The following is a 141,419-nucleotide window of genomic DNA, read 5'->3' as shown; positions in this document are numbered from 1 at the left end:
GACTTCCTGCGCAAGAACCTGGAGCGTGGGTTCATTAGGCCTTCTACCTCGCCCACCGCTGCGCCAGTACTCTTCGTTAAGAAGAAATGTGGGGAGCTTCGTCTTTGCCATGATTACCGGGCCCTGAACAAAATTACCATCCCGGACCGGTACCCCTTGCCCCTTATTTCAGAGTTGCTGGAGCGGGTGCAAGGGGCGCAGATGTTCACCAAGCTTGACCTCCGGGGGGCCTACAATTTAATTAGGATCCGAGCCGGGGATGAGTGGAAGACAGCATTCGGGACCCAGTACGGGCAGTTCGAATACCTGGTTATGCCCTTCGGATTGTGCAACGCGCCCGCTGTGTTCCAACGGTACATTAACCACGTGTTCCAGGACTTGCTAGACAAGTACGTGGTGGTGTACTTGGATGACATTTTGATTTTCTCCCGTGACCCGGCTCGCCACGAGGGCCATGTCCGGACCGTGTTGCAGCGCTTGCGGGAGCACCGCCTGTATGCGAAGCTCAGCAAGTGCGAGTTCCATCAGCAGACAGTGGACTTTCTTGGTCACTGACTCTCTCCAGATGGGGTGCAGATGGATCCTGGGAAGGTGGCAGCGGTTCGGGAATGGGCGGCACCTCGGAACCGCAAGGACCTACAGCGTTTCCTGGGGTTCGCCAACTATTACCGGACCTTCATTGCAGGTTATGCTCGTCGCACAACGCCATTGACCCGGCTACTGCGCCCCAAGACACCGTTTTCCTGGGACAGCGAGGCAGAGGAGGCGTTTCAGGGGTTGAAGGCCTGTTTCCAGAGAGCGCCGATCTTACAACATCCTGATCCCTCTCGACCTTTTGTGGTAGAGACCGACGCCTCCAGTACGGCTCTCGGTGCCGTCTTGTCTCAGCAGTACGGACCTGATGTGCCACTCTTACCCTGCGCCTTTTATTCCCGCCAGCTCCTGCCAGCGGAGCGTAACTATACTGTATGGGAGCGGGAACTACTGGCCATCAAGGTGGCTTTTGAGGTCTGGCGCCACCATCTTGAGGGGGCACGATACCCGGTGGAGGTGAGAACTGACCACCGGAACCTGGAGTACCTCCAGACCACCCGCAAGCTGAACCAAAGGCAGATCCGGTGGGCGTTGTTCTTTTCCCGGTTCCAGTTTCGGATCCGCTACATCCCTAGCTCCCAAAACCAGAAGGCGGATGCCCTGTCCCGGAAACCTGAAGACAATGCAGACACGGTACAGCAGGCAGTACCCACCATGATCCTACCACCGGCTGCATTCCTGGCCACCCAGGAGGCTGAGCCACTGCAGGCTTGGGTGCGGGAACAGCAGCAGGTCGACGCTTGGGCCCAGGAACGACTCCGGGAACTGGCCGAAGGATCATGCCCTCAGTATCCGGGGCTGGTCTTGCATCAGGGCCTTCTGCTGCACCACGGTCGCCTGTACATCCCGCCAGGGCCACTGCGGGCTGAGGTTCTCCGGATGACCCATGATGCTCCAGCAGCGGGGCACTTTGGGCGGTATCGGACCACCCATCTGGTAAGCCGTGAGTTTTGGTGGCCCCGTCTGAAGGCTGACGTGGCTCGCTACGTCGCTGGTTGTGATGTCTGCCGGCGGGCCAAGGGCCCTACCGGGCGACCCCCCAGCCTGCTTCAGCCATTGCCAGTTCCACCACGTCCTTGGCACACGGTTTCACTGGACTTTGTAGTGGACTTACCCCCGTCTCGTGGCTGTACCTGCCTTCTAGTTTTCTCCGACCATTTCACTAAGATGGTGCACTGTGCCCCCTGCCCATCTGTACCCACAGCCAAGGACACCGCTCAGCTGTACCTTCAGCATGTCTTCCGCCTGCATGGCCTACCTGAGCGTATGGTGTCCGACCGGGGCGTTCAGTTCACATCCCGGTTCTGGCGAGCTTTGCACCAGACCCTCGGGACAGAGGTCTGTCTCTCGTCAGCCTACCACCCACAGACCGATGGCCAGACGGAACGGGCGAACGCAGTGCTGGAGCAGTACCTCCGGTGTTATTGCAGCTACCAGCAGGATGACTGGGTCGACCACCTAGCATTGGCGGAGTTCGCCTACAACAACGCGGTGAATGCGTCCACCCAGCAGACCCCGTTCCAGGCCAGTTATGGGTATCATCCACGGCTGTTTCCGGATGTGCTGCCAGCATCCGCGGTTCCTGCGGTGACGGAGTGGCTTCAGGAGCTCCAGTCCCAGCAACAGCTCTTGATGGAACAACTGCGTCAGGCCAAGGAGGCGTACAAGGCCCAGGCCGACCGCCACCGCCAGGTGTGGCCGGAACTCCACGTCGGTGACCTGGTATGGCTCTCCACTCGCCACCTCCACCCCTCTCGACCTTTGTGGAAGCTGGACGCCCGTTTCACCGGCCCGTTTCCTATCGTGGACCAGGTCTCGCCTGTAGCATTCCGTCTCCAGTTGCCTGCAACTCTGAAGGTTCACCCGGTCTTCCACAGGTCCCTTCTGAGTCCAGTGGCCCCACCTGACGAGTTCCACCCGAACCGTCCCAGACCGCAGCCAGTTATAGTTCGGGGGGAACCTGAGTATGAGGTTGAACGCATTCTGGACTCTCGATTCCGCAAGGGGAAGCTGCAGTACCTCATAGACTGGAAGGGGTATGGGCCAGAGGACCGTTCCTGGGAACCAGCGGCCAACGTCCACGCGGCTGCCTGCATCCGAGAGTTTCATGCGGCGTACCCCGGCAAGCCGGGTCCGGACCCTCAAGTGAGGGGGGGGCCTGGGAGGGGGGATGGTGTGATGGCCTGGGATTCCGAGTCTGAGAGCGATCCGGAGGAATCCCAGCCGGCACAGGAGTCCCCGCCTCCAGGGCCGGCTGAACTGGGGCAAGGCCTAGATGCTGAGGAAACTCAAGAGCAGGCACCAGGTGAAACCATTCTGGCCCCAGAGGTGCTGGAAGACTCAGTGGCTACAGGTGAGCCTTCCCCGGGGCCCAGTAACCCTTCGGCCTCTCCTGAACTGCAGAGGCTTAGGGCAGAGAGGCGAAGGGAACTGGTGTCTCCCAGGAGGAGTGCTCGCCTTAAGGCCAAGAGAGGCGGGGCTTCTGGGGGCCGGGACCGCCCCCGGCCTTAGAAGAAGATAAAGGTCAGGCAGCCCAGTCCCAGGTTGCGGGAGCAACGTCGTTGTGGAGTACCTGCTTTACCCAGTCCTTGATCTGCACTCCCAGTGTGCCTGTACCTCGCCCGGCTTCCTGTTTCTGACTCTCCGGTGTTCCTGTTCCTCGCCTGGACTCCTGCTTCTGCCCTACCAGTGTTCCTGTTCCTCGCCTGGACTCCTGCTTCTGCCCTACCATCGTTCCTGTTACCCCGCCCGGCTCCCTGTCTCAGACCTCGCGTCTCATCTAGTGATCGTCTACCCTGCTAGAGACTCTGGACTGATCTTGGGCTACGGTAATAGTACCTTATCCCCCCTGGGACCAGCACACCTCCCCATTGTCTTTTCCTTCACAAATCCTGTCTTAAGGGTATGTCTGTGTATGAATAGGGTGAGCCTGTGACCTGGCTCAGGAACTATGCATTTATCATTACAAAAGACTGGCCAGGCTCCCCAGGGTATCCAATCAAGTAAGCATTAACAGGTGATCTGCCAGACAGGAGATAAACAATGCACTCAGATTTCTGCTGTAGACCGCTCTTTCTGTTATGTAGGTATGAACTAAGTACAGTGGTACCTCAGGTTACATACACTTCATGTTACATATGCTTCAGGTTACAGACTCCGCTAACCCAGAAATAGTGCTTCAGGTTAAGAACTTTGCTTCAGGATAAGAACAGAAATCGTGCTCCAGCGGCGCAGCAGCAGCAGGAGACCCCATTAGCTAAAGTGGTGCTTCAGGTTAAGAACAGTTTCAGGTTAAGAACGGGCCTCTGGAACGAATTAAGTACGTAACCAGAGGTATCACTGTATTTATCATTACAAAAGACTGGCTCCCCAGGGTATCCAATCAAGTGAGCATTAACAGGTAACTTGCCAGATAGGAGGTAAACAACGCACTCAGATTTCTGTTGTAGACCGCCCTTTCTGTGATGTAGGTATGATGTGTCTGGGGATGGTCTTGGACTCCAAGGTGGGCAATTTAAAGTGTCTCTATAAGGGCGGGCACACCTGGGTTCTGGGTCATCCTCCTTTCCTGCGTGTGAGGGGAGCACCCTGTTGCAACAGTTCAGTAAAGATCAGGCTTACGAGCTGCTTTGCTTCTCAATATTCTCTGGTTGACCTCTGCTTTTTTCCTCCGACCGATGGAGAACCTACAAAGGACTCTATAAGGGCTCTTGTGTCCCCCATAAGGGAATAAGGGCAGATTTTTGTTTATTATAGCAGCCACCAACCTAGATGCCTTTAAGAGAGGATTAATGGAGAAGAAGCTACTAGCTCTGCTCTGCCAACATGTTCAGAAAAATAATAGGAGGGGGGAGTTCTCCTGTGCTTGTTACAGAAATGACGGGGGGGGGGCATATCTTTAAAGTTGTTACAGTGTTAGAGATATTATACCTAAATGTATCCTTTCGGCTTGACAGTTCAGGGAAGATACAGTTCCTAGCTTTATAAATTTGTAGAAAATCCATACTTCAACCGACTCTCCTCATTCCAACGCTGTTTTAACCCTTAAAGAAAGGTGGATTCCTTCCATGAAGCAAAAAGCAGGAAGTCACGTAGGCATCCCGCCATAATTCCCCAAGCGTGAGAGCACAGATACGCCCCCCCAAGGGAGTGACCAAGGGGGCAACACTGGACATCCACAGAGGCAGTTGAGCAAGGCTGGTGTTCTGAAAGCCCATCTCCAGACCAGTCCTGAGGGCAAGGAGATGTCAAGAGTTTTATTGTTCTTTCAGTGATGGGTACTTAAGAGGCTATGGTTTTCCCAGTAGTGGTGGATAGAAGTGAGAGCTGGACCATAAAGAAGGCTGATTGCAGAAGAACGGATGCTTTTGAATTCTGGTGCTGGAGGAGACTCTGGAGAGTCCCATGGACTGCAAGAAGATCAAAGCTCTCCATTCTGAAGGAAATCAGCCCTGAGTGCTCACTGGAAGGAGAGATCCTGAAGCTGAGGCTCCAAGACTTTGGCCACCTCATGAGAAGAGAAGACTCCCTGGAAAAGACCCTGATGTTGGGAAAGATGGAGGGCCCAAGGAGAAGGGGACGACGGAGGACGAGATGGTGGGACAGTGTTCTCAAAGCTACCAGCCTGAGTTTGACCAAACTGCGGGAGACAGTGGAAGACAGGAGGGCCTGGCGTGCTCTGGCCCAGGGGTCATGAAGAGTCGGACATGACCAAACGACAACACTTAAGAGGTGTTGGGAAAGGTGTCTGATCAAGTGACCTAATGTTGAACTTGTGTAACCCTTGTCTACTGCTCGCCATCTGTGACATGCTGGTGATGTAGTGATGATGTATCATTGATGCTGCTCAAAGTGTATTCTGGGGGAAAGAGGGAAGTTTTGAAAGAGGATGTCACCCAGTGTTCAGAGTTCTTACTCCCGTGGGGACCTGTCACGCAACGATAAAGATCGTGGTCAACTGACTGCTATTTTGCTCCAAATTACTTGGCTGGAACTTCCTTCTTTTACTGACCACGTAAGACCTGCGGGGGACTTGCACCCCGATGAGCTGGGCTGTTGAGTAGGCTCTCACCCCGGAATTTTTCCCATAACATGCTCAAATCCTGCTTGCTTGGGGGATTTCCCGCAGGAATCTGGTTGGCCACTGTGAGAACAGGAGGCGGGACTAGATGGGTCCCTCTCTGGCCTGATGCAGCAGTCAGGCTCTTCTTACGTTCTTGTGGAACCTCCAAATCCAGTGGCAGTCTATCCAGATTCCTAGGTTCTTTGGGGGTATTTGGCCACTGTGAGAACTAGATTGGCCCCCTTTGGCCTGATCCAGCAGACTGTGCTGGGCCCAGGGGTAACCCATGAAACACGGTCCAGGACCGGTCCAGAATCCGAAGGTTCTGCTGGGAGTCAGTCTGAGAGGGCCAAGGCAGGACATGAGGCAGGAAACCAGGAAAGGACAGGTACAGGATCTCAGGCAGGATCTAGCATACAGCAATCTTGCTCCCGCAACCTGGGACAGGGTCCAACAACCTTTTATCTTTGTTGGTCCTGATTCCCTGGCGACTCACCTCCCTGTTTCGCCCGAAGGCGAGCACTCCTCCTGCAAGTACTCAGGTCTCTCCTTCTCTCAGACCTCAGTCTCTGCAGCTCGGGAGACGTCGGTGGGTGACTAGACCCAGGGGCCGCCTCAGCCTCCCCTGACCCAACCAGTAGTGGAGCAGCTATAAGTGATGGCCCAGCTGAAGGCAACGAGGTCATCCCCACATCTGGAGCCAGGGCAGGATCATGCCCCGGACTCGGCCCAGCTGGTGCTTGTTGCAGGGGAACCTGTGCAGACTGGGACTCTGCAGGATCAGGCCCCAGACCTGGTTCAGATGATGCCTGAGGCAAAGGATCCGGTGCGGACTAAGTCTCCTCTGGTTCCGAGTTTGAACCTGAGTCCCAGGCCATCACACCGACTCTCCTCATGTTCTGATGTAGACCATCTTCTGAGGACCACAGACAGATGCGGGTGATGAATGTGATGATTATTTTTTACCTGTGCAATAAACCAGGTTCTTCACACTCACACAACCCCTTCTGCCCTAGATCCACACAAAGGAGCAGCGTGAGGAGAGTTGCAGGATGCTCTGCAGGCAAGCAAAAGCCCTCAGGTAAAGGTAAAGGGACCCCTGACCATTAGGTCCAGTCGTGGCCGACTCTCGGGTTGTGGTGCTCATCTCGCTTTACTGGCCGAGGGAGCCGGGGTACAGCTTCCGGGTCATGTGGCCAGCATGACTAACCCGCTTCTGGCGAACCAGAGCAGTGCACAGAAACGCCATTTACCTTCCCACCAGAGCAGTACCTATTTATGTACTTGCACTTTGACATGCTTTTGAATTCCTAGGTTGGAGGAGCTGGGACCGAGCAACGGGAGCTCACCCCGTCGCGGGGATTCGAACCACCGACCTTCTGATCGGCAAGTCCTAGGCTCTGTGGTTTAACCCACAGCGCCACCCGCGCCCCTAAAAAAAAGCCCTCAAGGGCACTGCAAATCCAGGCTGGCAAGGGAAGGGTGCAGTATGGACTGGAGAGAGTCCCTGGGGCCAGACTGTGGGGTGCAAAGGGCCACATTTGCCCCCCCAGACCTGAACACACACCCCTATCCCTGATGCAGACTCTGCTGCAGGGAAGAGATTACCTGCTGTTGTGCAGGGGGGGCGGGGGGCGGTTTGGCAGCCTTTTTGCCTGGCCTGCAGACATCTCCGCTGAATATTGCATGGAAAGTGCTTCCATCTCTCTGCTCAGCCCATAAAGAGCTGTGCTGGCAGGAGGCCAGACAAGCTCCCAGCCTTGTTCTCCAGTGGAAGGTGGAGTGGCTGGGGAGCGCAGAGGGGAAATAAATATGATGGACGCCCAGTGCGGATGCTGAGCGGGCAGAAGCCGTCTCCGATCGATGAGGGAGGTGGGAGGCGCAGGCAGTAAAAGGCTGGCTGAGTGCATGGAGTGGGGGGAGGCCAAGCCAGGCACCCCCTTGGCAGAAACCAGAGCCTGCGCTGCACTTTCTGCCTTGTTCCCGGCCGACGGGAACCGGAAAGCCGATCTGTTTTATTGGACCAGAACTCTTATGTTCTACAAACGGTGTTGGTGCAATAAGAAAGAATCCTTTCCTGAGTTGCTGCCCCTTGATTCGGCTCCACGTTGGTGCCTCAAGCCGCTCCAAACGGCCTGTCTGTTTTTCCTGAAATATATTTATTGATTTTCATCCCTATGACCCAAATAACAAAACAGAACTTCATGAGACCAACACATAAAAAAGCAAACCGATCCAAACCAAGCCTGGAGTGGGATGCTGGATTTGCTGGAAGAAATGATGAAGCAGGTTATCCGGATATTTGCGATGAGATGACGTGGGTGGCGCTGTGGTCTAAACCACAGAGCCTAGGGCTTGCCGATCAGAAGGTCGGCGGTTTGAATCCCCGCAACGGGGTGAGCTCCTGTTGCTCAGTCCCTGCTCCTGCCAACCTAGCAGTTCGAAAGCACGTCAAAGTGCAAGTAGATAAATAGGTACCGCTCCGGCGGGAAGGTAAATGGCATTTCTGTGCGCTGCTCTGGTTTGCCAGAAGCGGCTTAGTTATGCTGGCCTCATAAAATTTAATTACGGATGATTGGCAGATAAGCTGAAGGAACTCCATAATATGTAATTTGTGATAAACCTTTGATATGGTATTATATGTATATTGTATTGAAAATTAATAAAAACTTTTATATATATATAAAAAAAGTTATGCTGGCCACATGACCCGGAAGCTGTACACTGGCTCCCTCGGCCAGTAAAGCGAGATGAGTGCCGCAACCCCAGAGTCGGTCACGACTGGACCGAATGCTTAGGGGTACCTTTACCTTTAACAGGCAGGTACAAGTGGAGAGAGCTTTCGTAAAAAGCGAGAGAGCAAGAGCACACCTGACTTGCAAGATATTCGTAAGTCTAGGGCTGAACCCCTCAGAGGCACAAGGAGAATGTAGAATAAAAGGCTCCATGTTACATCAGAAAATATTCAGCCAACTAGATGTAACTTATCCCAAATTTCTTGAGAGATTTGTGGAAGAGACAAATATAATCTCTTTATGCATTCAATAACATCCCACCAAACTCAGATGAAAGAGGTTAACTTTGTTTATACAGCAGGAGTAATAAAAAGAAATTGTTATTTAGGGGATTTGAATTTAATTCTAAATCATATATCAGAAACGTGGGAGATTACAAGCGGTCAAAAAAAATGGATGTACCATGCCATATTAGAAGCAAAAGAACTTGTTTTGATGAATTGGAAGAGCCGCAAAAAGAGAAAATTGAGCACATGGATTGACAATATGGACAGACTAGCTACATACGAACAAATTGCACGTCAGCACAAATTAAGAACGGATAAATATGAAGAAATCTGGAAGGAATATTTAAGCAATAAGGCGGACGGTGGTGGGAAGCAGGGGAGGAGAGGTGGGGAAATATTGTTAAAAAGGTGTAGTTACAGGTATATCAGTACTCAAATCTGAATTGTCAAATTGTGTTATTAGTGTTATTGTGGTTTTTGTTGTATGTGTCTTTTGTGGTTGCTGTTTGTATTGAAAAATCATTAAATATATATATTTTTTAAAAAACCACTTTGTTTTTACTTTAAAAAAGAAAAGGTGAAGCAGGTAAGTTTTTCATGGACCGCAGTCAATGAAAGGTTCAGTTAAATATCAATGAGTGACAAAGCAGAGAAAATGTGATGTGTCTTAAGGTGCCCAGGAACCCCTGCTTAATCGATGAGCAGGTGGGTGTTATTCTGCTCTTATCTTTGCCTGGAAAGGCCTCTTCACCCTGCACTTAGGATTCCCTTCTTTTGCAGTCCGAAAGAGAGGCGTTTGCAACCGGCCACGAGAGGACAGCATCTCACCATTTTACTCGCCTGCCAAGACTCCTCCAGCCCGTTCCTCAAAGGCCCTGAGAAACCCCCGGCAGCAATGCCAACTGAATGTTTGCAAGCGGTTGCTGGAGGAACCAGCCTGGGCCCCTTGATCCCATTTGCAAGTCCTTGCAGTTCCCTGACAAAGTTCTGGACCTGTTTCTGCAGGACAGAATTGTCTGCTGTTTCCCCAGTGACTTCATGAACTGCCAGGGCTGGTTTGAAGACAGCTGCCTTCAGCAGAGCAACTCTTCTTGTGCTTCTCCTTCGGCGATCCCTCGTAGCCGAGTAAGATTGTCTTCCATAAACACAGTTTTAACACTGAGTCCGTAAGTGACTGTGGAGGCCAATTCTGGATCCACACGTCCTTCCACAGTGGGGACATTGGTTCCTGGGCGGGAGTTGATCACGGTGTGGATTTGCCAAGTGTGCCTTCCTCTTAGCACCTTTCTCCCTTGCGTCCTGAGTTCGAGTGTCTTCAAAGCCCAGGACACCTTTGGTAAAGGCTGTTCTCCAACTGGAGCGCTCGCAGGCCAGTGTTTCCCTGTTGTCAGTGTTTATACTACATTTTTAAAGATTTGCCTTGAGAGAGTTGACCGCCAACATTTTAAGTTCAGAGTACAGTGCGGGTTACATACGCTTCAGGTTACATAAACTTCAGGTTACAGACTCCGCTAACCCAGAAATAGTACCTCAGGTTAAGAACTTTGCTTCAGGATGAGAACAGAAATCGTGCTCCGGCGGTGTGGCGGTAGCAGGAGGCCCCATTAGCTAAAGTGGTGCTTCAGGTTAAGAACAGTTTCAGGTTAAGAACAGACCTCCGAAACGAATTAAGGACTTAACCCGAGGTACCACTGTAGAGTTGTTGCTTTGGAAGACGATCATCAGGCATCCGCACAACATGACCAGTCCAACGAAGTTGATGTTGAAGAATCATTGCTTCAACACTGGTGTTCTTTGCTTCATCCAGTACACTGATATTAGTTCGCCTGTCTTCCCAAGTGATGTGTAAGCGCAGCCATCCTGGAAAGGGAGGCGTCAAGGATTACACCCAAACTCTTAACGGAAGGCACTGGCAAGAGAAGGGAGTTGGTCCGTCATCCCCATGCCATCCCAACCCAGCCAGAGGACCTCTGTCTTTGAAGGATTTAGTTTCAATCGGGTCCCACGAAACCATCCAGCCACAGCTTCCAAGCATCTGGTCAGTGTGTCCGGGGCCGAGTCGGTGTGGCCATCCATCAGCAGATAGAGCTGGGTGTCATCAGCATACAGTCATACCTCATGTTACGTCCGCTTCATGTTCCGTTCTTTCAAGTTACGTCCCGCGGCGACCCGGAAGTACCGGAAAGGGTTACTTCTGGGCTTTGTCGCTCGCACATGCACAGAATGACATCATGCGCATGTGCAGAAGCGGCAAATCGCAACTCGCGCATGTGCAGATGCGCCGTTGCGGGTTGCACTCATTTCATGTTGCGAACGTGTCTCCGGAATGGATCCCGTTCGCAACCAGAGGTACCACTGTATTGGTGACAACCCAGCCCAAAGCTCCGGACAATCTGGGCAAGGGGTGTGTGCCTCTGTGCATGTGCAGAAAGGAACCAGAGTCAGTCGTCCCCATCCCCCCCCCCGGTTATCAGGGGCTGAGTTTTCTCATTGGAGGGCTCCCGGCAGCCCCCCCCCCCGTGCTTTTCAGAAAACTGCTGCCAGCTGGGTCTCCCGAGCCAGAATGTGGGGCAGGAGTAGTTCTGGCAGACACGTTCCCCCCACAGGGACCAAACTGTGCTTAAGTCACAGAAAGTGTGTTAATCACCGGCTGGCCTCTGGGGGTGGCCTGAGCTAATGAGCTGCGCGTTTTCTCCTCCCCCTCTCCCCCAAAATATGGGTCACATCCAAGCTCCCTTATTCCTGGCACATGGATTGATGAGCAAGATGCAAGTTGCTCGCGCAGAACCCCACTTGGCTGTGAAGCTCACTGGTTGTGACTTTGGGCCTTGTCGCAAGGTCGCAGGTTCGATCCCCCTGTGGGACAGCTGCCTATTCCTGCATTTCTGGGAGTCAGACTAGATTATCCTCAGGGTCCCTTCCAACTCTCTGATTTATCTATTTTTTTGAATTTGCATTTTATTTATTTGTTAACATTCTGATATTACATCGGTAAACGTTGTCATATTACATTACAGGACTTACTATAATATAGTTTCCAACAATTTCAGATGGTGAAATAATTTCAGGTGGTGAAAGCAGTCACGAAATTAAAAGACGACTGCTCCTTGGGAGAAAGGCGATGGCAAACCTAGACAGCATCTTAAAAAGCAGAGACATCACCTTGCCAACAAAGGTCCATATAGTTAAAGCCATGGTTTTCCCAGTAGTGATGTATGGAAGTGAGAGCTGGACCATAAAGAAGGCTGATCGCCGAAGAATTGATGCTTTTGAATTCTGGTGCTGGAGGAGACTCTTGAGTCCCATGGACTGCAAGAAGATCAAACCTCTCCATTCTGAAGGAAATCAACCCTGAGTGCTCACTGGAAGGACAGATCCTGAAGCTGAGGCTCCAAGACTTTGGCCACCTCATGAGAAGAGAAGACTCCCTGGAAAAGACCCTGATGTTGGGAAAGATGGGGGGCACAAGGAGAAGGGGACGACGGAGGACGAGATGGTTGGACAGTGTTCTCGAAGCTACCAGCATGAGTTTGCCCAAACTGCGGGAGGCAGTGGAAGACAGGAGTGCCTGGCGTGCTCTGGTCCAGGGGGTCACGAAGAGGCGGAAACACCACTAAACGACTAAACAACAACAATAGCAGGAACCTCCAGCTCCAGAGACAGTCTATCCAGATTCCCAGGTTCTTAGGGGTATTAGGCTGCTGTGAGAACAGGATTCTGGAGGACTGGGTGGGACCCCTTTGGACTGATCCAGCAGCACTTCTTTGGCGCTTTAATTACATAAGAAGAGCCAGGTCCTGGTCCTGACACATTGTGAAGGAGCACCCTTGGGCCTGATCCTGCGGGCTCTTCTTAAGTTCTTAAGGAGCTGGGCTGGGCTTCTGAGGAATGCTCCAGCAAGATGCCAGCCTCCCTGGGAGGGAATTTTTTCGGGTGTGTGCGTGTGCGAGGAGAGCTAGGGGGCAGGGCATGCCACCCACAACCCCTGCCTGCTTTTTCGTTCGTTGGTATGGCCTCATGCTGCGACCCATTAATGAGCTCTGCATCCCATAATCTCTCCCCACAGGTGCAAGGAAGAGCCCTGCGACAGGTGCGGCAGGCGGCGCGGGGAGCCCCAGCGAACCTGTGAGCCTTGGAATGCTACAGGAGGGAGGCCGTGGGGTGTGTGTGAGTGTGCATGTGTGGGTCAGCTGATAAATGAATGCTGGGCCAGAGACAGCTGCTACTGGCAGGCGATTCTGAAACCTTGCAGGAGCCGGCGCCACCTTCTGCAGCAAGCAGCTTTCCTTCTTTGGTTCCTGAGGTGGAAAACGGCAAGTGGCGCCTCCACACCCCGCCCCTGGTCGGCACATGGCGCGCACTACTCCTCTGGAAGCCTCGGTGCTGAAACGCAACGGAAGCCTCCCGAAAACGGCTGCTGGTGCTGGCTTGTCGCAGATGTGGGTCAAGGCAGGCGGTGGCTCCCTGCAAGAGACCCGGATCGCAGAGTTCAGAATTCGAAGGGACCCCCAAAGGTCATCCAGACCAACCCGCCTGCAGTACAGGAATGCGCTTGCACCCAAGCAGGGAGGTGCTCACAGGCAATGGTCAAATGGTCCAGTGCAAAGGTGTTTCGCCCCATGCCCTAACCCCAGAAAAGCAGGGTGCGTTTCAGACCACAACTCTCCCCTTCTCTGGTTTCCATAGTATTGTAGGGCTGGGAGGGATCCCAAGGGATCCTCTAGTCTCACCCCATGCACTGTGGGAATTGCAATGAAAGGATCCCTGCCAGGGAGCCATCTGACTTCCACTTAAAAACCATAAGACCTTAAAAAACATTTCAAATCTTTAAAATCTCCAGCCCTCCGCTTTCTGTGGGGGGGGGGGGGTCAGGATTTGCACCGCTAGCCTGAGAATGCTGGCTGCTTCTCCGGGGAACCAGGGACAGGGAAAAAGTTTTCTGCACCCTCCTTTCCAAAACCTGCCTCTTTTTGGCGTGAAACTGGAGATGGGACTTGCAGCTGGAGAGGTCTCTAAAAATACGCTGCCCAGCCCAGTTCTGACCGTCCGCCAGGATTGAATTCCCATGAGTGAGCTGATTTATTGGGGTGTGGAGGCAAAGAGCAGCCCCACATGGCACCCAGTCCTTCACTCTCCTTGCAAAATATGTAGAGACAACTCCCCACCCTCTAACACCAGGTATCCTGTGTGCTCCCCCCCTCCCATTAGCGAAAGGGCTAATTGGGGAAATTAACGCTGGCCTGGAATCTGGATTTGGGGTTTTTATTTTTCTGCCAGAGAAACTGTGTAGAGGTTGTTGTTTTTTTGCCCTGACGCTGCAGATATGTGCGTCCAACTCCCCCTCCCCAATTCACCTGGGCCTCAGTTTCCAAAATGTCTGATTTGGCATGCTTATCGCTCGCCCCCTGCCCCGCAAGGAGACTAGGCTCGAGGTCTAGATTTCTGCCGCCTCAGCTATCAAATACAAGGGACCGAAACTGATCCCATGTCCCCGGGACAGTTTGTTCCAACCAAGTCATACGTCAGGCCTGGAGGCGGGGGAAGAGAGAGAAACGCCAAACGTGGATTTTCCCAAAAGAATCAAATCCTGAAAAGTGCAAAGAGGGTATGTTTGGCGGAGGGTGCCTCTGAGCATATGCCGAGCGCCCAAGTCCCTATGGGTTTCTGCATTCCCATGTCTCTTTTTCCTGATGCTGCATTACTTTTTAAAACCCGAATACAGGGGAGAATACAGTGGATCTTGCCAATTTTGCTCTCTCTGTGATGCATGTGAAGTCCAGAAGCGAGGGAGCCCCACTGCAGGCCTGGTGAGCTGCTGCAGCGATGAAGATGCTAATCAGCGGTTTGCGCGTCTTCTTAAAAAGGAGTTGTGAGGTCCCGTTACACGCTTCAGCCAAACGGTTTCACCTTTCTCTTAGTCCCGATCCATATTCCGGCCTGCTCTAAAGCATCCATTTCCCCACCGCACCCGCTCAGCAAAAAGGCTCGAGGCCAGATATGCTCTTTCTGTATTTATAAGATATTTACGGTATTAGCGTTTTACAAAAAACATAGGTTTACAGAATAAAGGAAATTAAAACAAAAATTAACAAACTAAAAAGAAAACATAGAAAAGAGAAGAAAAAAGATAACAAGAAAAATACAGGAATTACCAAAAAAATACATAAAAGAAAAAAAATACAAAATACAAAAAACAAATAGCTAAGAATTTTTTAAAAAATAAATCCATTTTTCAATATCTTTAAGCTCATTTGCTTGTTTCCTTGACCTCCTCACACCTCCCCTTTTTGTATTCCCATTTACATAATCAATTCAGCAAATCCTTACCCTCTTTCATTTATCTTAACTCTATATCTTAACCTATTATAACTATGCATTTTCATCCATTATCCATCCATGTTTGCATATTCTTATTAACCTTGTTACCAATACCACTTATTTTCAATCCAACGTCACTTTAACATTCGTTAATTTTACAGTATTTCTGCAAATAGTTTTTAAATTTCTTCCAGTCTTCTTCCACCGACTCTTCTCCCTGGTCTCGGATTCCAGATATGCTCTTTCTGAAGGGAAAGAATCACTGAACTGGGAAGGGTACCCAAAGGTCATCCAGTCCAACCCCACATCCAGTGCAGAGCTCAGGCCCAAATTCTTCATGTGCAGGGAGGCACTTCCTTCCCCAAAGCTTCAGGGGCCCAGCGGCCTGGAAAGTGCCTCCCCACGTTCCCATGTAGGGCGTTTGTTTCGCTCTGCGTGTGCTCAGGGACTCCGGTCCCAGGGCTGGTGTTCTCTTCCATCTGCTCGGGACGCAAAGGCTGCTGGGAGCTGGCCCCTGGGTCACCAAGGCTGGCCAAGAGGAGAAAGACAAGATGGTCAGCGTCCCTGGACCCCAGGCAGCAGCCAGCAAGACGGCCAAATGCTCCAACATTTCTGCGATGAAAGTACAGTCATACCTCGAGTTGAATGTGCTTCGGGTTGAGCGCGTTCAAGTTGTGCTCCGCGGCAACCCGGAAGTAACGGAGTGCGTTACTTCTGGGTTTCGCCGCTTGCGCATGTGCAGATGGTCAAAACGACATCATGCGCATGCGCGGAAGCGGCGAAACGCGACCCGCGCATGCGCAGATGCGCCATCGTGTCTTGCGTTCCGTTTGGGATGCGAACGGGGCTCCGGAACGGACCCCGCTCGCATCCCGAGGTACCACTGTTATTGTTAGCCCAGAAATGGAAGCAAGAAGAAATCCCGACGAAAGAAGAATGGCAGGCAAAATTAATGGACTATGCAGAATTGGATAAAAGGATACGAAACCTGCGGGACCAGAGATTCACAGAAGATTGGAAGAAATAAACGAGCTACAGTGGTGCCTCGCAAGACGAAATTAATTCGTTCCGCAAGTCTCTTCGTCTTGCGAGTTTTTCGTCTTGCGATGCACGGTTTCCCATAGGAATGCATTGAAAATCAATTAATGCGTTCCTAGGGAAACCGACTTCAGACCAGGTCCGGGGATAGTCTGTCCCCCGACCTCTTCTGAAGGCTGGGGGGGGGGGGCAAGGGCTTTTCTTCCCACCCCCGGCATTTTAAAAAACCCCAGGACAGCGGAGGACTTCTCCGCTGTCCGGGGCGATTTAAAAGCCCCTGGGAAGGCAGGCAGGGGGGACAAAGACTTTTGCCCCCCGCCAGCCTTCAGAAGAGGTCCTGGACCTCTTCTGAAGGCCAGCGGGGGGCAAAAGTCTTTGCTCCCCACGCCTGCCTTCCCGGGAGAGCGGAAAAACGCAGCGCGTTTCTCCGCTCTCCCGGGATGGCTTTTAAAGGCAGGCAGGGGGGACAAAGACTTTCGCTCCCCCCCGCCTGCCTTCAAAAGCTGTCCGGCCAAGGCTTCGCGGACCTCTCCGCAAGCAGCGGCAGCGCTGCCGCTGCTTGCGGAGAGTTGCCGGCATGCCAAAGCCTGCGCGCGCTGAGATCAGCGCGCCCAGGCTTCGCGCCCCGCCGCCCGGCATCGGGGCATCGTCCCGATGCCGGGCGACGGGGTGTGAGGTTCCCGCCCCGCCGCCCGGCATCGGGGCATCGTTCTGAAGCCCGGCGGCGGCGGGAGGAGGTGTCCCCGCCTTGCCGCCAGGCTTCAGAGGAGGTCCGAGGACAGTGGGGAAGACGCGCTGCGCTTCCCCGCTGTCCCGGAGATTTCCCTATGGGCTTTCGTCTTGCGAAGCAAGCCCATAGGGAAATTCGTTTTGCGAAGCGCCTCCAAAACGGAAAACCCTTTCGTCTAGCGGGTTTTCCGTCTTGCGAGGCGTTCGTCTTGCGAGGTACCACTGTATTTGAAGAGCAGCTGTAATCAACAAATTACGTTAGTAGGACTACAAAGAAGTTTTGTGAGGAGGAATATATGGAACATTGCAAAGTAGAAAAAGGATAGAGATATCAGTTATGAGATTTAAATGTAATAGTGAAAGTAAGAAATGTATTAGGGACGCGGGTGGCGCTGTGGGTAAACCTCAGCGCCTAGGACTTGCCGATCGCATGGTCGGTGGTTCGAATCCCTGCGGCGGGGTGCGTTCCCGTCGTTTGGTCCCAGCGTCTGCCAACCAAGCAGTTCGAAAGCACCTCCGGGTGCAAGTAGATAAATAGGGACCGCTTACCAGCGGGAAGGTAAACGGCGTTCCGTGTGCTGCGCTGGCTCGCCAGATGCAGCTTGTCACGCTGGCCACGTGACCCGGAAGTGTCTGCGGACAGCGCTGGCCCCCGGCCTCTTGAGTGAGATGGGCGCACAACCCTAGAGTCTGGCAAGACTGGCCCGTACGGGCAGGGGTACCTTTACCTTTACCTTTAAGAAATGTATAGGTAAAGGTAAAGGGACTCCTGACCGTTAGGTCCAGTTGCGGATGACTCTGACGCCATCACCAATCAACCACACCAGACCCAAACCCAGACCCTCTCCACAGATAAATTACAGACACCATCCAGTAGCCAAACCATGATGGCACCTCCGGATGCTGCACCCCCCTGCAATCCCTACACAGATCTGGCTGGCACAGGCCACAAAACCACAGCTCGCCCCTATACACGAAGCCAAGCCAGAGCACAACTACAGCCATCTTCTCAGAAAAACTCTTCACAAAGTTCAAGAGGTCAAGACACAAAGGCTTTAGCAACTAATCCACACCTAATGACCCACCTAAGTGGTACTCAGGATATCACTCAAGAAATCACTCAAGATATCCCTCAAGCAACTAAGGAACAAAAGAAGAAAAGGCACACTAGCCTGGGAACTTCCTCTCGGCCCAGAACATTGGAGGCTATACACCACACCCCTCAACAGTATTTATAGGAACTCAAACACTGAGATCCTGCTCTGTTCCAGTAACAAGAAGCCGAAAGCACCAGCCTGAAGATGACGAGTGAGACCTCGTCGAAACGTCGCCTAGACACCCCAACTTTTACACGGGAAGACACCCGAGGACACCAAAACCTGCATATATATATATATATATATCACATTTCTCGAATGAAAGCAGGGATGTTGTCCTAAGGAAAAGTGGGGCATTCTGGGACCAAATCCGGGAGTCTGCATGGAAAATAGGGACACTTAGAGGGTCTGGACTCCTGCCTTGGCTGAGGTGTGCTCACCTGAACTCTCGCCAGCAGTGAGAGGGTGAGGCGAGGGCAACAAGGTGCAAACCCAGCATCTAGGGAGCGCCCAGCTGGCTCTGCACCAATCTCACCACCTCTTTGCTTCTCAACCTGCTGGTCAGCGGCCAGCCAGAGGGCAGAGTTGCGTCAACTCAGGAAGGATATTGTACAGTTCAGAGAAGGGCAAACAAGATGGTCGAAGGGATGGAGGCTGCAGCGTTTGGGACTTCCAGTTTAGAGAAAAGCAGAGGGAGAACTGACATGATAGGAATTTATACAATGGCATGGAGCATGTGGCTTGGGAAAAGCAGCTTGCGCCCTCTCTCAAAACACTGGGATTCACTGGAAGATGCAAGACAGGTCAAAGAACATTTGATCTCTTGAACATTTCGGCCTCTGACCATGGAGCACAGCCACCGAGAGCCCTCTCCTCCACGAATTTGTCTTACTCTCTTTTAAAGCCATCTGGATTGGTGGCCGTCACTGCCTCCTGTGGCAGGGAGTTCCATAGTTCAACTCTGAGCCGTATTTTGTGTTTTTCTTCTCCTTGTATTTTTATGTTGCAAACCACCCTGAGATCTTTTTGTTGTTGTTGTTTAGTCGTTTAGTCATGTCCGACTCTTCGTGACCCCCTGGACCAGAGCACGCCAGGCCCTCCTGTCTTCCACTGCCTCCCGCAGTTTGGTCAAATTCATGCTGGTAGCTTCGAGAACACTGTCCCACCATCTCATCCTCTGTCGTCCCCTTCTCCTTGTGCCCTCCATCTTTCCCAACATCAGGGTCTTTACCAGAGAGTCTTCTCTTCTCATGAGGTGGCCAAAGTCTTGGAGCCTCAGCTTCAGGATCTGTCCTTCCAGTGAGCACTCAGGGCTGATTTCCTTAAGAATGGAGAGGTTGGATCTTCTTGCAGTCCATGGGACTCTCAAGAGTCTCCTCCAGCACCAGAATTCAAAAGCATCAATTCTTCGGCGATCAGCCTTCTTTATGGTCCAGCTCTCACTTCCATACATCACTTCTGGGGAAAGCATAACTTGAACTATACGGACCTTTGTTGGCAAGGTGATGTCTTTGCTTTTTAAGATGCTGTCTAGGTTTGTCATCGCTTTTCTCCCAAGAAGCAGGAGTCTTTTAATTTCGTGGCTGCTGTCACCATCTGCAGTGATCATGGAGTCCAAGAAAGTAGAATCTCTCACTGCCTCCATTTCTTCCCCTTCTTTTTGCAAGGAGGTGATGGGCCCAGTGGCCATGATCTTCGTTTTTTTGATGTTGAGCTTCAGATAATTAAAAAAAGGACTTTCTTTTCTCTGTCCTTGATCTTCCAGCAGCGTTCAGGATCAATGGACCTCCACAGGTTCCTAGTGTTACGAAAGGATTGGGGACTGTGCTCTAACTACAGTGGTGCCTCAGGTTACATATGCTTCAGGTTAAAGATGCTTCAGGTTACATACTCTGCTAACCCAGCAATAGTGCTTCAGGTTAAGAACTTTGCTTCAGGATGAGAACAGAAATCGTGTGGCGGCAGCGGGAGGCCCCATTAGCTAAAGTGGTGCTTCAGGTTAAGAACAGTTTCAGGTTAAGTACGGACCTCCGGAACGAATTAAGTACTTAACCCGAGGTACCACTGTAGTAGCAAACAGGTCAGGGACAGGGGAATGCAGGAACCTTGCCTTATCCTGAGCCAAACCTATTGGCCCATCTAGCGCAGTGCTGTCTACACACCATGGATAGGCAAACTAAAGCCCGGGGGCTGGATCCGGCCCAACTGCCTTCTAGATCCGCCTGTGGACGGTCCAGGAACCAGCATGTTTTTACATGAGTAGAATGTGCCTTTTTATTTAAAATGCATCTCTGGGTTATTTGTGGGGCACAGGAATTCATTCGTTATTTTTTTTCCAAAATGTAGTCCGGCCCCCCACAAGGTTTGAGGGACAGTGGACCGGCCCCCTGCTGAAAAAGCTTGCTGACCCCTGGTCTACACTGCTCTCTGGGTTTTCAGGCAGCGGAGGAGAAGATTCCCAGCTTTACCTGGAGAAGCTGTTCAGGGACTGAACCCTGTGACATTCTGCATGAAAAGCAGATGTTCTGTCCTCTGAGCCTCTCCCTAGATGACCCTTGATCTTGCTGCGTTGCAAGGGGTTGGGATGGATGGCCTCTGGGAACCCTTCCGATCACGCTACAGTTCTGTGATTCTATTGTGATAGGAATTTTATGGTCTTAGACATATGTTAAATGTTCATAAGTGTACCAACCAAGCACATACATAGATCAGCACAGGAAGACCGACCTGGAGCCATTTTGATTCCTAAACTGAGCAAATGTTTTCTCTGCATGGTCAAAGTGGAAAAGCCTCCCCATTGTCTTTTCCTTCACAAATCCTGTCTTAAGGGTATGTCTGTGTTTGAATAGGGTGTGAACTGTGACCTGGCTCAGGAACTATTTATCGCTACAAAAGACTGGCCAGGCTCCCCAGGCAATCCAATCAAGTAAGCATTAGTAGGTAACCTGCCAGACAGGTGATAAACAACGACAGGAGAAAAACAATATTCAAATTTCTGTTTTAGACCGCCTTTTTGTGATGTAGGTGTGATGTTTCTGGGGGTGGTCTTAAGTTACACCCCTTCTGTGATGTATGGATGATGTTTCTGGGGGTGGTCTTGATCTACAGGGTGGCAATTTCAAAAGTCTTTATAAGGCCTTGCGTGCCATTTTTCTGGGTCCCTCCTCCTCTCTTGCAGGTGAGGGGAGCACCCTGTTGCAACAGATCAATAAAAATCAGGCTTACTAGCTGCTTTGCTTCTCAATATTCTCTGGTTGGCCTCTGTTATTTTCTCCTACCAATAGGGAACCTATGTAAGGACTCTATATGGGCTCTTGGATACCCCATAAGGGAAAAGGGCAATTTTTATTCACAGCACTATGACCCGCCCCCCCAGCCGGCATATCAGCTCTGCAAAATGCTTTCACCTTCCAAAGCCCACACCTCTAATCTCTCCTTGCCACCCCCCTGAGGCCTCTCCCTTCCTTCGCAGGCCTCAAGGTCAGTTGAGTGGGCAGTCCTTCGCCAGGAGGCATGCCAACCTGGGGGTGGGGGCCGCGCGAGATGATGAGATCAGGTTGCCACAAATCACTGTTGAGAAGCAGCTGCTGTCAGCCCCCCGTCCTCCTTTCACTGCCCCTTTATAAAGGGGGCTGGGAGGGCGAAACCCAATCGCCCGGCTGTTTGGGGGCCCCAGGGTGCAGAGGTTGGGAAGGGAGCCAGCTGAGAAATTGCAGCCTATATAAAGCCCTGAGCTTCGAAATGTGTGCCTGGGGTGGGGGGTGGCGGCAAGGAAGATGACCCCGCGCCCTGGAAGGTTTTGGGCATGTCAAATTACATGCAGGAGGTGTCTTCCCTCTGCCCCCCCCCCCCAATAATCTAAGGAGGCAGCCCAGGAGGTATCCAGTCTTTGGTGGGGGGGCAGATGTCAAATAAGACAGAGGGGCACCTGGAGCACAAGCCCTCAGTGTCCCCCCCCCGTCCCACCCCCCACAATTCCCCAGCTGTGTTCAGATCGAAGGATGATATCTTTCACCTGTTCCTGCCTGCCACCACATCCCACCCTCTGCCATCGTATATTTCAATTAATTGATTGTGATTTTATGTAAACTGTGTTACAGTGGTACCTCAGGTTAAGTACTTAATTCGTTCCGGAGGTCCGTACTTAACCTGAAGCTGTTCTTAACCTGAAGCACCACTTTAGCTAATGGGGCCTCCTCCTGCTGCCGTGCCGCTGGAGCACGATTTCTGTTCTCATCCTGAAGCAAAGTTCTTAACCTGAAGCACTATTTCTGGGTGAGCGGAGTCTGTAACCTGAAGCGTATGTAACCTGAAGCATATGCAACCTGAGGTACCACTGTACTTTTATTGTTGTTAGCCGCTCTGAGCCCAGCTTCGGCTGGGGAGGGTGGGATATAAATACAAAATTATTATTATTATTATTATTATTATTATTATTATTATTATTATTTCCCAAGGCTGGCATCAGCACCAAGCACCTGTGGGCAGCTGATGGTGCTCTGCTGCCCTACACGGACCCGCTTTTCTTCATGCGGCACAGAGTTCAGACTGCGGAACTCCCTGCCACTTTAGGCAGCAATAGCCACCGACTCAGAAGGCTTTAGAAGAGGAGTGGAGAAATTCACAGAGGAGGAGGAGAGGGCTATCAATGGCCGCTACTAGCCGCAATGCTATGCTCTGTCTCCTCAGTCGGAGACAGCAATGTCTGAATACCAGTTTCAGGAAACGGCAGGAGGGGAGGTGGTTATTGTGCTTCAATGCTGCTTGCGGGTTCCCCATGGAGACATCTGGGCAGCCACTTTGAGAACACGATTCTGGACTAGAAAGGCCACCAAGCTCCAGTTAGGTTCTCAATTTTCTGCCATGTTACCTATTTACTTTTTGTGTACTGAACTTAAGGTAAAGGTAAAGGGACCCCTGACCATTAGGTCTGGTCGTGGCCGACTCTGGGGTTGCGGCGCTCATCTCGCTTTCTTTTTGCCAAAGGAGCCGGCATACAGCTTCCGGGTCATGTGGCCAGCATGACTAAGCTGCTTCTGGCGAACCAGAGCAGCACACGGAAATGCCATTTACCTTCCCGCCGGAGCAGTACCTATTTATCTACTTGCACTTTGACGAGCTTTCGAACTGCTAGATTGGCAGGAGCAGGGACCGAGCAATGGGAGCTCACCCCATCGCGGGGATTCGAACCGCCGACCTTCTGATCGGCAAGTCCTAGGTTCTGTGGCTTAACCCACAGCACCACCCGCGTCCCTTTTACTGAATTTATATCCCACCTAATTTCTCCAAGGTGTCCTAGGTGGCTTGCATGATTCTCCCCTTCCTCATTTAATCCCCACAGCGAAACCCTGTGAGATAAGGAGAGAGAGAGAGAGAGAGAGAGAGAGAGAGAGAGAGAGAGAGAGAGACTGGTCCCCAAGGTCACATGTGAATTCCATGTCTGAAGGGGGGATTTGAACCTAGGTCTCGCCCAGGTCCTAGTCCGACACTCTGACCCAGAGGTTCTCAAAGGGTGGGGCAGGAAAGGAGGGTAAAATGTGGCAGGAAGACTCCAGGATGATCCAAGAAACATTTAAACATTTCAGTACAGTATTTTATCAAAATATTTTTTGTTATTTGCAGATACCTTCTCAAATATGAGAGAAAGGGCATAGATACCTTCTCAAAATGAGAGCAAGGGCATTGGTAGAGCAGGATTCGAGCCCCATGTTGGGCAAAGGATACCTGCATTGCTGGGGGGTTGGACTAGATGATTCTCGCGGTCCTTTTTGACTCCACAATTCTACGATTCTAGGGAGGACAATCCCTGTTGCGTTTCCCAACGCATTTCTTATCAGTAAAACAAACTGGTGTGACGGCGACATTTTTTTCTTCTGAAAGTGTGGCCCAGGGACAAAAGTTCGAGAACCGCTGCTCTAACCACTACGCCCCGCTGCCTCCTCTAGCCTGTTGATGCTACGATGAGAGCGGTAATTAAAAATGGCAGGCGTCAAATAGCTTTGCCCTCCATGAATTCGCACGGTCCACTGTTCTAATCCAACAGACGCGCCCTGGGGGGATTCCCTCGTGCCCAAGGAGGGAGGGGCGGCAGGAGATCAACCCCCCCCCCCATTGCATCTGTCAGGGTTCCAGTTACCACCAGTGTCATCTGTGGCTGGGGCCCCACTTTCTCTGCAGCTGTCAGCAGCGCAGAGGGGGTCTCCTCCATTTGGATAAAGCAGAGAAGGTCCGTCTGCAGCGCATACCAGTCCTGGAATGGTGTTTGTGCGTTGAGCATCTTGCAGCCCCCAGCAGGTGCAACATGCCACTTGGGGGCGGGGTGGAGGTTGTCTGGTTGGGGGCTGGGATGTTCGGGGAGGGGGGGGGCCCTTTGGCACGGCCAGAAGGAAAGACCCTGAAGAAGAAACGCCTTGTGGCTCTCCCAGGCCTGCGAATCTGGGAAGGGCAAGAATTTCTACAGCATCCTCCAGCTTCTGCTGCCAAGCGGGGTGGGCATCTTTCAGGGCCAAACCGCCCCCCTCTCTGCCCGCTGGATGAGACCCACTAGATTTAGAGGGGCAGGGAGAGCAATTAGCAGGCTGCCCCCGACACCCAGCGATGGCTCAACCTTATGCAAATGATAAGACGGTTTTGCACCAAAAAAAATATAATCCAGAAACAATGGAAATGTTTAAATGATTATTTATGTAGACAAAGATTAAACGTAAGGTGTTGGTTGTGTTTAGAATAGGTTTATGAAAGATTTAGAAAACTTATCGGTTAGAATATTTGTATGAGATTGTATGGGGAAAAATACAGACTAACAGATACGATTTTGCTGAAAATGTATATAGGAAGTGCAGTGTAAGCGATGGAAGTCAATCAATGAAATTTTATTATTGAGATCTCTGTGGAATAAATTGGGAAGAAATTCTTCCAACTTTTCTTCTTCTTTTTCTCCTTTTTTTTTTCTTTTCTTCCTTTTTTCTTTTTTGTTCTTTTTTATATGTGTGTGCTTATCTGAAATATATATGTATGCATGTCTTTGCAATATTTTGCTTATATTTTGTAATAATTATGTTAAATAAAATTTACAAAAAACAAAACAAATGATAGGCAGTTTTGCAACTGCTTGCCAAAGGACAGCCGAAAACAGAAGGTCCTTCTGCCCATGACAAATGATTGGCACCTGTTGGCGCAGAGGGTGATAATGGTCTCTGACTCAGAGGGTCCTCAGGGAGGCCGAGAGAGATTGGATGGAAGCAGAAGGGGTCTGGTCTGGACCTCTTTGCCAGGGCAGCTCAAAGGGCTGCCCAGTGCAGCAGCTGTGTGAAAAGGCACACATCCTGCCAGGAATCATTAGGGAAGAATCTGAAAACAAAACCGCCAATTAACACAAGGCTGCTCTACAAATAGGGAATCATCGAATCATAGCATTGTACAGCTGGAAGGGAACTAAAGAGTCATCTGGTCAAACCCCTTGCAATACAGTGCGTAGCATTCTGGCTGCCTCACCTCAAAAAGGATGCTGTACAGTTCGCAACGCAGGTGACGCTGTGGTGTAAAACACTGAGCCTCTTGGGCTTGCCGATCAGAAGGTCGGCGGTTCGAATTCCCGCGACGGGGTGAGCTCCCGTTGCTCAGTCCCTGCTCCTGCCCACCTAGCAGTGTGAAAGCACATCAAAGTGCAAGTAAATAAGTACTGCTCTGGTGGGAAGGTAAACGACGTTTCCATGCGCTGCTCTAGTTCGCCAGAAGCGGCTGAGTCCTGCTGGCCACATGACCCGGAAGCTGTACGCCAGCTCCCTCGGCCAATAAAGCAAGATGAGCGCCGCAACCCCAGAGTCGTCCGCGACTGGACCTAATGGTCAGGGGTCCCTTTACCTTTACAGTTAGGAAAGGGTCAGAAAAGGACCACAAAAAGCATCAAAGGGATGGAGCTTGCAGTTTAGAGGAAAGCTGAGGAAGAAGCAGCGTGATAGAAGTTTATAAAATTATGCATGTCATGGAGAAATTGGAGAGAAAAAGTCCTTTCTCTGTCTCGCCTAACACCAGAACCCACGGACACCCAAAGAAGGTGAATGTTGCGGAGGTTCAAGACAAAGACAGTCCTTCTTCATGCAGCAGAGTTTTGTCTTTAAATATACGTATTTCCATTTCATTTTCAATAAGGTACACAGACATGTTTGTAACTTAAAAGAAGGCAGTAAAGAAATTCGCCAGCGCTCATTGGCAGGAGTCAAGCTGGCATCTCTCGCCGGAACACTTTGGATGTTCTCTACGTCGTTTGCGTAAAAAATAAAAGACTGCCAAACTTTTTTTAAAAAACGCTTTACAAAAAAATTATCCTCGACTCAACCTCATTTCAACTTGTTCATAACTGTTGGAAATCGCACAGTGCAGAGTTAAACGGTGGAACTCCCTGCTGCAGGAGCGTGTATGGTTTTAAAAGATGATTGGACCAATTTACGGCGGAGAAAAGGGCTACTAGGCAGGATGGCTGTGTTCAGAGAAGGCACGCCTCTGAATACCCACTGAGGGGTCTCAGAAGTGGGGAGAGGGCTGCAGATCCACTCAGGCCCCGTTGGTGCACTTCCTGTTGGAATATCTGGCCGGCCACTGTGAGAACAGGGTGCAGGATCAGACACAGGCCTCTTTGCATGCTCAGAGGCAGTCTAGCTCTGAATACCAGTTCCTAGGGATGGGTGGTCTCTTGGCACCATTGTGTTCTGAACTTCATAGAAGCATCTGGATAGCAGAAGCAGGATGCCAGGATGAATCCATTTGTCTGATTCAGCAGGGTTTGGCCCAGGGAGAGGGTTCTTGTGCTTGAATCCTGCTCGTGAGGATCCAGGCATCTGGGTGGACCCTGAGAGAACAGGATGCTGGACTAGATGGGCCATTGGCCTGATCCAGCAGCCAGGCTCATCCTATGTTCTTATGGATGGCGGCTAACAGATTGAGGTTGAATCCTGACAAGACAGAAGTACTGTTTTTGGGGGACAGGAGACGGGCGGGTGTGGGGGACTCCTTGGTCCTGAATGGGGCAACTGTGCCCCTGAAGTACCAGGTGCGCAGCCTGGGAGTCATTCTGGACTCACAGCTGTCCATGGAGGCGCAGGTCCATTCTGTGTCCAGGGCTGCTGTCTACCAGCTCCATCTGGTATGCAGGATGAGACCCTCCCTGCCCACAGACTGTCTCGCCAGAGTGGTGCATGCTCTGGTTATCTCCCGCTTGGACTACTGCAATGCGCTCTACGTGGGGCTACCTTTGAAGGTGACCTGGAAACTGCAATTAATCCAGAATGCGGCAGCTAGACTGGTGACTGGGAGCGGCCGCTGAGACCACATAACACTGGTCCTGAGAGATCTGCATTGGTTCCCAGTACATTTCCGAGCACAATTCAAATTGTTGGTGCTGACCTTGAAAGCCCTAAACAGCCTCGGTCCAGTATACCTGAAGGAGCGTCTCCACCTCCATCATTCAGCCCGTACACTGAGGTCCAGCGCTGAGGGCCTTCTGGCGGTTCCCTCATTGCGAGAAGTGAGGTTACAGGGAACCAGGCAGAGGGCCTTCTCGGTGGTGGCGCCCGCCCTGTGGAACACCCTCCCATCAGATGTGAAGGAAAGAAGCAGCTATCTTCTTTTTAAAGACATCTGAAGGCAGCCCTGATCAGGGAAGTTTTTAATATTTAATGCTGTATTGTTTTTAACACTTGATTGGAAGCTGCCCAGAGTGGCTGGGGAAACTCAGCCAGATGGGCGGGGTATAAATAATAAATTATTATTAAATTATTATTATTATAACCTCCAGCTCCAGAAAGTCTATCCAGATTCCCAGGTTCTTAGGGGTATTATGTGAGAACAGGATTCTGGAGGACTAGATGGGCCCGATCCAGCAGTCTCGTCTTTTGCACTTTAATGACATAAGAAGAGCCAGGTCCTGGTCCCGACACATTGTGAAGGAGCACTCTGCACATGCTCCAATCCACTCGCTTCACGTATTTTTGGGGCCCTGCATTGCGGAAGCAGGACCTGGGGCTGAGCTTTGCCTCTGGGGGGGAAAGGAGAGCCCTGCAGGAGACGCTTGTGCTCCATCAGGGGACGGAGGCGAAGAAAGCTCCTGACCCAAATTTCAAGCGGGGACAGGGAAGCAATGCCCAATCAGAGGCTGGCTGCTTGTCAGTGTTGGGCCAATGGCAGCGGGGCACAGGGTATATATGTCTAGGTCCTTGAGCCAGGCTTTCGGGTCACCTGTTGTGCTGGAGTGAGACAAGGCAGCGCCAAGCCCCTGGGGATTTTGCAGGATTTGATTCTCCCTGTCAGGTAACAGCCGTCTCTGGTTCCCAGATTTGGGCGCGTGGGGTGGGAGAAGGGAGGACAGAGAAACGGGCAGCAACAGCTGCAGGTGCATTGCCTACAAAGCAGGCCAGATTTTTCAAAATCTGGAATTTGATCTATCAAGTGGATGGGGAGCGTGGGTGGCAGTCCAGAGAATTTGGGGCACCAGCAGGTGCCCCCTACTCCAGCAATCTGCTTCGGTGCTTTGCCCCCTAGAATGGCCAAGTATAGGGTTGCCAGGCTCCTAGAGCTGCCCTTCTTTTCGGACGGCCCCAAATGGCGCCAGTGACCCCAAGCCTTGCAATGACCTTGCTGAGTGCCCTAGACGGGCGTCCTTGCTGTTTGCGGGCAGGAGAGGAGGTCCAGGAAGACCCTGGCATGCGCCCATTGGCCAGCCCTCCTGCAAGCGCCTGCCAAACTCTCCCCCTCTCTCCTCCCTTGCTGCATGCAGAGTGCTTTCCCCGCTTCCCTCCCCACCCCCCTCACCCTGCCAGGAGATTGGATTCCTCGCTGGGCACTTGGATCCGGGGACCGCTGACACTTTGCAAAAGTAGCCGCAGGAATGCAAGCTGAGCTGGCAGCCAAAATGTTCTTCCACGCCATCGGGGGCCCTTTTGTGGACAAGAAAGTTGGATATAAATAAACCGGTTTCCGAGGGGCCGAGGGCTAAAATTATCCCTGGCTCTCCACCAGCGGCAACTAGATAGGAGTGCTGGAGCCTGCACGCCCCCCTGCCCCACACCTCCCCACCCACTTGGCACCCAGGGGGGCCCTCTTGACCTCTCCATATGGGTTCCATACGGACAGGCCGCAGAGCTGGGAATGGGATTCTGTGCCACCTTGGGAACTCTCCACTCTCCAGCAAAGGCTGGGTGACTTGTGCAAGGAGAATAATAATAATAATAATAATAATAATAATAATAATAATAATGCATATCTAGAATAAGCTCTGACCCATGGAACGGCCCTTGCCACAGGGGCTGCCGATGTGCTTTGCACGCTTCAAGTTCCCAGATCTCAAGAAAAACGGCTGGGCAAATTACGAAGGAGGTGGAGAAAGGGGATAGGCCCCTCATTAAGAACCTCGGAAGAGCCTGGCTGCTGGTTCAGGCCAGCGGCCCAACAAGTCCAGCATCCCAGATGCTTCTTCTGGGGAACCTGCAAACAGGATTCGAACTCAGAGCCCTCTCCTCTCCTCCTGTGGTTTCCAGCAGCTGGGATTCAGGAGCACTGCTGCCTCCAACGGTGGAATAACTGTTATGGCGAATAGATATCAATAGGCATCTCCTCCTCCATGAATTTGCCCCATCCTCTTTTAATGCCATCCAGGTTTGTGGCTGTTGCTGTTTCCTGCAGCAGAGAGTTCCATAGATTAACTATGTGCTGTACGAAGGACGACTTTCTTTCCTCCGTCCCAAATCGTCCAACACTCAGCCTCATTGTGTTATGGAGAGAGGATGCAGATGGCACTGTGGTCCAAAACACAGAGCCTAGGGCTTGCCGATCAGAAGGTTGGGGGTTCGAATCCCCGCGACAGGGTGAGCTCCCGTTGCTCGGTCCCTGCTCCTGCCAACCTAGCAGTTCAAAAGCACATCAACGTGCAAGTAGATCAATAGGTACCGCTCCGGCGGGAAGGTAAACGGCGTTTCCGTACGCTGCTCTGGTTCGCCAGAAGCGGCTTAGTCATGCTGGCCACATGACCCGGAAGCTGTAGGCTGGCTCCCTCGGCCAATAAAGAGAGATGAGCACCGCAACCCCCGACTGGACCTAATGGTCAGGGGTCCCTTTACCTTTACCTTTCGGGGTGGAAAAACTTCTCTCTCTCTCTGCTATCTCCATTCCACACATAGCGTATTTTTCGCTCTATAAGAAGCACCAGACCATAAGATGCACCTAGTTTTTGGAGGAGGAAAACAAGAAAAAAAATATTCTGGATCTCAGAAGCCAGAACAGCAAGAGGGATCGCTGCGCAGTGAAAGCAGCAATCCCTCTTGCTGTTCTGGCTTCTGGGATAGCTGCGCAGCCTGCATTCGCTCCATAAGACGCACACACATTTCCCCTTACTTATTAGGAGGGAAAAAGTGAATCTTATAGAGCAAAAATTACGGTAATTTTTATAAAGCCCTATTGCACCTACCTGCAAACTTAAAAAGCCCTCAAGGCTGTGCTCTCCTTTCTTGCCACAGGACTCGCCCCGCCACCCGCCACCATGCCTTTTGGAAACACCCACAACAAGTACAAGATGAACTACAAGTGTGATGAGGAGTACCCTGACCTCTCCAAACACAACAACCACATGGCGAAGGTCCTCACCAAGGAGCTTTACGAACAGCTGCGTGGCAAGGAGACTCCCAGCGGCTTCACCCTGGACGACTGCATCCAGACCGGTGTGGACAACCCAGGTGGGTGCTCCCTCTTGGACGAACCAAACACTAAAGCAAAGATGTCACCCAGTGTGGTGTAGTGGTTAAGAGCGGTGGACTCGTAATCTGGGGAACCGGGTTTGTGTCTCCGCTCCTCCACCTGCAGCTGCTGGGTGACCTTGTGCCAGTCACACTTCTCTGAAGTCTCTCAGCCCCACTCACTTCACAGAGTGTTTGTTGTGGGGGAGGAAGGGAAAGGAGATTGTGAGCCGCTTTGAGACTCCTTCGGGTAGTGATAAAGCGGGATATCAAATCCAAACTCCTCTTCTTCTTCTTCCAAAGACAGACATGCAATTTCTCCCCAATCCGGCTTGCCATCTCCCTCTGCTGGCCAGTTTGCATAATTTTACATGCATTTGCCACACAGTGGGGTGTGGAGTCCGCGGGGGGGGGGGGGGGGCAGGGAAGGGGGAGGAAACAAAAGAGTCCAGAGTCCAGCCTGCTTTGAGCCCCAGCAGCTAGAAAGAGTAGCAAGGCATGAGAACTGCAGGAGGGCAGGGCTGGATCGCAAGGTCATCTGGTCCAACCCGTTGCAATGGAGGAATAGCACCTATAATTCAGAACAACCCCTTTTCCCGTGGAGATTTAATTGGAAGGTCCCTGTGGCAGAACATCTGCCTGGGAGCCCTGGCCATAGCTGTCAACTTACAGATTTGAAAATAAGGGACCAGCAGCCTCAAAAATAAGGGATCAGCAGCCAAAATAAGGGATTTTCCAAGGGGCACAGGTGTGTTCGACTTCTGAGCCCCTCCGAGCCTAAGGCAGAAAGCCCAGCCAGCAGCCCAACGAAGCCTCAAGCGGTGGTTCCCACAGCGCAGCAATCCGGCAAAGGGGATGCAGCAAGGAAAACCACCGTCACCTCTCCGCTGGGAAGCGCTGAGCAAAGGCAAGTCCCCAGGCAACGCGGCCGATTTGATCGGCACAAGGCATGCAAGCTCCACCCCCCAGTCGTTCTTAGACTCCTTATTGGGTGAGCAACGCAGCCAAGCAACACAGTTGGAGCCTCCCTCCTCCCTGGCCGGCAGGGAGGGAGGGAGAGGAGCTGCTTCCTTTGAAACCCGGGAAATTTAAGGGACATCATCAATAAGGAATAGCAGCGAGACATGGCTCTGGGATAAGGGACTGTCCCACCAAATAAGGGACGATTGACAGCTATGGCCCTGGCAATGTCACCCTTTTGAAACCCTGGAGAGCTGAGCTGCCAGTCAGTGTTGGTAGCACTTGGCTCAATGGGCCAGTGGGTCTGACTTGACATAAGACAGCTTCCTAGGTTCCTAACTGAGAAAAGATTAAAGGTAAAGGGACCCCTGGCCATTAGGTCCAGTCGTGGCTGACTCTGGGGTTGCGGCACTCATCTCGCCTTACTGGCCAAGGGAGCCGGCGTACAGCTTCCGGGTCATGTGGCCAGCAGGACTAAGCCACTTCTGGTGAACCAGAGCAGCGCACGGAAACGCCATTTACCTTCCCACCGGAGCGGTGCCTATTTATCTACTTGCAGTTTGACGTGCTTTCGAACTGCTAGGTTGGCAGGAGCAGGGACTGAGCAACGGGAGCTCATCCCATTGCGGGGATTCGAACCGCCGACCTTCTGATCGGCAAGCCCTAGGCTCAGTGGTTTAACCCACAGCGCCACCCACATCCCTTGAGAAAAGATTAGACCATAACAATTTATCAAATTAGGTCCCCAGCTGTAGTATGAATACAAGGACCCACATATTACATACAAAAGCCCAAACAAACCTCTTGCAAGTTGCAAATATTACTGGGAGTGTTGACTTCCAGCCAACCACAGGAAGTGGTTTCCAGCTGACCACTCCTGGATTAAATAGCCAAGTCCCCTTGCTGGGTTCAGTTTGTGGGGGGTGCACATAAACCCCTGCGTATAGTTCTGCATGTCTCCAGCAGAGACGCAGGCTTCATTCATTCATTTGTATGCAATTTTTCCACAAACACACACACACAGCAAAAATCATGCTCAAAGCGGCTTACAACAAAGAAGACAACGTTATGAAAACAATTGCATCATAGCATGGAAAAGACACTGGAGGGAAATACTTGCGGTTTTGGTTGTCTCTATACTAATGCACAGAGCATAGGAAATAAGCAAAATGAGCTGGAGCTCTTAACACAGGAGCCTACAATTCTACGATTTCCTGACCCTGCAGAGTGAGATCTCACGTGCAGCGCCTGTTCCTTTTCAACAAGGCTTGCCAAAGAGAGCACCCCACTGGTCATACCCGCCAATCTCCCACTTTGAGCACTCTAATCCCATTCCCACAGGCCTCTGGGAGTCATCAGTTTTTTAAGGGGCAGGGCAATATGTCCCTGATCATATTATTTATGAATTATAGAATTGTAAAGTTTGAAGGGACTCGCTCCCCCCACAAGGGTCATGTACTCCAGCCTCCTGCAACGAGAGAATCACAGCTAAAATAATCGCTGGCAGATGGCCATCAATGAAGAACGGTGCTTCAGGCGCCCTTCTCCTAATCTAACGTCTCCCCCCTCGTTCACACACAGGCCACCCCTACATCATGACCGTGGGCTGTGTGGCTGGTGATGAAGAGAGCTATACCGTATTCGGCGGACTCTTTGATCCTGTCATCCGGGACCGTCATGGCGGCTACAAGCCAACTGACAAGCATAAGACCGACCTGAACCACGAGAACCTGAAGGTAGGAACCAGGACTGGCCAGGGCTGAGGGGCTGGAGGGCTGGGCCGTAGTTCTATAGGGGCGCCCATGCTTTGGACACGCAAATTTTAACCCCCCCCCCAGTGCCTGGTTCCCTGAACAAGGGAACTCACCTGCACAGGAGGCAGCGACAACGATCAACCTGGATTCAGGACAGATAAAAAGAAGTACAGAGGCCGAGTTAGCCTGTGGAACTCCCTCCCACAAGAGGCAGGGATGGCCACCAAAACTTGATGGGCCCCGTTTGCCCTGATCCAGCAGCCAGGCTCTTCTTGCCAGTCAGAGTAGACCCGCCTTTGCCAACCTGCTGCCCCAAACATCTGGAGGGCGCCAGGTTGGCAAAGGCTGGAAGTGACGGCACTGTGCCTGACAGATTCGTGGTTTGACTTGGGAGGGGGGCAGGTTCAGACGCTCGCACGGAACGGGGAAGGACCGCCGTGCTCGTGAGAAAGGCAAGTGTGTCGGGGGCTTGCCTGGCCAACTCACGGCAGGCCTCTGCCTCTCTGTTCCCCACAGGGTGGAGATGACCTGGACCCCAACTATGTTCTCAGCAGCCGCGTGAGGACTGGGCGCAGCATCAAGGGGTACACCCTGCCCCCCCACTGCAGCCGTGGAGAGCGCCGGGCTGTTGAGAATCTCTCCATCACTGGTAAGACGGGAAGAATCGCGCCGAGCAAAACAGATTCCTTCTTTGGGTAGCGCAAGAGTTGAACTGCGGAACTCCCTGCCACAGGATGGCTTCGAAATACAATTAGGCAAATTCAGGGAGAAGGAGAGGGCTGTCAGCCACAATGGCTGGGCTCTGGCCCCCACAGCTGGAGGCAGCAGTGCTCCTGAATACCAGGGGCTGGAAACCGCAGGAGGGAAGCGTGCTCTTGTGTTCGAATCCTGCTGGTAGGTTTCCTGTGGGGGGAAACAGGATGCTGGAGTATTTGAACTCCCTTCGCCTGATGCAGCCAGCTTTCCTTATGTTCTTAAGGTGACAAGAGGAACCAGGAATGTCTTAAGGGCTCTCTCTTTGAAAGATCAGTGCATTCCCCTTAATTTTGGGCCATTTCTGCACTATTTACACTAATTTAAGTCATTCCTTCTTCCTAAGGAGGCCTGGGAACTGTAGGTTTAGGGTACCTTTTTTGAAAAGCCTTTGCAGGGCCACACTAGATTACAAGAAGAAGAAATTCTAAGTTTGAAGTGCAGTTAAAGAGGGCTTTTTGCAACCTCCAGAATCAAGAGGGAACAGTCTGCTCAGGTTCTCTTTTGGGATGAATATCCATCAGACGTTCGCCAAATATCTGCTGACTCTGGGCAGCATTTGATTTCAGTCTCAATTGTTTGAGAGCTGACATGCAATGGCATGAGGTATTTGGCAAAGGTCTGATGATGTTTACTTCTGTGTTTAGTAAATAGCAGGCAATGGCATCCAGTCTTTAACAGATGTCAGTTCATGAAGCTTCAAATTTGACATATGACCCAAATCAAAAGAATGAGGGAGAATGCCCTCAGCTACAAAGCACACCCAAAATTCAAAGTTGGGAGAGACGCCCCCCCATTCAGAATGTGCTGTGAATGTACACAGATAGACGAAAAATGCTTTAATTTGGCAATAAGGGGGGCATATTAAGACCTTGGTGGGTTTTTTTGTTTTTTTACTAACAAAAAGTTTTATTTATAAAGAACTACAATTCAGCACCAATGTAGAAAAGTTATTGAAAATTATGCAAGCACAAATTAAGTAACTGGCTTCATTCTTCAGACACCAATGGTAGAATTGGGAGTGATACCATTAAACCACTGCATATTTTCTTCTATAGGTTTAAAGATTAAAATAATAAGCAAAACAGACTCAATAGCTATTTCTATTTAGAAACAATCTGTAGAAGAGTAATATTGTCTCCTTTTAACATGGTTCGGCCCAGCTGTTTCCTTGATTTTGTCTAGGAGTGAATCTCCTCAGCATCATCCAGAACCAAGTTCACATATTCATCAAATCCAATAATACAGCCTTCTAGCCTCATGTCCACCTGTTCATACAGCCACACCTGAATTCTGGACCTATTCTGTAGGTATCTGAAGTTGAGGTTGATGGGCTGCACCATCACTTTCTGCATCTTCTGGCCTTGGCCGGCAGCTGGGCTGGGAACGACCCCTGACAGGACGAGCCGACTTAGGTGGGATGGGGCAGCCAATGGTCAACTCCTCTCACTCCTCGCTTTCATTGTCGTTGTTTAGTCGTTTAGTCATGTCCACCTCTTTGTGACCCCCTGGACCAGAGCACGCCAGGCACTCCTGTCTTCCACTGCCTCCCGCAGTTTGATCAAACCCATGCTGGTAGCTTTGAGAACACTGTCCCACCATCTCGTCCTCTGTCGTCCCCTTCTCCTTGCGCCCTCCATCTTTCCCAGCATCAGGGTCTTTTCCAGGGAGTCTTCTCTTCTCATGTGGTGGCCAAAGTCTTGGAGCCTCAGCTTCAGGATCTGTCCTTCCAGTGAGCACTCAGGGCTGATTTCCTTCAGAATGGAAAGGTTTGATCTTCTTGCAGTCCATGGGACTCTCAAGAGTCTCCTCCAGCACCAGAATTCAAAAGCATTATGATGGGAGCTGTAGTCAAAAGCAGTGTTGCACAGGCGATGAGCAGGTAGATGCTGGTTCAAATCTCCCCCCGGTTAAAAGCTTATATTGGGGTGACCATGAGCCAGTCACCCTCTTAAAACTGATCATTTAACTGATCTACATCAGGGATGTGGATCAGGTGGCCTGCAAAGCCTCCCCTAAGTGAATGAGTCTACTTCACAGGGTTGTTTTGAGGATAAAAAGCAGAATTGTAAAGTTAGATGGGACACCCAAGGCTCATCTAGTACAAAAATCTCCAACTGCTCTAAACAGGCTTGGTTTCCAGACCCTTGACCATCTCTGTCACCTTCTTCTGCCCACGTTCCAGCTTGTCAACATCCTTGTTAAATTGTGGTACCCAGAACTGGACACAGGACTCCAGTCTGACCAAGGAGAATAGAGCGGGACAATGACTTCCTTTGATCTGGACACTAGATTTCTGTTGATGCAGCAGAGAATTGTTGTTGTTTAGTCGTTTAGTCGTGTCCGCCTCTTCGTGACCCCTGGACCAGAGCACGCCAGGCACTCCTGTCTTCCACTGCCTCCCGCAGTTTGGTCAAACTCATGCTGGTAGCTTCGAGAACACTGTCCCACCATCTCGTCCTCTGTCGTCCCCTTCTCCTTGTGCCCTCCATCTTTCCCAACATCAGGGTCTTTTCCAGGGAGTCTTCTCTTCTCATGAGGCGGCCAAAGTCTTGGAGCCTCAGCTTCAGGATCTGTCCTTCCAGTGAGCACTCAGGGCTGATTTCCTTCAGAATGGAGAGGTCGGATCTTCTTGCAGTCCATGGGACTCTCAAGAGTCTCCTCCAGCACCAGAATTCAAAAGCAACAATTCTTCAGCGATCAGCCTTCTTGATGGTCCAGCTCTCACTTCCATACATCACTACTGGGAAAACCAGAGCTTGAACTATACAGACCTTTGTAGGCTAGGTGATGTCTAGCATTAGCCTTTTTTGCTGCTGCATCACACAGTCAACTCATGTTTGGCTTGTGGTCCACAAAGCCCCATAGATGCTTCCCACATGTATTGCTGGCAAGCCAGACGCCCCCCATCTTTTATTCCTGCCTAAGTGTAGAACCTTGGGGGGAGAAAAGCAAAATGGGAAATAAACGACAGTGCCAAAATGTGTGGGTGTCACAGGATGAAATAGCGAGACAGCGACTGCTAGAGCTAGGCGGTTGTGGCTGCAAGGCCTCTCTGCTCCACACTCCCATGCTCCAAAGCGGGCCATGCAGGCTGTGTCCAAATGGTCCTCCATCGCAGCGGGTTGAGCTGGATGACCTTTGGAGGTCCCTCCCAATTATGCAACTCTATGGTTCTACGAAATGGTCAGTGCCTAGGCATGGCCTCCTCCACTTGGTGTCTCCCCCCACCTCACCTCCCTGCCTTTCCCCCTGTTCCACAGCCTTGAACAGCTTGACCGGAGAGTTCAAGGGCAAGTACTACCCTCTGAAGAACATGACTGATGCAGAACAGCAGCAGCTCATTGACGACCACTTCCTCTTCGACAAGCCCGTCTCTCCTCTCCTGCTCGCCTCAGGCATGGCCCGGGACTGGCCCGACGCCAGAGGAATCTGGTAAGCAGCAACACATTGATGCCCCGCAACGTTTTCCTGATGAAAATAGGGACATCCTGTTCAGTGACAGAGGGACGCGGGTGGCGCTGTGGTCTAAACCACAGAGCCTAGGACTTGCCAATCAGAAGGTCAACGGTTCGAATCCCCGTGACGGGGTGAGCTCCCGTTGCTCGGTCCCTGCTCCTGCCAACCTAGCAGTTTGAAAGCACACCAGTGCAAGTAGATAAATAGGTACCACTCCGGTGGGAAGGTAAACGGCGTTTCCGTGCGCTGGTCTGGTTCTCCAGAAGCGGCTTAGTCATGCTGGCCACATGACCCGGAAGCTGTACGCCGGCTCCCTCAGCCAATAAAGCGAGATGAGCGCCGCAACCCCAGAGTCGGCCACGACTGGACCTAATGGTCAGGGGTCCCTTTACCTTTTTTATTCCGTGACAACAACAAGAACAATTTTATTGTTTATACCCTGTCCATCTGACTGGGTTGCCCCAGCCACTCTGGGCATGTCCATCTCCACCCAACCTCTCACGCCCTTCCTTCGCAGCTTGCAAAATGTTTAATGGAGCAGAGGCCACCCAAACTGCATTGTGGGGCTTGCAAAAATATAGCATAGATACGTTTTTTCTGCAAACGATACAAACGTTTTCTCCCTGTTCTACGTGTCCTCACCTTTTTTTGAAAGCGTTGCACTGCGTATCTGCATTATAGCGCCCGATCGCGTCATGTGTGCAGTTATCTCATGCAGTTTCAACCTTACACTGGTTGAAATCTTGCAGATTAATTGCATGCAAGGCGGAGAGCTTAAAAGCCCCTTTTGCACCCGGTTTGCCTGGCATGGGAAGAGTTTCTAAGCCTTGCTCTGGTGGGAATTTGGAGGGCCCACGAGATCTCGCGAGAGCATCCCAGATTCGCCTTGCTTGCGAAGCAAGGATGGTCTTGCAGGGGGTGGTTCGGCTATGTGCGCTTTTGCATTTATACACCACCCTACAACATACCCCCTGTGCAAAATGCATTCGTACTGTATGGTTTCTAGCTTCTGTTGAAAGTTGCCTCGAATACCCTGGTAGAAATGTTGGATAGAAAGGATCATGATGAAGATGATGATGATGATTAATAATAATAATAATAGCAGTGCCCTGCAAGACGAATGCCTCGCAAGACGGAAAACCCGCTAGACGAAAGGGTTTTCTGTTTTTGAGTTGCTTCGCAAGACGATTTTCCCTATGGGCTTGCTTCGTAAGACGAAACATCTTGCTAGTCTTGCGAGTTTTTCCCCGCTCCCCCCCCCTTTTTCTAAGCCACTAATAGCCTTTTAGCAGCTAAGCCGCTAAGCCTTTAATAGCCGCTAAACCACTAATAGCGCTAATCCGCTAATAGGGTTGCTTCGCAAGACGAAAAAACCGCTAGACGAAAAGAATCGCGGAACGGATTCTTTTCGTCTTGTGAGGCACCATCTGGTTGAGTTTCCCCAGCCACTCCGGGCGGCTCCCAATCAAGTATTAAAAACAATACAGTGTTAAATATTAAAAACTTCCCTGAACAGGGCTGCCTTCAGATGTCTTTTAAAGAGAAGATAGCTGCTTATTTCCTTGACATATGACGGGAGGGCGTTCCATGGGACGGGCGCCACCACTGAGAAGGCCCTCTGCCTGCTTCCCTGTAACCTCACTTCTCGCAGTGCAGGAACCGCCAGAAGGCCCTTGGAGCTGGACCTCAGTGTCCGGGCAGAACGATGGGGGTGGAGACGCTCCTTCAGGTATACTGGGCCGAGGCCGTTTAGGGCTTTCAAGGTCAGCACCAACACTTTGAATTGTGCTCGGAAACGTACTGGGAGCCAATGCAGATCTCTCAGGACCGGTGTTATGTGTAAATGATAATAATGACATTCCTGGTGCACTTCAATGCCCTTTTGTGCTGTCACAGTACCTCCAATGCACTCGAGAGGTTTGAGGCACTCAGGCCTGCGGCGTTCACACTCTCCCCTCTGCCCACCCCCAGGCACAATGACAACAAAACCTTCCTGGTCTGGGTGAACGAGGAGGACCATCTCCGTGTCATCTCCATGCAGAAGGGCGGCAACATGAAGGAGGTCTTCCGGCGCTTCTGCGTCGGGCTGCAGAAGGTGAGCTTTGTAGAGGGGCTGCTTTGAAGCGGGGGGGGGGGGGGAGAGGGCTCCTGGCTGTCTCAGGAGGCCACGTGGGGAGAAATGTGGGGTTTTGGGCTGGCAGAGAACAGTAGCCCAGAGCGACAGTCCCTGGCAGGCAGGGGAGCATCATGTGATTCCCGCATCGCAGGGGTTAGACTAGAGGACCTCTGGGGGTCCCTTCCAACTCTATGATTCTCATTGCCAACAACTATTTATTCCAATTCTACGATTCGTTGGCAGGCACCTGACAGGCTCACAGGTGACTCAGGCAGGCTGCGGTCAGTTGACAGTGTCCGAGCTGGTACCGCCTGCAGTTCTGCCTCTTCACTGGCTGAGCTGGGTTTGAGGTCCGGGATGCTTGCCACAATTGCTAGCAGGAGTGAGGCCCTGGCAGCCCAAAGCACCTGTGCTCAAAGATATGCACCGGCCCCCGAGGTGCCTCCTTGCCGAGTTAACGTTCTTGTAGTTCATAATAACTTGAAGTCCATTTACTTCACTCCAAATGTGCCACACCCCATATGTGCATATCTGTCAACTGTCCCTTATTTGGCGGGAGCAACGGGAGCTCACCCCGTCGCGGGGATTCGAACCGCCGACCTTCTGATTGGCAAGTCCTAGGCTCTGTGGTTTAACCCGCAGCGCCACCCGTGTTGTTGTTGTTATTAAATTATTATTGAATTATTATTATTGTTGTTGTTATTGTTATTCTCTCTTCCCCCATACAACACCCCGCTCATCTTTTCCTTTTTCCCGGGGAAGATTGAGGAGATCTTCAAGAAAGCTGGCCACCCCTTCAGCTGGAACGAGCACTTGGGCTACATCCTGACCTGCCCCTCTAACCTGGGCACTGGCCTGCGTGGGGGTGTCCACGTCAAACTGCCCCATCTCAGCAAGCATGCCAAGTTCGAGGAAATCCTCACGCGTCTCCGTCTGCAGAAACGTGGCACAGGTGAGAGGGCGGGAGGGCATTTCCATCCTTATTTCCAGGATGGAAATAAGACAAGCTGGAGCCGCCTCAAAGGGACTAGGGACTTGAATTTCTTTTTAATCGCTCCCTTGGCCCCACTTACCTGGGAGCGAGCCCCGATGGGGGGGGGGGATTCAGTCCATGCACTTCTGAGTAGACAGGGTTAGGCTCGTGCTGTTACTTGTGGGGCCCCCTCGTCAGTCTCGTGCTATGCAATTGACTGGTGGTTACTGAATTGCAGGGGTTGGAGTAGATGACCCCTGGGTGTCCCCCTCTAGTTTTACAGTTCAATGACTGCATGTTGAATAAGGCAGAGGGGTGAGGGGAAGGGGTTGGGGAATGCGCTTCTTTGCAGAGATAAATCTTTGGTCTGGAATCCAATCCTTATGAGGGATGCCTGAGGGAGCTGGGTATTTTTAGCCTGGAGAAGAGATGGCCGAGAGCTGATACAATGACCCTCTTCAAATATCTGAAGGGCTGTTGCATTCTGTGTCCAGGGCGGCGGTCTACCAGCTCCATCTGGTACGCAGGCTGAGACCCTCCCTGCCCGCAGACTGTCTTGCCAGAGTGGTGCATGCTCTGGTTATCTCCCACTTGGACTACTGCAATGCGCTCTACGTGGGGCTACCTTTGAAGGTGACCCGGAAACTACAACTAATCCAGGATGCGGCAGCTAGACTGGTGACTGGGAGCGGTCGTGGAGACCACATAACACTGGTCTTGAAAGACCTACATTGGCTCCCAGTACATTTCCGAGCACAATTCAAAGTGTTGGTGCTGGTCTTTAAAGCCCTAAACGGCCTCAAAGGCCCAGTAGACCTGAAGGAGCGTCTCCTCCCCCATCGTTCTGCCCGGACACTGAGGTCCAGCGCCGAGGGCCTTCTGGCAGTTCCCTCTTTGCGAGAAGCAAAGTTACAGGGAAACAGGCAGAGGGCCTTCTCGGTGGTGGCACCCGCCCTGTGGAACGCCCTCCCACCAGATGTCAAAGCGATAAACAACTATCTTGACATTTAGAAGACATCTTAAGGCAGCCCTGTTCAGGGAAGTTTTTAATGTATGATATTTTAGTGTTTTTTGGTTTCTATGGAAGCCGCCCAGAGTGGCTGGGGAAACCCAGCCAGATGGGCGGGGTACAAATAATAAATTATTATTATTATTATTATTATTGCATCAAGGAGGGAGCCAGCAGGGCCCGAAGCGATAGATTCCGGACGACCAGGAAGGAGATTCCTTCAAATATTCTCCCTCCTTCCTTGAAAGTTTATGAGCGGAGTTTAGATGGCTAACACTCAGGGATGCTTTGCTAAAACTGAATGGCAAGGGTTTTGAGCTCGACGAGCCTTGGGGGTCCCTACGATTTTATGAAATCCACACTACAAGGAAAAAATAACCCGGGCAGATGCTTATTTTTAAATATCTTCCACCACCTGCCTCCCAAAACTGTGGGTATAATTTTTATTTATTTTTATTTATACCCCGCTTTCCCCAGCCAAGACTGGGCTCAGGGTGGCTAACACCAGGTATAAAAACAACTGATTAAAATACAACGTTAAAATACAGCCTCGTTTCAATGGAAACTCAAATCTAAAACTTTTTTGGGGATGAAAACGTCAAATCTTCACCAAGGCCAGCTATCCAGGCTGGTTCTACGTGGGCCAGAAAAAAGCCAGGGAAGTCCCCAAATAGGAGTTCCATCACAGAAGGAAAAAGGAAAGAGGGGGAGGGGATCCAGTTGAATCCAGGCCAAAGGCCAGGCGGAACAACTCTGTCTTACAGGCCCTGTGGAAAGAAATCAGATCCTGCAGGGCCCTGGTCTCATGAGGCAGAGCGTTCCACCAGGCCGGAGCCATCACTGAAAAGGCCCTGGCTCTGGTTGAGACTAATCTGACTTCCTTAGGGCCTGGGACCTCTAGGGTGTTGCCATTTATGAACCTTAAGGTCCTCCGTGGGGCAGACCGGAAGAGGCGGTCCTGTAGGTACGAGGGTCCTAGGCCCATTTGTGTGCATTGCGCCATTGGGGAAACTTAACAACATGATACAAAAGGTGTCCGTGGGCAAATGGAACGGACTTCCTCTGAAGGTGATGGACTCTCCTTCACTGGGTGGCTATATCTCAGGGATTCTTTAGCTGTGATGCCTGCATTGCAAGGGGTTGGACTAGATGACCCTTAGGGGCCCCTCTCAAGCCTACGATTCTACGAAACTGATTCCTGGCTCAGTAGGGAGTGCAATTTTCGGGTGTGAACCTGAATTATCCAGCGAGCAGTCTTAAAAAACACATTTTGGGGCGTGAGGCATTCCGACCAGCTATTATTTCTGTGGCAGCGCAGGAACCATTTAGCCTAGTAAGTCTATGGTTTAATGACAAAAGCACATAAACCAGAAAGCCGAATTCTTTTAGCTTTACCTTCCAAAAATGTCGCGTAATGCTAAATACTAATAAAATGTTAATATATAGCGTAACGGCAATCAACGACCGCTGCGTCATTGCACACACGCATTCTGCTTATCAACCAAAAACGAAATCCTATTCATTTAAGCAAAATATACCGTATTTTTCACTCTATAAGACGCACCAGACCACAAGATGCACCTAGTTTTTGGAGGAGGAAAACAAGAAAAAAAATATTCTGAATCCCAGAAGCCAGAACAGCAAGAGGGATCGCTGCGCAGTGAAAGCAGTGATCCCTCTTGCTGTTCTGGCTTCTGGGATAGCTGTGCAGCCTGCATTCGCTCCATAAGATGCACACACATTTCCCCTTACTTTTTAGGAGGGAAAAAGTGAGTCTTATAGAGCAAAAAATACAGTATTTTGAACGGCCGAGTCGCTTGTTGCGACTTACAAGAACTTCCCCGTTTCTTGGAAACTGAAAGTTGCAAAACGAAACACACCCTATGGGCTCAAAAACCCACTTCCAGTTTGTGGAGGGTCTGGAGGGGGCGATCCAAGTAACGGCGACTCTCTCCTCCACCCCCAAAAAACCCCCACAGGTGGTGTGGACACAGAGGCCGTGGGCGCCGTTTTCGACATCTCCAACGCTGACCGCCTGGGCTCCTCCGAGGTGGAACAGGTGCAGTTGGTGGTGGACGGCGTGAAGCTGATGGTGGAGATGGAGAAGAAACTGGAGAAGGGCCAGGCCATCGACGACATGGTCCCTGCGCAGAAGTGAGAGGTTTCCCGCGGCCGCCGTCCTGCAGACCCCGCGTGGACTGGGGCTTGGACTCCGGGGGGGTGACCCCAACCCTGCCACTCCCGGCCACCCACCGCCCCGTCCCTGGGCGCCCTCCCTTCTCTTGCGAAGGAGGGCGGAGGGCCGCCTGGGGTGGGGCGGGGCAGCTGGGACGCTCGTGACACCTGAGTCCTAGTGGAAGGAGTTAATAAAGCGAATTACGGCCCCCAGAGCCTTGCCTCCTCCCAAAAGGAGTCTCTCGTGCTGTTTTTCTTTTTTAAAAAGGTATTTTTTAATAAGCATTGCAGGGGTTGGGTTAGATGACCCCTGGGACCCAACTCTACGATTCTGTGATGAGCACCGCAACCCCAAAGTCATCTGTGACTGGACCTAATGGTCAGGGGTCTCTTTACCTTTACCTTTTTAAAGAAAGGGTACAGGGAAGGCAAATGGGATGCGGGTGGCGCTTTGGGTTAAACCACAGAGCCTAGGACTTGCCGATCAGAAGGTCGGCGGTTCGAATCCCCGCAACGGGGTGAGCTCCTGTTGTGCGGTTCCTGCTACTGCCAACCTAGCAGTTCGAAAGCACGTCAAAAGTGCAAGTAGATAAATAGGTACCGCTCTGGTGGGAAGGTAAATGGCGTTTCCGTGCGCTGCTCTGGTTCGCCAGAAGCGGCTTAGTCATGCTGGCCACATGACCCGGAAGCTGTATGCCGACTCCCTCGGCCAGTAAAGCGAGATGAGTGCCACACCCCCAGAGTCGGCCACGACTGGACCTGATGGTCAGGGGTCCCTTTACCTTTTGACAAGGGCTATGAATTGCCTGCAGCCACCAAACAAGGAAGCAGTGCTTCTGGAAACGAGTTGCAAACCTGTTTGCAGGTTTTGGCTGGCCACTGTGAGAAGTGAATGCTGGCCTTGCATGGGCCATTTTTTTGGTAGAGCAGGGCAAACCTTATGTACCTAGCGAACCTCCAGGTCCAGAGGCAGTCTATCTCGGTTCCTAGGTCCTTAGGGACATTTGGCTGCGGTGAGGATTCTGGAGCAGATGGGCACTGGGTAGCCCAGCTTGGAGAGAAGAGATTATGAAGGTGTGAGTGTCAGGATCCTACAGACGTTCCCTGCCATCACCAGCGTCAAGAGTTTCACAGGGCTGGGCTTTTTACGTCTTGACGTTTAGGAAGGGTTACTAGGCTATGAGCCGGAGAGCTTGCAGCGTGCGTCCCTTGTCTCAGTTCAGCTCTTCCCCGTCACACACCAGCTGTCCCCAAAGTGTCAAAGGAACCCCAGTGCCAACCCCGCACTCAACCCAGTACCCACAAACGTACTGGAGGAGCTCTCCGCAAGTCTTGTAACCCTGCCGGAGGCCAGGTCGGCAAACCCCAAAAGCGAGAGATTCAAAAACGGGCCCTTCTCCACGCAACACAGCACCTATTTGTGGAGTTTGCTGCCATGGCAGGCGATTTTGGGCACCGGCTGAGACATCTCTAGAAGTGGTTTAAACACACATCTGCCTCTTGGGGGTTATTGTAGCTGCAATGGTTCAGTGGAGCCTCCATTGAGAGGAGCAGTGTACCCCGACATAGAAGGGCAAAAAGAGAAGCCTATCTAGGTCCTTCTCAGGCACTCCTTGGAATCAGAGTCCTGTTTCAACCACCCCACGCCAAATACGAGAAGGAAGCAGAGCACCTCTGAACATGGGCAGAGGGCTGCTCTCAAAACTGAGTGATCCCAACACACACAGAGACACACCTCCTCAGGCACACAAAAGGTACGAGTTCCACGGACTCTACTTGTCTGTTGAGAAGTGGGGTTGGGCTGGATGACCTTTGGGGTTCCCTTCAGTTTCCACAAAGGGCCGCTTTGAGCCCCATTCCACCCCCGCGGACGAGAGAAGCGGCTCAGGAGCGGACGAGGCAGAGAAGACGACGGGCGGAGGCTTTCTACGTTTATTAAGGGTTTGGTACAGAACTGTCGCTCTGGGGCCGGAATAACTTACAATCGTCCCAAGGCTAAAGGGTGGGCTCATTTAATAATATCGCTAACCCAATGATAACGGGGGCTAACCGGACAATTATTTACAGGGGAGTCTGTACAGATGGGGAGGGGTGTGCGCCCAAAGAGGCAGGGTCCGGGAGGAAGGGGGGGAGGTCACAGCAGGGGGACCCAGTGTACAGAAGTGGGGTGAGGCGAAAGGAGCAAGGGGGAAAAGGGGGCAGGGGGAAGGAAACCCACTCAAAATTTCTCCCCGCCAGAGCTGCCAAATTTCGTGTCGCCACTGTCGCCCGTGAGCTCCGCCGGGACCCCCCCCCCCAAAGTCGCCCCACCACCACAGACCAGGCTGCCCCTCTCCTCCGCCCCGGGATGTGGGGGGTGCTGGCCGCAAGGCCCCCTCCGCACCGCTGAGCCCATTTCCCAGGCGAGCAAGAGAAGGCAAGGGAGCATGGCGGCTGTGCCCGAACCAGTGTGCAATGCCCGTTTGTCCGGTGTGCGAGAAGCAGCCTTTTCTTTTTGGGGAGGGGAGTGGACGCTGCCCCCTCCCCTCCTGAGGGGAGCTGCAACCCCCCCAACATTGCACCAGCTCTGGCGGGGGCCCCAGCTGTCAGGACGATGGATCTGAGCCCTTGAAGCGACCGCCGGGAGGGCCAGCCTCCTCTCGAGAAGGCCGTCTCAGCACCGGGGTTCTGGTTTGCGAGTGTGTGTTGTTGTCGTTGTTAGTCTAGCGATGTGGGGCTGGTGGGGAATGGCGGTGAGGGGGCCGGCCCGCCACTCAAGGCCTTGGTGCGCTGCGGGGGAAGTTCAACAGGAGAAGCCAAAACCCAACCCCCCCAACCCCCCCTCCCCGAGAGGAGCAGAAGCTCAGCGGCCTTCTACCACCATGGCTGCTGCACCGGTTGAATGGCCGCTGCCATATCCTGCAGCCAGGGGGCTGAGCACCGACCGGGACCCAAAACTGCCCTCGTGGGCCAAGCCAGCCCCTCGGCAAGACGGGGTCACGCCATCCCCAGAACCCCCCAACTCTCCCCCTGCTTCTCACCACCACTGCCTGGGCAAGAGGGTATCCTCTTTTGGCAACATTGCCCCCCAAGTTTGGCTAAAGGCCGGGGTCCCCACTCCCCGCTCCAGAGACACTTTGGCAGATTTTGCTTTGTGGCCGTTGGCTGCCGGGCTTCGGGTGGGAGCTGCACCCCCAGCTCTCTTGCAATCGAACAGCCCCTGCCCAAAGAACTGGGATTCGCATCAGCCAGAGACATAATTGTGTCCCAAATACTAAAATGGAGCTGGAATTTGGACACCCACCCGAAATAGTGGTTTGCAAGAGGGAAAGTTTGCAATTTCTGGGTGTAGCATTTGCCAATGGATGGAAGCAGGGGGCCGGTGGGGGGGGGGCTAAATTTTTATTATTATTTTATTTATTGAATTTATATACTGACCTATACCTGGGGGGTCTCAAGGGTCTCTGAGAGACACCTGCTTTGCAGGGATCCCAGTTCCTACACTCTCTCCTACAATGGCAAAGTGGGTGGGAGAGGGGTCTGCAACACCACAATTTGCCAAAGACCCCCTCTTTTGCTTTCGAGGCTCCCCGTGCCATGCGTCTGCTAGTTAACTGAGTAAAGCCCCCCCAAAAGAAAAACCTCAAGAAGGGAGGCAGGCCGAGAGAGAGAGCTCCCCCCTTTAAGATTCCCGTAGCAGCTGTGGACCCCCCTAACGCGATCCGGGGACACCCCTAGAGGCGATCCTTGTGCCAGGTATGGTGGCGAGGGCGAAGCCGGCCCTGGTGGTGGCGGTGACGCTGGCATGACCCCCTTTCCTCAACGCCCCCCTCTCTTTCCCCTCCCCCAACCCCACAGCCCCTAGCGCAGCGGGCAGGCCGGTGGGAGCCCCCCAAGAGCAGCTCCTCGTCCTATCAGGCAGCAGGATCAGGCCCCAGATAAAAGCCCCCGGGGGGACGCAACAGAGAGGGCGGCCGAGGGTCACGCCCCCTCTCTGGCCCCCCAACAGCCCGTGGGGTTGGCGCGGAAGGAAGAAGCCCCGCCAGCCAGCACTGCTCCCCTGCCGCTGGCCTAGAGCTGCAGCTGGTCCGAGATTTTTGCCACCAGGGTGCGGAAGGCCAGGGAGGTGCCCGCCTGGCGCCGGAAGAGGACACCGTGGAGGCCGCCCAGGCGCTGCAGGCGACACACCTCCACCTCGAAGGAGCAGAAGTGCTCGCTGGGGCTTTTCTCGTGGGTGCAGGACAGGACGAAGGGCTCCGTCTGGCGGCAACAGCAGCTGGCGGAGTCCGTGGCCTGGCGGAGGGCAGCCAGAATGGCCTCGGCCGAGCGGGTGCTGGTCAGCTTCACATTCCAGGTAAATCGGAGCAGCCGGGGTTCTGCTTCCTTTTGATGCCAAGGTAGATTGCAACTGCGCAGGGGAGAGGAGGGCAGAGAGAGAGAGAGAGAAGTTTAGGGCACACACACCACATGTGCCCGCTTGGCCCCTGTGATCCCTAACACATGTTCTGCGCTTGTAGTGTCTGTGTGAGTGTCTCGCCAGAGTGGTGCATGCTCTGCTTATCTCCCCTTGGACTACTGCAATACGCTCTACCTGGGGCTATCTTTGAAGGTGAACTACAACTAATCCAGAATGTGGCAGCTAGACTGGTGACTGGGAGCGGCCACCGAGACCACATAACACCCGTCTTGAAAGACCTACATTGCTTCCCAGTACGTTTCTGGGCACAATTCAAAGTGTTGGTGCTGACCTTTAAAGCCCTAAACGGCCTCGGTCCAGTATAGCTGAAGGAGCGTCTCCACCTCCATCATTCTGCCCGGACACTGAGGTCCAGCGCCGAGGGCCTTCTGGTGGTTCCCTCACTGTGAGAAGCCAAGCTACAGGGAACCAGGCAGAGGGCCTTCTCGGTGGTGGCACCCGCCCTGTGGACCGCCCTCCCACCAGATGTCAAAGAGAACAACAACTACCAGACTTTTAGAAGACATCTGAAGAGAGCATTGTTTAGGGAAGCTTTTAACGTTTAATAGGTTATTTTAATATTCTGTTGGAAGCCACCCAGAGTGGCTGGGGAAACCCAGCCAGATGGGCGGGGTATAAATAATAAATTATTATTATTGTTGTTGTAGGAAGTTGACTCTTTTTTTAGTGGGCTGGCAGCTGCGCTTTGGAGCTGGCCCGGGTTCCGTGGAACTCTCTGCCACTAGAGATTCGGAAGTCGCCTTGCGGGCCAACTTTCTTTTAAAATCAATTCTATTGAGAGTCTTTAAGATAAGATACAATGAAAACCAAACTAAAGAAGATAAACAGAAGAGAAGCAAGCAGAAGGAAGAGAAGAAAACAAACAAACAGAAAAGGAAGAGAAGGAAAAGGAGAAGAGAAGAAGAAAATAGTTCCTCTGTGCCAACTTTCTAATGCCTGCTGAAATTTTTCTCTATTCCACGTTTTTCCCCTATTTTCCCTAACATAATGTCACAATGTATGGTTGCATAAGTTTTGCTTAAACTAAAGCAAAAGCTCTGGAGAACTGTGATTTAAACAACTTGATACATTCCCAGTTCATCTTGCTTTCTTCTTACTCTTTCAAAAAAAGAGAGAGAAAAACCACAACCCTCCCCTGCAATCTTTCTCTTTAACTGACTAAACTTTATTAGATCGTCTGTTGCTGTACACCTGTATTGAAGCTACTGCATGGAACTGTACTAAAAGCTGGTAAAGGTAAAGGTAAAGGGACCCCTGACCGTTAGGTCCAGTCGTGGCCGACTCTGGGGTTGCGGCGCTCATCTCACTTTACAGGCCGAGGGAGCCGGCGTACAGCTTCCGGGTCATGTGGTCAGCAGGATTAAGCCACTTCTGGCGAACCAGAGCAGTGCACAGAAACGCCGTTTACCTTCCCGCCGGAGCGGTACCTATTTATCTACTTGCACTGGTGTGCTTTCGAACTGCTAGGTTGGCAGGAGCAGGGAGCGAAAGATGGGAGCTCACCCCGCTGCGGGGATTCGAAACGCCGACCATGCGATTGGCAAGCCCTAGGCACTGAGGTTTTACCCACAGCGCCACCCGCGGTAGTCTTTTTAAATTAATAGAAATTGTGCTCTAAAAAATAATAAATTAAAAATGAATGAATGGCCCTGACGGCGAGGGTGCCGGGTACCCACCTTGTGAGCGCAGGTCCCCTGATTCTCTCAGGTTCGTCTGCGACCCTGGAAAGAGGAAGAAGAGGAGAGCGATGAAGAAGGCACGGCCGAGGTTGGGGAGGTGGGCCAAAGGGTGGGCAGGCTCTTTCCCCCTTCCCAGCCGCCGGAGGAGCCTTGAACCCGGGCCAGGAGAGAGGTGGAGGGACCGAGAGCCCCGCCCTCAAACCTTCCCTGTGAGGAGAGAGAGCCCAACCTTCCCTGGCTGAGCCACAGAACCGTGGAGTTGGGACCCCCAAAGGTCATCCAGCCCAACCCCTTTGCAAGGCTGGGAATTGCAGCTAAGTGAGGCTGCATCAGAGACCTTCCCCGGGGAGGGGGGCTCTTCTGCCTGCATGAGGGCTGTACCACTTCCAACTGCATTTGTGGGGGGGGCGGGATCACGTGGCTGATTGGGGCTTGGGGAGGGGAACGCACCGCAAGGAGAAAGCCAGTGCATCAGGGAGAAGGGCCTTCTCCCCAGTCTGGAACTTGTGTCAACAATGTAAAGGGGCATTCGGTCAGTCTCACAAGCCCCTCTGCGCTGCTCAGATATGGTGTGGTGCAAACTATTCTTCGTTTATTATTTTATTTCTTGCGTATTTATTTCTCAAGGCGGCAACCCCCTGCCTCCTCATTTAACCCCCCCCCACTACAACAACCCTGGGAGGCAGGCTAGCAGCGACTGGGCCCGGGGGTCACGGCCTGAGCTTCACGGCCAAGCGGGGCCGGGCCGGGGATTCGAACCCTGGTCTCTCTCTCTCTCCCACCGCCACTCTAACCACTACGCCACGCTATCTCTCGGCTAGCCCAGCTATCCTCCTGGCCTGGCTCTTACCCAGCCTTGCTTAAGAGCTCCCGGGGAGGGGGTGGAGCCATAGAGCTTAGCTCAGACCTGGAATGTAAGGAAGAGAGTGCTTTTGAGAACGTGCAGAGCGCCTTTCTGCAGCCATCCGAGGGGGCCGAGGGGCTTCCGGGTTTGGAAGCGGGGGGTGGGGGGTGGAGTGGGGGAGCCCCTTCTACCCCGCCAAGCACTCGTGTTAGAAGCTAAGCCCCGAACAACACACTTTTTTGGGGGGGGGAACCTCTGGATTTCTAGTCAAGCGAGAAGGAAGCAAAAGCTTTTATGGGATTTTTTTCTGGGGGGGGGAGCAAGTGGGGAGGAGGCAGGAGGGGAAGGGGCTGGGGGCTAGAGGCAGGCAGGCAAGGCGTCCCCCCAGCACCCCCAGGGAAGAAGAAAAGGCAGCCGGACTTACTGATTTTAGATCCTTGAGGCATTGAAGCACCCGAGACACACCTGTTAGAATTCTGGCGCTTAGAGGGGTCAAGAGTGACCCTGAAAACAGAGAAAAGCAGAATGAAACCAGCACAGAGGGGAAAGCGATAGCAGCAGCAGGAGGAGGAGGAGAAGGGAGCAAGAGAGGTTAGTGTCAACTTCCCCCTTTTCTTGCGAGGAATCCTATTCGGAATAAGGGAATTTCCCTTAAAAAGGGAAACGTTGACAGCTGTGGTTAGTGGGGAGAGCAATCTCTTCCTTCCAGCAGAAACGCCTCCAAATGGGGGGAGGGGGAGGGGACAGGATCGTACAGCTGGGAGCCTCCAAAGGTCATCTAGCCCAACCCCGATGCAGTGCAAGAATCGGAACCGGCACCTCGTGGGCCGAGAGAGCCAAGTCCCGGAGTTTCAATTCCCAGGGTTCCTCGTCAGATCTGATTATCAAACCACGCTGGTAGCTCTGGGAAGGGAATTTGGACACCCCCCCTAACAAAATCTCGTCACACTTAACAAACTACTGAAGGAATGGGTGCAGTCAGTCTGAAACGGGACCCAAAATCCTCATTTTTCCTCCTCCAAGGGAGCATAAATGCATTAACTTGAGCTCTTGAGCCAATGTGTAAACAGATAGCCAGCTGTATAAACAAGTGCTCAAAGCCCTCTCCTTTATCAGTCTGTGAAGGCAATGGATGGCCTTGCCAGTTCCGAGTGGAGCAGTGATGGCACATCTGGGTCTTATCTTACATCCTGAACACAAAGACGCACAGACCTTGTCAGGTCTGACAAGAGACCTGGGAACGGCGCCAGGAGTGCTCTTAGAGTTGGTGACCTCCTGCCCCAAGATAAGAGTATAGGAACAGGAACAACCTTTTATGGTCAAGAGTACAGGAACAGGAACATCTGTTTATGGTCATGGATGTCAACTTACGTGTATAAGCTGACGTGTTTGGATTCCTGGGGAAGGGGGGAGAGGGTGCCTGGAGGATATATATATACTGCATGAAATTTCTCATTTCTTTGGACTTGCTGTGGACTGACCACGCATGTGCCTTCTGCTATCCGGAGAAGAGAATAAACTCTTTCTCTGAACCAAACCTCGGTGTCATTTGACTTCCTTTCTCTCTCCCGGGAGCAACGCAGACCCCACCAGTCGGTAAAGTCTAAGAAGGCTACACTACATCTCCCATAACTCTTTGGGGGAAGCGGCGGCGGTTTAAAGAGGCTTTAAAACGCCCGCCATGAACGTGGCCGCAGCAATTTTTTTGTCTGTGGCAGATTCAGCCTGTTTTGCTAGCCGTTCTGCGACTCGACCGACACGACGGCTGCATGGAGGGCTTGCAGCGCAGCCAAAAGAGGAATCATAATATCAAAGGTTTGTAGAGTTGGAAGGGACCCCAAGAGTCATCTAGTCCAGCCCCCTGAAATGCAGGAATCTCAGCTAACGATAAATAAGTTGGAGTTCTCGTTATTAAATATACCAAGAAAAAAGCACACCAAGAACTCTGGCCAATGTAAGTTTCAATAGTGGGAGTGTTCCCTCCTCGCAAATCAATAATCAATAGTAACAAAAACTAATCCATTCAAAAGTATGTATTCTGACAAGGATTACGAACTCAAATAGAGAATCTATTAATTAGAAACTTTTAAATTCTAAATGATCATAAATTATAAAACAGTAGAAAATAACAGGATATATTTATCTGAAAGTCTTCAAACTTGCACGACCCTTTAAAAATTAGGTAAGGAATATTGTTTTATAATTTATGACTCTTTTATAATTTATGATCATTTAGAATTTAAATGTATTTTCATGTAATATTTGATACTTCCAGCTGATAAAGGTGAATACATCAAAACAGGGCCCTGCCCTGGTTTCTAATCTATAATTGACTTCTGACTCCTGCTCTATGAAGATCTTCACGTCAAATCTGACTACGGACTAACATAAACTTATTTCTACTCATAAACTCTTATTTCTAATTCTGTAACAAACTATTGTGTTATACATATCTTTATGAGCTTGAGCTTGTAATCTCTGTTAGAGTTTGTCATCTCTATTTGAGTTTGTAATCCTTGTCAGAATACATACTTTTGAATGGATTAGTTTTTTGTTACTATTGATTATTGATTTGCGAGGAGGGACCCCTCCCAGTATTGAAACTTACATTGGCCAGAGTTCTTGGTGTGCTTTTTTCTTGGAATCTCAGCTAGAGCATCCCTGACAGATGGCCTTCCAACCTCTGCTCAAAAACCTTCAAGGAAGCAAACACACACACCAGAACATCTGTGCTAAGAGACGTTGCGGGATTTCAGGTTTTGCAGGGTCAGCACTGATTGGAAACGACCCCTTCTCCCAAAACCTTTGCAGGGCCTTCTCGGTGGTGGCTGCTCCCAGGCAACTTTGGAACTCCCTGCCGAGAGAAGCCAGGCTGGTCGCCTCCTTGCTGTCCTTCAGGTGAAGCCTTTTTTTTCCCAACTGGCTTTTGGGGAACTGACTGCTTTTAATGAAAGGGCTGGCGCCATGCCATTTTTACTGCTTTGATCATTGTAATTACCTGTTTGCTTTTAGATATATGCATGTATGCCGTTTTAAGTCTTACTGACTAGTGATTTAAGCCAAGTCTTACTGACTTGTGATTTAAGCCAAGTCTTACTGACTAGTGAATTAAACCAAGTCTTACTGACTAGTGAATTAAACCAAGTCTTACTGACTAGTGAATTAAACCAAGTCTTACAGACTAGTGAATTAAACCAAGTCTTACTGACTAGTGATTTAAGCCAAGTCTTACTGACTAGTATATTAAACCAAGTCTTACTGACTAGTGATTTAAACCATGTCTTACTGACTAGTGAATTAAACCATGACTTACTGACTAGTGAATTAAACCAAGTCTTTCTGACTAGTGATTTAAATCAATTTGATTTAAATCAAATCCACCCTGCATTGCTGTAAATCAAACTGGGGGGTGGGTGGAAGAGGAGTCGGGGAACGGCAACCACCCAACCAGCGTTCTCGATTTCTTCACCCTCTTTGCTCTCCCGCCCGCCTGCCCCCCTTGTCACAGCCGCCCGCTCACCTCCGCGTGAGTTTCGACGTGAGCTTGCTGAAGAGGTTGGATGTGGCGCGGCTGCGGCTCTGAGGCAGAGGGGTGGCTTCGTGGGAGAGCGTGGGCGAGGTGGGGGGCCCGTTCTGAACGCCGGTCCCACGCCGGTCCCGCACCTGGCCCCCGTGGAAGGTGCTGCGGATGTTGGTGCCGCGAGACAGCCGGGTGCGGTCCGAGGAGGTGGACGAGGTGGCGATGCTGTGGCTGGAGGGGGAGGCAGGGGGCACACGACTGGTGGCAGAGCTGTAAGGGGCGGGGGGGGGGAGAGAAAGAGAAAGAGAGAGAGAGAGAGAGAGAGAGAGAGAGAGAGAGAGAGAGAGAGATATGAGGCACAAATCAGCCTCACCCATCATTTTGGACAGAAATGATAGAATATTTCTAAAGAAACGATTGCCTGCTGTCCGTAATTAACAGCACCGAATATTACAAACCATCACAATCCTTCAGTCCCATCCTAACTACAAACAAACAAATTAGAGAGTCACAAAAACCTAGACAGCATCTTAAAAAGCAGAGACATCACCCTGCCAACAAAGGTCCGTATAGTAAAAGCTATGGTTTTCCCAGTAGTGATGTATGGAAGTGAGAGCTGGACCATAAAGAAGGCTGATCGCCGAAGAATGGATGCTTTTGAATTCTGGTGCTGGAGGAGACCCTTGAGAGTCCCATGGACTGCAAGAAGATCAAACCTATCCATTCTGAAGGAAATCAGCCCTGAGTGCTCACTGGAAGGACAGATCCTGAAGCTGAGGCTCCAAGACTTTGGCCACCTCATGAGAAGAGAAGACTCCCTGGAAAAGACCCTGATGTTGGGAAAGATGGAGGGCACAAGGAGAAGGGGACGCCAGAGGACGAGATGGTGGGACAGTGTTCTCAAAGCTACCAGCATGAGTTTGACCAAACTGCGGGAGGCAGTGGAAGACAGGAGTGCCTGGCGTGCTCTGGTCCAGGGGGTCACGAAGAGTCGGACATGACTAAACGACTAAACAACAACAGGAATAGAAAGCGATAAAATGACCCCCTCCAGCCTGCCCTCCCCAAAGAGACATAGAAATGTCCTTCTGCTCTTCCACAAGGTCTGTTTTCAGAGTTCCTCTGGTCCATACTCTGAGCTGAGGAGGAGGCCCAAAGGGACCCTCCTAGGAGCTGAAAGAGACAGGTCTTCCCCGCCCCCCCCCCGCCCTGGTCTCTGGAGACTGTTTTGGATTCTCCCACAGCCAGTCACACGGGTGACCGACCAGGGCCTGGAGACTCCCTGGGGCCAGGGCAGCATTGAGCCAGAACGAGACCAGTGGAAACTGGGCAGGCGTCCAGCGGCAAGCTGAAGTCTGTGGGAAGGGACAGGGATGGAGAGGTGAGCAGGGGGAGGCCAGAGCCCAGCTCCCAGGCCAGAAGAACTCGGGAAGAGCAGGGGAACCAAGAGAGGCTAATCTTCCTATAAATAATAATAATGATGATAATAATAATAATATTAATTTATACCCCGCCCTCCCCAGCCGGCGGCGGGTTTAGGGCTGCTAACACCAATAAAATTTCAGTAAAAACGTAATAAGAAAAAAGAACAAAAAGAAAAACTATTTAAAATACAGGTTAAAATGCAATTTAAAATGCAGCCTTATTTTAAAAGTCAAAACCGTAAGGGGAGGGAAACGTAAGGGTCAGACTGAGTCCAAACCAAAGGCCAGGCGGAACAGCTCTGTCTTGCAGGCCCTGCGGAAAGATGTCAAGATTTTTGCATAGCAATGGAATTACAGAATTGGAAGGCATCTAGTCCAACCCTCTGCAATGCAGAAATCACAGCTAAGCAGTGTTAGACATTCAGATATAGAAGCCAGGTGGTTTCCGAAAACCAGGGTTACAGCCGCCAAAACAAAATGCCTAGTTGCCATTTTTGAGCCAGAGGACTGGAAAGTCGCATTTTTCATTACAGCCATTTCGGTTTCTGAAATCCCTTCCGATTGTGTCGATAAAATTCTACAGGATGTGTGGCTAGTATGTGAAGAAGAAGAAGAAGAAGAAGAGTTTGGATTTGATATCCCGCCTTTCACTCCCCTTCAGGAGTCTCAAAGCGGCTAACATTTTCCTTTCCCTTCCTCCCCCACAACAAACACTCTGTGGGGTGAATGGGGCTGAGAGACTTCAGAGAAGTGTGACTAGCCCACGGTCACCCAGCAGCTACAGGTGGAGGAGCGGGGAATCGAAACCGGTTCACCAGATTACGAGACTACCGCTCTTAACCACTACACCACACTGGCTCTCAATAGTCAAGGGCTCCCAGCTTGCACCTAAAGAGGGTGGAGATGTTAGCGGTCATCCCGGCACCTGGGCATCTTCAGCCGGTTGCAAATGGCCGACAGCCTGGTGCAAAATGTGCCTGGCAAATTTCGAACAGAGTAGCTAAGGCGTACATCTGTAGGAGTATATTTGCCTTTCCAAGTTGTTTTGAAACTTTCCCCCAGTGTCGTGTTCTGATTGCTGCAGCCTGTCCTAGGACCTTAGGGGAATAACAGCGGCAATACCTGTTCTCCTTCCCGTTCTGGAGCAGGGAGTGTCGTTCTCCGCCGGGCCGATCCGTACAGACGTAGGTATTCCTCCGGGTCATCATACTCGAGGGAATGTTATTCTGCAACGAGAGAGGAAGAGCCCAGGCTGAAGAGGCGGAGGCGGGAGAGAAACGGCGGCAAAAAACCCCCCCAAGACAGAGCTTTTGAGAAGCCGGACTTGTTTCGGCAAACCGGCTTTTCGCCGGCTCAGCTCAGAGCTCTCCAAACCGGGACGCAGGCAGCAGAATGCCCAGGCGTCTCAGAATGGGGATTTGGGGTGCAAGTCAAGGCTGTGTGTCCAAGAGGGATTTTGCTGTTGCTGAGACAGATTCCAGCTTCGGACATGCCTGAATGTGCATGTGCAGCTATGCACATGCGTGCTTGCTGCCCGTGTGGGGTTGCTGCACATTACAAGACACAGATATTTCTTCCTAGAAAAGACCTGCCGGACTTGGCTACTGCAGGGTGCTGTAAATCTGGTCCCAGGGTAAAGGTAAAGGGACCCCTGACCATTAGAAGTCCAATCGTGGCCGGCTCTGGGGTTGTGGCGCTCATCTCGCTTTATTGGCCGAGGGAGCCGGCATACAGCTTCCGGGTCATGTGGCCAGCAGGACTAAGCCGCTTCCAGCGAACCAGAGCAGCGCACGGAAACGCCGTTTACCTTCCCGCCAGAGCGGTACCTATTTATCTACTTGCACTTTGACATGCTTTCAAACTGCTAGGTTGGCAGGAGCAGGGACCGAGCAACGGGAGCTCATCCCGTCGCGGGGATTCGAACCGCTGACCTTCTGATCAGCAAGTCCTAGGCTCTGTGGTTTAACCCACAGTGCCACCCACGTCCCAGGGTAGTTTGAGGCTTTTGCCTCTCCCCCGAACACAGCTATGCCTCCCCCCACCTTGAGCCTCTGCCTGGGAATAACTCACAGCGGGGCACCCAGGCCAGACCAGCGCCCAGAAGGACCCACAGCTTCCGCAAGGGTTTCTGGGGCACAAAAAGGAATGTTTGGATTTGAAGAGTTTGGATTTGATATCCCGCTTTATCACTACCCGAAGGAGTCTCAAAGCGGCTAACATTTTCCTTTCCCTTTCTCCCCCACAACAAACACTCTGTGAGGTGAGTGGGGCTGAGAGACTTCAGAGAAGTGTGACTGGCCCAAGGTCACCCAGCAGCTGCATGTGGAGGAGCGGGGAATCGAACCCGGTTCACCAGATTACGAGTCCACCACTCTTAACCACTACACCACACTGGCTCTCAATGTTCCTTTAGGGGAGGAAAGTTTCGTTCTCTCTGCCACGCAGCTCGGAAGAGGATGGGGCTCCAGCCACGCCAGAGCTGCAGGCCCCTACCCCTGCCTTCCCACGGGTGAGGGTCACTGGGATGGGGCGCCCGGGGGACCCCGGAGCCCGCTCCTGCTCACCGTGTTCACGGCACTGTCCTTGCGGCGATCGGGGATCTCAGATTTGTTGGGGTTATTGGCACTGCTCACCATGGGGCTGGAGGGCGGGATGCCTCTGCCGCTACTGCTGACGACGCTGCAGCTGGCCTTGCGCGAAGGCATGCGCTCCTCTTTCAGCTCCCCGTCCCCCGTGCTGGTGGGGCTGCGCTTGGGGTGCATGGGCACTGGGGATGGGCCGCCTGGAGAGGGCAGGAGGAGAGAGAGGCCGTCAGAGACACAGAGGAGAGAATCCGCGGCTGGTCCAAAGGAGCGCTCCTTAGCAGAGCAGGGATTCGAACGCAGGTCTCTGGGAAACCGAAGAATGGATGCTTTTGAATTCTGGTGCTGGAGGAGACTCTTGAGAGTCCCATGGACTGCAAGAAGATCAAACCTCTCCATTCTGAAGGAAATCAGCCCTGAGTGCTCACTGGAAGGACAGATCCTAAAGCTGAGGCTCCAAGACTTTGGCCACCTCAGGAGAAGAGAAGACTCCCTGGAAAAGACCCTGATGTTGGGAAAGATGGAGGGCGCAAGGAGAAGGGGACGACTGAGGACGAGATGGTGGGACAGTGTTCTCGAAGCTACCAGCATGAGTTTGACCAAACTGCGGGAGGCAGTGGAAGACAGGAGGGCCTGGCCTGCTCTGGTCCAGGGGGTCACGAAGAGTCGGACACGACTAAACGACTAAACAACAACAACAACAACTCTGTGAAACTTTTAGTTCACGGAAAACGAAAGCAAGACGAGAGCCACTGTGGTTGGACTAGGTCCACAGGGGTCAGCAAACTTTTTCAGCAGGGGCCGGTCCACTGTCCCTCAGACCTCGTGGGGGGCCGGACTATATTTTTTTTGGGGGGGGGAAATGAACGAATAGGGGCAGTCTATCTGGAATTCTAGGTTCTTAGGGGCATTTGGCCACTGTGAGAAGAAGATGCTGGATTAGGGGGCCCCTTGGCCTGATCCACCAGCCTCGCCTTTCTTATTCTGACTTGCTAGATCATTGCCTTGTCAGCATTTTCCAATGTCTCTGAAAAATTTTACACATCACTTGGGAAGACAGGCGAACTAATGCCAGTGTACTGGAAGAAGCAAAGATCACCAGTGTCAAAGCAATGATTCTTCAACATCAACTTCGTTGGACTGGTCATGTTGTGTGGATGCCTGATGATCGTCTTCCAAAGCAACTACTCTATTCCCAACTTAAAAAGGGGAAGCGTAATGCTGGTGGTCAACAAAAGAGGTTTAAAGACCGTCTCAAGGCAAATCTGAAAAAATGTAGTATAAACACTGACAACTGTGAAACACTGGCCTGCGAGCGCTCCAGTTGGAGAACAGCCTCTACCAAAGCTGTCCTGGGCTTTGAAGACACTCGAACTCAGGACACAAGGGAGAAACGTGCTAAGAGGAAGACACGCTTGGCAAATCCACACCAGGGTCAACTCCCGCCCGGGAACCAATGTCCCCACTGTGGAAGGCCGTGTGGGTCCAGAATTGGCCTCCATAGTCACTTACGGTCTCATTGTTAAAACCAGGGATCGCCAAAGAAGAAGAAGAAGAGGAAGAAGAGGAAGAAGAGGAGGAGGAGGAAGAGGAAGAAGTAGAAGAAGAAGAAGAAGAAGAGGAGGAGGAGGAGGAGGAAGAAGAAGTAGAAGAGGAAGACGAAGAAGAAGAGGAAGAGGAAGAGGAAGAAGAAGAGGAAGAAGGTTCCCTTTTCCTTTCAGGCAACCAAGGTGTCACGAAACACCCATGGACTGGAACAATCTCCTTAGGGACTCACACGGGAAATGGAGCAAGGAGCCGTTTCAGCCCTGCACTGATCACTTTGGGTGGTGGTACGAGACTGGGACGGCGCGGTTGGGGGGGGCGCAGGGAGGGAAGGGAGCCCACGTCACTCACAGAAATCGCTGTGCCGCCGCTGCCGGTGGTAAGTGGAGGAGCTCCGCTGGCTCTTGGAGTGAGACGAAGAGGACTTGCTGGTGCCGTTGGAAACCTCGCTGGGCGCCCGCACCCGGGCCAGCGAGAGGCTGCTGCCCGTGCGAGACTCACCCCCTTCCACCTGCTGGGAGACAGGGAGGCGACACGGCGGACACTTATAAGATTACGCACAGCACAACGAGACAACGACCTGTCCCAAAAATGGAAAGGGGAAGAAGTTGCAGCAAAAACCATTAACGGAGAAATCTGAGGGCTCCCTTGGACAAAAAACAAGGACACCAGCCAGGAATACCAGAGCAAAACAGCAGCCAGTAGGCTTGGTCTTTATTGAAGACTGTCGCGACAGGACTCCCACCTGCCACAAGGTGGAACGAGATGGAAGCCCGAACAAAAGAGCCCCCAAACTTTTATTAGCTGCTAATCCCCATGTTACACCCCCCAAACTACATCATGGTTACATCATGAAAGGGGAGGTCTGGTGGCCGTAATCTGAGCATCCTGGACCCTGCCCCATGGTTCCCCTTGCCCTCCACCAAACACCCATCAAGTGTAACAAAAAAGATATTTACATTTCCCTGTTTCCCAGCCAAGTGAATTGCACCCTTTTGTCTTCATCTGGGTTTGTTATTTCTGGAATGGCTACCTGTCTGGCACTCAGGTATCAGGATGCCAGGGATTATCACTCAGGCAGAGGGGCTGCTGAGGAGCTGAGCTCACATGTCTATATGAATTTCTGAAGTTTTGCCAGTGAGCCAGTACTTAGATACATTTATCAGTGAATTCTTACATTTGGTATTGTGCAGCAAAGGCCCTTGGAATAGATAGGAAGAAACTCTGATGAAGTGTTTTGTGGGGGCAAATTACAGAAGTCACAAAAGCGATGGTGGTGGTTTTGGTAGCGGGCTGCATGCGCATGATATCTGCTGGAGGGGCAACCCCCCCAACCTAGACATAAATTCCCGCAACACCCCCCCACCCCGCCCGTAACCCAGGGCCTCACCTCATTCTTCCTGCCCAGCAGGAGGTAGGTGGCCGTGACCTCGTTGTACTTCTGGCTGGTCAGGGCTTCCTTGATCTCTTCGCGGGTGTAGCCCATGCCCACCATCACTTCTGGGCAGGGAGAGGAAAGAGACGGCGAAGAAAGTTAGGCTCTAAGTCACTTACGTGACACAAGGGAAGGTGGCTCAGATGGATGAAGTTAGAAGGTGTTTTCTGCTGCTCCAGAGGGCAGGATCCGAACCAACGGATTCAAATAGCAAGAGAGGAGCGTCTGGTTAAACGTTAGGATGGATTTTTCTTAGGGTTAAAGGTAAAGGGACCCCTGACCGTTAGGTCCAGCCATGACCGACTCTGGGGTTGCGGTGCTCATCTCGCTTTACTGGCCGAGGGAGCCGGCGTACAGCTTCCGGGTCATGCGGCCAGCATGACTAAGCCGCTTCTGGCAAACCAGAGCAGTGCACGGAAACGCCGTTTACCTTCCCGCCGGAGTGGTACCTATTTATCTACTTGCACTTTAAAATGCTTTCAAACTGCTAGGTTGGCAGGAGCAGGGACTGAGCAACAGAAGCTCACCCCGTCGCGGGGATTCGAACCGCCGACCTTCTGATCGGAAAGTCCTAGGCTCTGTGGTTTAACCCACAGCGCCACCCGTGTCCCGACTTTCTTAGGGTTAGTTAGAGCCATTTGGCTGTGGAATGGGCTCTCTCAGAAGCTGGCACATCCTCCTTCCTTGAAGGCCTTTAAGCAGAGTTTGGATGGCCCTCTGTCATGGATGCTTTAGTTAGGATTTCTCCATCGTGGGGGTTGGGCTGGATGACCTTTGGGTACACCCTTCCAACTCTACAATCCTATGTTTTGATGACCCTCTGAGTTCTGGAAGGAAGTGTTTGTCCAAATAAAAAGCAATTCCTGGACAAAATGTCACCCAATGCCCGGAGCCAGCTCTCCTCAATTTTTTTCACGGGAGATAATATTAAATTTGCAGCTTTGAGTCCCTAGTACGGTAAGTTCTCTTCACCTAGCGGCCAGGCTGAGGATAACCAGATCCTGGAAACTTAAAGGGTGGTTGGCACAAGGCTTGAAGCACAAGAACTCCTCAGGGATTGAAAGGCACAACTGAAGGGCTCCCCTCACATTGCAAAATTGTTTGGTTACCCTGGACTATTTATTACCTTCTATACAAAGATTAACCTGGGATAGGAACTGGTGTATAAAGCCCATAACAATTTGGGAACAGTTTACCTGCAAGATCACCTCACCCAATATCACCATCATCATCATCATCATCATCATCATCAATTACTTATACCCCGCCCACCTGGCTGGGTTTCCCCAGCCACTCTGGGCGGCTTCCAACAATTTAATCTTTGTTGTGCTTCCAACAATTTAACACATTAAATTAAATCCAACAATGTCACACATTAAAAACTTCCCTGAACAGGGCTGCCTTCAGATGTCTTCTAAACGTCAGGTAGTTGTTTATCTCTTTGACATCTGAAGGGAGGGTTTTCCACAGGGTGGGCACCAAGAAGGCCCTCTGTCTGGTTCCCTGTAGCTTTGCTACTCGCAGTGAGGGAACCGCCAGAAGGCCCTCGGAGCCGGATCTCAGTGTCCGGGCAGAATGATGGAGGTGGAGACGCTCCTTCAGGTATACTGGGCCGAGGCCGTTTAGGGCTTTCAAGGTCAGCACCAACACTTTGAATTGTGCTCGGAAATGTCCTGGGAGCCAATGTAGGTCTTTCAAGACCAGTGTTATATGGTCTCGGCAGCCACTCCCAGTCACCAGTCTAGCTGCCGCATTCTGGATTAGTTGTGGTTTCTGGGTCACCTTCAAAGGTATCCCCACGTAGAGCGCATTGCAGTAGTCCAAGCGTGAGAAAACCACAGCATGCACCACTCTGGTGAGACAGTCTGCGGGCAGGGAGGGTCTCATCCTGCGTACCAGATGGAGCTGCCCTGGACACAGAATGGACCTGCGCCTCCATGGACAGCTGTGAGTCCAAAATGACTCCCAGGCTGCGTACCTGGTCCTTCAGGGGCACAGTTGCCCCATTCTGGACCAGGGAGTCCTCCAAACCCACCCGCCCCCTGTCCCCCAAGAACAGTACTTCTGTCTTGTCAGGATTCAACCTCAATCTTCAGTGCAGGAATCTCTCCCTGTCTCTCTTCCACACAGTAAAGCCCTGGTCCCTGCGACGTGGCTCAGCCGCCGCCCCCCGGCCATCTTCATGATGCCCACTCACCAAGAGTTGCCCCATTCAGGACCAGGGAGTCCTCCACACCCGCCCGCCCCCTGTCCCCCAACTGCTTCAAAGTGTAGAACCAACCCTGTGGCAGGGTCCACATTTGCAAGAACTCCGTCTTTGAGTGTGGCAGCACCTGCTGTTTCATACCCAGCGAAAACACACCACACGCCCTTACCGATGCGCTTGGCATCTGCGAAATCCTCTTCCGGCTCTTTATAGGGTTTTAGTTCGTCCCCCTCGTAGCCAATATTGATCCACTTGTCCTTCATGATTTGCTGCGGAGAAGAAGAGCGTTCGTGAAAGGGAGGGGCGAGAAGGGGAGGCCTAGACACACGCACACACCCCGTCCATGCCTGGAAACTCCTTCCTCTCTCTCACCCCAGTGGCTCCCTAAGTTTTTGGGGGGTTCCACGTACTCACTCCCAGTGGGCTCTACCCTAACCTATATATAAAAAAAGAATTTTTTCGGAATAGCCCTTTGAATGGCACACCAAGGAAGGCAACAGCCCCATAAAATCCAGAACAGCCACAATTACTTGCACACTTATTCAAAGCCCAATTAAAACTATATTCAGTTGAAGTAGTTCATTCAGTTGGACTTGATCCAGTGCTAGCAGGTTTACGAAATCGTTTGCACCTCAAAATTGTTTGCACCCAACACGCATCTTAACATTCTGCTAGGTCACCCCATGTATCCCTTGCGCTTTGGGAACCACGGTTCAAATTCCTGCAAGCTCAGCCGTGAGGGAGAGGCACTCTGCACCTGCTCAAGGGCACCCTTGGCCGTCACAAAAGAGCTCCAGGCACAAACTCACTTTACATAAAATAAAACGAACAACAAGAGGGCCGCAGCTCAGAGTCGGAGCATCTGGTTTTCAAGCAGAAGGGTCTTGGGTTCAAATCCAGGAAAGGCTGGGAGAGGCTCTCTGCTTAAAACCGAGAGCAGCTGCCGGCCAGTGAAGACCGTATTGCACTAGATGGATCAACGCCTTGACGCTGAGTAAGGCAGCTTCCTTTTAAAAACAACAACACCTGGATTCAGGAGAGCAGAGGCTCTGAGATCATCTTTAGCCAGAAGGGACCCCCTCAGCGAAGAAGACCCCCCACACACACTCAGGGCACCCCCCCCATCTCACAGCATCTCCCCCCCCCCAGAAGCCTGTGAACTACGCTGGGGGAAAAGGCAGGCAGGCAGGCAGGGAGCTGAGGCTGCTCTCTGCCTCCCTGACACACGGTATAATTATCCCTGAGTCGATTAGGCTAATTACAGCCATCCGTGGGGGGAGGGGGGGAGGGAGAGGCGGGTGGGCAGGGCCAGATCCCACGGAGACATTAGCTAATTAAAGGCCTTCTCCCGCAGCAGCAGCAGCAACAGCTTCCTGTAAGGAGAAACGGGTTGGAGGGCAGAAGATGGCTGGAGAATAGGTCTCTGGAATCGTGGCTCGGCGGGGGCACCAGCTGCGCTCCCTCGTTCTCCCCCAGGGAACAAGCAACGTCTCAAGCAATGGCTTAGAGAACGGGGAAGAAAAAGCAAGCAGCGGTTGCAGGGTCAATGCTTCCGAATGCCAGCTGCGGGGAAAATGGCAGGAGGCGAGAGTGGCTCTTGCACCCGGATCCTGACTGCGGGTTTCTCGTAATGGGCATCCGGTTGGCCAATGCGGGAATAGGACGCTGGACTAAGAGAAGGCCCCCTTTGGGCTGTCTTTTCTTATGTTTTTATGGCCCAGAGGCAATCTATCTATTTTTTATTTTATATAATTTTTATCCAGTTTTCTGTTTTGCCATTTAAAACACTCATTTTCACCTCCTTAATGACTTCCTTCCTTTCCATCGTTCATTTTACACATCCTGAATCCCTGCGTGTTTTGCAGAAACTATCCCATTCGGTATTCCATTATTACGTCCATCACAACTGTTGAATCTATCTCAATGCTGACAGTGTTTTCAGCTGTACGCGGTTATTCCCCATGTATTCAATAAACATTTTCCAATCTTCTCTAGATCCCTAGGTTCTTCGGGGGCACTTGGCCACTGTGAGAACAGGATGCTGCCGGACTAGACGGGCCCCATTGGGCCTGATCCAGCAGGCTCTTATGGAATCAAAGAATCGTAGGATTGGAAGGGACCCCCAGTGGCCATCTAGTCCAACCCCCTAATAAATAATAATAATAATAATAATAATAATAATAATAATCATTTATTTATACCCTGCCCATCTGGCTGAGTTTCCCCAGCCACTCTGGGCGGCTCCCAATCAAATGTTAAAAACAGTACAGCATTAAATATTAAAAACTTCCCTAAACAGGGCTGCCTTCAGATGTCTTTTAAAGATAGGATAGCTGCTTATTTCCTTCACATCTGAAGGGAGGGTGTTCCACAGGGCGGGCGCCACCACCGAGAAGGCCTTACAGAAGGTTCCCTGTAACCTCACTTCTTGCAATGAGGGAACTGCCAGAAGGCCCTCAGCGCTGGACCTCAGTGTCCGGGCAGAACGATGGGGGTGGAGACGCTCCTACTGGACCGAGGCTGTTTAGGGCTTGAAAGGTCAGCACCAACACTTTGAATTGTGCTCGGAAACGTACTGGGAGCCAATGCAGATCTCTCAAGACCAGTGTTATGTGGTCCCGGCAGCCACTCCCAGTCACCAGTCTAGCTGCTGCATTCTGGATTAATTGCAGTTTCTGGGTCACCTTCAAAGGTAGCCCCACGTAGAGCGCATTGCAGTAGTCCAAGCGGGAGATAACCAGAGCATGCACCACTCTGGTGAGACAGTCTGCGGGCAGGGAGGGTCTCATCCTGCATACCAGATGGAACTGGCAGACAGCTGCCCTGAACACAGATTTTTTTCCCCCCATAGATATTTATTGAGATTTTCAAAATATTACAAAATATAAAAAGGAAAAAGAAAAAAAAGAAAATTCTGTGTTCAGCTGCCCTGAACACAGAATTGACCTGTGCCTCCATGGACAGCTGTGAGTCCAAAATGACTCCCAGGCTGCGCACCTGGTCCTTCAGGGGCACAGGTACCCCATTCTGGACCAGGGAGTCCTCCAAACCCACCTGTCCCCCAAGAACAGTACTTCTGTCTTGTCAGGATTCAACCTCAATCTTCAGTGCAGGAATCTCTCCCTCTCTCTCTTCCACACAGTAAAGCCCTGGTCCCTGCGACGTGGCTCAGCTGCCCCCCCCCCCCAGCCATCTTCACGATGCCCACTCACCAAGCCCCTCCCCCCCGCCCAGCCATCTTAGGTGCCCCTACCTCCAGGGTGCAGCGCTTGGAGGGGTTCAGAACCAAGAAGCGCCGCAGGATGTTCTCGCAGTCCGTCGACATGTAGAAGGGCACGCGGTATTTGCCACGAAGGACTCGTTCCCGCAGCTCCTGGATTGAGCAGGTGGAAGCGTCAGTCATATCCAAACCGGGTTCCCCCGTCCTGCCTCAAATTCACCCTCCTTTCCCCCCGTTTTTGGGTCAGCCTGGCCCTATACCGGCAGAAAAACGGGAGGTTTGGGGTGCGGAAGGGCACCCACGAGGAGTTAATGGTGCTTCCAGTCTCTGTGGGCGCCACCGCCACTGGTTTCCGCCCCATAAGCCACAGCCTGGGGTCGTCGGTGGTTAAGGAATGCTGCAGCACAATTGCTGACAGGAGCGAGGCCTGTAACACCTTGGCGCTCTGGGATTTGCCCTGTGGAACTCCCTGCCTATTGACATCAGGCAAGTGCCTTCACTATCCTCGATTCCTGGTTTGGGAAAAAGGTGGGATTTGAATAAATATAGTAACTATGATATAATTCGGTGCCTGCTAAAAAAACCATTTTTGTTTAGACAATTCCGCTCGATTGTTTAGAAAGCTGATGTGAGTTTTTGAAAGTTTTAAATTACTGTTACTCTTCCTTGGCAATAGCTTTATTTCCAAAATTTCTTTTGCAAGCTGATCTGAGGGTTGTTATAATCAAGCAGTGTGCAAATTTTATGAAATAAAAATAAAATAAAGAGTTGCTGGGCAGAGGAATTGGCATTATCTGGGCAGGACGTGCACAATATCTGTGGCTTTCATGTTTTGTCACAGAGTCATTCCTTTCTCTGGTTCCTCATCTTTTTGTTTCGGGTCTTTTTTTACCAGTTTATTTCATAAAAGTTACGTACTGCGTGATCGTTAAAAAAGAAATGAACTTCGAAGGGGTTCACACAATGGATAAAACAATGAAATGACCAGTGACGATGTGATAATAAATGTATTCCTATTTATAATAGGGACGCAGGTGGCACTGTGGGTAAAAGCCTCAGCGGCTAGGGCTTGCCGATCGAAAGGTTGGTGGTCTGAATCCCCGCGGCGGGGTGCGCTCCCGTTGCTCGGTCCCAGCGCCTGCCAACCTAGCAGTTCGAAAGCACCCTCGGGTGCAAGTAGATAAATAGGGACCGCTTACTGGCGGGAAGGTAAACGGCGTTTCCGTGTGCTGCGCTGGCTCACCAGATGCAGCTTGTCACACTGGCCACGTGACCCGGAAGTGTCTCCGGACAGCGCTGGCCCCTGGCCTCTTGAGTGAGATGGGCGCACAACCCTAGAGTCTGTCAAGACTGGCCCGTATGGGCAGGGGTACCTTTACCTTTTATTTATAATAATCTATTATAGGAAAATGTTGTTGTTGTTGTTACTATTATTATTATGTCTGGGTAGACATAAATAAATAAATAAATAAATAAATAAATAAATAAGCAAGCTTTTAGCAGGAAGGAGGACAGTGAAGGCAACCTGCCTGATGTCAACAGTCTCCTCCTCTAAAAAATTCATTAGGGAAGCATTTCCATAACATAAAACACAAAAGGCAAGGATGTATAATTCAGAGGAGAAGTGTAGTTTAGGGAGGCGGGCTAAGCTTTTGGGGAGAGGAACCCCTTACGCTATTCCAACAAAGCTGCCTGCAAGTAGAGGCATGGAATAGCTATTTGTTTCAACTTATTCAGTCGGACTTTGTCGCAGTCACGTCACAGGAAACAATGCAGAAGGCCAAGTCCACCATGATAAGGAACAGATGGAACCCCTATCTTCAGTGGATAAAAACTACTGGAACAAAAGACATTCGGTGGAAACTAAAGACGCTATGCGTGGGTGGCGCTGTGGGTTAAAGCACAGAGCCTAGAGCTTGCCGATCAGAAGGTCGGCGGTTTGAATCCCCGCGACGGGGAGAGCTCCCGTTGCTCAGTCCCTGCTCCTGCCAACCTAGCAGTTTGAAAGCACCTCAAAGTGCAAGTAGATAAATAGGTACCGCTCCGGCGGGAAGGTAAACGGCGTTTCCGTGCACTGCTCTGGTTCACCAGAAGCGGCTTAGTCCTGCTGGCCACGTGACCCGGAAGCTGTACGCCGGCTCCCTCGGCCAATAAAGCGAGATGAGCGCTGCAACCCCAGAGTCGGCCACGACTGGACCTAATGGTCAGGGGTCCCTTTACCTTTACCTTTAAAGATGCTATGCCCGTGGCTGAGGATAATTGTTTGAACCCTTCCAATGGAGGGGAAGGAAAAAATTGTACTGGAAATTTAAAAATTGGAAGGAGATAATATAATGTATGTAAAAATCCGAACTTGAATAAAATGGTTCTTAACCTGAAAAAAACACACCTGTCTGCAAAAAGAGAAAAGTTCAAGGGGCCCAAACAGACCCCCTCCTTGCCCCCACCCTATCTCTGCTTCTGGCTTGGGAGACCCCGCAGTCCGCCGGGCCTGGCTCCAGCCCCATAACCCCCCACCTCCCCCTTCAAGGCTTCCTGGCGACCCCCACTCTGCCCCACCTTGAGGTTCTGCCCGTCAAAAGGCAGGGAGCCGCTGACCAGCGTATAGAGGATGACCCCCAGGCTCCAGATGTCCACCTCGGGGCCGTCGTACTTCTTGCCCTGGAAGAGTTCTGGGGCGGCGTAGGGGGGGCTCCCGCAAAAGGTGTCCAGCTTGGAACCCAGCGTGAACTCGTTGCTGAAGCCAAAGTCGGCGATCTTTATGTTGGCGTCGGCGTCCAGCAAAAGGTTCTCGGCCTGTTTTTGGTGGCAAAGGGGAGAGTCACAGAACGACAGAGCTGGAAAGTTGGAAGGGACCCCCAAAGGTCAACTAGCCCAACCCCCGGTGAGGCGAGGGGCACAGAAAAATTCTAGGAATCTGAATCAGCTTTGGGGCACCTGGATTTGGGTTCTTAGGAGCTGGCACGAAGCAGAGAAAATGCTAAAGGCGACCCCCAGCCCTGCTCCTCCGACAGGGTAATAATTATGCCCATTTTACAGATGGAGGAATGGAGGCATAGAGTGATTTGCCCCAGACCATGCTGTGAAGTCCAGGGCAGAGGCTTGCAGCCCAGCTGTTCTACTGAGTGACATCGTAGTTACTGGGAGGGGGTGAAGGGGAGGGAGAGGAAATGGAGGGGAGCAGCCCAGAGTCCCCTCACCTTCAGGTCCCTGTGGACAATGTTCTTCTGGTGACAGTAGTGCACGGCCGAGACAATCTAGGAGCAATAATAATAATAATAATAATAATAATAATAATAATAATAATAATTTATTTGTGCCCCGCCCATCTGGCTGGGTTTCCCCAGCCACTCTGGGCGGCTTCCAACAAGGATTAAAAATACATCAAAATGTCACACATTAAAAACTTCCCTAAACAGGGCTGCCTTCAGATGCCTTCTAAATGTCAGGTAGTTGTTTATCTCTTTGACATCTGGTGGGAGGGCGTTCCACAGGGCGGGAGCCACCACTGAGAAGGCCCTCTGCCTGGTTCCCTGTAATTTTGCTTCTTGCAGTGAGGGAACCTCCAGAAGGGCCTCGGAGCTGGACCTCAGTGTCCGGGTAGAATGACAGGGGTGGAGACGCTCCTTCAAGTATACTGGACCGAGGCCGTTTAGGGCTTTCAAGGTCAGCACCAACACGTTGAATTGTGCTCGGAAATGTACTGGGAGCCAGTATAGGTCTTTCAAGACCAGTATTATTTGGTCTCGGCGGCCACTCCCAGTCACCAGTCTAGCTGCCACATTCTGGATTAGTTGTAGTTTCCGGGTCACCTTCAAAGGCAGCCCCACGTAGAGCGCATTGCAGTAGTCCAAGTGAGAGATAATGTGGTGGGTGAGAATGTCCTGGGGTGTGGGAAAGATCCCTGCAAGGCTCTCCCACTTCCTGCGGAGATGACACTCCGTCTCCCCCCCCCCCCCCGTCTAGAGTCGTGAGTGCCCCCCCCTTTAAAGCAAAACAAGCCAGGCTGCCAGGATCAATCCTTACCCCGCCCCCTCGCCTGGACAGTGAAAGGAAATCAATCCTTGGCCACGTGAGAAAGCCATGGGGGATGGATCTGGACCAGGGAGTATCTAATATCCTCTCTGCCCCAGAACATCAGCCAAAAATAAATGGTTATTTAGGGGAAGTGAATTGAATTCTAAATTATATTCCAGAATATGTGGTAGATTACAAGGGGTCAAAAAATGGCTTTACCGTGCTATATTAGAAGCAAAAAAACTTGTTTTGATGAATTGGAAGAGCCGCAAAAAGATTCCATTGAGCACATGGATTGATAATATGGACAGATTAGCTGCATATGAAAGAATTGCAAGTCGACGCAAATTAAGAACGGATAAATATGAAGAAATCTGGAAGGAATATTTAAGCGATAAGGCGGATAGTGGTGGGAAAATATTGTTAAAAAGGTGTAGTCACAAATACCCTGAAAGGCAATTCAAAACAAAAATTTATGGAAAAGTGGGATAGATATAAAACATACAGTATGTTCAAAAATACAGTAAAGGTTCGCTATCTATGCTAGCATTTGATTGGCGTGGGAGTGAGACTGAGTTGAGAAATAAGACTAAGAGCACATATTGATATGGGAATGTATTAGATAATATGTAAAGAAATATACAATAATAAGAGTACATTCATTTGTAAAAAAGGAATATACAACGGGAAAGACAGTAAGTCTAGTGTGTTGGTATGTATATGATTTTTGGAAAAAAAGTTTTGTTTTTCTTTTCTTTGTTCTTTCCTTCTTTTGTTGTTGGTTCATTTTCTTTTTGGTATATAAAATTTGTACATAATTTTTGTATACATGTTGGAAATTATATTCTAGTAAGTCTTGTAATGTAATATGACAATGTTTACCGATGTAATATAAGAATGTTAATGAATAAATAAAATGAAAAAAAGGTGTAGTCATAGGGATATCTGTGTATTCAAATCTGAATTGTCAAATTATTAGTGTTATTATGTTTTCTGTTGTTTGTGGCGGTTGTTTGTATTCAAAAAATGATTAAATATTTTTTTGGAAAAACCCAAAACATCAGCCAAGCCATGTTCCTGCCAATCACCCCTCGCCCCTTTCCTGGTACCCAAAGAGCAACCGGCCCCCCGGCTGGGGTCTCCTCACCTGTCTGAACTTGGCCCGAGCTTCCTTCTCCTTCATGCGCCCGTGGGAAACCAGGTAGTCAAAGACTTCTCCTACAGGCGGAGAGAAAAGGACGTTAGGCTGACATCAGAAGAGTCTGCAGGATCTAGTCGCCATGAGAAGCCCTCTCCTCCTCCATGAATTTGTCTATTCCTCTTTTAAAGCCACACAAGTAGGTGCCCATCATTGCCTCCTGTGGCAGGGAGTTCCAAAGGTTAACTATGTGCTGCATGAAAAAAAAATCATTTTATCTGTCCTGCATCTTCCAACATTCAGCTTAATTACCGTATTTTTCGCCCTATAGGACACACTTTTTCCCCTCCAAAAATGAAGGGGAAATGTGTGTGCATCCTATGGGGCGAATGCAGGCTTTCGCTGAAGCCTGGAGAGCGAGAGGGGTCGGTGTGCACTGACCCCTCTCCCTCTCCAGGCTTCAGGAAGCTATCCGCAAGCCTTGGGAGCCCGCGGGAGTTCCCCCCGGGCTCCCCCGGCTTGCGCAGAGCTGCCTCTTATCCCGAAGCCCCGGCACGCTGAGCAGTCGCGCTGGGGCTTCGGGTAGCTCTCTGCAAGGCGCGGGAGCCCGGCGCCGGGCTCCCGCGGCTTGCGGAGAGTTGCATGCACGCTGAAGCCTGTGCGCGCTGAGCTCAGCGCGCCCAGGCTTGGTGCAGCTGTCCACAAGGCGCGGGAGCCCGACGCTGGGCTCCCGCGGCTTGGGGAGAGTTACCTGTTCTGGGGGCTGGGGTCGGGGGAAGCTCGGGCTTCCCCCGCCCCAGCCCCGCGCCTGGGGGGAAAATAATTTTTCCCCCTTTATTTCCCCCCCCCCAAAAAAAACTAGGTGCGCCTTATGGGACGGTGCGTCCTATAGGGCGAAAAATACGGTAAATGTGGGCAGAGATGGCGAAAATGGCTGCAGCAATCAGGGGCTGCTCCAATCCAAAATTCAATACAGAATGGGAATGCATAGGGGAATACGTGAAGAAATATGGGGTTAAAGCAGAACTCTTAATAGGCAACTGTTAAGCGTGAAAGGACAAAATAAGTAATTATAATTTAACAGTTTTCAAGTTACTCAATTTTACCAAAGCAACTAGAAAAAAAAATATTATGATGGGAAGAGCAGTGGGGAGGAGAGGAGGGTTAGGTTGAATTTGGGAAATAAAATAATATATGGGACAGCAAAGGAAAGAATAGATTCTTATAGAATAGTAATATATTGTAACCAGAATAGAAGTTTAAAAGCGGAAGTAAATGTACTTTTAGCATTTTCATTATTGTAATATTATTATTTCTTATTGGTAGAAGGCAATGTTAATTTAGACTTCTTTGTTTTGCTGTCTGTATATATTTTTTTTTGAGTCAATAAAAAAATAGGAAAAAGTAAATAAATTAATGTGGGTATAATGAGAAAAGGAGAAAACCTTTCCCCTCCTCACTTTTCCCCAGGCAATGCTTATTTTCATAAACTTCAATCATTTTGCCTCTTTGTTGTTGTTTAGTCGTTTAGTCGTGTCCGCCTCTTCGTGACCCCCTGGGCCAGACTCCTGTCTTCCACTGCCTCCCGCAGTTTGGTCAAACTCATGCTGGTAGCTTCGAGAACACTGTCCCACCATCTCGTCCTCTGTCGTCCCCTTCTCCTTGTGCCCTCCATCTTTCCCAACATCAGGGTCTTTTCCAGAGAGTCTTCTCTTCTCACGAGGTGGCCAAAGTCTTGGAGCCTCAGCTTCAGGATCTGTCCTTCCAGTGAGCACTCAGGGCTGATTTCCTTCAGAATGGAGAGGTCTGATCTTCTTGCAGTCCATGGGGTGGTGCAAGAGTCTCCTCCAGCACCAGAATTCAAAAGCATCCATTCTTCGGCGATCAGCCTTCTTGATGGTCCAGCTCTCACTTCCATACATCACTGCTGGGAAAACCATAGCTTGAACTATACGGACCTTTGTTGGCAAGGAGATGTCTCTGCTTTTTAAGATGGAGGTGCCAATAATAATTCCTGTCCACCCCTCGGCCCAGGTCGTTTTATTCACAAAAGAACCTGGTGCCTGGCGTGCTCTGGTCCATGGGGTCACAAAGAGGCGGACACAACTAAACGACTAAACAACAACAACCCAGAGTCTTGTGTGTATTCTATTAATCAGAGTCCAATCCTTTCTTGTTTAGGGAACGCTACATGCCCCAGACTCACCTGCGCTGGCATATTCCATCACTAGGTAGAGTGTCTTCTCCGTCTCTATCACCTCAAAGAGTTTCACTGCAACAGCGAGAGAGAGAGAGATTTCAGCCCCCGGATTCCACGGAGCAAGATCTGCCTGGATTTCTTGAACACGACCCTCTCCCTCCCTCCCGGTCCTGCCCTCGCGCTCCTTAAGAGAAAGGCAGCTGTCAATGTGAATGGAGGCAGACCTCTTTCCGGGCTCCGGGCTCTCTTACCAATGTTGGGGTGATTCAGACCCTTCATGATCCTCACTTCTCGGAAGAGCTGCAAAAAAACAGGCGGAGGAAGGTGGGTTAAGCCAAGTCATCCTCCCCTAGGGCCGGTCGCAGCATGTTTTCACACACAAACACACATTTTGGACGTGCTCCCATTGCAGGAACGTATTTGGGGAAACGATTTTTTTGGAATGGAAGTGGGGTTCCTCCCCAAGTAAACTCTGTTCCCAAAATCGCTTTGGAGGCAGTTATTTCCTCCCCACGGATACTTTGCTCTTAGGTATTCCAAAGGCGTGGATGCATAGCTGTCAACCTTCCCTTTTTTTGCAGGAAATCCCCTTATTCCAGCACCATTTCCCGCTGCTTCCTGCTGCTATCCTGGATTGTTAGATATCCCGTAGACTGTCCCCGGGACAGGTGAGGCTGCTGATCCCTTATTTTCAAATCTGAAAGTTGACAGCTATGCGCAGGTGGCACTGTGGGTTAAACCACAGAGCCTAGGACTTGCCAACCAGAAGGTTGGCGGTTCGAATCCCCCCCGTTGCTCGGTCCCTGCTCCTGCCAACCTAGCAGTTCAAAAGCACCTCAAAGTGCAAGTAGATAAATAGGTACCGCTCTGGCAGGAAGGTAAACGGCGTTTCCGTGCGCTGCTCTGGTTCGCCAGAAGCGGCTTAGTCATGCTGGCCACAGGACCCGGAAGCTGTACGCCGGCTCCCTTGACCAGTAAAGCGAGATGAGTGCCACAATCCCAGAGTTGGCCACAAATGGACCTAACGGTCAGGGGTCCCTTTATCTTTACCTTTATTCCGAAGGCGGCTGGCAGGAGAGGTTAATTTCTAAAAAGGAGAGGTGCCAAGGCGAGAGGCCTTTAACATGGAAGCCTCTCCCCACAATCCTGGCAAACCCCTGACAATTTGGCAGTGGCAACAGCAGCCAAAAACATTCTGCGCATGCTCAGAGGCCCTCTTGCCTTTGGTATCGTATTAAGTGTTTGAGCCACTCTAGAGCAGCAGAAAACAAGCTTTCGCTCAGTGAGCTTCAAGGTGGCCGAGTTGGGGGAATCTGAACCCTGATCTCTCCCAGGTTGTGCGCTATAACCACTGCCCCACACTGCCTCTTCAGCACAGCTCAGTCCTGTGATTCTATTAATTAAATGTCAGGATTAGGAATCTGTTTATGAAACCCATCAATGGGGGCAGTCAGTGGGAGGCACTCATTTCATGGGGGGTTTTCCCCTTAAAAGGAGCTGTGAGATGGATGGCAGATGAATTTCGGGGGGTGGGGGGGGAGAAGGAAAGAGGCTTTCAAGGGAGTACAGGGCCTCCCCCCCCCCCCCGGCCAAAAGGATGCTGGGAGCGCCAGTCTGGCTGCAACTGGGAAGACTCCCATTGAACAGGGAGCTTCCCCCAGCCCCTTGCCAGGGGAAATGACTAATTTGAAAGGGGGGGCGCGAGGAAAAGCCTTCAATATCCATCTCTCCCCCCCCATCTTCCCCAAGCTCATTTGGCCTGGAAAATCCAGCCGCTAATTAGCAGCTCCACCCCCCACAACCTCCCCCACAGCGAGATGCTGGCAGGAGGTGGCGTTACCACAGCGACCAACTTGGACTCCAGGCGCTAATTAGGGAAGGGGGGGGCAGAAAGCGGGGGGGGGGGGGGGAGAGATGAAGAGCGATGGGTGTCTTTGGCAATGAGCACACCAGTGGAGGGAATGGTGGGTTGGGGTCAGTGGCGCGAGGGGGACAGAGACCCCAGAGAGAGAGAGAGAGAGAGAGAGAGAGAGAGAGAGAGAGAACAGGGTCCCCGTGAACCCAGTGCTTTTTTTCCTGGGGGGAGGGTACGCATACCCCTAAACATTTTGTGAATCTTCATACTTTTGACCATTTACTGTATTTATTTTTCACAATTTGAACTATAGAATGGTGATTGTCTTGAGTCAAAATGAGAGTACCCCTAAATTTATTTATTTATTTATTTATTTATTTATTTATTTATTTGGGGGGGGGGAGAGCACTTGTGTGAACCAGATTATTATTATTATTATTAATACCCCGCCCATCTGGCTGGGCTTCCCCAGCCACTCTGGGCGGCTTCCAAGAATATATCAAAATACCGTAATACATCAAACATTAAAAGCTTCCCTGAACAGGGCTGCCTTCAGATGTCTTCTAAATGTCTGGTAGTTGTTGTTCTCTTTGACATCTGGTGGGAGGGGGCAGGACTTGATGTCCCTTGGAGGTCCCTCTCAATTCTGCATTTCCACAATTCTATGCCACCATGAGGTGGAAAGGAATGGATGTGGGCCCCTCTTCTGCCATTTTCTGGGCCCCTCTTCTACCATGTGGCAGCTAGACTGGTGACTGGGGGCGGCCGCCGAGACCACAAAGCACCGGTCTTGAAAGACCTACATTGGCTCCCAGCACGTTTCCAAGCACAATTCAAAGTGTTGGTGCTGACCTTGAAAGCCCTAAATGGCCTCAAAGGCCCAGTATACCTGAAGGAGCGTCTCCACCCCCATCGTTCTGCCCGGACACTGAGGTCCAGCTCCGAGGGCCTTCTGGCGGTTCCCTCCCTGCGAGAAGCCAAGTTACAGGGAACCAGGCAGAGGGCCTTCTCGGTGGTGGCACCTGCCCTGTGGAACAGCCTCCCACCAGATGTCAAAGAGATAAACAACTACCTGACTTTTAGAAGACATCTGAAGGCAGCCCTGTTTAGGGAAGCTTTTAATGTTTAATATACTATTGTATTTTAATATTCTGTTGGAAGCCGCCCAGAGTGGCTGGGGAAACCCAGCCAGATAAGCGGGGTAAAAATAATAAATTATTATTATTATTATTATTATTATTATTATTATTATTATTATTATTATTATTATTATTGGATCCTGCTTGGGAACACAATGCTGGACTAGATGGCCCTCTGGCCTGATCCAGCAGCCTCTGGGGAGACCCAGCCAGATGGGCGGGGTAAAAATAATAAATTATTATTATTATTATTATTATTATTATTATTATTATTAACACCTCTAGAGTCCGCCCCCCAGCTGCCTTCTGCCTCTTAGTGCCCTCCTAGGGAATCCCCTCTGGGTAATGGTGTTCCCCAGCAGGCGATCCCTGCAGCCCCTGATACACCCCCTCCAGGGCCGAAACACCCTTTGGGGCATTCATGCACTGCAAAGGGGTTGGACTAGATGACTCTAGGGGTCCCTTCCAAATCTAGAGTTCTTACTATTCTGATCAAAGAGGTGGTGGGTTCGAAACAGCAACAAACATACACACCTTCTGGAGGCTCGTTGGATTCAGCTGCGTCTTGTCGATTATTTTTATAGCCACCTGGAAGAAATGAAATGCCAGAAAATCAGACTGGTGAAAAGAGAGAGAAAGGCCATGCAATTTTGGGAATTATAGGGACAGAACGACCTGAATTGTATATAGAAATTGACTTATGAATGCTACTTGCCCAAAAGTGAAAAGAAGCCGAAGTCCCAGCAAAGGAAGAACGGATTAAAAAACAACAACTTATGGAATATGCAGAAATGGCGAAACTTACCTGGAAAAATCAGAAATCAAAATAGCAAACTTTTTTTATATAAAAGAATGAAAAGGGTTTTATTGGATATTTACAGATAAATTGCAAACAGATAAAAAACCCTGGCATGATTATTGTAATAACCTGCAGTTTCATAAGAGTGTATATTTAAAGCAGATAATTAAATGAGCAAATCAAATCGATTTGGATACGCAGAAGGTATTAAAAAAATACATTTAACGAACCGCAGAAAGAGGGGGAAGGAAGTCAAACTCTGAAATGTTCAGTTGATGGCAAAACTAATGATATGTATAAACTTGAAACGTATAAATAAAAACTTTTAAAAAGGCCATGCAATAGCTGGTTCCTGCCAGCAACAATTCACTAAATCCTCCTTTCCAAATCCAGCCCCCCCCCCCCCGGTGATTTCCACCTGCTCCTTCCTTTCTGCCTTTCCTTATTCTCCCTCCCCACCCCCATCTAGACTGCCCCCTCGCCACCTATAAGTCGCACCTGCATCCCACCTGCTCAAGGCAAACAGGGACACACCTGAGGCTGGCTCCACCCCTTCCCCATGGCTGCAAAAATGTCGTCGAGGAGGGTGCCAGGACAGTTTCCGATTGGTCCTGGGGCACAACCCCTCAGATCACCTCTCTGGGGTGCCTCGATTGAAGAGGATCCAGAATGCCATTCGCACATGCACTAAAAATGTTAACTGCTCTAACTCTCCCTGGCAGAAGGGTAAGCTGGGCAGGTGCTTGAATCTGTGCCTTGCAGACTTCGCTTTCAGGCTGTGGGAACAGGACTGGCTCTTCTGATGCTGTAATGGAGCCTCCAGATTCAGGCGCAGTCTACCTAGATTCCCAGGTCCTTTGGGTCATTTGGCCACTGCGAGATGCTTTGGCCTGGTCCACTAAGCTCTTCTTATGCGGGACAATAAACTGAAGCTGATTTCTGGCCTTAAGTGAAATCTGAGGCTCTCCTCAGGATTGGCACCCCAGTTGTGGAACACACACACACACACACACACACACACACACACACACAAAGGTCAGGCTGGGACCCAGGGACCAGGTGAAGACTGACTCTCAGAAAGGCTGGGACCATATTGATCTGTGTGAGAAACTGACAGACCCTGAAAGTACAGTCATACCTCATGTTACGTCTGCTTCATGTTACGTTCTTTCAGGTTACGTCCCGCAGCGACCCAGAAGTACTGGAAAGGGTTACTTCCGGGATTCGCCGCTCGCACATGCGCAGAAGTGCAAAATGATGTCACGTGCATGCGCAGAAGCGGCAAAGCGCAACCGCGCATGCGCAGACGCGCAGCTGCAGGTTGCGTTCTTTTCATGTTGCGAACGGGCCTCCGGAACGGATCCCTTTCGCAACCAGAAGTATTTAGTATTTCCGATAACTTGTTCTATGCATTGATTTGTGATAATCGGGGCCCTTGCGACAGAAGGGAGGGTGTGAGTTCTGGACAAACAAAGAAGCAACCCAACTTCCCAGAGGCCCGCCTAGCCTGGTATCCTGTTCTCGCAGATAGACTGCCCGTGAAGCTGGAGGTTCCATGAGAAGATACAAAGAGCCGCCACCTCCAAAATTTGGCGGCGTGAGAACTGCGGCAACGGGTGGACTTTCAGCCTCAGTCCGGGAACCGAAACTCAACAAGCGCCTTGCTATCTTAGGTGTCTGCTCAAGACATTTTGTACAAGAAGGCTTCCCTTGGAGTGTGACCGGAGTCATTTTATGGAATATTAACTGCCACAATTGCAGAAAGGGTTTTATTGCTCTTAGTTCACCGAGTCAGTAACCTTCCGCAGTTTATCTTGGCTTGTTCCGCACTGCTTCAGTAGGCTATGAGCTGCTTTATAAATCGGCAACCAGAGTCCTGTGCTTTGGGGTCCCCTGAGAGGGGGACACAGTGACCCAGCCTTGCGGCAGCCCACCAGACAAAATTTCCTGCTGCAATGAGTGTTTTTAGGCTCCTGCCAAAGGCAATCCTCCCCCTTCTTTTTTCCTCCAGAGACCCCCTTCTGCCTCACTCATATAACAACAGCATCAAAAGTGCCCCACAGCTGAATCAGACCCAAATTGGGTCTTTCTCGTCTAGCTGCCAACCAGATGCCCCAATTGTTGTTGTTTAGTCGTGTCCGACTCTTCGTGACCCGCTGAACCAGAGCACGCCAGGCACTCCTGTCTTCCACTGCCTCCCGCAGTTTGGTCAAACTCATGCTGGTAGCTTCGAGAACACTGTCCCACCATCTCGTCCTCTGTCATCCCCTTCTCCTTGTGCCCTCCATCTTTCCCAACATCAGGGTCTTCTCCAGGGAGTCTTCTCTTCTCCTGAGGTGGCCAAAGTCTTGGAGCCTCAGCTTCAGGATCTGTCCTTCCAGGGAGCATTCAGGGCTGATTTCCTTCAGAATGGAGAGGTTTGATCTTCTTGCAGTCCATGGGACTCTCCAAAGTCTCCTCCAGCACCAGAATTCAAAAGCATCCATTCTTCGGCGATCAGCCTTCTTCACGGTCCAGCTCTCACTTCCATACATCACTATTGGGAAAACCATAGCTTGAACAATACGGACCTTTGTCGGCAAGGTGATGTCTCTGCTTTTTAATTGGATGTCCCAATTGGAAGCCCCAAAACAGAGCAGGCACCAAGAGAGCAGTCCCCCCCCCCTCCAGCAGCTGATACACTGCCTTTGGCCATGGAGGTTCCACAGAGTCACCAAGTAATTTAACTAACCTCCTTTGAGGAGAGTCCATTCTGCATCGTACAAAGGAGAGCTTCCCGCTCCCTGCATCTGTTTTGAATCTATTGTTCGCGAACTTTATTAAAATTGAGGGATCAGCCGGTCTTCTGGAAGAGGGAGGAAAAGTTCATCGACAACTCAAATTACCAGGCGGCTTTAGGAAGCCAAAACGGACGTGGGTGGCACTATGCTCTAAACCACTGAGCCTAAGGCTTGCTGATCAGAAGGTTGGCAGTTCGAATCCCCACGACGGGGTGAGTTCCCGTTGCTCGGTCCCTGCTCCTGCCAACCTAGCAGTTCGAAAGCAAAGTGCAAGTAGATAAATAGGTACCGCTCCGGCGGGAAGGTAAACGGTGTTTCCGTGCGCTGCTCTGGTTCGCCAGAAGCGGCTTAGTCATGCTGGCCACATGACCCGGAAGCTGTACGCCGGCTCCCTCGGCCAATAAAGCGAGATGAGCGCCGCAACCCCAGAGTCGGCCACGACTGGACCTAATGGTCAGGGGTCACTTTACCTTTAGGAAGCCAAATGCTCTAGTCTCTCTTGGTGGGGAGGGAGATGCTTTCAGGGCAGCTGGAACAGGATGTGTCGCCCCACAAGTGCCCCAGATACCAACCCAATATGGGAGACAGAAGTATGCCCTCTACCCTGATGAGATGACCCTCCCCTCTGAACCGCATCTGAGCCCAACTTCTTGGAGTGCAGGAAGACCAGTGCCAGAAAAATGTATTGACAGGTAACTCTTGTTTTGCTTTGTAATTACAGTGGTACTTCAACCAGAGCCAGGGCCTTTTCAGTGATGGCTCCAGCCTGGTGGAACGCTCTGTCTCATGAGACCATGGCCCTGCAGAATCTGACTTCTTTCTACAGGGCCTGGAAGACAGAGTTGTTCCGCCTGGCCTTTGGCTTGGAATCAACTTGATTCCCTCCATCTCTTTTCTTTTTTCCTTTCTTTTTCTGTGATGGAACTCCTATTTGGGGACTTCCCTGGCTTTTTTCTGGCCCACCTAGGACCAGTCTGGATAGTTAGTCTTGGTGAAGAGTTGATGTTTTCATCCCCCCAAAAGTTTTTGATTTCAGTTTCCGCTGAAATGAGGCTGCATTTTAATGTTTTTATGTTGTATTTTAATCTTTTTTTAAAAGCTGTATTTCAATCAATTGTTTTGGTGTTAGCCATCCTGAGCCCGGTCTTGGCTGGGGAGGGTGGGGTATAAATAGAAATTATTATTATTATTATTATTATTATTATTATTACTACTACTACTTACAGTCACCTTCGGTTACATATCCTTTGGAATACGTCCGCGGCAAACCAAGAAGTGTTTTTCCAGGTTTCGCCGCATGCACAGAAGCGCTAAATTGCGCTGTGCGCATGCGCAGAACAAGGGCCTCCAGTTGCAGGTTCCTCAGGATCTGTCCAGAGCTCTGGAACGGATCCCGTCCGCAATTGGAGGTAAAACGGTATGCTGCACTTAAACCTAGAAAATATATGTGTATATGTGTGTGTGTATGTGAAATTCAATTTATTCTGTGCCGGTTAAGTAGTTGACTTTTGAATTTGCTGGTGTGCTCTATGTTCACCTGCTTGGATTTCGATGTTTCGAATGCTTGCTGTAAGCTGGTGGGAAGAGGCCTGTGAGTGAGCGTAACTCACCCACCCACCCATCCACCCATCCATCCATCCATCCATCAATCAATCAACCAATCCTTCTCGCCCATCCTTGGGCCTCGCCCCTTCCAGCCACTGCTTACCTCCCTTCCTGTCAGAATGTGCCTGGCCAGCTTGACCTTGGCGAAGTTTCCCTTCCCGATGGTCTTGAGGAGCCGGTAGTTGCCAATGTGAGGCTGCTCGTCGGCGCAGGAGGCGATGGAGTTGCGGCAGCGAGCGCCCAGAGAGCGGCTGGACCATGACGAGCCCTTTTCCGAGCGGCTGCTGGCCAGGGTGGAGGGCTGCGGGGACAGCGGAGGCGTGGCCGGGGCGGGGGGCGGGTCGAGGGTGACCACCGGGCAGCGCTGGTGCTGGGGAGAAATGGAAGACGGAGACGTTACATACTAAGGAGCAAAGGATATATCATTTCCCAGAATGCTTTTGTCATCTTGCACATCCATCACCACATGGGATACAATATACAGTGGACGCTCGGGTCGCAAACGTGATCCGTACAGGATGCACGTTCGCAACCCGCAGCTGCGCACACGCGGCTTGCTATTCAGTGCTTCTGCGCATTCGCAAAGCGTGATTTAGTGCTTCTGCGCATGCGCGACCGCCGAAACCTGAAAGTAACCCTTTCCGGTACTTCTGGGTTTCAGCAGTCCGTAACCTGAAAAAATGCAAACTAAAGTGTCTGTAACTCCAGGTATGACTGTATAAGGTAAAGGTAAAGGACCCCTGACAGTTAAGTCCAGTCGCAGACAACTCTGGGTTGCGCGCTCATCTCGCTCTATAGGCCGAGGGAGCCAACATTTGTCCGCAGACAGTTTTTCCTGGTCATGTGGCCAGCATGACCAAGCTGCTTCTGGCGAAACCAGAGCAGCGCACGGAAACGCCGTTTACCTTCCCGCCGGAGCGGTACCTATTTATCTACTTGCACTTTGACATCCTTTTGAACTGCTAGGTTGGCGGGAGCTGGGATCGAGCAACGGGAGCTCAGCCCGTCGAGGGAACTTGAACTGCCGACATTCTAATTGGCAAGTCCTAGGCTCTGTGGTTTAGACCACAGGGCCACCCGCGTACCTATTAATGAGTGATATATAATGAGTTGAAAAAAAATATGTTTAAAATAACATTTGTGGGGAAAAACCAGAAGTCTTTTTTTACTAGGAATTCTAGATGCAGAGATACCAAAGGAGCAGAAATGATTATTCATCTATGCGACGACACTACTGGCCCAGAGATGGAAAAAAGATAAAGTCCTGACCGGAGATGAATGGTTGATGCAGATGATGGACTATGCCGAACTGGTGAAATGGACCGGGAAAATCGGAAACCAGGAAGATAGAAACTTTAAGAAGGAATGCGGGGGAAATTACAATTTACCGTAAAATTACCCCGGTCCTCAGGTCTCATCACCTTTGAACCACTGGCTTACAGGTCCATGGGGCCAGCTGTTCACTGAAAGAAGCAGATACGGGTCCTGCCAACCTACTAGCAGGTAACGCCCTCGAAACTACCTGACGAAGGCCTTGGGTCCCATGATGAGAGAAAGATGAAAACAAAAAAAAATTCCTTCCAGTAGCACCTTAAAGACCAACTAAGTTAGTTCTTGGTATGAGCTTTCGTGTGCATGCACACTTCTTCAGATACACGCTGAAGAAGTGTGCATGCACACGAAAGCTCATACCAAGAACTAACTTAGTTGGTCTTTAAGGTGCTACTGGAAGGAATTTTTTTTGTTTTGACTATGGCAGACCAACACGGCTACCTATCTGTGAGAGAAAGATGGATATCCATTGAAGGCCCCCCCCCCCAACTCCGATTGACAATAAACTGCAAGGCAAGGTTAAAAGGTGTTCTTTGTGCCCCCCACTTGCGATCTGAGCACCGTTGGCGGGGCTGCGATTGCACCCGGCCCGGGTTCACGGAGGCATCCCGGCCTGGCAAGCCCACGTCCCAGAAAACTCCCCTGGGAGGCCGTTCGCCTTAACAAGCTTAGACAGCAAAAGATCTTTAAGTCCGAGGAGATTATGGAGATCAAGAGCCACCGCGATGCGTCCAAGGCCCAATCTTAACCGCCTGGCACAGGCCGGGAGAGGAGGCTGCCTGGTGCCCCATCCCAGCTCCTGCCAAGGGGTGCCCCATCTCAGAGACCTTCTCCTTGGCAAGCCAGAGGAATCCCAGCAAAAATGTCGTTTTAGGAATCAAGAAAACCTGGATTTGAATCTGCAAATCACACACACACTAAAGACAGGACCTCCAGTTTGAAACTAGCTTCAAACAGACAATGTATTTTCAAAAATCAAATTCCAATGGGCACCCACAACCAGGAGGTCGTTTTAACTGTGGTTCTGGAATCCTACACAAATTTAACAAACCTTTCCCCGTGGGTAAAGGTACCCCTGACCGTTAGGTCCAGTCGCGGACAACTCTGGGTTGCGATTCAGTGCTTCTGTGCATGTGCAAAGCACGCCATAGCGCTTCTGCGCATGCGCGGCCACCAAAACCCGGAAGTAACTTGTTCTGGTACTTCCGGGTTTCGGCAGGTCCGTAACCTGAAAAAATGCAACCTGAAGCATCTATTACTCAAGGTATAGCTAAAGGACCCCTGACAGTTAAGTCCAGTCACGGACGACTCTGGGGTTGCGCACTCATCTCACTCTATAAGCTGAGGGAGCCGGTGTTTGTCCACAGACAGCTTCTGGGTCATGTGGCCAGCATGACTAAGCCGCTTCTAGTGAACCAGAGCAGCGCACAGAAACGCCGTTTACCTTCCCGCCAGAGTGGTACCTATTTATCCACTAGCACTTTGAAGTGCTTTCAAACTGCTAGGTTGGCGGGAGCAGGGACAGAGCAACGGGAGCTCACCCCGTCGTGGGGGTTTGAACCACCGACCTTCTGATCGGCAAGCCCTAGTCTCTGTGGTTTAGACCACAGCGCCCCCTGAGCTCCCTTTCTCCCACAGAGAAAGGTAAAGGGACCCCTGACCATTAGGTCCAGTCATGGCCGACTCTGGGGTTGCGGCGCTCATCTCGCTTTATTGGCTGAGGGAGCCAGCGTACAGTTTCCGGGTCATGTGGCCAGCGTGACTAAGCCGCTTCTGGCGAAACCAGAGCAGCGCACGGAAACGCTGTTTACCTTCCCGCTGGAGTGGTACCTATTTATCTACTAGCACTTTGAAGTGCTTTCAAACTGCTAGGTTGGCGGGAGCAGGGACCGAGCAACGGGAGCTCACCCCGTCGCAGGGATTCGAACCGCCAACCTTCTGATCGGCAAGTCCTAGTCTCTGTGGTTTAACCCACAGCGCCGCCCGCGTCCCCTTTCTCCCACGGGTACTTTGGGTTAAACCTCAGATAGGAAAAATAAGCTTAGGAGCATCAAAAGAGGCTGCTGGATCCAGCCAATGGCCCATCTAGTCCAGCATCCTGTTCTCACAGTGGCCGATTAGATGCCTCAAAGGGAACCCCACCAGCAGGATCTGAACACAAGACCAACACTCCCCTCCTTTGGTTTCCAACAACAGATAATAATAATAATAATAATAATAATAATAATAATAATAATAAATTTTATTTATTCCCCACCCTCCCTGGCCAGAGCCGGGCTCAGGGCGGCTAACACCAATAAAATCACAGCAAAAAAATAAGCGGGGGGGGGGGGGGGACCAATTTAAAATACAGGTTAAAATGCCATTTAAAATGCAGCCTCATTTTAAAAGTAGCCAATATATCAAAACCGTAAGGGGAGGGAAACATAAGGGTCTGACTGAGTCCAAACCAAAGGCCAGGCGAACAGCTCTGTCTTGCAGGCCCTGCGGAAAGATGTCAAGTCCTGCAGGGCCCTGGTCTCTTGTGACAGAGCATTCCACCAAGTTGGGGCCAGTACTGAAAAAGCCCTGGCCCTAGTTGAGGCCAGCCTAACCACCTTGCGACTTGGGACCTCCAAAATGTTGTCATTTGTGGACCTTAAGGTCCTCCGCGGGGCAGACCAGGAGAGGCAGTCCCGTAGGTATTGAGAAGCATTGCTGCCTCTGACCACAGCATAGCCATTGTGGCTAGTAGCCATTGACAGCTTTTTCCTCCATGAGTTTGTCTTGTCCTCTTTTAAAGCCATCCAGCTGGTGACCATCACTGCCTACAGTGGCAGGGAGTTCCGCAGTTTAACTACACATTGTGTGAATAAGGGTTTTCTTTTATCTGTTCTGAATCTCCCAGCATGCAGCTCCATTCATTCATGGGCAGCTAGAATCATAGAGCTACAAAACTGTAGTTGGAAGGGACACCCAAAGGTCATCCAGTCCGACCCCCGGCAATGAAGGAATCTCAGCTAAAGTATTGATGGCAGATGGCCATCCAACCTCTGCTTAAAAATCTCCAGGGAAGGAGTGTCCACCACCTTCCATCGAATGGTCAAACAGCTCCTACTGTCAGAAAGCTCTTCCTGATGTTTCGTTGGAATCTCCCTTTTTGTTACTTGAAGCCACGGGTTCAAGTCTTACCCTCCAGAGCAGCAGAAAACAAGCTTCTTCCCTCTTCCATGTGACTCCAACTCCCATAAGCCCCAGGCAGCACATGCTCAATGGTCAGGGATGAAGAGAGATGCTGTTTAGCAACAATTGGTGCGCACTGCCTTGGCCACACTAGCCGCAGCACATGGCGACTGGGCTTGCTTTTTAAGCCACGACAAAAGCCATCTATCACAGAGACCAGGGGTCAGCAAACTTTTTCATCAGGGGGCCGGTCCACTCAGACCTTGTGAGGGACCAGACTATATTTTGAATGGGGGAAAAGAACCAATTCCTATGCTCCACAAATAACCCAGAGATGCATTTTAAATAAAAGGACACATTCTACTCATGTAAGAACATGGAAGTGAGTGATGTATGGAATTGAGAGCTGGACCATAAAGAAGGCTGATCGCCGAAGAATGGATGCTTTTGAATTCTGGTGCTGGAGGAGACTCTTGAGAGTCCCATGGACTGCAAGAAGATCAGACCTCTCCATTCTGAAGGAAATCAGCCCTGAGTGCACACTGGAAGGACAGATCCTGAAGCTGAGGCTCCGAGACTTTGGCCACCTCATGAGAAGAGAAGACTCCCTGGAGAAGACCCTGATGTTGGGAAAGATGGAGGGCACAAGGAGAAGGGGATGACGGAGGACGAGATGGTGGGACAGTGTTCTCGAAGCTACCAGCATGAGTTTGACCAAACTGCGGGAGACAGTGGAAGACAGGAGTGCCTGGCGTGCTCTGGTCCAGGGGGTCACGAAGAGGCGGACACGACTAAACCACTAAACAACAACAACATGCTGATTCCCGGGCCATCTGCGGGCCAGATTTAGAAGGCGATTGGGCCGGATCCGGCCCCCGGGCCTTAGTTTGACTCCCCATAATAGAGACCATGGCAACCTCAGAGTGCCAGACTGCTGAGTTGCTTGAATGAGGTTTTGGGGCTGGGTCGGGTGTGTGTGTGTGCATTTGCTCTTTCTGGAGTGGCAGCTGAGAAAGGGACACACACACACACACACACACACACCCTGATCCCCAGTGGGTTTGCCAACCGACCGCTTTGCTCCTTTTGACTCAGCCTTGTCTGCGGAAAGGGGGAAGAAAAATCTCCACCAACCAGTTATGAATCCAGGCCTGCGGAAGGCAAGCCCGGCTCTTCCTAAAATTGGCGAGCAAAGAGAGTGGGTTGGTATGAAAACCAACCTGAAAGGCAGGGCGCAGCCACAAAGCTCACAGGAAAGAGAAAAGGCGGGTCCCCTTTTGTCCCATCCGAGGGAAGCTTGTCGAGAGGTGGAAAGGTGCTTATTAGGAGCTGGATCTTGGCCAGGTTCAGCGATGCACCACTTGCCACCCTGATGGAGCTAGGAGAAGGCCAGCACTTGGGGTTTTCCCCAGGAGATGCAAGTGAAGAGCTTGCAGGATCAGGCCAATGGCCCAGCTGGTCTAGCCTCCTGATCTCACAGTGGCCAGCCAGAGGCCTGGGAGAAACCAGGAAAGCAGGACTCGAACACAGGACCACTCTGCTCCCTCTTGTGGATTCCAGAAACTGGGATTCAGAAGAACGGCTGCCTCCAACTGCAGATTGGCATCATGGCAGGATGCCATCGGTAGCACTCCCCACTAATCCTCTTTTAAAGCCATCTAGGTTGGCGGTTCAACTCTGCACTGCTATTTTTCTTTTTCTGCCCAAGAAAGCTGCCATCGATCACGTTCCTCTGCTATTATTTGTTTATTAATTGTATTTATACAATTGTCCATGGAGTTTCCTTGGCAGGGATAGTGGAGTGGCTTGCCGGTTCCTGCTCCAGGTGGATCACATTTGGTCAAAACTCTCCACTATGACCTGTCCGTCTTGGGTGGCCCTGCACGGCATACTTCATAGCTCCTCTGAGTTATTCAAGCCCCTTCACCGCGGCAAGGCAGGGATCCGTGAAGGATCGCCAAAGAATGGATGCTTTTGAATTCTGATGCTGGAGGAGACTCTTGAGAGTCCCATGGACTGCAAGAAGATCAAACCTCTCCATTCTGAAGGAAGTCAGCCCTGAGTGCTCACTGGAAGGACAGATCCTGAAGCTGAGGCTCCAAGACTTTGGCCACCTCAGGAGAAGAGAAGACTCCCTGGAAAAGACCCTGATGTTGGGAAAGATGGAGGGCACAAGGAGAAGGGGACGACAGAGGACGAGATGGTGGGACAGTGTTCTCGAAGCTACCAGCATGAGTTTGACCAAACTGCGGGAGGCAGTGGGAGACAGGAGGGCCTGGCGTGCTCTGGTCCAGGGGGTCACGAAGAGGTGGACACGACTAAACAACAATTGTATTTATATCCCATTCTCTTCTCCCAAGGAGATCAGGGTGGTGTACGTCACTCTCCCCCTCTCTTCAATGAATCCCCCACAACAACCCTCTGAGGTAGGTTGGGCTGAGAGGCACGGAGTGGCCCCCAAGGTCACTTCTGGGCCAAGCAGAGATTTGAACCCTGCTGTCTCCCGGGTCCTACTCCGACACTCTCACCACTGCACCACACTGCCTTTCGAACCCAGTGGTGCTTACCCAGACTGGCAGCTGCTCCCCAGGGTTTCAGGCAGAAGAGGACTTTTTTTTTGAAGCCCCACCCGGAGGTTGAACCCGCAACCTTCAGAATACAAAGCCACAAGTCACACAAACATCCCCAAAGGCCTTGAAGCCTCCACCTCACAGCTGCCTCTTGATTATAAACTCCGTTGGCAGAGCATGGAGTTCTTAATCTCTGGGTTGTGGGTTCGAGCCCCATGTTGGGCCAAAAAAAAAATCCTGCCTTGTAGTGGGTTGGACTAGATGACCCTCCTTGGCCCTTTCCGACCCTACAATTCTATGATTCTATTATGGCCGTTGGCAGCAGGGGAGTCTTTCCCATCCTGGTTCCCTTCAGCTGATGTTGGACTACGATTCCCATCATGCCTATGGGCATGCTGATTAGGGCTGATGGGAGTTGTAGTTCCAAACATCTGGTGAGGGTGAGGGTTAGGGTTAGGCTAGAACATGGATAGGCAAACTAAGGCCCGGGGGCCGGATCCAGCCCAATCGCCTTCTCAATCCGGCCCGCGGACGTTCTGGGAATCAGCATGTTTTTACATGAGTAGAATGTGTCCTTTTATTTAAAATGCATCTCTGGGTTATTTGTGGGGCATAGGCATTTGTTCATTTTTATTTTTATTTTTCAAAATATAGTCCGGCCCCCCACAAGGTCTGAGGGACAGTGGACCGGCCCCCGGCTGAAAAGGTTTGCTGACCCCTGGGCTAGAACCAGGGCATAGATTCACATCTACGTTCCATCCCACTTTCGAATGTGTTTGAACAAGCAAAAGGACGCTTCCGTAGAAGCCTGGCAGATAAACCGAGGGCTCGTCTTTGCCCTTATAAAAACCCAGGACAGTCACAGAATCACAGAGGCACCCCAAGAGCCATCTAAACCCCCCCCCCCCGCAACGCAGTCCTCTCCTGCTTGGTTTGCCGCAGGACCACGTAGTTGCGAAGTTGATTTTATTTTATTTTATTTTATTTTATTTAGTGGGTCCTGCTCAGCTGGCTTTAAAAGCAGCCTTAGATGTTGACATTTCAGCAGGTGAAATTTTTCCAGGCACAGAGAAAAAGGGGCAGGAAAACTTCGCTTGCTAAGCTATCTGCATCTCAGGCAGCTGGTAACAGCACAGGAGCAAAGCGAGCAAAAATGTTGGCAACCCTACATGTATTTTTTTTGGGGGGGGCACAGGAAAGAGAAATCCTGGTAGAGCCTGTCTCCTCCTTATAGCTGCCTGCCAACACTTGTGAGAAGGAGGGAGACCAGAATAGATGAGGCCTAAAGTCCTCGGAGGAATAGTTGAAAAGGTTGGGCTATGTTTGGGCTAGGAAACAGACCATTAAGACTGGGGGGGAAATATTTAACACATTTATCCCCTGCCTTCCCTCCAAGAGCTCAAAGGGGCGGACGAAGACGAAACTATCAATTAACAGTTAAAAACATCCCTTGGAATTTAACGCTGAAACAAGAGGAGGAAGTAAAGGCAGCCAAACGCAAGCCCACTTGATGTGGGAGGTATACTGGTTCTGGATACAGAGGTTCTATTCTTAGCCATCATGACTAATAGGCATCGACAGACATTGTCCTTTATGACTTTGTCTACATTTTTTCTAGAGAGAGAGCCACCAAAGGAAGCAGCCGCCACGACGTCCGGTGGGAGATGACTTGGTTTCGTGGCATCCGAATTTCCTTTCGCTGGTCTCGAATCTGCTGCCACGACACAAGGAGACCCTCCCCGTTCGCCCCAGCACAGGGCAAGAGCAGGCTTGCCCCTCTGGGTTGCCCTCCGGGGGCAGAAGGAGAACCAAGAGAGAGTGGCAGGGAACCAGATTTCAGCTCAACGTTAGTATTTTGGCTAAATGTTAAACAGTGGAACTCCCTGCCACAGGATTCAGTGATGGCCACCAACCTAGACAGCTTTAAAAGAGGAAAGGGCAAATTCATGGAGAAGGAGAGGGCAGAAATGCTTCTGAATCCCAGTTGCTGGAAATCACAGAAAATGAGAGAGCTCTTGGGGGACAGGAGGTGGGCTGGTGTGGAGGACGCCCTGGTCCAGAATGGCTGCCTTCAGATGTCTTCTAAACGTCAGGTAGTTATCTCTTTGACATCTGATGGGAGGGCGTTCCACAGGGCGGGTGCCACTACCGAGAAGGCCCTCTGCCTGGTCCCCTGTAACTTGGCTTCTTGCAATGAGGGAACCGCCAGAAGGCCCTCAGATGGGGACCTCAGTGTCTGGGATGGACAATGGGGGTGGAGACGCTCCTTCAGGTATACTGGGCCTTTGAGGCCATTTAGGGCTTTAAAGACCAGCACCAACACTTTGAATTGTGCTCAGAAACATACTGAGAGCCAATGTAAGTCTTTCAGGACCGGTGTTATGTGGTCTCGGCGGCCGCTCCCAGTCACCAGTTTAGCTGCCGCATTCTGGATTAGTTGTAGTTTCCGGGTCACCTTCAAAGGGAGCCCCACGGAGAGTGCATTGCAGTAGTCCAAGCTGAACTATGGAAAATGTGGAGCAAGAAGTGTCAGCCCAGGGTGTTTTGCTCCCTGAGAAGGGCAAGATGGTGCCCACCCGTTCCCAATTCCACATGCGGAAGCTGACTGGACCAGCAGTTGCATCTTCTTTCAGCCCTGGTGGTGAGGTAGCCTTACTCTGACCCCTAAACATGCACAATTGACAGGGAAGTTTAGGAGGAACGGCTGGGAAGGGGGGTTGTCAACAGGTCCACCCCCCCCAGCAGTTGCTGTCTGAGGGGGTCGGTCCTATGAGTCTGACCAAATGAACCCACCGGTACTTGCCAGCGGTCGCTCTTCATTCTGTGGCTCCGGGAAGATAAATGACCCCCCAAATGCCATCTACCCCACTGATGAATTGCTGTGGAGTATTCCCACTCAAAGGGACGCGGGTGGTGCTGTGGGTTAAACCACAGAGCCTAGGACTTGCCAGTCAGAAGGTCGGTGGTTCAAATCCCCGCGACGGGGTGAGCTCCCGTTGCTCGGTCCCTGCTCCTGCCAACCTAGCAGTTCGAAAGCACATCAAAGTGCAAGTAGATAAATAGGTACCACTCCGGCAGGAAGGTAAACAGCATTTCCGTGCGCTGCTCTGGTTCGCCAGAAGCGGCATAGACATGCTGGCCACATGACCCGGAAGCTGTACGCCGGCTCCCTCGGCCAGTAAAGCGAGATGAGCGCCGCAACCCCAGAGTCGGCCACGACTGGACCTAATGGTCAGGGGTCCCTTTGCCTTTATTCCCACCCAAAACTGCATTATGGCCGCTAGATATCTCCAAATGCGCTCTCTGTCCCTGCCACCTAATCGAATTAAATGACAGCCATCACTCTTTGCTGATGTTGATGCTCATGTTGATGCTTCCAAAGGCCTAAACGAGGCACCCCCAAACTCGGCCCTCCAGCTGTTTTGGGACTACAACTCCCATCATCCCTAGCTAACAGGACCAGTGGTCAGGGATGATGGGAACTGTAGTCCCAAATCAGCTGGAGGGCAGAGTTTGGGGGTGCCTGGCCTAGACAACCCCCCCCCAAAACACCCCATGGCACTAAGGGGGCAAAGTACTGGGGTGGGGTGGGGAGCTGGATATCAGAAATCCAACTTGGGGATGTAAGAATTTGTTAGCAGGTGTGTGGCCGTATAATAAAATGTTTGATTGATTGATTGACATGAGAAGCTGAGAGGAGCCTGTTGGATGTATCAAGCCAATGGCCCAACCATCTAATCCAGAATTCTGTTCTCACCTGTGGCTACCAGGTGCCTCCAAAAAGCCTCAATGACTCCTCCCCTCCTCTTACCGGCCAGGTAGACAGAACATAGTCATTGTGGTGAGCAGCCATTGATAGCCTTATCCCGAATTAATCAGCCTAATCCTATTTTAAAACCACTTACGTATTTATACCTGGTTTTCTAAAACAGGGTTTCCAAGCGGCTAACAAGGCCCTTGTGCGACAATTGGAAAGCAAAAGGAACGTCAGCGGTCGACGCAGCAGTAAAAATCATATTCACAGGATCGTGGAAGGGAACCCAAGAGCCATCTAGTCCAACCCCTGGAATTCAAGAATCACAAATAATCCCTGACAGGTGGCCATCCAACCTCTGTTTACAAATCTCCAGTGATGGAGAGCCCTCTATTAAAAGCTGTAAACACAGGAGGCAGATAAAGCCACATCACTGTTGGGCAAATTGGCTGGGGGAAATGAAATATTTTTTTTCCAGGTTGGCCCCAAAATCTCACAAAATCTTGCTGGAACCCCTCAGCGGGTGGGGAGCCCCCCCCCCCGAAGGAACGACCTCAAAGGCTGAGTGGGAGAAGGCGCCCTTTCGATACTCCTTAGGGAATGAGAGGATGGCAACATTTCCTGCATTGCAAAGGGGTTGGACTAGATGTCCTTTGGGTTGCTGGCAAAGCTACGACTCTATGATACTTGCTGCCTAGTTTCAAAACAGACAAGCGTGAATCGGACAAGCCCCTTCCAAAACTGCTATTATTCTAGAAAAGTGGAAATCTGCCCAAAAACCTGCTCCGACCATAACGCTTTGAAAGTGGAATTGAGACTTACTCCAACAGGTTCCTTCAGATGGAAAATGAATGACACCTTACTAAGAGATCAGGAGATTGTGAAGAAGGCCCAAAAAACTTTAAGAGACTATTTTGAAATAAATTTGAATACTACGGTAGAAAAGAGAACGATCTGGGACGCAAGTAAAGCAGTTATGAGAGGGTTTCTGATACAACAAAATACGATCAAGAAAAGACTCTGGAATGGAAAAAAGGAGAAGATCTTGGAGAAAATAAGAGAAGGAGAGAAAAAACTGAGAACTAAACCAAAGTCGAAGGAGGTGCTGAGAGAAATCAAATTCCATCAAGCACAATATTCGAAACTGATAAATCAAGAGGTTGAATGGAAAATTAAACAAATGAAGCAAAGATAGTTTGAATCAGCAAATAAATGTGGAAAACTGCTAGCATGGCAGTTGAAAAAGAGACAAAAATTGAATACAGTTACAAATCTAGAGATTGAAGGGAGAATTGTCCAGAAACCAGAAGAAATTAGAAAGTGTTTCCAGAGATACTTCAAAGAACTCTATGCACAGGGGCCACAGAAAGAGTTTGAGATAGATCAATTTTTAAAAGCCAATGGATTACCGAAAGTAACTCAGGAAAAGAGAACAATCCTGAATTGTAAAATAACACAACAGGAAATTGTGGCCATTCAGAGTATGCAACTAGGCAAATCTCCAGGCCCTGATGGACTTACCTCCAAATATTATAAGACTTTGAAAGACTATTTGATACAACCTTTGATGGAGGTATGCAACCAGATTATGGAGGGGAAGAAGGCACCGGAGTCGTGGAAAGAAGCTTTCATCACATTGATTCCTAAAGTGGAAACTGAAAAGACTCAACTTAAGAACTACCGTCCCATCTCACTCCTAAATGTGGATTACAAAATTTTTGCAGACATTCTGGCAAGTAGACTTAAAAAAGTTTTGAATGAAGTAATTCACAAGGACCAGGCCGGCTTTCTCCCTGGTAGACATTTGTTTGATAACACTAGGAACATTATTGATATTTTGGAACTTTTACAAACAAATATCAATACGAGAGCAGTGCTAATTTTTATTGACGCGGAGAAGGCCTTTGACAACATTTCTTGGATGTTTATGAAGAAAAACTTGGAAGGGATGGGAGTGGGACGGGGGTTTGAAAATGGTATAGAAGCAATTTATTCTGAGCAAAAAGCTAAATTGATAGTGAACAATGTGGTGACAGAGGAGTTTAAAATTGAAAAAGGGACACGACAGGGGTGCCCCCTATCCCCTCTTTTATTTATTTCAGTCCTGGAGGTGCTTCTGAACATGATTAGGGAGGACCGGTTGGTACAAGGAATACCGGTCGGAGTGAAACAATATAAATTGAAAGCATTTGCAGATGACTTGGTTTTAACATTACAGGAGCCAGAACCCAGTACAAAAAGAGTTTTAGAACTGATTCGTGAATTTGGTCGGGTGGCGGGATTTAAGTTGAACAAGCAAAAAACTAAGGTTCTGGCAAAAAAATTGACACCTACAGAAACAGACGGGTTTCAGAAAGAGACAGAATTAAGTGTTGTTAAAAAAGTGAAATACCTAGGGGTTCATTTGTCCGCCAAAAACTTGAATTTATTTAAAGATAACTATGAAAAATGTTGGGTAGAAATCAAAAAAGATTTGGAAATTTGGTCAAGATTGAAACTTTCCTTGTTGGGTCGAATTGCAGCTATAAAGATGAATGTACTGCCGAAAATGTTATTTTTGTTTCAAGCCCTACAGATTGTGGACAGAGTGGAATGTTTTGGAAAGTGGCAGAAGGACATCTCCAAGTTTGTCTGGCAGGGCAAAAAGCCCCGAATAAAGTTTAAAATACTAACTGACTCGAAAGAAAGAGGGGGGTTTGCCCTGCCAGACTTGAGGTTGTATTATGAATCTGCAGCCTTCTGTTGGTTGAAGGATTGGTTTTTGTTGGAGAACACTGATGTCCTAGATCTGGAAGGGTTTGACAATGCTTTTGGTTGGCATGCATATTTGTGGTACGACAAGGTTAAAGTCCATAAACTGTTTAAAAACCATATTGTCAGAAGAGCAATATTTATGGTCTGGATGAAATACAAAGACTTACTTGAGGGTAAGACCCCGAGGTGGCTTTCAGCGGTGGAGGCCAAGGCTCGAAGAAGACCCAACATGGAGGCCTACTGGCCGAAATATTGGGAAATAATTGAAAAAACTGGAGACAATTGGAGGTTGCAGAGCCAGGAGAAATTAAAAAACAAGGTGCGAGACTGGCTACATTATGCTCAAATTCAAGAGGTTTTTAAAATAGATAAAAAAAGTTGGTTTCCAGGTGGAAAAATCGAAACTAGAGACGGAACTGTTAGAACCAAAAACTAAGATACTCTCGAGAATGTACAACTTGCTGCTTAAATGGAACACACAGGATGAGACAGTAAAATCCGCCATGATAAAGTGGGCACAGGACATTGGGCACAACATTATGTTTGAGGACTGGGAAAGGTTATGGAACACCGGAATGAAGTTCACGGCATGTAATGCCTTGAAGGAAAACATTATGAAAATGATATACCAGTGGTACATGACTCCAGTTAAGCTGGCTAAGATATATCACCTGTCTGATAACAAATGTTGGAAATGTAAGGAGGCGGAAGGGACATTCTTTCACCTCTGGTGGACCTGCCCAAAAGTGAAGGCCTTCTGGGAAGTGATTTACAATGAGTTAAAAAAGGTATTTAGATATACCTTTCCCAAGAAACCAGAGGCCTTCCTCCTGGGCATGGTGGACCAGAAAGTGTTAAAGAAGGATAGAACTTTGTTTATGTATGCAACCACAGCAGCAAGAATTCTCATCGCAAAGTATTGGAAGACACAAGATTTACCCACGCTGGAGGAATGGCAGACGCAGTTGATGGACTACATGGAATTGGCTGAAATGACTGGCAGAATCCGAGATTTGGGAGAGGAAACAATGGAGGAGGATTGGAAAAAATTTAAGGACTATTTGCAAAAACATTACAAGCTGTATGAATGTTAAGAATGTGTTCGATTAGGAAACTTTTGCTTCAGCAACTCGATTAGGTGAATTGGAAACTAAGTTATAAGAAAGATGAGGTGGATAACATGAAATAACTATATTATGTTTATCTTAAGGTACAAACAACTGAGACACAGTATTTGAATTTAGAAACATAATATTTGAAAGATACAGTAAGACATGAAATAAGGTAACAAATTGCTGATGTTTTTATTGCAAAGAACGCAGGGTTCGGAAGATGTGGGGAAGTCCAGTTGGAATGGTAAAAATATTCTGGAAAGTTGGTTTTTATGTATTTCTTTTTCTTTTTGTTCTTTTCTTTATTCTTTATTCTGTAAATTTCTGACTGTTTGAAAGAAAATTGAATAAAATATTTAAAAAAAAAAACAAAACTGCTATTATTCCAGCAAGAACCGTAAATGGTTGTCAACGTCCCTGTGAAGACCAGAGGAATCTGTGCGAGCAAATTTTGTCTCCAAAGGACACATTGCATCACACTCACACACACACACACACACACACACACACACACCGGCCTTCCCTTCTCCGCACACACAAAGGAACCCTTTTCTGCCCCATTTCTTCCTTGAGTGGACCGAACGAGAGAGCCGGGAGGCGCATTTTTCTGCCTCAGAAGACGCTTTCTCTGAGCGTGGCGGAGAAGGCAGACCCAGCGCAGGGAGACAAGCTGTGCTGCAGCCACCAGTCGCTCCGCTCATTGCACAGCGGAGGACGGTAAATGCCACAAGAGGGTTTGTGTGAAGGATCAGGGCCTGGGCTTGGAGCCCCAAGCCCGTTGCTGCTCTCCACCCAGCCTGCAAGACGCCGCTAGCAGCAAGAAGTTATGGACTGGGCAGACAAAGGGAGGGTTAGCCATCCTTGCAATGGTTATTTTCAAAGCGAGCCGTCTCGATGGCGGTGATGCTCAGAGGCTCGTGGTCTGTGGCCGATGAGCCCGGTCCCAAGGCCACGCGCTCCCATCCCATACATTTGCGTGCACAAATCAAAGTGTTGGTGCTGACCTTGAAAGCCCTAAACGGCCTCAAAGGCCCAGTATACCTGAAGGAGCGTCTCCACCCCCATCGTTCTGCCCGGACGCTGAGGTCCAGCTCCGAGGGCCTTATGGCGGTTCCCTCCCTGCGAGAAGCCAAGTTACAGGGAACCAGGCGGAGGGCCTTCTCGGTGGTGGCACCCGCCCTTGGAACTCCCTCCCACCAGATGTCAAAGAGAAGAACAACTACCAGACTTTTAGAAGACACCTGAAGGCAGCCCTGTTGAGGGAAGCTTTTAATGTTTGGTGCATTAGTGTATTTTAATATTGTGTTGGAAGCTACCCAAATAATATTATTATTATTATTATTATTATTATTATTATTATTATTATTATTATCTTGTTCCTAAATGTGTTTGGAAAAGGAGGCAAAGGAGAACATAAAAACAGAGTTGGCCCATCGATTCCAGAAGCCTGTTCTCACAGTGGCCAACCAGATGCCCCGATGGGAACCTGGCCAGCAGGATTTGAACACTGGGCTTTCTAGCAACTAGTATTATGATGCGTTGCTGCCTCTGACTGTGGAAGCTAGAGCACAGCGATCCTGGCTGGTAGCCATCGATAGCCCTCTCTTCCTCCATGAATTTGTCTCATCCTCTTTTAAAGCCACCTAGGCTGGTGGCAATCACTGTGGCAGGGAGTTCCGCAGTTTAACTACGTGCTCTATTTTATCTGTCTGGAATCTTCCACATGCAGCTTCTGGTAAAGGTAAAGGGACCCCTGACCATCAGGTCCAGTCGTGGCCGACTCTGGAGTTGCGGCACTCATCTCGTTTTATTGGCCAAGGGAGCCGGCGTACAACTTCCGGGTCATGTGGCCAGCATGACTAAGCCGCTTCTGGCAAACCAGAGCAGCGCACAGAAACGCTGTTTACCTTCCTGCCAAAGAGGTACCTACTCATCTACTTGCACTTTGACGTGCTTTCGAACTGCTAGGTTGGCAGGAGCAGGGACCGAGCAATGGGAGCTCACCCCGTCGCGGGGATTCGAACCGCCGACCTTCTGATCGGCAAGTCCTAGGCTCTGTGGTTTAACCCACAGCGCCACCCGTGTCCCACAGCTTCTGTTACATCATCATTAAAAATGCTAGGGTGGGAAATACACATAATCATGTAAAGCAACATTTAAAACCAGAGATTCCGAAATCCCACTTTCTTAAAAAGGCAATTGTTGTGTATTAAGTCACAGTGACATACAGTGGTACCCCGCAAGACGAACGCCTCGCGAGACGAAAAACTCGCAAAACGAAAGGTTTTTTCGTTTTCGAGTTGCCTCGCAAGACGAATTTCCCTATGGGCTTGCTTCGCAAAACGAAGCTTGCCCCGGGGACAGCGGGTCTTCTCTTTTGAAGCAAGGGGCGGCGGGGAGATCGCTTCTCCCCACCGCCCCTTGCTTCAAAAGAGGTCTGCCCCCGGACCTCTTTTGAAGCAAGGGGCTGCGGGGAGATCGCTTCTCCCGGTGCTCCGAAGCGGGGTGGGGGGGCGGGAACACCTGCCCCAGCCGCCGGGCTTCGTAGCGCTGCTCCGAAGCGGGGTGGGGGGGCGGGAACACCTGCCCCAGCCGCCGGGCTTCGTAGCGCTGCTGCGAAGCCGGGTGGGGGGCGGGAACACCTGCCCCAGCCACCCCGCTTCGGAACGCTGCTCCGAAGCGGGGTGGGGGGGCGGGAACACCTGCCCCAGCCGCCGGGCTTCGTAGCGCTGCTGCGAAGCCGGGCGGGGGGCAGGAACACCTGCCCCAGCCACCCCGCTTCGGAACGCTGATCCGAAGCGGGGTGGGGAGGCGGGAACACCTGCCCCAGCCACCCCGCTTCGGAACGCTGCTCCGAAGCGGGGTGGGGGGGCGGGAACACCTGCCCCAGCCGCCGGGCTTCGTAGCGCTGCTGCGAAGCCGGGTGGGGGGCGGGAACACCTGCCCCAGCCACCCCGCTTCGGAACGCTGCTCCGAAGCGGGGTGGGGGGGCGGGAACACCTGCCCCAGCCGCCGGGCTTCGTAGCGCTGCTGCGAAGCCGGGCGGGGGGCAGGAACACCTGCCCCAGCCACCCCGCTTCGGAACGCTGCTCCGAAGCGGGGTGGGGAGGCGGGAACACCTGCCCCAGCCGCCGGGCTTTGTAGCGCTGCTGCGAAGCCGGGCGGGGGGCGGGAACACCTGCCCCAGCCACCCCGCTTCGGAACGCTGCTCCGAACCGGGAGGGGGGGGGGCGGGAACACCTGCCCCAGCCGCCGGGCTTCGTAGCGCTGCTGCGAAGCCGGGCGGGGGGCGGGAACACCTGCCCCAGCCACCCCGCTTCGGAACGCTGCTCTGAACCGGGAGGGGGGGCGGGAACACCTGCCCCAGCCGCCGGGCTTCGTAGCGCTGCTGCGAAGCCGGGCGGGGGGCGGGAACACCTGCCCCAGCCACCCCGCTTCGGAACGCTGCTCCGAACCGGGAGGGGGGGCGGGAACACCTGCCCCAGCCGCCGGGCTTCGTAGCGCTGCTGCGAAGCCGGGCGGGGGGCGGGAACACCTGCCCCAGCCACCCCGCTTCGGAACGCTGCTCCGAAGCGGGGTGGGGGGGGCGGGAACACCTTCTGAAGGCGGGCGGGGGGCGTAAGTCTTTGTCCCCCCTGCCTGCCTTCCCAGGGGCTTTTAAATCGCCCCGGACAGCGGAGAAGTCCTCCGCTGTCCCGGGGCGATTTTAAAATGCCGCCCGCCAGCATTTTAAGATCGCCCGGACAGCGGAGAAGTCCTCCGCTGTCCCAGGGTTTTTTAAAATGCTGGGGGTGGGAAGAAAAGCCCTTGTCCCCCCCCCCCAGCCTTCAGACGAGGTCCGGGGACAGTCTGTCCCCGGACCTGGTCTGAAGGCGGTTTCCCTAGGAACGCATTAATTGATTTTCAATGCATTCCTATGGGAAACCGTGCATCGCAAGACGAAAAAACCGCAAGACGAAGAGACTTGCGGAACGAATTAATTTCGTCTTGCGAGGCACCACTGTATTTGTGGATAGACCTAGAAGTAAACTGAGCTGGATAAATCGCTGACTGGCAGATGCACTGGAGAGTGACTTTTTCTTTCCTTGTGTTTTAAGTCCACCTCTCTCTCTCTCTCTCTCTCTCTCTCTCTCTCTCTCTCTGCATATACCTAACAGCCAGTACAATGCTCGCTTGTGAAGCAACTTTGCTAATCCTGAGCAGCCACGCACCTCAGCTCTTGCAAGGGCAGCTTAAGGCAGGGCTTGCCAGAATCAAGCCGCCGTGACAGCCGCAGCTGGCTGGTGTTGCCGCTTTTGCAGGTGGCAGAGAAACAGGGTGGGGACTGGGGAGCATTCAGAGGTCAGTAATGTCACACAAAGGAACAAGGAAGGAAGCCTCTGCGTCACACAGGTCACCTAGCCGTGCACCCAGCCGGCAGCCTCTTAATTCCACAAGGTGGTTCTTATGACCACTGCAAGGTCGGCTCCACTGGTTGTGGCAGCTGTGGCCACGACCTCTCTGAGCTCCCCGAAAACTTGCTGCAATCTCCTGGGGAACCCCCCACCGTAAAACTCTGCAGCTAGCAGCTCCTTCCTGGGGAAAGAACAGCAGCAGCTTCTTCCGCTGATGGTTCATAGGGCCGATCCTGAACTCAGGGCTTGCGCCCCTCTTGCCATGGGCCTCTCAGGAAGAGGGAGGGCAGGCGCTGATGTGCCCAAGAGAGAACAGCCGCTTCAAACCTCCTTGGCCTAAGAACCCACAAAGAGCCTGGCTGCTAGTCCAGCATCCCTTTCCCACAGTGCCGAAATAGCCCTAAGACCCTAGAACTATATTATAATGGAACCTCCAGGTCCAGTAGAAGTCTACCTAGACTTCCTTTGGACCTGGAGGTTCAATAATAATAATAATAATAATAATAATAATAATAATAATAATAATTTATTTATACCCCGCCCATCTGGCTGGGTTTCCCCAGCCACTCTGGGTAGCTTGCAACAGAACACTAAAATACAATAACCTATTAGACTGAGGGCACTATGGTTGGATAGTGTTCTCAAAGCTACCAGCATGAGTCTGACCAAACTGCGGGAGGCAGTGGAAGACAGAAGTGCCTGGCGTGCTCTGGTCCAGGGGGTCACGAAGAGACAACTAAACGACTAAAAAACATTATAAGCCTCCCTAAACAGGGCTGCCTTCAGATGTCTTCTAAAAGTCTGGTAGTTGTTGTTCTCTTTGACATCTGGTGGGAGGGTGTTCCACAGGGCAGGTGCCACCACCAAGAAGGCCCTCTGCCTGGTTCCCTGTAACTTGGCTTCTCACAGGGAGGGAACCGTCAGAAGACCCTCGGAGCTGGACCTCAGTGTCCGGGCAGAACAATAGGGGTGGAGACGCTCCTTCAGGTATACTGGGCCGAGGCCGTTTAGGGCTTTCAAGGTCAGCACCAACACTTTGAATTGTGCTCGGAAACGTACTGGGAGCCAATATAGGTCTCTCAGGACCGGTGTTATGTGGTCCCAGTCACCAGTCTAGCCGTCGTATTCTGGATTAGTTGTAGTTTCTGAGTCACCTTCAAAGGTAGCCCCACATAATAATAATAATAATAATAATAATAATAATAATAATAATAATAATAATTTATACCCCGCCCATCTGGCTGGGCCTCCCCAGCCACTCTGGGCGGCTTCCATAAAAACCACAAATACACTAAAATATCACACGTTAAAAACTTCCCTGAACAGGGCTGCCTTAAGATGTCTTCTGAATGTCAGGTAGTTGTTTATCGCTTTGACATCTGGTGGGAGGACGTTCCACAGGGCGGGTGCCACTACCGAGAAGGCCCTCTGCCTGGTTCCCTGTAGCTTTGCTTCTCGCAATGAGGGAACCGCCAGAAGGCCCTCGGCGCTGGACCTCAGCGTCCGGGCAGACATAGAGCGCATTGTAGTAGTCCAAGCGAGAGATAACTCGCATTAGAGTGTCCTGTTCGAAGAAGAAGAAGAGGAGGAAGAAGAAGAAGAAGAAGAAGAAGAAGAAGAAGAAGAAGAAGAAGAAGAAGAAGAAGAAGAGGAAGAAGAAGAAGAAGAAGAAGAAGAAGCCGGCGACGACTAAGATCCTACCGGCTAAACAGAGCAGGGATAGCTGTGTTGCTGTTGTCATACTGACTCGGACCACTGGTCATCAAGTCCAGAACTTCTTGCTCCCCACAGGCTCCCTTGGGTCTCTTGCAGATGGGGGGACAGGTCTTTGCCAGACTTGCAAAGTGAGATTGCATCACTACAATTCGAGTTTGTGGCTTTCTGCATGCCAAGCAGCTGTTCAGCCACTGAGTCCCCAGAGGGAGGTACGGGGGCCTACACCTGTTCCGAAATCTCAGCTACATCTAATTTGTCTGGTGGTACGGAGAGGCTGTCCTTGGTGGCTGTCATGGGAGGGAGATGACCACCTTCTGGGGAAGTCTGTTGGACAGAGAAATGGATTTTCTGGGAATGTTTTTAAGCAGAGGGAGGATGGCCATCTCTCTGAGATTCCTGCATTGCAGCGGGCTGGACTAGATGCCCCTTGGGGACCCTTCCAAATGTACAATTTGATGATTCCATTACCTCTGTGCATGGCCTGAGACACCTGCCCCTTTTCCGATACGGTGGACGCTCGGGTTGCGAACACGATCCGTGCGGGATGGACATTTGCAACCCACAGCGTTCGCAACCTGTGTCTGTACATGCGCAGGTTGAGATTCGGCACCTCTGCACATGCGCAAAGCGCGATTTAGCACTTCTGCGCAACCGCCGAAACCCGGAAGTAACCCATTCTGGTACTTCCAGGTTTTGGCAGTCTGCAACCCGAAAAGACGCAACCTGAAGCGGCTGTAACCTGAGGTATGACTGTACCCAGTATACCTGAAGGAGCGTCTTCACTCCCATCGTTCAGCCCGGACACTGAGGTCCAGCGCCGAGGGCCTTCTGGCGGTTCCCTCATTGCGAGAAGTGAGGCTACAGGGAACCAGGCAGAGGGCCTTCTCGGTAGTGGCGCCTGCCCTGTGGAACGCCCTCCCACCAGATGTCAAACAATAAACAACTATTTTACTTTTAAAAGTCATCTGAAGGCAGCCCTCTTTAGGGAAGTTTTTAATGTTTGATGCTGTACTGTTTTTAATATTCAGTTGGAAGCCACCCAGAGTGGCTGGGGAAACCCAGCCAGATGGGCGGGGTATAAATAAATTATTATTATTATTATTATTATTATTATTATTATTATTATTATTATTATTATTATTATCACCCAGGCTTGCCCAAAGTGGTGCCCACCTAGCTGGGCACAGCCTACCAGCCACTGACAGCCAGTGTGGGGCAGTGGTTAGAGTCGGACTAGGACTTGGGAGAGAGCAGAGTTCAAATCCTCCCCCATGCACAATTTAGGCCATGAAACTGACTGGGTGGCCTAGGTGATGCCCGTCACTGCATCTCTCAGCCTAACCTACCTCACAGGGTTGTTGTGAGGATGACATGGGGAGGAGGGGAGCGATGTGCGCTCACCTTGAGCTCTTGGGGGGGGGAATGGGCTATAAGTGCAATACAGAAATAAATAAATAACCTCGTATTTTTTCCTGCCTGCCTGGGATTTATTTTTAGGGGGGAGCATAAGAGCATAGAGACATCACCTTGCCGACAAAGGTCCGTATAGTTAAAGCTCTGGTTTTCCCAGTAGTGATGTATGGAAGTGAGAGCTGGACCATCAAGAAGGCTGATCGCCGAAGAATGGATGCTTTTGAATTCTGGTGCTGGAGGAGACTCTGGAGAGTCCCATGGACTGCAAGGAGATCAAACCTCTCCATTCTGAAGGAAATCAGCCCTGAGTGCTCACTGGAAGGACAGATCCTGAAGCTGAGGCTCCAAGACTTTGGCCACCTCATGAGAAGAGAAGACTCCCTGGAAAAGACCCTGATGTTGGGAAAGATGGAGGGCGCAAGGAGAAGGGGACGGCAGAGGGCGAGATGGTGGGACAGTGTTCTTGAAGCTGCTAACATGAGTTTTGACCAAACTGCGGGAGGCAGTGGAAGACAGGAGTGCCTGGTGTGCTCTGGTCCAGGTGTCACGAAGAGTCGGACTCGACTAAACAACAACAAAGCATATTTAACTTAATAGTCTTTAAATTTCATCCATTCCTTCTGGTACTCCTCCTTCGGGTCATGCACTCTCCAGTCAGGTCGGCTAGGACAGATCCTGAAGCTGAGACTCCAATACTTTGGCCACCACAGTGGACCCTCGGGTTGTGAACGTGATCTGTGCGGGATGCACATTTGCAACCTGCGGCGTTCGCAACCTGTGTCTGCACATGCGCGGGTTGAGATTCAGCACCTCTGTGCATGCGCAAAGCACGATTTAGCTCTTCTGCGCAACCACCGAAACCCAGAAGTAACCCATTCTGGTAATTTGAGGTTTCGGCAGTCCGCAACCCGAAAAAACGCAACCTGAAGCGGCTGTAACCTGAGGTATGACTGTACCCAGGCCTGCCCAAGGTGGTGCCCACCAAGCCGGGCACAGCCTACCAGCCATTGAGAGCCAGTGTGGGGCAGTGGTTAGAGTCAGACTAGGACTTGGGAGAGAGCGGAGTTCAAATCCTGCCCCATGCACAATTTAGGCCACGAAACTAAAAAAAGTAGACTATAAATGCAATACAGAAATAAATAAATAACCTCGTCTTTTTTTCTGCCTGCCTGGGATTTTTTTGGGGGGCGGGAGCGTAAGAGGTTCTCTCTGCGATGCAGAAGGCCACACTATGCTTTGCATTTTGCTCGGCCGACAGGCCCTGGGGGGCTTTCAAGAGGCTATTTTCCCACCAGTGGTGAAGGTTTTTCTGGGAAGCAGAAGCCCCGACGATGCGCAACTCTTCGGTTTACTTGTTTCCAATGAGAACAAAGCGCCTTTCTGTGACCCATTACGCACCGTGCTCTGGGGGAGCGGAGATTGCTTTGGGAGGAAGCGGCTGATAAGATGGCAACTTGTCTGGGGGCCAGGGGGTGCCGCCTTCAGTGCCCACGGCAATACTCCCCAAAGACATAAATTAAGTGGGGCAACTTGGAACCACCAAGGAGAGGCAGGACTGGGATGTGGAGTTATGCTTCAGAGGTCCAGACTATGGGGAGCTCAAAAAAAACCAATAATTACGGTATAATTTGGTCTTTTTTATTTTAGTTTTTTATTTCAATTGGATTATGATTGGATATATTAATTGGATGTTTTTTATTGGAAAATTAATAAAAATGATTAAGAAAAAACTTGGAACCACCAAAAGCCTGCTCCAGTCTGCAAAGTGAACTTCTTAGCTTCCAGAGACGTGCACCCAGGGCTCCCACAACACCCCACGTTACTTTCTCACTGCAAGTGGCACCTGCCAATTACTTTTCAGTTCTTTCGAGTAAAAAAAAAACTACATTGGGAGAAGGAAACCGAGGGCTGCAGGTGCATACGATGCTCTCCAGACCCCATCAGGACTTCAAGAAGAGTCCAGAAGGTGGATCAGACCAAAGGCCTAGCTCAGGGGTCAGCAACCTTTTCCAGCCATGGGCCAGTCCACCATCCCTCAGAACATGTGGTGGGCTGGACTATATTTTTTGGGGGGGAATTAACAAATTCCTATGCCCCACAAATAACCCAGAGGTGCATTTTAAATAAAAGGACACATTCTACTCATGTAAAAATACGCTGATTCCCGGATCGTCCTCAGGCTGGATTGAGAAGGCGATTCGGCCGCATCCAGCCCCCGGGACTTAGGTTGCCTGCCCCTGGCCTAGTTAGTCAGTTTGGTGCAGTGGTTAGCGTGCTGGAAGGGACCCCAAGAGTCATCGAGTCCAGCCCCCTGGCGAACAGATATTCTGTTGTGTTGACCATAAAGGTAAAGGTAAAGGGACCCCTGACCATTAGGTCCAGTCGTGGCCGACTCTGGGGTTGTGGCGCTCATCTCGCTTTACTGGCCGAGGGAGCCAGCGTACAGCTCCTGGGTCATGTGGCCAGCAGGACTAAGCCGCTTCTGGCGAACCAGAGCAGCGCACAGAAACACCGTTTGCCTTCCCACCGGAGTGGTACCTACTTATCTACTTGCACTTTGACGTGCTTTCAAACTGCTAGGTTGGCAGGAGCAGGGACCGAGCAACGTCGCAGGGATTCAAACCGCCGACCTTCTGATCAGCAAGTCCTAGGCTCTGTGGTTTAACCCACAGCGCCACCCACGTCCTGCGTTGACCATACCCTAGCTTTAATATTGGGGTTTCTCTGATCCTGGCGGCCATCGTGACCAGGAGCTATTTATAACCCTGCCCTCCGCGCCTCCATCTCCTCTCCCGTTGGATCAGTCCAAAGGGGGCCCATTTAGTTCTCACAGTGGCCAACCAGATGCTCGTCATGGGGAACCCTCAAGCAGGGTTCGAACACAAGTCTCCCCTCCTCCTGTGGTTTCCAGCAACTGCTGCCTCTGACCGCAGAGTTGGAGCAGAGCTATCCTGGCTGGCAGACACTGGATAGCTCTCTCCTCCGCTGTGAATTTGCCCGGTCCTCTTTTAAAGCCATCCATGTGGGTAGCCGTCGCTGCCTCCAGTGGGAGGGAGTTCCACTGGTTAACTACGCGCTGATCATTTCGGCACTGAAATAGGCTGTGAACTAGCATTACAGAAGTTCAGGCTGGTGGGAGGCAGACAGGAAATGTGGGGTGTGTGGCTAAAGAGAGTAGGAAGTGCATAAAAGTTTGTGGGGCATGTGTAAAAAAAACAGAGTTAGCAGTCCTCCTCCTCCTTCACTTTAATCTCTGCTCAGGCCCTGAAGTTTGTAAATGTTTTTGTACCCCTGCTGACGCTCTTAACAACTAAGCCCTTTGGTATCTCTGCATACTCCATTTGGCAACAAGGAATTGTTCCCTGGATCACAGAGCTCTGGCTTCACAAGCTGATAGGAGGACTTAGCCAAGAAAGCCGTAGCAGTGGTTAGAGCGCTGGTCTAGGGCTGGAGAGGCCTGAGTTCGAATCCCTGCTTCAGTCTCTCTCTCTCTCAAGATAAACTTCCTCAAATTGTTGCTGCAAGAATAAAACCGGGGGGGGGGGGGGAGATAAGGACCACGTGTGCCACACTGATTATAATGGTACCTCGGGTTAAGAACTTAATTCATTCCGGAGGTCCGTTCTTAACCTGAAACTGTTCTTAACCCGAGGTAACACTTTAGCTAATGGGGCCTCCCACTGCCGCCGCTGCACGATTTCTGTTCTCATCCTGAAGCAAAGTTCTTAACCTGAGGTACTATTTCTGGGTTAGTGGAGTCTGTAACCTGAAGCGTCTGTAACCCGAGGTACCACTGTGTGTGTGTGTGTGTGTGTGTGTGTGTGTGTGTGTGTGTGTAGGTGTCCATTTACAGTGGTACCTCGGGTTACAGACGCTTCAGGTTACATAAGCTTCAGGTTACAGACTCTGCTAACCCAGAAATAGTACCTCGGGTTAAGAACTTTGCTTCAGGATGAGAACAGAAATTGTGCTCCGGTGGCACGGCAGCAGCGGGAGGCCCCATTAGCTAAAGTGGTGTTTCAGGTTAAGAACAGTTTCAGGTTAAGAACAGACCTCCGGAACGAATTAAGTACTTAACCCGAGGTACCACTGTATATATATATATTTATACATACAAACACTATATATACAAACACTCTCTCAACATAAACTTCCTCAAATTGTTGCTGCGAGAATAAAACAGGGAGGGCAAATAAGGAACACACTATCTATCTATCTATCTATCTATCTATCTATCTATCTATCTATCTAGTATATATATAGTATTTGGGCTATGCCAACATTTACAGGCTATCTGTCCAGCGACAACAAGCAGGACACATACCTAAATCTCAGCAGAAACCGTAGGCAGTGCGGATGGCATGGTGGATTTTAAGTCCACCTGGTTTTCAAGGTGAAGGTGCGTGGCCGAGTGACGTAGAATCTCCCTTGCAAGCAGAAGGTCCGGGTTCAACCCCGTTGGCATCTCCAAGCAGGGCTGGCAGAGACTACCTCCCTCAAATCCAGGAGCGCCTCTGCTGCCCGTCAGTGTACACATCAATGTGAACCAATGGTGTACTCAGTATAAGGGCAGATTCCTATGTTCCTAGATTCATCTGCTTTCGACGGAGCTGGCTATGTGTTTTCCTGTACATCCTCTTCTTCCAAAGGGTGGTGTAGCGGTTAATAGTGCCAAACTCATATATATCACCTTTCTTTTGCCCATTTCCTATTTTACTTTATTTAATCTCTTTAATTAATACTTTAATGGGACGCGGGTGGCGCTGTGGGTTAGACCACAGAGCCTAGGGCTTGCAGATCAGAAGGTCGGCAGTTCGAATCCCTTTGATGGGGTGAGCTCCCATTGCTCGGTCCCTGCGCCTGCCAACATAGCAGTTCAAAAGCACATCAAAGTGCAAGTGGATAAATAGGTACCGCTCCGGCGGGAAGGTAATCGGCAGTTCTGTGCACTGCTCTGGTTGGCCAGAAGCGGCTTAGTCCTGCTGGCCACATGACCCGCAAGCTGTACGCCGGCTCCCTTGGCCAGTAAAGCGAGATGAGTGCCGCAACCCCAGAGTCGGCCACGACTGGACCTAATGCTCAGGGGTCCCTTTACCTTTAATCTCAAATACTGTGTGTGTGTGTGTGTGTGTGTGTGTGTGTGTGTGTGTGTGTGTTGGACATGGGCCTGGGAGGAACCAGGGTTCAAATCTTGCCTGGCCATGAAGCTTGCTAGGTGGTGATCTTGGGCCAATCACTGCCTCTCTCAGGCCAGCCTACCTCCCAGGGTTGTTTTGGGGATTACAGTGGTACCTCAGCTTACATACGCTTCAGGTTACATACTCCGCTAACCCAGAAATATTACCTCGGGTTAAGAACTTTGCTTCAGGATAGGAACAGAAATCGTGCTCTTGTGACGCGGCGGTAGCAGGAGGTCCCATTAGCTAAAGTGGTGCTTCAGGTTAAGAACAGTTTCAGGTTAAGAACGGACCTCCGGAACGAATTAAGTACTTAACCCGAGGTACCACTATATATGAGGAGGGGGGAGAAGAACCACGTACACCAATCTTGAGCTCTTTGAAGAAGAAAGTGGGAAACAAGAGCAAAAAAAACCCAAACCGACACCATCCATGTCTCTTGCCATCTCGAACCAGAATCCCTCCCCAGCAAAACCGGTGCGATTGCCAAAAAGGGGACTCTGCTAACATTCAGCCAAAAGCCCAATTTCCCACCCAGGCCGGTGTTCTTTCTTTCTGGGAGTGCCCCACTGCCTTGGCTTACTCAAAAGAGGCTAAACTCAGCCCAAATCAAAGCTCCAGACTCCCAATTACTTATTTTGGTGGTTCGGGTTGTTTTTTTTTTGTTTTTTTTTTTTTTTACATTTGCAAAATAAAGGGGAGAGAGAGACTCACTGGGAAGGAGGATTAGAGATCTCCCCAAATTAAGCGCCCTCGTCAACAGGTGCCAACGCGAACCAGAGGAGACGGCGCTGGCCGGCAGCAATGCATTCTGGGACGCAACTAGCTTGGTCTCCAGGGGGTGCGCAGACCAGGAATCTGGCTCGCTCCCCAGCAAGGAAAGGGCAAATTTGGTTCCGGAGACGGAGGCAGGTGACAGGGGAAGGGGTGGGAGAACTGCTTGCAAGCTTATCTTGCGCACAAGCCCGGGGGGGGGGGGGGGGAACACATTCTGGCGTTTGGGGGGTTTTGTGCCGTCTGGGAAAGATTTGGGGGGGGGGGAGTTGGTGTTGGTAACATGCTCGCTGTCACAGCCTGGCCTTTCTGAAAAGCTGGCTCTGCATTCCCACGGGAGGCTATTCAGGAATGCCTCGCTGCATTGTGGGACGCCGAGGAAGGACGCCTGTCAGGCTAGCAAAGGGGGGGGAGGGCCTAGCACCACACACAGCCCCCCCCACTCTCCTCTGCAACCTCCACCTCAAAGCCCATCAATAATGCACTGGAACACAACACGCCGTGCGCCACAAGGAACGGAGGGCAGGGCGAGGGGATGTGCTGGGTGCCAGCAGGGGATGGATAAACACACACACACACACAGGTGTGCAAAGAGGAGGCTGCTTTTGTGTTGCATGCGAGAGAGAGGGGGGGGATTTATTCATTTAGAATCTGCTCAAGGCGAGGGAGAGAAGGACTGAAGGCGCTGCATTGTGTGAAATTCAAAAAACAACACAGCCAAATGCATATTAGACGTTGCACAAAAAATTGGAAAAGGCCACGGAAGCGACCCAAACAGCTTCCACTAACATAGAATCGTGGAGCGGCAAAATGGGGTCACTGAGGCTCATCGAGTCCAAGCCGAATCACAGGTGACTTGACTGAAAGATATACAGGTTGGGCAATTCAGGCAGGGAGAAAGCAAGCGGGGATTGCAGGATTCAGGCGGATCTGGTGGATCTTCCCCTGGCAGCCAAGGGGCTGGGCAAGGACCCCAGAGAAGGAGACGGCTGGCTCAGGAAGCTTTTTGGTCCTCACACAACGCAGAAGGGGATCTCTCCTTCTCCACGGTCCTGGCATCTTCCAGGCAAGGGGAACTTGAACTGAGCATTAGGAACGTAAGAAGATCCTGAACATGGCCCATGGAGCCTAGGATTCAGATCTCACAGTGGCCAAGCGGATGCCTGTGGGAAACCAGCATGCAGCGTTCGTGTGCAACAGGAATGCTCCCCTTCTGTGCTTTCCAGCAACAGGGATTCAGAAACATCGCTGCCTCTGACAGAGCCGAGCCATAATGGCTGGTTGCCACCAATTCCACTCTCCTCCATGTCCTATCCTCTTTTAAAGCCATCCACATTAGGGGCCATCCCCACCTCCAGTGGGATGGAGTTCCACAGATTACCTATGTGTTGGCAACACACACAGTCTGCGCGTCATCTACCCTTCTTCAGTTTCAGACTGGTGCTTCTTAGCCTAATCTCAGTGACATTTTACCTAGAACACAGCTCTGGACAGTGCCGGACTTTGGGCTTTCAAATTTCAGCAACGCCAAAATTCGGCACCTCCCTGCCTCTCGACTTCCATTCCACATCATTGTCTCAGCGCCCTTTCGACTCAGCACCCGGTGTAGGCGAATAGGTCAAGCGCCGCAAAAATCTGTCTCTGCTCTAGATGCAAGCGGAGATGCTCAGAAATTGACAGGCCACACCTGCCCTTCACCAAGCCAAGCCACCACAGTTTCCTGATTATTCCCTTGTAGTAAACCTTGCCCTCAAAGCCCCCTCCCCAAACAGCCATGCCCAGTGATGTACTGAGTCCTCCATTCTTACTTCACTGCAGTGTTCAAAATTAGCCAGGCACCAGACACATTTTCACCTCGCTTTCGGGTGGCGCTGTGGGTTACACCACAGAGCCTAGGACTTGCCGATCAGAAGGTTGGCGGTTCGCATCCCCGCGACGGGGTGAGCTCCCGTTGCTCGGTCCCTGCTCCTGCCAACCTAGCAGTTCAAAAGCACACCAGTGCAAGTAGATAAATAGGTACTGCTCCGACGGGAAGGTAAATGGCGTTTCCGTGCACTGCTCTGGTTCGCCAGAAGCGGCTTAGTCATGCTGGCCACATGACCCGGAAGCTGTACGCCGGCTCCCTCGGCCAGTAAAGCGAGATGAGCGCCGCAACCCCAGAGTCGGCCATGACTGGACCTAATGGTCAGGGGTCCCTTTACCTTTACCTTCGATCACTTGGGACCAAGTGAAGATGCCTGGGAGCCAGGAAAGTGCCTAACATCTCCACCATCTGGGGATCATTGGATCTGGACTGTTTTCACACACTAATACCCCATCCTGTAGAATTGTATCGGTTACATACTATCTGCACAAGCAGAATGAATTCTGGAACCAAACTGCTTTTTCTGTGCAGCCTGAGCAGGAACAGTCGCCATTAAGAAAGAGAGGTTGGAATAGGCCAATATCTATGTGGACTGTCCCTGGACGAAGTGATTTTCTTCTTTAAGTTCTCAAAGTTTGTGCCCTAGCTCAAGGTTGTCATCTGAGCTAGCCAGATGTTTAACTGAGAACCAATCACAGTCGGTCCATCATTCGAAAAATAAGAATTGAGAGCCATCTTGCCCTTAAATGGCAACTAGACATTCCGGTTTTGGCAACTGCAACCTTGGTTTAAGGAGCCAGATGGCTCCTAGCTTATATATTTAAGTTTCTAACACAAGTTCTTATTGTGCTGTGGACTCCATGATCACTGCAGATGGTAACAGCAGTCATGAAATTAAAAGATGCCTGCTTCTTGGGAGAAAGGCAATGGCAAACCTAGACAGCATCTTAAAAAGCAGAGACATCACCTTGCCAACAAAGGTCCGTATTGTTAAAGCTATGGTTTTCCCAGTAGTGATGTATGGAAGTGAGAGCTGGACCATAAAGAAAGCTCATCGCCGAAGAATGGATGCTTTTGAATTCTGGTGCTGGAGGAGACTCTTGGGAGTCCCATGGACTGCAAGAATATCAAACCTATCCACTCTTAAGGAAATCAGCCCTGAGGGCTCCCTGGAAAGACAGATCCTGAAGCTGAGGCTCCAATACTTTGGCCACCTCAGGAGAAGAGAAGACTCCCTGGAAAAGACCCTGATGTTGGGAAAGATGGAGGGCACAAGGAGAAGGGGACGACAGAGGACGAGATGGTGGGACAGTGTTCTCGAAGGTACTAACATGAGTCTGACCAAACTGCGGGAGGCAGTGGAAGACAGGAGTGCCTGGTGTGCTCTGGTCCAGGGGGTCACGAAGAGGCGGACACGACTAAACAACTAAAAAACAACAACAACAACACCGCTCCACTGCCATGGTTGCTTGCTGAGTTTTTAAACCCACCCCAAACTCAATAACCAGGTTGGGACTGGAGAACGAAGCAGAGATTAGGCCAAGCACATTCAGCGTTTATCGAGCACTCCACAGCATTCAACATACTTCACAAACAACACCACGGTCTCCGTAGAGCCCTGCAGGGTAGTCCAGGAGCCTTGCCAACATTGCAGATCGAGGTTCAAGAGGCAGCGTGATACTCAAAGATCACCTAGCAAATCCCAAGACTTGGATGAGACATTCCGGCTGAGACTCAAAGTTTGAAAAGCTCCTGGCTTTTTCGGAGACGCAAAGACAAGACTGAAATATATCTATTTGTATAGCTTTGGAGATATAAACATTGGCATCCTTCCCAACGAAAACTTCCACACAACTCAAGGGCTGAGATGTTCTCACGCCAATCTAAGCTGTCCCAGTAAAAAGGTATGCTTCTACCCTGGGCTTTCCTTGGGGAGCAAAACGGCCCCCACTTTTGAGACACTTTTAAAAAACTAAAAGTACAGGTTTGCTTTCCTTACGAAGCCGTCGCAGTTATTAAAAGGGGAAACCCTGGAGCAAACAAACAGGCCCCATTAAGTTCCCTTGACTCACGCGATTTCTGCTGAGCGCAGGATTCCAATTTCCTTGGGGCAGGATCCGGCTTTCTCCCGCCCAGACAGCCGCGGATGTTTCCGTGCAGAGGGAGCCCTCAAGCTGCAACAGGAGCCCGGCGGATTTGGGGGGTAGTCGGCCAAAGCGTCTGGCCGAGGATGCGGGAGGAGAGCTGTGCTTTCTGCCAAACTGATGAAATGCTATCGGCTTCTTCATTCAGGAAGATCAACAAAGCAGGGAGGCCGGCCAGGAAGCAGGGCCCTGCCCTGACACCTCACCCCGAAAGACAACTGCACGCAGAGGCCGCAAAACCAGCTGCAATTTCAAGAGAAACCGGTATGGCACTCGGGTCACCTCACGCTGCGGGGAGGTTGCTGACACTCAGCGCAACACAGCGACCGCCTCGTTGGAGAAGGGAGGCACGGAGATTTCGGCACAAAGCGGTATATAAATGCACCACCAAGGGAACAAGGCTAAGGACCCAGCGCACAGGCAGGCAGCAGTTGTGGGTTGCTCTCAGTCTACGGCCACATTCACACCATGCCTTTAAAGCACAACACCACCACTTCAAAACAGCCACGGCTCGCTTTCCCCCTAAGGATCGTGGGAAGTGCAGTTTTGTTGAGGGTGCTGAGAGACATTAAAGGTAAAGGACCCCTGACAGTTAAGTCCAGTCGCAAATGACTCTGGGGTTGCGGCACTCATCTCGCTTTATTGGCCAAGGCAGCCAGTGTACAGTTTCCGGGTCATGCGGCCAGCATGACTAAGCCGCTTCTGGCGAACCAGAGCAGCGCATGGAAACGTCGTTTACTTTCCTGCCAGAGCGGTACCTATTTATCTACTTGCACTTTGATGTGCTTTCAAACTGCTAGGTGGGCAGGAGCAGGGACCGAGCAACGGGAGCTCACCCCGTTGCGAGGATTCGAACCGCCAACCTTCCGATCGGCAAGCCCTAGGCTCAGTGGTTGACATCAGAAATCTGACATCAGATTTCCCCAACCCTGCACTCTCTAGATGTGCTACAACTCCCTGTTGGCTGGGAGGTCAAATAAATTCTGGGGAGGCCCTTGCACATGCCCCCTACGCTGATCCATCGTCATAATCTTCTTCATGCTTAGTTTCTGCGTGTGTTAAAGAGTTCACATAACCACCTCCGGAATGCTTACAACAACCATGCGAAGTAGGCCAGGAGGATATACCAAATGCGTCAGGAGCAGGTCAGCACTAGCAGTGCTGTGGTCTAGGGGTCAGCGGGGAGAGAAATATTATCCAGCTGAGGGTCCAGCTGAGGTCAATGGCTGCATCTCAGAGTTTGAGCCTCAGAGCTGTTGAAAGAGAGGAGGAAGTTCCCACTCCCTTGATTCTGGCAGAAGAGAAGGCCCCATCCTGGCTTCGCAACGCCTGCCAACCGCAAGGACCAGGACTGCATCTTCTCTACCCCAAAACCTGAGAAAACCATAGCCCTGTCCTCCGTTAACTTGCCCAATTCGCTTTCACAGCCATCCGCGCCGGAGGCCATAGCTGTCCTTTGGGGGCGTCCCTTGACCCGCAGGGATTGTTTCTGCAGAGCCCCCGAGCCCCCAACTCAGGCGGGCAGAGACGAGCTCGGCACTGAGGGCTTGGCGCATGCTCAGAGGCACCCTTCTCCTCGCCACCGCCCTGCGAGTTTGAGCGTGGCTGCCACCGAGGACAGGCTGTGGGGCGAGGCCCACGTGGCTGCCGTGGCAAGGATTTCGCTTCCATGGAAACACAGCAGTGGTGGTGGTTGCAACAGAGAAGAGCTCTTGTTGTTGGCGAGAACGGCTAACAGCAGCAGCCGCAGCAGCAGCACAGGGTGGGGCCCTGAGATCCTGAAATGCCTCCAGTGACAACAGCAAAGGTGTGAACTAGCGTTGTTTGGGTTGGGAGCCGGTCTCACCTGTGCGTTCAAAGCCACGTGGGCCATGACGGCTGAAGACCTGGATTTCACAATGAACCGTCTGGGGGAGAAGGAAGACAGGCCTTCCTCTCTCTTTCTCTCTCTCTCATGTATGCCAGATGCAACTGGAACCACACGCCTATCAGACTGGATAACAGATTTCTTCTATTACTGCTATCTTCATTATCATCACCGTGTACATTTGCGGCTTGCCTGGCCAATGACGCTTGCTTCTTGAGGAACGGAGGAAGCCGCCTCACACTGAATCGGACCACTGGCTCATCTCTGTCCCTCTCGATTGATTAGATGGGCTCTCCAGGGTTTCAGACAAGGGCTCTCTCTCCCAGCCCTACCCAGAGATGCTGCCAGGGACCCTCTGAATGCCAAGCACTGAGCGGCAGCCCTTCCAGTCCCTTCCTGCCACAAGCCTGCGAGGTAGGCCGCTCTCGTTACGATTTTCGCACGCTGGGGAACCGAGGCTGAGAGAGACATGCCCAGGAAGCCCGTGGCTCACCTGAGATTTTTAAAGTCGAAAACCAGAACCTATTGTATACTTGTTTGGTCATTAGACCCAGTGGACTTACTTCTGGGCAAGAACAAAAGCGCATGTTTTAAGACTGGGGTTGTTGTATTAAAAGAGCAGAAATTGTCGGGGGTTCCTTCTCTCATTCCTCTATCCATGAGAACTGTAGTTAGCTCTGTGCCCCCCTCCCAGCCCCTAACCCCAAAGCAATTTATTCCAAGATCAGTGAAAGTTATGCCATGGAATCACAGAACTGTGGCATTGGAAGGGACGCCAGAGGCCATCTAGTCCAACCCTCTGATCATACACGACAGGTGGCCATCTAACCTCTGCTTTAAAACACCTCCAAAGTTGTAGTTGTGCTCAAGAGTTTTCCAGGAGAGACACCTGGCTGGCCACAGTCAGAAAAGGAAGCTGGACGGGGGTGAGTCACTGGCCTAATCCAGCACCTGGGTCTTCTTATGTTCTTATAACCTGGGGCGGCCCTCTCTCACCCCCTGCGCTAAAGGAAGATGCCTCTAGACCAGCACTTCTCAACCCGTGGGTCCCCAGATGTTGTTGGACTACAACTCCCATCATCCCTGAGCTCTGGCCTTGCAAGCTAGGGGTGATGGGAGTTGTAGTTCAACAACATCTGGGGACCCACAGGTTGAGAAAGGCCGCTCTGGACACCTGTCCCAGGACTCGCTTCTCCACACGAGTGGAGGGGAAGGAGAAACTCACACCCCCTGAACTGCCACCACCACCCTGAGCTCCATCTCACCCAAACACACTGCAGCGCCCGAGATCTCAAGCTATGTATTCCGTTTCCTGGCTTATCTAAGCCATCATAAGGGCTAGGTACTTGTGTGTGCATGCGTGTGTTAAATTTCCGGAAGGCCAAATGCCTAAGATTCAGAGTAAGATGTAGAGCTGGCCATGAAGGATTCTGGTAGTGCCACTGGGCATATTTTGGCAGAGGGAGAGGCTACCGCCAGCTGCGTGCAGGAGGCGTGGGCCTTGTGGGTCAGTATGTGGCCATTCAGAGCTCCGCACAATATCCGCCAAGTAACCATCCATCTTGCAGCCTTGAGGAACAATATTTTGGAACAGAGCGTTTCCCCCAGAGCAGAGAGACCAAGCACTCTGAACAAATTGGCTTGGAAAACGTTCATCTTGTAATCTCTGGGGTGCCTTTGGTGTGCTGTTTCTGGGGGTTCACAACACGGAGATGAATGAAGGCTGAGAACCCCTCGACTTCACAGCTTGCTCCCTCTCTGTGTAGGCCTGCCACTGTGTAAGGGCCTTCTGGCATGACAGGGGGGAAAGACCTGGATCCTGAACACAGGCCCCAGCCTGAGTGTTTGCACGGCGCCTCCACAGCGCCCACTTAAACCCTCCATGGCTGACAAAGGATTGCCCTCCAGGTCCCCACGGACAGCAGCCAAAGGCCCTTTTGAATCACATCAAAATGAGCCGCCGCCGCCGCATGGAGCTCTGCGGAGATTGGCAGCACCCCCCTGCCATCTCAGAGAGGACCCCCCTCCCTCCACACACAGGTGCATCTGTCTGGGGTTCTGCCAACCAGCAGCGTGAATATCCTCTACTGACTGCCCACCTGGGGGGTGTGCTCATGGGAGAGAGCCCACCCTGCCGACTGACCGGCAGGCACCACCACAGCCGCCAAACCTCCTGGCTCCCAGACCCAAATGTTACCTAACAACAGCAGGCCAGAGGAAGCAAAACGGGCATTCAGGGCTGGGCACGATGCCCATCCCAATGGCATCAGGCCTTCCTCGCGGGCGGATCCTTTGCCAAATCAAGGGAGAATGTTAGGCGGGTGGGGTGTCCCCCCCCTCCCTCCCTCCCCCTGCGGCTTATCCACCCGTGTTTTCAGGCCGCATCAGAAGAGGGTGAAGGAGGTCTCGGGGTCGCGCGCTCCATCCCCCGGAGAGAGAGCCAAGAAGCCGGGCCCGGTGGGTCACCTCGAGAGCCGCCTCCGGAAAACAACGCCGGGCTTGGCTAAGCCGTCCCGGAACGGATCGATGGGAGAAAAAAGCCTGTGATGGTTTTTGCTGCCCGCCCTAGTGATTGGGGGATGGGGCAGTGGGGTGGGGGGAGGATCCTGCCTTTGCCAGTCATTCCGCAGTGCCCAGCTCCGTGGCTGGGGGCGCAAAAGCGAGCCCCCCATCTGGCTAGCCGGCGGGCGCGCGCGCGCACGGGCCAAACAAGGGGCCACCGGCGCACCCCGACCCCACCCCGTCCACCCACCCATACACACACACCCCACCGGCTCTTGCACACGCGCGCGCGCGCTCACACACACACACACTCACAGCGCCCGGTAAACAAACGGGACTCACCGTCTCGGCATTGCGCTCATTGCCCGTCGCCAGCGCGGTGCGCAAAGACATCGTCCTCCTCCTCTTCCTCCTCCCGGAGCCGGGCCGCCGCGGGGGCGAGGGGGGCTACCTTCCTGCTGGCCTCCCCCCAAGCGGACACTCATAGAAGCCTCCAAGCACCGGGCCGGCGGAGGGAGGGACGGACGGACGGGCGCTGGAAAGGGAGATGCGATGGGTGGGGGAAGAGGGCGAAAGGCGCTCCGTGCGCCCCCGAGGAAAGGGGGCTTATTTCCCCAAGGGGGGGCTCATGTTTGGAGTGGGGTGGAGGGCAGGCTGCTGCCGCCGCCGCCGCTGCTGCTGCAAAGGCCACTGGTCAGTTGCTGGTGCCGGGGCTGCCTCTCAGAGCCTGCGCGCCCAGCCCGGCCGCCGCGTTCTCCCCGCAGGCAGGAAAGGGCAGAGGCGCTTCCTGCCACCCCCCATAAGGCTCCCGAGCGGGGAGGAGGGCTGCGGAGGGAGAGAGGTCCGCCCGGGATGCGGGCGTCCAAGGCGGGCGGGCGCAATCCGAGCCACCGGCAGGCCCCCTCCCGTCGTTGCCGCCGCCGCCAGCACAAAGCTCGGTGGCTCTGCTGCTGCTGCCGCCGTCGCCGCCGCTGCTCCTGCTCCTGCGCCGGCCGAGGCGGGGTTCACCTAAGGCTGCCGGGGCTCCGGGCGGGCGGAGAGGGAGCCATCGGGGCTCCCCGCCATCGGCAGGCGGGCTGGAGGCGGTCGGGGCGGGGAGGGGGGCTTGGGGAGGAAGCCGAAAGAGAGCGCCCCCCGCAGGAGCCTGCCAACGCCGACCGGAGACCGCGAGGAGGGAGGAAGAGGAGGAGGAGGAGGAGGAGGAGCAGAGGGGGGAAAGGGGAAGGAAAAAGGACGCCGAGGAGGAGGAGGAGGAGGCTGGGCTGGGCCGGACGACTCACACACGCCAGGCGGAGGAAGCGGGCGCCGCTTAAAGGCGCCGTCGCCACCGCCGCCGCCTGCGTAAAAACGCGCAGCGGGGCGAGGGCGCACGGAAAATTATGGGGATTGTTGGAAAGGGACGCCGCCCTGGAGCGCTAGCGGAAGAAGGAGCTTTCTCTCCTCTCCCCCCCACACCACCCAGGCAATGGGGAGGGCGGGTGTTGGTAAGGAGGGGTGCCTCTGAGCATGGGCAGAGCGCCCCGCTTCATCCAAGACCGGGCTAAGATGAAAACGGGAAGCAAACGCGGCAAACAAAGGAGAGCGCAGGGAGATCGGGGCCAATTTTCTTGGGGCCTGCCATTTTCAAAGCCAGGATGTCGTCCGGCTGAAAGGCGTAGTGAAGAGCGTGCTCCTGAGCATGTGTAGAGTGCTTTTCTTTGAGAAACCGCACGTAGCTTTCACTCAACTATACTGGAATGAGGAAGGGAAGGAAGCTTCCCCGGGCCTTTTTTTTTTTTAAAAAAAAACGTTATTAAAAGTGTGCGAGGCTCTGCTCGTCACCTGAGCTGCTCAGCGGCAGGTAATCAGTTTCTTTGGCCTGCTTTGTTCAGCCTCTCAAAGGCAAAAACGCTCATTTAGCATTTTCTTAAAGTGATCCTCTTAAAGTGGAGGAAGTGAGAGATTTTACTTTCTTGGGCTCCATGATCACTGCAGATGGTGGCAGCAGTCACGAAATTAAAACACGCCTGCTTCTTGGGAGAAAAGCAATGACAAACCTAGACAACATCTTAAAAAGCAGAGACATCACCCTGCCAACAAAGGTCCGTATAGTAAAAGCTATGCTCTTCCCAGTAGTGATGTATGGAAGTGAGAGCTGGACCATAAAGAAGGCTGATACCCGAAGAACTGATGCTTTTGAATTCTGGTGCTGGAGGAGACTCTTGAGAGTCCCATGGACTGCAAGAAGATCAAACCTCTCCATTCTGAAGGAAATCAGCCCTGAGTGCTCACTGGAAGGACAGATCCTGAAGCTGAGGCTCCAAGACTTTGGCCACCTCATGAGAAGAGAAGACTCCCTGGAAAAGACCCTGATGTTGGGAAAGATGGAGGGCACAAGGAGAAGGGGACGACAGAGGACGAGATGGTGGGACAGTGTTCTCGAAGCTACCAGCCTGAGTTTGACCCAACTGCGGGAGGCAGTGGAAGACAGGAGGGCCTGGTGTGCTCTGGTCCAGGGCGTCACGAAGAGGCGGGCACCACTAAACAACTAAACAACAACAACAAAGTGACGTGGCTGCAAACGGGACGCCTGTATCAGAACAGACCGAAAAAGCAATGTGGGTTGGGATGTTTTTAATTATTTTTTTCCTTGCCTTGGGAAAAACCTGCGGAACTCCCTGCCGGTGCGCCGCTGGACCGCCAGGAAGGCGTGACATTCGAGTCGCGGAAGAGCTCACCAGCAGTTGGTCCCTGGGATCCAGGCACCCGCTGATCATGTGGCCAGGGGGGGGCGTTGCCTCTTTTTTAACCCTCCAACGGCTGGAGGAGCGGGTGCTAATTGATCGTTAAGATGTGGGATATTTTAAACACGACAAAAAAAATTTTTAGGAGCGTTTCCTCTGGGTTATTTGGTGTCTGGGGGAGACGCGCTGTGGCAAGACTCTGTCCTGGAGCTCTGGCCACCTCTGGCTGCCTCTGAGCATCTGCAGAGTGCCTTGCCTTTGCACACTTCAGCAAGAAGCCCACCTTCCACCACATATCTGGCATCTGAGGGGAAGTCTCCTAATCCGGCCTCTCCTTTTGGAAATCGAAGCACTTTGTAATTAGAACTGGGAAAGCCGCTAGTCCTCAAGGTTTTCTGGTTTGCTTAAAGCAGGCTTCCTCAGTCTGGGGGCGCCAGACATTTGGGACTACAACTCCCATCAGCCCCACTGTCTGGGCGGGGGGCTGATGGGAGTTGTAGTTCAAAAGTCTGGCATTAGCCACGGTGGAGAAGGCTGCTCTGCTCTCCACCCCTTAAAAAAACACTCCAGGAACAGCTTACCACAGCTTTGGCAAAAAAAGATGAAACACAAGTTTAATACCAACTGTACTAAGTCAGGGGAGGCGATATTATTCATATTACATCATTACTTCTATTGCTATTTAGACTATTGCCCACCCTTCGCCATGGGGTTGCAGGACAGAACACAACATTTTAAATATACAGCAGGCATAGGCAAACTTCGGCCCTCCAGATGTTTGGGACTACAATTCCCATCATCTGGACCACTGGTCCTGGTATCTAGGGATTATGGGAATTGTAGTCCCAAACATCTGGAGGGCTGGAGTTTGCCTATGCCTGATATACAGTATAGTAGGCATGTCCAACCGGTCCATTGTGATCTACCGGTCGATTGCGGGGTGTCCCTGTCCGATCGCGCGATCACTGCCGGTTTTCTTTTTTAGTGAGAGTAGATCACAGTCTATTGTGAGTTGGACATGCCTGAATATAGCATTAAAATCCATTAAAACAAATTACAGTCCAGAAAATAGGGTGTTCCCTAATATATATAGAGAGAGTTTAATTGTCGAAAGCTACCCAGAGTGGAAGGGACGTGGGTGGCGCTGTGGGTAAAACCTCAGCGCCTAGGACTTGCCGATCGCATGGTCGGCGGTTCGAATCCCCGCGGCGGGGTGCGCTCCTGTTGCTCGGTCCCAGCGCCTGCCAACCTAGCAGTTCGAAAGCACCCCCGGGTGCAAGTAGATAAATAGGGACCGCTTACCAGCGGGAAGGTAAACGGCGTTTCCGTGTGTGGCTCTGGCTCGCCAGATGCAGCTTGTCACGCTGGCCCTGTGACCCGGAAGTGTCTCCGGACAGCGCTGGCTCCCGGCCTCTAGAGTGAGATGAGCGCACAACCCTAGAGTCTGTCAGGACTGGCCCGTAGGGGCAGGGGTACCTTTACCTTTTTACCCAGAGTGGACGGGGCAACCCAGTTAGATGGGGGGCATATAAATAAAAAATAATAATTTTTATTATTATCTGTATTTGGGGGGGTCAAAGCTTTAATCCTCCAGGGCAGAAATTCCTGGCTAGGGTGACTCTTCTCACTGCCTCTCTGGCAGCAATGAACAGGAAGACACACATCTGGTTCCTGCGCAGGTTCCTGGCGGAACAGGCCGCTCAGATCAGTGGCGCTTGCGCCCAGGGAAGCATGCAGAACTCTGCAGCCTAGCTGCCTCGTTTCTGAAAGGGGTGGCGTAGCAGGCAAACAGCCCAGGAAGGAACTTGTTAGTGCAGGAATATTTGGTTCAGCACTTGAAGCAGTGTGTACAAAGGTGGTTCTCTGGAGTCGTGTGCCGGCTTGCTCGCATCAATTCCTGCAGAAGCCCCACTGAAATTAAACCTGCCTTGCAACACATGAGCTGAAAATCTCACCCCTTGAACCCCGGATTCCTGAGGTAGCGGGCTGGGGTTGCTCAGTCAGTAGCACTCTGCACATGCTCAGGAGCCGTGCCTTTTGTTCTGCAACATGCCACAGCCGAATCCTAAAACCGAACACGCCTCTGAAAGCTGGGAATCGCAAGTTCTTATTGTGCTGTGGACTCCATGATCACTGCAGATGGTGACAGCAGCCACGAAATTACCGGTAAAAGATGCCTGCTTCTTGGGAGAAAAGCAATGACAAACCTAGACAGCATCTTAAAAAGTAGAGACATCACCTTGTCACAAAAGGTCCAGACAGTTCAAGCTATGGTTTTCCCAGTAGTGATGTAGAGGAGTGAGAGCTGGACCATAAGGAAGGCTGATAGCCGAAGAATGGATGCTTTTGAATTATGGTGTTGGAGGAGACTCTTGAGAGTCCCATGGACTGCAAGAAGATCAAACCTCTCCATTCTGAAGGAAATCAGCCCTGAGTGCCCACTGGAAGGACAGATCCTGAAGCTGAGGCTCCAATACTTTGGCCACCTCATGAGAAAAGAAGACTCCCTGGAAAAGACCCTGATGTTGGGAAAGATGGAGGGCACAAGGAGAAGGAGACGACAGAGGATGAGATGGTGGGACAGTGTTCTCGAAGCTGCCAGCATGAGTTTGACCTAACTGCAGGAGGCAGTGGAAGACAGGAGTGCCTGGCGTGCTCTGGTCCAGGGGGTCACGAAGAGTCGGACACGACTAAACAACAACAACAACATTGTGCTGTTGCGCCCAATTCTTTTTGCAGTCTTCCCAGAGACATCTGGTTGTTCCATTGAGAGAAGAGTATTATGGGCTAGATGAGCCTTTTGGCCTGATCCAGCCTCAGGCTATTCTTAACGCTCTTAAAATAGATTCCCATAATAAGACGGGCTTTCCCCCATTGTCCCTGCATGTGGGAAGCCGCCCAGAGACTGGTGAGACCTAACTTGTTCTACTTTTTTTATATTGTTGTAAACCGCTGTGATGTGTTTCCATGACACAGCAGTATATAAATATTTTTATCCCCCCCAAAAAAGCAACCTCGCCCAACTGTCCCAAAAGTGATCCTGCCAGCTGGCTGAGACCTCAGAAGATCAAGAGATCCTTTCTGCTTGCGGCAAAGCTTATGAAAAGCAGGTTGAACGATCAAACAGGACTGGACTGGCAAATAGAACTGCGGTGAAATTGCACAGACATTTAAATTTGATTGTGTTTGAATCCAGAGTTTCCAGAATTTTAATTCTGAGAAACTCTTTGGGTACTGGGAGGCTGAATTTGTTGGTTAGCGTTCGGCTGGTAACAATTGAAACAAGTTAATCCTTGTTTCAAATTTCCACTTTGCCATGTGAGAGGCAGTGTGGTGTAGTGGTTAGAGTGTCAGACAAGGACCCAGGAGACCAGGGTTCAAATCACCACTTGGCTGTGAAGCTCACTGGGTGTGTACCTGGGGGCTAGCTGTTGCCTAACCTACCTCACAGGGATGTCGTGAGGATTGGTAAAGGTAAAGGGACCCCTGACCATTAGGTCCAGTCGTGACCGACTCTGGGGTTGCGGCGCTCATCTCGCTTTACTGGCCAAGGGAGCCGGCGTACAGCTTCCGGGTCTTGTGGCTGGCATGACTAAGCCGCTTCTGGCGAACCAGAGCAGCGCACGGAAACGCCATTTACCTTCCCGCAAGAGTGGTACCTATTTATCTACTTGCACTTTGACGTGCTTTCGAACTGCTAGGTTGGCAGGATAAATGAGGATGGGGAGATATAAATAAATGAATGAATAATGATAGTAGTAGTAGTAGTAGTAGTAATAGTAGTGAGGTTTACTGCCTTCAGCTGTGGAATAAAAGATGAATTAAACAGTCTTTGCCAACCTGGTGCCCTAAAGTTGTTTTGCACTACAAATCCCATCAGCCCCCCTGGGCAGTGCAGCCAATGGTCACAGATAGTGGGAGTTGTAAGGTAAAGGTAAAGGGACCCCTGACCATTAGGTCCAGTTGTGACCGACTCTGGGGTTGCGGCGCTCATCTCGCTTTATTGGCCGAGGGAGCCGGCGTACGGCTTCCGGGTCATGTGGCCAGCATGACTAAGCCCCTTCTGGCGAACCAGAGCAGCGCATGGAAACGCCGTTTACCTTTCCGCCGGATTGGTACCTATTTATCTACTTGCACTTTGACGTGCTTGCAAACTGTTAGGTTGGCAGGAGCAGGGACCGAGCAATGGGAGCTCTCCCCGTCGCGGGGATTCGAACTGCTAACCTTCTGATTGGCAAGCCCTAGGCTCTGTGGTTTAACCCACAGCGCCACCCGCGTCCCTTAGTGGGAGTTGTAGTAAAAGAATGAAACACCCATAGCTGGAAATGTTTACAAAGCCACCTTAGGGAAAGCAGAACTCTTTGCAAAATCAGACTGGGAGAAGTTGCACAAGAACTTCCCCTTAAATCTGGCTTTATCTCGGCCCTCGACCTGCTGCACTCCAGTTTGCGTCAATGCGCCGGCTTGGGTGAAGTGGGCCCTTATCGCTGAGCCTCTGCTGACATTTAGAGGACGCAGATGGGCAATCCATTTTCCTGGGCAGGCTCATTTCCCCCATTTCCCTAATAATTAGAGGCGTAAAGCTGTGCTGGCCTGGCAAAAGCTGTTGCCAGCTGGGCTCTCGTTCCTCTTTGAAAGGGGCATGGCAGAAATGGCCCAGTTAAAGGCATTTCTGCTGACGCAGCGTCTGTCTGTGTGCAGTGGCAAACCCTGGACTGGTTTCAAAACAGAAAATTCCCAAAGGAGAGTTTGGGTGCCTGTTTTCTTTTCTTTTTTAACACTCTCCTAATTTAGGGGTTGGGACTTCCTTTGAAATCCAAGGCTGCTGTCAAAGGGTCACAGGGAATGGGGTCTGAGGGCCTTGCCGAAGTTAAGCAGGATGTGGGGGCTAAAGGTAAAGGTAAAGGGACCCCTGACCATTAGGTCCAGTCGTGACCGACTCTGGGGTTGAGGCGCTCATCTCACTTTATTGGCCAAGGGAGCTGGCGTTCAGCTTCCAGGTCATGTGGCCAGCATGACTAAGCCGCTTCTGGCGAACCAGAGCAGCGCACGGAAACGCCATTTACCTTCCCGCCAGAGTGGTACCTATTTATCTACTTGTACTTTGGCGTGCTTTCGAACTGCTAGGTTGGCAGGAGCAGGGACTGAGCAACGGGAGCTCACCCCATCGCGGGGATTCGAACTGCCGACCTTATGATCGGCAAGCCCTAGGCTCTGTGGTGTAACCCACAGCGCCACCCGCGTCCCTAAGGTTGGGGGGCTAGTTGGAGGGAAATTCTTGGGAACCCCCCTAGAGGCTACCCCTGGTTCCATGATGGCAAAGAAACGGGGTTTGAGCGACGCCCCCAGAAGGAAGGCAACATCTGGGCTTTCTGCATTGAAGGGGTTGGGCTGGATGACCTTTGAGGTTCCCTTCCAGCTCTGCAGTTCTAGGATTAGCTTAGAAAGAAAGGTAGTAAAGGGATAGGGAAGCATATACAGTTATGTACAGTGTGGTGAAAGTGGGTAGAAGTTCCCCTCCCTTTCTTCTCATAACCAGAAGCTGAGATTCTTCAATGAAACTAACTGCTGGGAGATTCACCTCGCGCTGCGTGAATTAAAACCTTCTGCCCGGGACCTTCCAACATTCTGCTTCATCATTGCATGCCCATGAGATCTAGTCTAATATTAACACATATTAATGTCATTAATAAGTTTCTGCTTTCTTCTGAAAGCATCCAGAACCGCTACAGCCAGGCATAATTTATCAGGTGCCTCAGGAAAGCATCAAAGGAAACTGTTCTGGTGAATTTTCCCTCTCCTAGAAAACCTAGGCGAATCCTCGCTTCTGGTGATGCTAATATAATGGTAAAGGGACGCCTGGCCGTTAGGTCCAGTCGTGACCGACTCTGGGGTTGCAGCACTCATCTCGCTTTACTGGCCGAGAAAGCTGGCGTACAGCTTCCAGGTCATGTGGCCAGCATGACGAAGCCACTTCTGGAGAACCAGAGCAGCGCATGGAAACGCCGTTTATCTTCCCGCCAGAGTGGTACCTATTTATCTACTTGCACTTTGACATGCTTTCGAACTGCTAGGTTGGCAGGAGCAGGGACCAAGCAACGGGAACTCACCCTGTCACAGGGATTTGAACCTCCGACCTTCCGATCAGCAAGCCCTAGGCTCTGCGGTTTAACCCACAGCGCCTCCCGCATCCCTAATATAGCACATTTCAAATGCTCAGCATCCCGCTGCATCCTCTCAGTCACCTTTAACAACAACCCTGCAAAGTAGATTGCTGCTGTCTTATTGCATGCAGGGGTGAGTGTGCCGAGGCTGAGGTTCTTCTCTAAATCTGAGCCCGGGAGAGATTGGTGGTGGCATCTCTCAGCCCAGAATGGCCCACGGTGGCAAGGCAGCCTTGCGACCCACCGCTCAGGCCCAGGAGGCCTGACATTTGCCAGGTGCCTTCCTGCCTGCCATGCGTTCATCTTTGGAACAGGGCTCCCTGCTTGCCTTTCCCTCCCAGCCTGAAAGGTTTTTAATCAAAAGGAAAGGTGCCGTCTGAAGTTAAGCCCCTTGCACACACCTGAATTGTGCTCCATTGCAACAAAGGGTTTGACGTTTTGGAGCAACGCAAGCAGGAGATCTGGCAAGGGGGTTATCTAAGCCTTCTCTCTGCAAGGATGCGCATACACACCCGGCCGCCTCTTGCAGGCTAGAGTGCACCAAAGGGCCAGCATGACCCAGCCTGGCCCTGGGGGTGGTTGCACAGGGCTGCCGGTGCCCACCCTGCCAAGCACGCCAGCCAATGCCCAGCCGCCGCAGTGGTGGGGAGCCAGCCCCGCCGGGCTGCGATTGGCTGCGAGGTGGCATGGAGACAAGACCGGCCTGCCTGTCACCCTCCCCTCTCCCTCCCCACCCAAATCCTTGCCGAGGGTGACTTTCAGCCTCCATGCTCACTCCCCATTGGCTTCCAGGCGCAGCCAATCCCCGTCCCCCAACCAGCTGGGCATTAACCCTTGCGCGCCAGCGTGGTGTTGCAGGCAGATGCGCCTTTGCGCATGGATAGACCACAGGTTGGCAAGCTCGGCGGGGAAGGGGGGTGGGAGTGGAGGATAAAGCCGTTCTGGCAGACAAAACAGATTGCAAATGGTTCTCCTCTAATGTTGTTGTTGTTTAGTCATGTCCTACTCTTCGTGACCCCCTGGACCAGAGCACGCCAGGCACTCCTGTCTTCCACTGCCTCCCGCAGTTTGGTCAAACTCATGCTGGCAGCTTCGAGAACACTGTCCCACCATCTCGTCCTCCGTCGTCCCCTTCTCCTTCTGCCCTCCATCTTTCCCAACATCAGGGTCTTTTCCAGGGAGTCTTCTCTTCTCATGAGGTGGCCAAAGTCTTGGAGCCTCAGCTTCAGGATCTGTCCTTCCAGTGAGCACTCAGGGCTGATTTCCTTAAGAATGGATACTGTGGTGGGATGATGAGCTGCTTGTGCGTAAAATGCAAGTCCCTCAGAGTTTGATCAGGTTTTCAAACCTCTGCCTGTGACGGAGCCCCTCCGGCATGGCTGCGTCAATCGCTAGTAGAATCCGAAAGTGGTTGCTTTCGGAAACGTTTCCAACATAAAAGCTCTTTCACGGAAACACGTCTTCTGGACTCTCTGCGTGACAGTTTCCGGCGAGGCGTGGGTGTCCCTATAGGAGGTCCTGAGACCTCTCCACTGTTTTCGCTGGAAACGTCTCTGAGCCACCCCTCCGACTCACTTTCCCTGGAAGTTCCTGCTCGCCCCCTACTGGTTCCCTCTTCAGCTGCTCCGTCTCTTTCAACCTGAGGGAGCCTTTGCACCTCCTGTCCTTCCGATGGCAGTTCCCTGACATCCACCTCCCCTCCAGGGCCCCCTTCACCCCCTCCCGTCTCCTCCCCTCCGGGCTGGGAGGAAGTAAAACCCCTGAAAGAACCTTCCTCATCGTCCGAAGTTTCGAACACTTCCCTCCACCTGCTACTGTCCCTCGTCTCTCGATACTCCTCGTCTTCGGAGTCTATTCCCTCTTCCAACTCCGACTCCGTGAATCCTTCCATTTCCTGTTCCTCGTCGGTGGTGCCGAAGTACTCCCTCCTAAACCTTTCTACCGGCTGTGGTTTCCTAGGGAATCTTTGGTGGAACGTTTCTGTTAAAACCTCGTCATTGACCTCCCCTGCAGTCACCCAGGTGTTTTCTGACTCCGGTTCCCCTTCCCACGCCACCAAATACTCTACCTGATTTCCCTTCCACCTGGAATCGAGGATTTCCGCTACATGGTTGCTGCGTTCCCTCTCTTCCAAGGCTGGTCCCCTGACGTGCTCCCCTTCACGTCCCCCCCTGTATGGTGACAGTAACGACCTGTGGAACACTGGGTGCAATTTCATGTGGTTGGGTAACCGGAGTTTGAAAGCCACCGGGTTGACCTGCTGAATGACCTCAAAGGGTCCCAATCTTCTGGGCCTCAATTTCTTACAACCCCCTTTGAACGGCAACCCTTGGGTTGACAGCCACACTTGATCCCCCACCCTTATGGTTTCACCTTCCCTTCTGTTCTTGTCTGCCTGCTTCTTATATTGTGCCTTGGCCCTTTCTAAGTTGAGCTGGAGCTGATGATGGATCGCTTCCATCTCTTCTACAAAATGTTCAGCCGCTGGAACGCTCCATCTCTCCCCTCCCTCCCCTGGAAATGCCCTGGGGTGACACCCGTAATTAGCCAAAAAGGGGCTCATCCCTGTGGACACATTCTCCGCATTATTGTAGGCAAATTCTGCCAGCGCCAACTTTTCGACCCAATCGTTCTCTCTGTCATTGACATAACACCTCAGATATTGTTGAAGAATGCCATTTGCTCTTTCCGCCTGCCCGTTGGTTTCAGGGTGCCGGGCCGTTGAAAAATTGACTTCCACGTGCAGCAAGCTCATGAGCTTCCTCCAGAACCTGGAAGTAAATTGTTTGCCGCGGTCTGAGATCACCCTCAAGGGAGCCCCGTGCAACCTAAAGATGTGTTCTACAAACAACTTCGCTGTTTCTTCCGCTGTGACTGCATGTGAGCATGCTACAAAGTGGCACATCTTTGTTAACAGGTCTACTACTACCATGATGGCTGTCTTCCCCTTGGACTTCGGCAGATCCGTCATAAAATCTATTGATACCGCTTCCCAAGGCCGTTCTGGTGTGGGTAATGGTTCTAATAACCCTGCCGGCGCCCGTCTTTCCCCTTTGGCTCGCTGACATTGGTCACACCCTCTTACATACTCCCTTACATCTTCCCTCACCTTGGGCCACCAGAATTCCCTGGTAACCAACCACATGGTCTTGTGTTGCCCAAAATGTCCCGCCGTGGGGCTATCGTGCAACTGCTTGAGTACTCTCCCCCTCAATTCACCTTCGGGTATATACAGTGCCCCTTTGTAATACAATGCCCCATTTCTTTCCTCAAAACCTTCGGGGCTCTCGCCCTCCCCCCTGAGTCCTCTGAGCTTATCCTGGGCATATTCATCATTTTCCGTTTCCTCTACCAGTTCTCGTTGCCCCACCAGCGCCGCCCCACACACCCAGCGGTCCTCAGGGATGACATGTCTCTCTTCAATCGCCCCCTCCCCCTCCCAATACTCTGGTTTGCGTGAGAGAGCGTCCGCCCTGACGTTTTCTGGACCTGGCACATAACAAATTTCAAAGTTGAATTTAGAGAATTCCTGTGCCCATCTCACTTGTCGTTGGTTGAGCACTCGAGCTGTTCTCCAATACTCTAAATTCTTGTGGTCGGTGCACACTTGCACCTTGTGTTGTGCCCCAATTAATAAATGTCTCCACCTCCGGAACGCTTCGTGAATGGCAAGTAGTTCCCTGTCATACACCGTGTAGTTCCTCTCGGATTTATTCAGCTTCCGCGAGAAGAAGGCACACGGTCTCCACTCTGACATACTCCTCCCCGGTTGAAGAAGTACCGCCCCTACCGCCCGGTCGGACGCATCGGTTTCCACTCTCATGGGTTTTCGTAAATCCACATGCAGAAGTTGTTCTTCCGAGGCGAAAGCCCTTTTCAGTTCTTCAAATGCTCGCTCCGCCTCCGCCGTCCAAACAAATTTCTTCTTGCTGCTGAGGCAGTCGGTGATGGGCGCCGTCAAGTGGGCAAAGTTCTTGATGAACTTCCGATAAAAGTTCCCAAACCCCAAGAATCTTTGCACATCCTTCTTGGTCTTCGGTGTCTTCCATTCCAGTACCGCTTGGACCTTGCCTGGATCCATGGCCAATCCCTTGTCTGACAAGCGGTACCCCAGGAATTCCACCTCCTTGGTATGAAACTGGCACTTCTCCAGTTTCACCCACAGCTGGTTGGCTTGCAGCCTGCCCAACACTTCTCGAACGTCCCTCACATGCTGCTCCTCATCCTCCGAATACACCAACACGTCGTCTAAAAAGGCCACACAGTTCTTGTAGAGCAAAGGCCCCAGAACGTGGTTAATAAACGCTTGAAAGCACGCGGAGCCTCCTTGTAGACCGAAGGGCATAACGAGGTATTCAAAGGCTCCCAAAGGGGTGAACATGGTGGTCTTCCATTCATCTCCCTTCCTTATGCGTATCAGATTGTACGCCCCCCGCAGGTCCAGCTTTGTAAAAATCTTTCCCTTCCTTACCCTGGTCAAAATGTCATCAATTCGGGGCATAGGGAAAGCCAGGGGTTCCGACACTGCATTCAAGGCCCTGAAGTCACACACAAGTCTCGGCTTATCTGTGTTTTTTTTGTCCACAAAAAACACTGGGCTGCCCCCCACCGCTCGGGACTCTCTGATGAAACCTCGCTTCAGGTTTTTGTCAATGAACTCCCTCAGCTCCTGCATCTCCCTGTCGGACATGGCGTACAGCTTGCCCACTGGGAGTTGGGCCCCAGGGAGTAGGTTGATTTGACAGTCAAAGGGTCTATGCGGCGGCAGTTTGTCTGCTTCCCTTTCGCTGAATACGTTGCTCAGATCTGCGTATTGCGGGGGCACCTTCCCTCTGCCCATTACTTCCATCCCGGCTAGGGTGACTCTGTCTCCGCCCTGAACCTTCCCCTGCTTGCAGTGTTCTAGGCAATGCGCTGACCCAAAGGAGACCACCCTCTGATGCCAGCCCACTAGCGGATCGTGTAGCGCCAGCCAGCTCATCCCCAAGATGATGGGAGCTCCTCCCAAGGTGGCCACATTAAACGCTATCCGTTCGGTGTGCCTTGCCACCCTCATTATCATCGGGACAGTCTGTTGGCTAACTTCTCCTCCCAACAGCTCTCTGCCATCAATCGTGGTCACCTGCAAGGGATTACTTAAAGGGATGGTCTGTATCTGGTGCTCAGCTGCAAACTCCTTACTCATAAAATTACAGGAGCTGCCTGAATCCAAAAGCGCCTTGACCTGTAGGGGGTGTCCATTTGGCAGCTCTAGTGACACTTCTATCACTAAAGCAGGTCTGGGTGGTTCTGGCGTGGGCACTTTCACTGCTCTTTGGCCTGGCTGCTGTGCCCCGACGGTGGCAGCCAGGCGTTGGCTTTTACTTGCTCCTTGTTTTCCTCCTCCCTTTCCCCCACAGCTCCTGCCATCCCTTGCCATTCCTTTCTTTGTGGGCAGACTCTGGCAAAGTGCCCTGGCTGTTGGCAGAGATAACATTTCTTGGCGCTCTTTCCCTCCTTCTTCCGCCCTTCACTGGGATTTGAAACTGCGCGCGCCCGCGCTGTTCCAACTTCCATCGGCTCTGCCGGCGGGAAAGGTGGCTCTGGAATGTCCGGAATGCGCAGTTCCCTCCAACGTTCTCCTTTCCCTTCCCGCCTTTCCAAAGCTCTCGCTTCCTGGCGCGCTCCTATGGCCAGCGCGGATTTGGTCAGCTGGTCCATAGACTCCGCCCTTGGCCCCCGGGAAAGTTCATCTTTAACGGCCGAAGAAAGCCCCTCTTCAAAAAGCATTTGGATGGGTTCCGCCGATAGGTCCCACCCCAATTTATGAATCAGCATAGTAAACTCAGTCCAGTACTCACGGACAGATCGGCTCCCCTGTTTGCAAGCCATTAACTGCCTTCGTACCACCCCCTGCTCAATGTCACTGGAAAACATCAGGTCCATGGCACGAAAAAACTTCCTCGTGTCCTTTAGTATCTCATTATTCACTGCCATCAGGGGTCGAACCCAATCCTTCGCCCCCCCTTCGAGATGGCCAATTACAAAAGCCACTCGCGATTCCTCGTCGGGGAAGTCATCATACTGCAGGTTGAGAGCGTATTGCATCTCAGTTCTAAAGGCATGATAGTTTCTGGGATCTCCCCCGAATTTCTGCACCAATCCTGGCACCTTTCTGGCTATCGAGGTGGTTTTCTCCTTTCCCTTTTCTGCATCCTGAGCCCTCCTCTCCTCAAGCCTCGCCGTTTGCATGGCCAGCTGGATCTCCAACGCCCTGTACCTTTCTTCCAGGCTTGGACCTCCTCCAGCTGCTCCTGCTCCTCCGGTTCCGGCTGGGTCGCTCATGATGCCGCTGCTTGCACAAGCTGGCTTTCAGTGACTTTCGGATTGCTGTGGTGGGATGATGAGCTGCTTGTGCGTAAAATGCAAGTCCCTCAGAGTTTGATCAGGTTTTCAAACCTCTGCCTGTGACGGAGCCCCTCCGGCATGGCTGCGTCAATCGCTAGTAGAATCCGAAAGTGGTTGCTTTCGGAAACGTTTCCAACATAAAAGCTCTTTCACGGAAACACGTCTTCTGGACTCTCTGCGTGACAGTTTCCGGCGAGGCGTGGGTGTCCCTATAGGAGGTCCTGAGACCTCTCCACTGTTTTCGCTGGAAACGTCTCTGAGCCACCCCTCCGACTCACTTTCCCTGGAAGTTCCTGCTCGCCCCCTACTGGTTCCCTCTTCAGCTGCTCCGTCTCTTTCAACCTGAGGGAGCCTTTGCACCTCCTGTCCTTCCGATGGCAGTTCCCTGACAGATACGTTTGATCTTCTTGCAGTTCATGGGACTCTCAAGAGTCTCCTCCAGCACCAGAATTCAAAAGCATTCATTCTTCGGCGATCAGCCTTCTTTATGGTCCAGCTCTCACTTCCATACATCACTACTGGGAAAACCATAGCTTTAATTATACAGACCTTTGTTGGCAAGGTGATGTCTCTGCTTTTTAAGATGCTGTCTAGGTTTGTCATTGCCTTACTTCCAAGGAGCAGGCGTCTTTTAATTTCGTGGCTGCTGTCACCATCTGCAGTGATCATGGAGCCCAAGAAGGTAAAATCTCTCACTGCCTCCATTTCTTCCCCTTCTATTTGCCAGGAGGTGATGGGCCCAGTGGCCATGATCTTAGTTCTTTTGATGTTGAGCTTCAGACCATATTTTGCACTCTCCTCCTCTAATAGCACCACCTCTTGGGTGAGGGTTTTCTCACTGGCCCTCCTGGCCCATTCCACTGGTAATATCTGGGGCACCGATATAGTTGTGGAGAGGAGAATGAGGAAGTGGACTGGGTGGGTGGTGAACTGTAGAAGTGCCACCAGCCCTTTTGCTCCACAGAGATGACCCCAAAGGAAAAAGTCTTCTTGGAAACCAAGGGAAGGAGGGAACAAGCAGGACTCAGGTGCCATCTGGTGTTCAGCCAGAAAAATCGAGAACATTAGGATTTGGCATCTCCACTGAAGGAACTTCATGAGAACATAACATCAGAATATCGGAAGAGCCTGCAGAATGAGGCTAAGTGCCCATCTAGTTATTGCAGGAGCCATTCAGGTTGTTGTGTTGTTTAGTCGTATCCGACTCTTTGTGACCCCCTGGACCAGAGCACGCCAGGCACTCCTGTCTTCCACTGCCTCCCGCAGTTTGGTCAAACTCATGCTGGTCGCTTCGAGAACACTGTCCCACCATCTCGTCCTCTGTCATCCCCTTCTCCTTGTGCCCTCCATCTTTCCCAACATCAGGGTCTTTTCCAGGGAGCCCCATAGCACACGACTTCAAGCGCATCGTAACCCATCCCTGGGGATTTCTCCTGCACAAGCCCCCTTTGTCCCAGGCTGTCTGAAGCGCCGTATCCTGTGTTCCCCCTCCAGTATGAACCTGCCCAGGCCCTAGGTATTCAGGAGAGACCCTTCTCTCAGGCCCCCCACCCTCTCAGGCCCCCATGGTGAGGATACAGGAAAGGGCCTTCTTGGTGGTGGCTGCTCCCAGGCAACTTTGGAACTCCCTGCCTAGGGACGCCAGGCTGGTTCTCTCCTTGCTGTCCTTCCACCAGCAAGTGAAAACCACTGAGGGGAGGGACCCAACCCTTTCCAGTGAGTGAACCGCAAGGCACCCACCAGCCCCGTTGTGGTTGTTGTTTAGCCGTGACCGACTCTTCGTGACCCCCATGAACCAGAGCACGCCAGACACTCCTGTCTTCCACTGCCTCCCGCAGTTTGATCAAACTCATGTTGGTAGCTTCGAGAACACTGTCCAAACATCTCGTCCTCTGTCGTCCCCTTCTCCTTGCGCCCTCCATCTTTCCCAACATCAGGGTCTTTTCCAGGGAGTCTTCTCTTCTCCTGAGGTGGCCAAAGTCTTGGAGCCTGAACTTCAGGATCTGTCCTTCCAGTGAGCACTCAGGGCTGATTTCCTTCAGAATGGAGAGGTTTGATCTTCTTGCAGCCCCCTAATTGGAAACCAGCAAGCAGGGTCTGGGCACAAGAGCCATTTCGGCTCCTGTGGCTTCCAGCAACTGGTGTTAACAGCAGAGGGCTAGGAGCCATTGGTAGTCCTTTTCTCCTCCATGAATCTGTTTAATCCTCTTCTAAAGCCATCCACGTTGGTGGGACAGCGAGTTCAAGTGGGAAGATGGCACTTCTGGGCACCAGAGTTTAAGAAGGACATGGACAAGTGGGAAGGTGTGCCGAGGAGGGCGACCAAGATGATGGAGAGTCTGGGGGAGCCAAGCCTGATGAGGAGCAGTTGAAGGAGCTGGAGACAAGGACAAAACAAAGTCCACTGGAGAAGAGGAGACGGAGAGGAGATAGGACAGCCGTTTTCAAATGCATAAAGGGGTTGTCAGGTGGAAGATGGAGCAAGCTTGTTTCCTGATGCTCCAGAGGGGAGGACTCTAACTAATGGGTTTAAATGGCAAGAAAGGAAATTCTAAGTAAACCTTAGGAATAACATTGTATTTCAATATTTTGTTGGAAGCTGCCCAGCGTGGCTGGGGAAACCCAGCCAGATGGGCAGCGTAGAAATAATAAATTATTATTATTATTATTATTATTATTATTACAGTCATGCCTCGGGTTACAGACGCTTCAGATTGCCTTTTTTTTCGGGTTACAGACCCGCCAAAAACCCGGAAGTACTGGAACGGGTTACTTCTGGGTTTTGGCAGTTGCGCATGCGCAGAAGCACTAAATTGTGCTTTGCGCATATGCAGAAGCACCGAATCGCAACCCGCGTGTGCGCAGATGCACCACTGCGGGTTGCGAACGTGCATCCTGGATCACGTTCGCATGGATCACGTTCGCAACCCGAGCGTCTACTGTATTGTAAAAGCTGTTTGACAGTGGAGGTGACTACCTCAAAGATGGTTGGCTCGCCCACACCGGAGGTTTCTAAGCAGAGATTGGATGACCATCCCTCAAGGATTCCTTAGCTGGGATTCCTGCCTTGGAGGGGGTTGGACTGGATGACCTTTGGGGGTCCCTCCAATTCCACAGTTCTATGACTCTGTGACTGTATGTGCAGGCAGAACATCAAAAGCTGCCATTATGCCAGCTCAGACTACCTAGCTAAGAGCTGCCTGTATGCCTAATGTTTTGGACTACAATTCCCATCAGCCCCGGCGAGAACAGCTGCATGGTGCTGGGGCTGATGGGGATTGTAGTCCAAAACATCTGGAGGACATCGGGAAAAGGCAGGCCTGCAGGGCCCTCCAGCAGTTCTGCGGGTTCTTGGAGTACAGTCTTTCTCAGTCTTGAGGGATTTAAGATGAAATCTTCTGCGCTTCACCACTAAACTTGACCATAACACAAACAAACACACGCGAACCAGAACTGAAGCTTGCAGGAAGAATATTACGGGGGGATTTTTTTGAATATGACTCTGGACTGGAGGCAGTGTGGCACAGTGGTTAGAGTGTGGGACTAGGACCTGGGAGACCAGGGTTCGAATTCCCACCCATAGGCCTTGAAGCTGACCTTGGGCCAGTCCCTGCCTCTCAGCCCAACCTACCTCACAGGGTTGTTGTGGCGAGACTTTGTACGCCCCATTGAGCTCTTTTGGAGGAAAAGGCCACAAATGCAACGAATAACAATAAAACATCTGGAGGGCACCCAGTTGTGGAAGGCTGCTGAGCGGCAAGGTGTCCCTCAGGGCCGACCACGTGTGCCTCTCTCACTGGGCCTTTGTCTGGGCTTGGCCAGCGGCCAGCCAGACTCCTCTCTCCGCACGTGGCCAGCGGCATATGAAGTCTCCATGGATGGTTCCCGTCTTGAAATTGGACTCCTGGAGACAATAATGGAGCTGGGGAAGGACTGAGGGTTCCTCGGATGGGAGCTTGGGGAGACAACACAGGCCAATTGTCTTTTCTGGCTGGTTTTCATCAACAACAAAACAAAGGCCATTGGAAAAGCCTTTCTGAGTGGCAGAAGCAGCAGCAGCAGCCTGCGCAGCTGAATCTCAAGGCTCTTACAATGGCATAAGAAGAGCCAGAGGAGACCCATCTCCTTTTCTCACCATGGACCCTAAGAACCCAGAAATCCATGAAGATGATGGACTTTTCGGAGCTAGCCGACCTGACTGGAAGAGTCTGCGACCAGAAGGAGGAGGAGTACCAGAAGGAATGGATGAAATTTAAAGACTATTTAGTTAAATATGCTTTGTTGTTGTTTAGTTGTGTCCAACTCTTCGTGACACCTGGACCAGAGCACGCCAGGCACTCCGGTCTTCCACTGCCTTCCACAGTTTGGTCAGACTCATGCTGGTAGCTTCGAGAACACTGTTCCACCATCTTGTCCTCTGTCGTCCCCTTCTCCTTGTGCCCTCCATCTTTCCCAACATCAGGGTCTTTTCCAGGGAGTCTTCTCTTCTCATAAGGTGGCCAAAGTCTTGGAGCCTCAGCTTCAGGATCTGTCCTTCCAGTGAGCACTCAGGGCTGATTTCCTTCCGGATGGAGAGGTTTGATCTTCTTGCAGTCCATGGGACTCTCCAGAGTCTCCTCCAGCACCAGAATTCAAAAGCATCCATTCTTCGACGATCAGCCTTCTTTATGGTCCAGCTCTCACTTCCATACATCACGACTGGGAAAACCATAGCTTTAACTATACGGACCTTTGTTGGCAAGGTGACGTCTCTGCTTTTTAAGATGCTGTAGACTTGTTTTAACTGAATGTTAATATGTAAGCACTTGAGAGATGGACAGCGTCCTGTCCTCGGGGCAGACCATAGTATTGTATCTCCTGGCTTTCCTTTCTGGCAACCAATGACAAACTGATCCATGCTGTTCTGCCCTGCCCCACACCATACAGCCCCCACCCCATGCCCAGACATAGCCACACTGAGTTTGCATTGCTTCCACACCAACTTGTGCCCATGCACAACATTGTAGTTTGGTTTTGTTTTCAGGTGAAAATTGCTACCTTTCTTGACACGCGGAGAGTGCTCATACAAGACGATCAGAATATGTCGTGTTTTCCAAACTGTTAGAGTATATTGAACTGGCTAGATTAACAGAGGCAGTTAGAGTTCACACTAGACAAGAGTTTCAAAAGGCATGGGGGAAATGCAGAGAATACTTCACAGAACAGTGCCCTAAAATACATACCTGGCCTTGTTTCAATTAATGTCTGCAGGAGACTTTGTGGATATTTAAGTTATAATTAGAAAAATCTTAATAATTATTCATAAAGGAAACAGCTTATAAGAAGTAAATAAGGAGGCCAGATACAGGATAAAGGAAGTCTTTTATTTGGTTGTTTGTATTGTTGTATGTTATGTTTATTGTATTTCTGTACTGGGGGGTGGGGTGGAGGGTTTATGTTATGTTGTAAATAAAATTTCCAATAAAAATAAAAATAAGAATAAGAATAACAAAAATAGAATATGTCATGTTTTCTTTTCTCCTCTCTCTCTCTCTCTTTCTCTCTCTCCTTTTCTTTCTTTTTGGTGTTGATATTGACATTGACCTTACTGGCTAATTATTTCTGCTGCTGCTGCTATTATGGTATTTAAACGGCACCCACTTTCTGCATAAAAGTATTTCTTTTCTTTTGTTCTTTTTCCCCAAAAGGAGTGTCCACAGGGTGGCAGGAGAGAGCTAGACTTGGCTTAGATGAGCTTGCGTGTCCGGGGCAGGAAGTCTGCCCAGATGCACTGAAGTAGCAACTGAAGCACAAGATTCCAAGGGCAGGATTGCCTGCCCACAAACAAGGCTGGGGTGGAAAATTCCAAAGGGTAAACCAATTCTAGCCGGCTGGTTCCCGTGAGCTGGGCAGTTATCCGGCTTGCCTGAGCCTCACTGGCATGAACAAGAGGTGCAAAAGAGCCTTAAGTTTCCGAGCACAATTCAAAATGTTGGTGCTGACCTTGAAAGCCCTAAACGGCCTGGGTCCAGTATACCTGAAGGAGCATCTCCACCCCCATCGTTCTGCCCGGACACTGAGGTCCAGCGCCGAGGGCCTTCTGGCGGTTCCCTCGCTGCGAGAAGCCAAGTTACAGGGAACCAGGCAGAGGGCCTTCTCGGTGGTGGCACCTGCCCTGTGGAACGCCCTCCCATCAGATGTCAAACAACAACTACCTGACATTTAGAAGACATCTGAAGGCAGCCCTGCTCAGGGAAGTTTTTAATGTGTGACATTTTAATGCATTTTTAATCTTTGTTGGAAGCCGCCCAGAGTGGCTGAGGAAACCCAGCTGGATGGGCGGGGTATAAATAATAAATTATTATTATTATTAAGGGGGGGCTCACTGGATGCCTCGCACGCAGGACCTCGCACACAGGATCCAAGCACAAGAACGTTCTCCCCTCCTGTGGCCTCCAGCTACTGGGATTCAGAAGCATCGCTGCCACACAGCCACCCTGGCTAGCGCCCATCAAGAGCCCTCTCCTCCTCCTTTAATTTGCCTAATCTTCTTCTAATGCCATCCAAGCTGGTGGCCATCGCTGCTTCCTGTGGCAGGGAGTTCCATAGTTTAACTGCATAAAGAAGTACTTCCTTTTACGTGTCCCAAATCATCCAGGGTTCAGCTTCACTGGATGTCCAGTGTTAGGGGAGGGGGCTAACATTCGTCTCTCTCCACTTTCTCCATGCCAGACATCATTTTATTAACTTCTCTAATATCTCCACTTGCCTGCCTTTTCTCTAAAAATTACAGAGCCACGGCCGCTTGCTACCTTCAGCCACCTGTCCTGGCCTCATGGAAGGCAAAGGCACTGCTAGGCACTTCAAATACTCAGGCAGAAAGGGGGCGGTCGGTGCACAGGGTCCAGGATGCAGATTTGCACCCCCAAAATATGCTAAATTATACATACAGATCAACTGCTGGTTGTTCACATCCTGCAGGGAACTGGCTGTATAGGCTCTATCTTTAGTTTTGTGACTGTAAGTTGTTTTAAGCTGTTTTTAGCATTGTGTCTTAATGCTATAAGTCGCCCAAGGGTGAAAGGCGGCTAAATAATAATAAAGAATCATAACATTTGTGCAAATGCTGGCAGTGCTCTCAAAACAAAACAAAACAAAAACCAGGGTTCTGAAAGACTTGAGCCCAACCGGGACATCTCAGCGCTTGGTTTAGATTCTGGCTGCTGTTTTGTTAACGTTGTTAAAACTGATTTATCGATTATAAATGCTGTATGAATTTGTTAATCATATAATAGGACTTTTGCTTTAATTGTGACGCTTAGCTTATTTCCCCCCCCGCTGTTGCTTTAACAGTGTTTTATAGATTGCAGATGTTTCACTGACGATTTGTCGATTATTCTATATGA

At 51.3% G+C, this 141,419-nt stretch overlaps 2 protein-coding genes and 1 pseudogene across 10 annotated transcripts; 1 reads left to right on the top strand and 2 right to left on the bottom strand.

The window, feature by feature from the left end:
• Window positions 1–28,009: 28,009 nt before the first annotated feature.
• Window positions 28,010–44,015, top strand: CKM (creatine kinase, M-type). Its single transcript, XM_028741927.2, has 8 exons — window positions 28,010–28,165; window positions 30,367–30,582; window positions 33,124–33,278; window positions 33,813–33,945; window positions 37,313–37,484; window positions 39,480–39,603; window positions 40,387–40,576; window positions 43,586–44,015. The coding sequence occupies exons 2-8, from the start codon at window positions 30,390–30,392 to the stop codon at window positions 43,762–43,764; spliced, it is 1,146 nt and encodes a 381-aa protein (XP_028597760.1). The 5' UTR covers window positions 28,010–28,165; window positions 30,367–30,389; the 3' UTR covers window positions 43,765–44,015.
• On the bottom strand, window positions 34,898–35,482 carry LOC114603017 (small nuclear ribonucleoprotein E pseudogene; annotated as a pseudogene).
• Window positions 44,016–45,699: 1,684 nt separating the features above from the next.
• On the bottom strand, window positions 45,700–119,950 carry MARK4 (microtubule affinity regulating kinase 4). 9 transcript variants are annotated; one of them, XM_077932384.1, is made up of 18 exons: window positions 119,103–119,950; window positions 82,329–82,595; window positions 77,576–77,629; window positions 74,299–74,347; window positions 74,054–74,119; window positions 71,857–71,927; window positions 69,893–69,949; window positions 69,252–69,488; window positions 66,726–66,845; window positions 63,642–63,741; window positions 61,222–61,331; window positions 60,183–60,342; window positions 58,269–58,486; window positions 56,827–56,930; window positions 54,281–54,550; window positions 50,767–50,823; window positions 49,914–49,958; window positions 45,700–48,168 (listed from the first exon to the last, which is right to left on the bottom strand). In XM_077932384.1, the coding sequence occupies exons 1-18, from the start codon at window positions 119,151–119,153 to the stop codon at window positions 47,832–47,834; spliced, it is 2,373 nt and encodes a 790-aa protein (XP_077788510.1). In that variant the 5' UTR covers window positions 119,154–119,950; the 3' UTR covers window positions 45,700–47,831. The 9 variants fall into 9 exon arrangements, with proteins under 9 accessions (XP_077788510.1, XP_077788509.1, XP_077788513.1 ...); XM_077932383.1 differs by having other exon boundaries at window positions 60,183–60,345; window positions 119,103–119,949; XM_077932387.1 differs by having other exon boundaries at window positions 58,338–58,486; window positions 60,183–60,345; window positions 119,103–119,949.
• Window positions 119,951–141,419: the final 21,469 nt, after the last annotated feature.

Source organism: Podarcis muralis, chromosome 7, assembly GCF_964188315.1.
Source record: "Podarcis muralis chromosome 7, rPodMur119.hap1.1, whole genome shotgun sequence".
Lineage (NCBI taxonomy): Eukaryota > Metazoa > Chordata > Lepidosauria > Squamata > Lacertidae > Podarcis > Podarcis muralis.
This window is presented reverse-complemented; position numbering and strand designations above follow the sequence as displayed.

Bases quoted from the DNA above. Each gene is read 5' to 3' on its own strand.
- MARK4 (XM_077932383.1), bottom strand. From the start codon at position 119,153: ATGTCTTTGCGCACCGCGCTGGCGACGGGCAATGAGCGCAATGCCGAG. The intron at 71,928-74,053 runs GTGAGTCTGGGG...CTCCGCCTGTAG, and splicing joins GATGGAATATGCCAGCGCAG to GAGAAGTCTTTGACTACCTG. The intron at 61,332-63,641 runs GTAAGGGCGTGT...CTCCCTGCCCAG, and splicing joins CGCAGATGCCAAGCGCATCG to AAGTGATGGTGGGCATGGGC.
- CKM (XM_028741927.2), top strand. From the start codon at position 30,390: ATGCCTTTTGGAAACACCCACAACAAGTACAAGATGAACTACAAGTGT. The intron at 33,279-33,812 runs GTAGGAACCAGG...TGTTCCCCACAG, and splicing joins TGAACCACGAGAACCTGAAG to GGTGGAGATGACCTGGACCC. The intron at 39,604-40,386 runs GTGAGCTTTGTA...TTCCCGGGGAAG, and splicing joins TCTGCGTCGGGCTGCAGAAG to ATTGAGGAGATCTTCAAGAA.